This window comes from Ceratotherium simum, chromosome 24 (genome assembly GCF_057802395.1).
Source record: "Ceratotherium simum simum isolate JZ-2026a chromosome 24, ASM5780239v1, whole genome shotgun sequence".
Lineage (NCBI taxonomy): Eukaryota > Metazoa > Chordata > Mammalia > Perissodactyla > Rhinocerotidae > Ceratotherium > Ceratotherium simum.
Window position 1 is genome coordinate 34,165,708 of NC_141923.1, and position 141,091 is coordinate 34,306,798.

A 141,091-nucleotide genomic window follows, 5' to 3' on the forward strand; every position below is an offset into this window, starting at 1 on the left:
TGGAGCCGGCGGAACTTAACCACTAGGCCATGGGGGCGGCCCCAAACTTGCTGTTATTGCCGTTGACCCAGCCATCCCTCAAGGCCACACATATAAATTAAGCACTACTATGAGCATAACCTATTGGAGGTCTACTTGCTACTGTTCCTCAGTCCGGGATCCCTCCCAGGAACCCCCCAGGATGGGCAGCCTGCCTCTTCCGGGTATCCATCACTGCTGGAGCAGCGTGTGTAGACCCTTTTCTCACTAGGCGGAGGAAGGGAGCCCAGGCAGACACCAAGTAGTGAGAGGTGTCTAGTCAATCCTGCCCTCTTTCCTCCTCCAATAACAGGAAGCCTTTGTTTGTCAGGCATAATGTTACAGGTTGACCTGTGGAGTCCTGAGAACCTGCTAGATCCCTTTTCAAGCTCAGCTCTTTGAGCCTCAGTTTCCCCATCTGTCAGGTGTGTGTGTGTTGGGAGCGGGGCATAGAGCAGGTAGATCACTCAGGGCTCTCCCTCCCAGTTTTCAGGATGCTGCCCGGATGTGAACAAGGGTAGCTCCGGCCCTGCCAGCCTGTGGGGAAGGGGAGGGATCCCGGGAAGCTGGGCGACGCAGGCGCCACCTGGGAAGCCCCGCGCCGGAACCGTTCCCTGAGCCTGAGCGCGGGCCGGAAAGGACTCTGCGGCGAGGCGGGAAAGCTCTGTGGTTTCTGAGCTCTGTTCTCTGGCAAGAAACCCGGCTCCCGGAGGGCAGGGGTCGGCCGGGTCGCGCCGGGCGGGGCCGGGCGGGGCGGGGGCTGAGGGGAACGGAGTCAGGAAATTCCCAGGAAATTCCTTTCCATTTCGGCTTTCCCCGCCCCCTTGACTTGGGTGCCAACCTCTCCGGACCTTGGGAAAGAGAAAATGAAATTCTTTTCGGGTTTCCGCGCGTCCCTTCTCCAGCCCCTGGCCGCCTGGGGTGTGGAGCGCGCGTGGGAGCGCAATAAGGCCGGCTCGCCCGAGTTCGGGGCCTTCCCGCCCGCGCGGACCGTGTCCAGTCCTCGGCGGCTCCTGGGGCTCCCGAGCGCACTGCCGCTCGGTCCCCGAGCTTGGGGAGGCGTCGCCCAGCTTCGGTCCCGTTCAGCTTAAGCTGGTGTCACATGAGCCGCGGGGGAGTGGGAACCCGGGGAGTGGGCGGGTGCCTGCGCGCCGGGAGGGGCCCGCCCAGTGCACCTATATGCGCCGCGGCCCGGCTGATGGATGCCAGGAATTCCCAATGAGAGGCGATGGGGGGAAGTTTGGGCAACTGGGCCTGGCCAATGGAGAACCTCGGGAGGGCTCTGCCCCTTCCCTTCGCCCCCGCCCGCCTCGGCTCCCGCAGCGCGAGTGTGTGCGCCTCACTCAGTGTGCGTGGAGATTAGGTCCGAGCGCCGGCTCCGAGGCAGGCAGTTCGCGAGCTAAAGCCGCCGCCCCCGCCGCCGCCGCCGCCGCCGCTGCCAGCAGCCGCCTTCGCGAGCAGCGCCGCGGCGGAACCGGGCGCAGGGGAGCTAGCCCGGCCCCGCCAGCCCAGCCCAACCCGGCCCGACTCCCTCTCCACGCCGGGGCAGCAGCAGCAGCAGCCGCAGCCGCAGCCGCCGCCGCAGCCCGGAGAGAAGGTGGAGGAAGAAATCCAGCCCCTAGCACGCGCGCACCATCATGGACCATTATGATTCCCAGCAAACCAACGACTACATGCAGCCCGAAGAGGACTGGGATCGAGACCTGCTCCTGGACCCGGCCTGGGAGAAGCAGCAGAGAAAGGTGAGCAGCCGCCCCAGCCCGCCGCAGCCCCCCGCCCCGGCCCGCTCTGCCCGCCGGGCTCGCAGCTCCGGGCTCCGAACGGGTTCCAGGCGCGCACGAGCGGGGGCGGGAGATGCGCGGCCGCTGCGAGGTGGGGTGTTGGGTTACAGGCGCCGGGCGGTAGGGGGGGCGCCCCTGCCCCGGAGCCCGCGAACGCCGAGCCCGAGCGCAGGGAGGTGGGGCCGCCGGCGGGCAGGTTGCCTTGGGGCCCGCGATCCAGGCCACCCGGCTGCGGCCGCACTGTCCCGGCGTGGGCAGGGCACGGGGGCGGTACTCGAGAGGCTGGGATTGAGCCCCCAGCTCGGTAGCTGCTTGCTCGGATCGATTTTCTCTTCCCTTCCCCGCCCCTTGGTTCTCTCTTCCAACGGCGTGCGGTGGCAGCGCGCTTCCTGGGCCGCCCTGGGCTCAGTACCTGGAGGGGACAGGCTGCACGGGACTCTGCGCCTCCCAGCCCGCAGGCCGAGGGGAAAGCGGGCTCCAGAGGGATTAGCAGCCGCCCCCGAGTCTCCCTGGAGATGGACGTGCTGGAGTGGTGTTGGGGCTGAGAGAACCGGGGGGCATATGCGGGCTCCCAACGGCCCTGTGGGGGCGGGGTCAGGATGGCAAACCGTTTTATTGCTTAACGCAGTGGGTTGGTAGCTTAGAGCAGAGATGGGCTTGCGTCTGCGTCCTGCCCTTCCGACCCCCGCACATTCTTGGGAGGAGAATTTGGGCAACTTGATCTGAGTTGAGGGGCTCCAGGGCAAGGGATTGTCTCCGGGGATATTTGGGTCATTCATTGGGGATCTCTGCTTGGCCACCGAGCCGCATCCCAGGCTCCGTGTGCCGGGTGCGCGCTCCGCCACGGGGGCTGGCCTCGGAGCTGGCATTGGGACCCGGGCACAGTGGCCGATGGCAGGAAGAGGTCAGAAACCACTCTTTTTTGTTGGGGGGGAGGGCGCCCCAACCCTGCCTCTGCTTCCTGACTGCGCGGTGAGCTCTTGCCCCAGGCGGCCACGTACCCTGAACACCCCCCTCTCCCCCTCCCCCGCTGCCCGCTCCCATCCGGTCCCTCCTCATTTTATACCCCCCCCCCCCGCGCTGATCTGGGAATGGGGGGGACAGGATGGCGCGTCCCTCTGGATAGTGCGGTTAGGGCTGGGCTTGAGGGAGAACGCTCATGTCCAAAAATGGTAACATTCATTCCCTTTTTTAAACTTAAAAGGGGGGGAGTTTAGGGAGCCGACTGAAGTTTTTTTCCAGCCAAAGGCATCCTGTATTAGCTCACTCAGGAATCCTAAGCCCTGAAACGGCTCCCTTTTACTCACTTCATCAGACAAGCAGAGGTAATTTAAAACACACGCACAGAGGGCTTCCTCACAGTCGGCGACCTGAGCCCCGGGCTAAGCTTCTGCTGGGCCCAGCCCTATTTGGCGACGTCGATGGTCCCCCGGCTTCTTTGCACTGTGGCAGTTGCTTAAACACCCCTCCCCCTCTTCCTGTCGGCCCCTCAGGGAGCGCTGGGGGAGAGGCTGTGACAGCCCCCCACTCACCCGCTTGTTTCCTGGGACTGTTGGGCTGTTGATGGAGCTGAGAGGGGAGTGGGTGATTTGGAGATTCCCGTGAGGGCAAGGCAGGGGCTCTTTTTTTAGTTCAAGGTGAAGCCTTCTTGGGAATAGATTTTAAATTGGACAGGAGGGGTGGGATTAGGATGGGGGTGGATGTTTTGGGACCTTCCTTGGGGAGAAGATGAGGAGAAATCCCTGTTTACAAGCACCTACTGTGTGTCTAGTTGGGGCAGGAGTGACAGGACTGCCCAAGAATTAGGAATTAGGGTCCTTTTAAGGGCTGTGGGACTGAGTTCCTGGGAGCAGACACTCTTGTCTCCCCGGCCCTGAGCACTAGACCTGCACATAGCATTCAGTATTATCAAATGAATGAATGAATGTATTACATGTAGTTGGGGAGAAAAACTATCTAGTCTCTCTGCGCGTTTGTATGTATATGAGTGTGTATATTCATAAAACTCTGACCCGAGTGGTGGTGGGTGTGCATCAGGCCTCTGTCAGCCAGGTGGGAACAGGGTCGTCTGGGAAAGTTGGTTACCTAGGGGCAAACTCAACAGTTCCGAGAGCTGGCATTGGCTGATGTGTGCCGGGCACTGTTCTAATCTTGTCACGTATGTTGTTTCAGTTGTTGCTCCCAACAGCTCTGTGGGCCAGGCACACGTGAGGATGAGGAAATGAGGGCCAGAGGGGGAAGTAAGCAGCCAAGAGTCCTGACTGGTGCTGGTGGGGCAGGGATGCAGCCGTGTTTGGGGCAGCACCTTCCCCTCCATTGTCCCCCGTTGGTGAGGGAGGCAGGAAAGCTGGGCCTGGCATCCAGAGCCTGCAAAGATCTGACTCAGAAAATCCAAGGCTTTTTTTTCTGCCATTAATTCTTAATGCTACCTTGCCCGGGCCTCAGTTTCCTCATCTGCAAATGTCACCGAGTTCTCAGTGGGGTGGTAGGGAAATAGGAAGTAGTATTACATGTGGAAGATCAGACCTAAAGTAGCTTGTTGTTTTTGACACCCTCTCTGCTGACCATGGGAGGTGAGGGTTGAGTGGGACCAGAGCCGACAAGTGGACAGAGGCTGGCCATTCCGGAAGGAGGCAGGAGATTTTTTTTTGTTTTTTTTTTTTTTTTGGGTGAGGAAGATCAGCCCTGAGCTAACATCCATGCCAATCCTCCTCTTTTTTTTTGCTGAGGAAGACTGGCCCTGTGCTAACATCTATTGCCAATCCTCCTCCTTTTTTTCCCCTTTCCTCCCCAAAGCCCCAGTAGATAGTTGTATGTCATAGTTGCACATCCTTCTAGTTGTTGTATATGGGATGCGGCCTCAGCATGGCCGGAGAAGCGGTGCGTCGGTGCGCCCCCGGGATCCGAACCCTGGCCACCAGCCGCAGAGCTTACGCACTTAAGCACTAAGCCACGGGGCCGGCCCCTGGAGGCAGGAGATTGAGTGTAGGGGAGGAGGAGGGTCAGTGGAGGTCACACTGCAGTGGGGTACAAAGGCTACCGGGTGGGAGGCAGAAGACGCTGCTTTTAGCCCTGGTGCAATCACAACTATGCGTGAGACTTTGGGGAAGTTCGGTTCACTTCTCTGAGCTTGTATTAGATTATTCAACAAATACTTTTTGAGACCTACTCTGTGCCAGGCATGGTTCAGGTGCCCAGGATAGAGCACTGAACAAGACAGGTGAGGTCCCTGTAGCACTTGCATTTGGTTTCCTCCTCTGTAAATGGGCTGCATTCCTGCCCTGCCAACCCCCTCGGGGCTCCTACAGGGATGGGATTAAATGCATGGTAGGAAGTACTTCCTTGGTGAGTGGGGAGGCCTGGTGTACATGCAGATAGAAGTCTGTGCAGGCAGGAGGCATGACTCAATGACCTGCATCGCTTGGCCGTGGCTTGTCCCTTCTTCAAAGAATGCTTCAGTGCGGAGGTCATCAGGCTGGGCTCCCCGCCTCCAGACGCAGAATGCCGTGGACTGGGGGGGTTCACTGGTTTCACAATCTTCCTGACCTTCGAGGCTGAGCTCTCAAGCCACCTTTTCTAGGGGCAGCTTTTTATAAATAATTAGCTGCTTATTTATAAAAAGGAGCTAATTCCCCTCTTTGCCGCCCCGTGCTGGGTTGACAGGAGAAGATATGTAAAATGGCAGCTTCTGCTGTTAAATTTTATTCTCTCTCTCTTCTCCCTTCAATCCTGGAGGCTCTGGTTTAATGTGTATTTCCACAGGTGCCAGCCCTGGGGTTTTTTCTGCGTAGAAGTTTGATCAATATTTGTTGAGCTAATGGATGTTGAAATAGAGAGGCGGCCCTGGCAGGTGGATGAAGGTGGTGGTAAATAGGCCCCAGTCCCGAGTCTGCACCCATGTCAGCCAGGTGGCAGGAAGACAGGCGGCCTTGTTTAAACTCACTGCTGGACTGCAAGGCCATCGCAGGAGCTCACCAAGGCCACCGGTCAAGGTGGAGGCCTGCAAGGAGGGAGGCCTGCTGGAGATGGGCTTACCTGGGGAGGAGCGGGACGTCTGTCTGCCCTGAATGTTAGGACCCCCAATACCAGAGCGCTGCCTGGTGGAGGTAAAACCTGCCCAGGAGAGAACTGGCTCTGGTCTCCATCCTCATACTCCCTCCTGCTCCACCCTGTCCCGGTGTCCAGGGGTCAGGGACCCTGCCTGTTCTGTTCTCTGCTGAATCCCTAGTGCCTAACGCAGGGTCAGGCCTGTAGTAGGTCAGGCCTGTAGTCAGCCTGTAAGTCAGGAAACAACGCTGACTAATTGGGTAAGTGGCATCATGCCTGGCTCTCGACTCCTGGCTGGGGGTGGAGATAGGGATGAAGTGCCTTACATTCCAGGTAAACCACCCCATCCTGGGGCTGTACCCTGGCTCCAGCCTCAGCAGATGGATGTGCTCTGGGCATAGTGGGTTCAAATCTTGGCCCCTCTGCTGACTAGCTGTGCGCTCTTGGGTGAGTTGCTTACCTGCTCTGTGCCTGACAGTGCTGGTGGGGAAATGGAGATAGTAATCATTCCTGACTGATATAGTTGAGTGGAGGTTTAAACCACATAATGTATGTAGGGAATTTAGTACAGCATCTGACAGGTAGTGAGTGCTCAATAAATGTGAACTATTTTGAGGAACCAGAGTTTCTACGGCCTTTACCCAATATGCTTTGAGAAAAGGTGTAGCATATAAACCCATCTTAGAAGGAGCCCCAGTTGCCTGGGAGTGCATGGGAGTTGTAGTCCTTGACCTCTGATCCTGAAGTCAGCTCTGGCTCATTCAGTGTTGCTTGACCTCTCTGATTGCTCAGTCCCTTCCCCTATAGAAGGGTGTAGAACCCCTTGTCTTTTCCCTGCCTCCCGGGTATCCAGGATGGAGAGATGAACGTTAAAGTGCTTGAAAGCTTTGTCAGCTTGTTACAGGACAGGGAAAATGACCTTGAAGTATGAATTTCCTCTCAAAGAGACAACCCGGGGGGGTCTTCAGGCCCCACCGTTAAATAGCTGGGGGCTTTTCTCCAGGACCTGCTGCAGCTGTTTCCTCTCCAAAACCTGTCCCATGTGGGTGTGCTGAGAACAGTGCCCGGTGGCTGGCGATTGACACAGCCTGAAGGAGAGATGGACGGGCCTGGGGCCTCAGGGCTGTGGAGGCCAGCTGGCCTGGACCAGGCAAGTGGGGGCTGCTCCTGGCTGCACCAAGGCTGCCCTAGGATAGACAGGTGTGAGAAGGCCTGGAGCCACTGGGAACCAGATTTTCCAGTTTTGAGGAATGATGAGAACTCGAGGGGCTGTTGCCCCTGGAGATGGGCTTGTAGGAGTAAGAGACCAGCAGGCTTGTGCAGGACCGTGGTCACCAGCCTTTTCAAAAGGAAAACGAGGAAACTGGTTTCCTGAAGTCTGACTTCTTGAGGAGGGGCTGCCAAGGCTGTGCTCGGTGGGGTGGGGGGTGGGAGGAGGCCCCTGGGGCCTTCCTTCTGGGGCAGTTCTGAGTGTAAGGATGTCAAGGCACATAGGCGTCCTGTAGTTTGGGGTTTGTGGTTGGGACAAACCCTTTCCATGTTCTTCAGGAAGGCTGGGGACTGGGTGCCTGGCCAGTGGCCACAAACCATAAGCCTGGCTTGAGGACTTGTCACACAAGACCTGCTGCCTCCTGTGGGTCTGGAGCCGGGGCGTGGCAGACTACTGTGTGTCTCTAGGGAAGACCCAGCGTCTCTGATCCTCCACCTTCTAGTCCTTAATAGTGTAAGAGCATTGACGATTTCTCCTTGTGGAGTCAATCAGTGAACGCTGATGGAAACCCTATTAGGTACCAGATGCTCCACCCATGTGGGATCGTTTAGGTAAAGAGGGACCAGAAAGATACAGAAAATCATAGCAGGCGGGGCCAGTAATGGCCAGAGGCGTGGCATCGGCCACTATAGGGCAGGAGCCAGCACTGTGCTTGTGGTGGAGGTGAAGAGCGGGTGGCATTTGAGCTGCATCTCAAGGGATAGACAGGATTGGAAGGTTCTGCCGTGAAGCCTCGCTGGCAGTGAGGCTTGTGTGTGTGTGTGTAACGGAGGGTAGGACAGTAGGGGAGAAGGGAGAGGACTGGAAGGGCAGAGCAGGGGGCAACAGTGAGTCATCCCTGTAGGGGCCTGCAAGCTGCTACAGGCTGGGGAACACCCCCCCATTGTTGTGACTCATTGTCCTTCTTTCCCATTCTCTTTGTCCCTCCCAGAGCTGACCTCTCGCCTTTCTGAGAGGCCACACTGTTTGTACAGCTCACAGGTTAGGCTCTGGGGCCCCCGCCTCCGGACAGGTGGTGTTGGGACCACCCCAGCCAGCTAACCCCACTTGAGCTGCCTCCACGTGTAATCTACCCAAGGTTTTCCTGGGACCCGGCATGCGGCTGAGGGGCTGTGGTATCAGGGCACCTTCCCCACTGGCCCGGCTGTTGTCCCCTCTGAGTGTGGTCAGTGGGCCCACGTCTCTGCAGGAGGGGCCCTGTGAGCTGGGCTGAGTTACTCCCCAAGAACACTGGAGGCGGCCCGGCACCCACAGCTGGAGGTGATTTGGACAGTTTAGTCTGCAGCTCCCCAGAGAGGGCATGGCTGGGAGGCCGCAGGCAGAGGAAACCCCCTCAGCCTGGTTCCTTAGTCCTGGTCAGAGCTGGGTTACCCCATCAGACTCATGATTCAGCCCAGGCTTGTGTCTCCATCAGCCGAGGTGCCGGTGTCCTGCTAAGTACTAATTGTCCAAACCTGGCCCTGACTGAGGCAAGGAGCCGTGGGAGTGGTGGGGGCGGGAGCGAGCCACTCTGGAAGCCTACCTTCCTCTTAACATGGCCAAGACTTCTGCCTGGTTCCCAGGCTGAATCCTTCCTTCTCTGCAGGTAGGGAGTAAACATACGGAGAGGGCTGGTCAGGCCCTCTCTGCCTTGTCTTGCCCTCTCTGCCTTGTCTTGCCAGATTTACCCTGTCATGTCCTGGCTGGGGATTATCTGGTGGGATCTTGATATGCAGGGCGTGACAAGGCTGATACAGTGCTGCATAGGCCCCAAAGCCATGTGGGCAACAGTCATGACCCCAACCTGCCCCCTCTGTGTGCCCCCTCCAGCCACCCCAAATGGTGTCGTCTGTGGCAGAGGGGATGGGTGGGAGAGGCACGGCCTTAGTCTACCTCCAGCCCCCTCCCAGACAAATGAGCAGAAATGGCAGTCCCCAGCAGCCTGGGCAGGGTCATCTTCCCAGGCCAGAGCCAGGAGCATGACTGGATTTTTTCAGTTAAAAAAATTTTCTCCTGGGGCTGGCCCTGTGGCCTAGTGGTTAAGTTCAGCGTGCTCCGCTTTGGTCACCTGGATTGGCAGGTTCAGATCCCAGGTGTGGACCTACACCACTTGTCAGCCATGCTGTGGGGGTGACCCACATACAAAATAGAGGAAGACTGGCACAGGTGTTAGTTCAGGGTGAATCTTCCTCACCCCAAAAAAAAAAGATGTTTTTCTCCTAAATATCACAGTGGCTCACCCTTTCTGAGCACGTGCTAACTATTAGGCACTGTCGTAGGGACTCTGTATGCATTCACACGTCTAATCCTGTGAGGTGGGGACTCCTGTTACCCCATTTTACAGGTCAGAGAACTGGCTCAGAGCAGCTACGTAGCTTTTCCAAGATCACACAGCCTGCAGGAGGTGGAGCGGGGATCCGAAGCTGGGCAGCAGGGCTCCTGCGTTTGTCTCCTTGCCACTTTGCTCTGCTGCGTGTAACACAGATTCTCGTGTATCTCAGAACACGTAACCAAAGACAAACGTACATGAAACAAAACCCAGTGAGGAAAATGTTCTGGAATTACAGAGTGGTGGTGGTTGCAGAACCTTGTGAATATTCTAAAAACCACTGAATTGTGTGCTTTAAACGGGTGACTTTTATGGTATAGTAAATATATCTCAATTAAAAAAAACCTCAAAATGCTAAGTAATAGAAGAAAATGGCAATTGCCTACATCCCACCTCCCCGAGGTAAGCCCCTCCCTGAGTTTCTGGTGCTCTCTGCCACCCTCGTCCCTCCTACTCTCCTTCGTGTGTCCACTGTTTACTCTAAGGTCAGGGATCTGGGTTCATGGTGAGTGAGTGGGAGAGTAGAAGAGGAAAATAATCAAGAAAGGCGGTTTTCATAAAAGGCATGATGTGACTCTTTTCTTGGAAGCTGTGTAAGAACAGATCACAGATGAGCACAGACAAACTGAAGGCTGGGTTGGGGGGCTTCATTATTTCCCCAAGGCCAAGACCCACTGAACCTGTGTCTGTAGACCCTATAGGCCTGCGATTGCTTCTTACCTTCTGCCATCGCCGGGGTTAATAGTGTGGGGGCCAAGTGGGGCAGGTTTCCCCAAGGCCCCAGGCATGGGGAGGGGAGGGCAGGGCCAGGGTCCTCCCCCAGGAGGCAGCTGCACCACCTCAGACGTTGCCTAGCAATAGTGGGAAAAGGTGACTTAGCCCACTACAGAGGCGGGAAGAGAATAAAAGGCAGCTGGGGATGGAGATGGGGAATAGATGCAGAGGATGCTGTTACCCTGGAAACCGCCTGCTTGGTCCTTGGTTACAGTGGGCTACTTCTGGGCTGGTACCTGCTCTTCATTGAGAGGTTGTGGAGTCCTCTCCAGGCCTGTCCCCCATGGGGTCCGGGGTGGGGGACCTGGAGAAACCCCTCTTGCACATGGCCTCTGTGTTAGATGTGTTCTGTTGGCGCCTCATTTAACATTCACAACAGCCTTATAAGGAATGTGGGATGATCACAGTTGATAGATGAAGATGCTGAGCTTGGGGATATGAAATAACAGGCTCACAGCCACACAGTGAGAAAGGGCTGGGAACGAAGGTGCTAGTACCCTTGGTCCTTAAAGGGAACCTTTCATTTTGGTTTAAAGCATTTCACAAGCCCAAGATCTGGGAGGTAATGTAAATACTGTCTACCTACCTCCTGAGAAAGGCAGAGAAGATGAGAGAAGGGAGACTAGAGAGGAGAGTTATCTGTTTTACATCAAAATACCAAGCAACCGGTATTTATTAAGAACGTCTTGGTTCCCCAAATAAGTAAAAAGACTAATAGTTCACACTGATTGGGGTTGCATGGTTTGGAATACCTCAGTCTGTCAAACAACACTTTGTGGAAGGTACTGTTAGTTTCCTTGTTACAGACAGGGAAATTGAGGCTCAGAGAGGTTAAGTAACTTGCCCCAGATTGACCAGCCAGGTTATGAATGAACTCTGGCAGATTGACCTTGGAACTCAACTCTTAACCGGACGTACAGACATACCCTTAGCTATTTTGTTTTTTTTTTTTTTTAAAGATTTTATTTATTCATTTTTTTCCCCCCAAAGCCCCAGCAGATAGTTGTATGTCATAGGTTCACATCCTTCTAGTTGCTGTACGTGGGACTCGGCCTCGCGCTGGACGGAGAAGTGGTGCCTTGGGGCGCGCCCGGGATCCGAACCCAGGCCGCCAGCATCAGAGCGCGCGCACTTAACCGCTAAGCCACAGAGCCGGCCCCCCTTAGCTATTTTGGAATTTATGTTTTAATTGAGAAACAAAGCTTATATAAATGAAATAATAAGGAACAATGCAAGATGGTATATAATGAAGTACTTGTTCTGTGATTCATGATTTTTAACATTTCTGCTTTCACATGCGGTTTTCTCCGTTAATCATGGTGAGCACACTTGTGAGGTCTTATCCCCATTTCATAGACAGGGCAAGTAAGGCTCAGAAAGGTTAAGTGACTCTACCAGGGTCTCTCTTGCAGCCTGAATGGGGTAGAGCTGGTTTTGAATCCGGGTCTGACTGGAGGGTCTGTGAGGCTAAGGGGGTGGGCGTGGGTGTTGCAGAATTCCTTTTCTTGGTTGAAAAGGTAGTGGAGGCTTCTAGTTGTATTTCTCCACACTTTTCAGTAGAAGGAGTAACCATCGGGAATAGACTCAGGTCTCCTGAACCTGCAGGGCCCCACGTGTCCCCGGTGCCCTCTCCTCGAGCTGACCCCCGCTTTCGGGGACGGGCTTCCCTGCTTTAAGACTCAGGCGCGTCCCCTTCTCTGCTGCTGTGGTTCCTTCAGCTTCACCTGCTTGTTCTTCCCTTTGTTTGGTCACCAGGGGAACCTGAGGGCCTTGGACCAGGTAGCTGAGGCCCAGTGTTTATTTTGATTGGAACAGCCTGTGCACGTGGAGCCCAAAGTTGGAGGTTCGTGTTTAAGCCTTGAGACTGTTCGGAAAGATGGTGAGGGAAAGTTTGGGGGCTTTGGGTGGGGTGAGAAGTTTTGGCTGTCATTGCCGCAGCCAGGGCAGAGGACAGCACAAGGGAGGACAGGGCCCTTCCTGAGCCCCAGCTTTGACCCTGGTGGCCCAGGGTCTAAATCTGAGGCCCCAAGTGGTTCAGCTGAGGGTGGAACAGCCGTCATGGGGGAAAGGGAGCCTTTCTGACAAGCTGCCTCCCCTCCACCTTGTTTTTCCTGTTTCGTGGTTGTTGGTGCTGTGGGGCTGTTCAGAGTGTGGTCACAGGCCTGTGATTTGAGGCCAGGCCAGGACTTGCAGGGGAGCATTTTTATGGGCCTGAAGATTTATTTTTTAAAAGCCATCTGTAAAGCTGATTATAACCAATGGGAGTAGAATGGAGCGGTGCTGAGCTCTATTTTCAAATCATCTGTAGGTGAAATGACATGAGGGAGGGAACGTCGAGGTGGGTGGCCGCCTTCAGGCAGGGCTCCTGCTGAACTTGGCTTTCCATCTTAGGAGAGAGCCTTGCTTGTGGTGGGGGGTGCTTGTTACTGTCAGACTCTATCTTCTCTTCTTATGTCCGATGTGGAAGTGTCCACACAGAACAGCCTGTGGTTTGGGAATAGAGGAAGAAGTGGGGCTTTTAATTCTTCTAAGTTCCACACCAGGAAAGGGGTCCCTACCACCCCCCAGTGTGAGGGCCTGGGGGGGTGCATTGGGGGGAAGGGCAGCAGCCTTTGCCAACGTCTGGCTGTCTTGACCTCTCATCTGTCCGGGTCTGTGTGCAGGTGTGTTGTGTCAGCGTGAATGCAGGCACATTGTGTGTGTGTGTGTGTATGTGTGTGTGTGTGTGTGTCGCTCTGAGAAGCCCCTCTGTTGTTTTTGGCTATTGCCTTGACTTTGGCAGAGTAGCAGCTCCCTTTCAAACACGGCATACATCCTCCAGATAATATATAATGGCACTTTCCAGTAGACTTCCCGATATTTCGGAAAGGACTTTCTTTCCAGGAACCTAAAGTGCTTTTCCAGACTTGGCCCTGGGAGCTGGGGGATGGAGGAGGTGGCTTGTGAATCCTGCTTTCCCGGAGCAGGGGAAGTGGGGCCAGACCCCTGGTTTCCTGCCCTTCCTCCTGGATATGGGCTGGGACAGTTTGGAGGTGTTTTCGCAGGCATGAGGCCTCTCTTTAGAAATGTGGATAATATTCTAAACTTTAGCCCCACTGAAAGCCACCTATTTTTTTTTTTTAAGTTAAGCAATAGTAAATTTAGAGGTTCATTGTACGTAATCAGCTTTTAAAAAAAATTAAGGAATGTCACACTGGGGTCTCAGTTTGCTGGGCCTGTCTGGAACCCCCTTAGTGGGGTTGCTTGGCACAGATAGTGGGGTCACAGTGGGGCCCAGGGGTGCCTGGCTGGGGGACCTGCCCCCGATTCCCTTTCCACGGAAGCTGCTGGTTCTGGAGAAGGCCCAGCTTAGGCCCACCTTGTGGCCCAGGAGTATATCTGGGAATATGGAGCTGAGCATCCATCCCTGCCCCCAGCATGAACTAAGCTGGTACCGTGCGTGGGTCAGGCATGTTTCTAAGTGTTTCACAGATACTAATTCATTTAATCCTCATAACACCCTTATGAGGTGGTTTAGCTGGAGGTAAGGAAATTTAGAAAGGCCTGCAGAGGCTCAGGCGGTTACGCCATTGTCTCTAGACTTTTGCTCTTGTGGCCAGTTCACAAAGACCGTGAACTTCATAGACAGAGCTGAGGCCCTGGCGTTCTTCTCCCCAGTCCCATTCCCTTCCCTCCCTGGAATTAACCACTATCTAGTTTGGTGTTTTTATTCCTAAGTGAACATTTATATAGTTCCTGCCTGTGTAGTGGTCTGTATTTTTGCACCTGTTTAAAACTCGACATAAATGGTGTCATACCCAACATATCGCTGTGCACGCTGCCCTTTCTCTTTACGCATTTCCAGTGTCCTGGAGCTGTCCAGACTGACCTGGCCCCCTTGTTTGGCAGATGAGACCACAGGGCTGCAGGGGCTGGAGGACCTGGGGGACTTGACCAGGTTGCACAGCCGCTTACAGGTGGCAGGTGGGACCAGAAGCTGGGCTTCCTGCTGCTTCGGGTGCCTCCCTGTGTTACACCTGCCGCCCGCCCCCTGTCGGTGTTCGAAGACTCGCTGGTATTTGGTGAGGGAGGGCAGGAGCAGTCGGTCTCAGTTTCCTATTTTCTTTCATCCCATGCGTGTTTTTGGCCCCTGGCTTCCATCCCCTGGGGCACCTGCACTCTTGCCAGCTCCCCTCTCCCTGGGGCTCCGAGAGTCAGGTTCTTAGGCACTCACACCACTTTGCTGTTTTTCCTCCTCTAGGGGAGAATCTGTCCTTTTATTCTTCCTGATGAAGCAAATATGCAATGGCAGAAAGCTACTGTGAATTTGGGAATGCTTCTACATGACTTTATATTTTATATCCCACAGTGGCGTTTTGCAGCATTTGGAAGTTGGTCGTTCTCTGTGCGTAGCGTTTTGGAAGAGGCCAGAGGTGGGGAGCCACGGCTGAGTCCTTCTTGGCTGGGCCCCAGGGGCAGCCAGTGGGATTCCAGTTAGGTCTCCGTGTCCCCGCTGGGATTCCTGGCTCACTTAGCGCCTGGGTAGAGGATGGGCTGGAGGGAGAGCTGGGAAGGACAGATGTGTTGGCAGACCTCGTCACACTTGCTCTGGGCACTGCTGTGAAACTTGGCTCTAAGGACGTTTGGAGGGTTCTCGGGATGTCACTGATCTGTGACTGACGTGGGGCTCCTTGGATGATTGAAAGTGGGTTTGTGGGGTCTCCTGGGGCCCCCTTGTAAGGAGTCTGTTATCCAGGGCTGCTGGAGGCTGTGCCACTGGGATCCAGACACACTCATGTCACCTCATCCCAGAGCCTTGAAGCCTAGAAGGATAGGGGTGGTTTGTGGGGTAGGACAGTGGTTCTCAAACTTGAATGTGCATCAGAATCACCTGGAGGGCTTGTGAAAACACAGGTCGCGGGGCCCCATCCTCAGAGTTTGTTATTGGGTAGGTCTAGGGTGGGGCCTGAGAATCTGCATTTTTAACAGGTGAGCTGACACTTCAGAGTTACTCAGAGAGGAGGTAGATGTAGGCGGGGGGAAGAGTTGGGGCTGTTTTTGCCGGCTGCTCTAGAGGTCGTGACCTAGACTGTGACTTTGCTGTTGTTTTCTACCTAGCATCTCCTCTCCCTCCCCCTAAAATAAATAAAAGCTGTGTTCTTTCTCTATTTGAGGGGCCCACCCTTAGTAAGAGGGAGATGTGCTCCTGCACCCCGAGCACGGCTGGCTCCCTAGGAGTCTCCCGCTGACACATGGTAGGTGCTCCCAAATATTGGATGTGGCAGCCTGTGACGGCGAGTGCCTTTGGGGGGATGTGGCAGCCACAGTCCAGCAGGAGATGTCCGGCAGAGGCTGAGGTGCTGGGTAGTGAAGGTCCGAGTCACCAAGGGCCACTCCAGTGACGGGGCTGAATTCAGGTCCCAGAGCAGGGCTCAGAGCTGTGCCCTGGAGTCAAGAGGCCAGAGGCCAGGGAAGCTGGCCTCATGCTTGGGATGGGGCCCGAGCCTGGGATGACCTGAGGCCCTGCCACGCCGCTCCGCACCCCCTCCCGGGGTGTCTGATTGCAGGGTGGCCGGGAGCCAGCGCAGGGCCCCCAGCTCCGTTAGGCAGTCCAGCTGTGTTTCTTTTTCTTTTGGTCAGCGGCCCACTTCAGATTCCTCTCCTGAGGTACGGACCATGCTGACACGTCCCTCTACCCCCTGCCCTTATTGCATTTGGCTCGGGCCCCTACTTCAGACAAATTTTAGGGAGTTTCTGGTCCTCTTGTGTGGGTTTGGGGGCCTCAAAGGAAGTAAGACTTGGGCCTCGGTTTTCCTTCTCCCTCTAGCTCCAGTGCTGAGGGTTCTCTCTCGAGTGGTGGACATCAGCAGCCTGCTCTCCTTAGCCACAGCATCTCGGGGGTGTGGAACCAGGCAGAACCCTCCAGCTCGCAGTATGTGGGGTCCAGCAGGACCTTGGTCCACCTGCCTTCTGCTCCCTTTCCTTCTTTTTTTTTTTTTAAAGAAAATGATTTCTTTTTTTTTTTTTTTTTTTGTGAGGAAGATCAGCCCTGAGCTAACATCCGTGCTAATCCTCCTCTTTTTACTGAGGAAGACTGGCTCTGAGCTAACATCTATTGCAATCCTCCTCCTTTTTTTTTTTTCCTCAAAGCCCCAGTAGATAGTTGTATGTCATAGTTGCACATCCTTCTAGTTGCTGTATGTGGGACGTGGCCTCAGCATGGCCGGACAAGCGGTGCATCGGTGTGCGCCTGGGACCCGAACCCGGGCCACCAGTAGTGGAGCGCGCGCGCTTAACTGCTAAGCCACCGGGCCGGCCCTGCTCCCTTTCTGTTGGGACTTTGGATGGTGGCATTTAGGAGAGGAGTAGGTGTAGAAAGACTCCTTTTTGAACTATTAGGCCAGGGAACTGCTTGGGAGGACCCTGTCCTGTCTGTCGGACCAGGGAGAACGGTCGTGCGTTACGTAACAGGGCCTAACAGGGCCGTAGGAGACTGAGGTCTTGTCTTGCTGCCCGTGGCTACTGTGTGATGCTGGAAGGGGCTAGGTTATGGGATGTTGGACTTGGATTATCACATGGAGATGTTCTCTAAGATCTGGGTCAGTGCCAGCATTCTGTGTGTCTGTCCTCTTGTGGTGGGGGCGTCACTCAGCAGAGTCAAGTGCTTCTGGAGGTCATCTTGAGGTTGACTCCTGGGCTTCCCAGCATGGCTCTGAAAGTAACCATTCTGCTAACACGCAGACTCTAATCTTTAGGAGTCTTCTGTGGCCTCAGCTTTCAGGAATTTGTTCTCACCCTCTGGGGAGGGAGTGGGTGGGGCCAGGTGAATGAGCTTCCCTTCCCCAAGTCCCGGGCAGCAGTGCTCTTTTACTCTGGAAATGCCTGCTTGGGGTGTGGCCAAGTGGGAAGCCAGGTGCCTGGGGAGGGGAGAGTGGGGGAGGCCTTGTCTGGGGTTGGCGAAGGGTCCCTTAGCTCTGCCTTCTAGCCTGGATGCTCCAGGTGTGGTCCGGGGGATGGGGATGCCTGGGGGTGGCTCAGGAGGAGTGGGGAGAGCATCTCTGCCCACTACAAGGTAGACCGTTCATAATTGGTCTTTTGTGTAGGCTTGGCTGTCCCTCAGGCCTAGTGTGAGGGAGGTGACCTGCCTGTGGGCTCAGTGGGTAGGAGAAACTCCTGCTGGAGCCAGGGAGCAAGGATTTCAGCTGGAATCCGCTCAAGGGGCTGGTGTCAGTAGGCTGCCTTGTCTTTCACTTTGTTTACTCGGGGAACCCAGCCCTAACCCTTTCCCTTGTAGTAGTTTGAAGAAATCAAATCATTGAATGCCTGCGCCGGAAGGACACTTTATTGTCACCTGATCCTCCCCTCTTAGATGAGGAGACTGAGGTCCTAAGTAGTGATCTGACTTGTCCAAGGACACTGCCGTGAGTTCATCCCTTGTGGGGCTGGTTTTGGTAAGGACTGTTTATTCTGGGCACACATAAATCGTCTTCTGTAGTCATCCTTGTGGTTGGGCTCCAGAACACCTGCTGACAGACAGGCAGGGTGAGCCTCTGTGCTCTGAAGGCAGATGGAGCTGCTGGGGTTCTGGCTAGTGTATGGGTGGTCAAGTTCAGGTGAATTTCACACATGATGGCCGCTGTGCTCTGCCAGGCTGGAGGCGGTGATGGGCAGGCGGCCCTTTGTATGGCTGCCCTTACACTCAGATGTTCCTGGGACTGGCTCCTGAGATTGTAGTTGAGGAGAGGAGCTACAAACGAGCCACAGGGACAAGTGCTGGTGGCGCTGGTGGCACTGGTGGTCCTAGTCCTGATATTAATGGCTAACACACTACCACGTGCCCAGCCCTGTGCTAAGTCTGTTACATGCATTATATCAATGAATTGCCATAACCACCCTATGAAATATAGATATTATTACATTTTCATCTCTGCTTTACAGAAGAAATTGAGATTTGAGGTTTAGTGAGATTAAATAATATACCCAACCCACACAGCTGTTGAGTGGGGTCATGGCCTTTGAACCCAGGGCTGCCTGGCCGGAGCCCACGCTCCTAACCACTGCCCTGGCTGCCACCTCTCTGCCAGGTCCCTCCTGCTTGGTGGCTCTTGGCCCTGACTGGGGAAGGGAAGCACCTCACTAGAGATGGAGCTGGACCTCCACCCTCCTTGAGCCCCAAATACCTCTCTCCTGACACATACCTTCCTGAGGAACCAGAAAGTGGCCATCTGTCTGGTCCCCGACACTGCAGGTCCCAGCGCTGTGGAGGTGGGGGCGCTCAGAGCCAGATGGGGGCTTTTTATCACCGGGTCTGTTCTCTTTCCCTCTTGCCCCACAGAGACCTCCCCAGGCACTGGCCACCCTCCCAGATGGTCTTGGCAATGAGGCTCTGCTGGGCCCTCCCTCTGGGAGGGACGGTTTTCTCGCCTTCCTGGGAGCACAGGGGTGCTGGCCTTGCCTCCGCTGGCTGCCCCAGACGGGCTCTTCTGGGCTGGGCTGCTCCTGCGCCCAGCACCTGTACAGGTGCTCCAGGCCCCCGCCCTCTGAAACAGCCCGGCTAGTGTTTCCCCTCTTTGTTGCAGGCCTGTGCAGCCTGTTTCACATGCACAGTCTTATTCATCCCCACAACAAGGTAGGAGGTAGTAGTCCTATTTACAGGTGAGGGAATCAAAACCCTGAGAAGTCAGAGAACACGCTAAGGCTAGTGCTCAGCAGACTGAGGGGCACGCCACCTAACGCCCAGAGTGAGCAGAAAGTGGCAGCTGGCCCAAAAAAACAAAAACAAAACCCAAAACGACGACGACAATGAAACACTTTCCAGCCTGGCTACAGCATCCCGGTCTGGGCGGGCTGGGAGCGTCTCTCTGATGAAGGAGCCTTGCTGGCCTCCTCTGAGAGAAGAGGCCGGGTGCAAAGCCTTTACAGGCTCATGGGCTCCTCTCACCCATTAGGCTGTGGCTGGGGCATTGCTCAGAAAAGCTCAGGCAAGAGAAGACAGCGATGCAAGGACGGCCAGAAGCCAGTCTGAGCCTGTCCCTCGGATCTGGCCTTGCCTTTGTGATTTCTTCTTTATAAAGAGTGTTTCAGTGCCTCTTGTCACCTAGACCTGTTAACAGGGGCTATGGGATCCTGATGAATTAAAAAGAAAATACTGTTATACACACCAGTTCTTCTAATGCTGTGTGCCTGGCACTGTCCTTAGCTTTTTACATAGAAGCACGGGGACAAGGACTTTCCATGTACTAACACATCTAATCCTCACAACAACCCTGTGAAGTGGGCACCAGTATCCCCGTTTTACTGATGGGAAAACTGAGGCCCAGAGAGGTTTAGTAATTTGCCCTAGGTCCTGCAGCTAGTAAGTGGCATAGCTAGGATTTAAGTCCGTGGATTTCTAGTCAATAGGATCATGATTCCTTTCAGGTCAGGAACATCCGTGTGACTTCCATTTCTATCCCCAAAGCTGGCCTAGCACCTGGTACGGAGCGGGTTCTAGGAAAAGTGGCAAGGACAGAATGAAGGGCGTTTGCATCCCTGCCCTTTGAGGGAAAGTTGCCTTTAAGTTGGAGGGCTCCGGCGTGGCTTCCTGTGGGCGTGGGAGATCAGCAGCAGCCCCGAGGCCCACCCTTGGCTTCCTGCAGCCACTTGCTGAGTGTGGGGAGGCCCCAGTGTTGGGGGAGACGTCACAGGTAGGTGGGGTAGGCAGGGCTGGGAAGACAAGCCCAGGGCCACAGTGCCGAAGCCCCTCATGAGCTGTTTGTTCCTTGGGGGAGGTCAGCATTGGCCTCACGTCACAAGTGCCATTAGGCGTTTCATTCCCAGGGAGGGGTAAGATAGCAAATGACTTAGCATTTAATTAAGTTATCAATTCACGGGGGAGGTTTGTTTCTTATATCTCTCTTTATCCACGATGCCTGGCATGTGGTAGGCACTTAAGGAATGTTAGAATTAACACTGAATGAATGAATCAAGGGAAAAACTTACTATGGAAAATTCAAGCACAGGAGTAGAGAATAGTATAATGAATCCCCACGTACCCATTACCCAGCTTCAAGAGTTAGTGACTGAGCCTGCCTGTCATATTTAGCCGTCTGGGTTAATTTACAGTGAGATTAGCGAGCTGGTATGAACTGCTAGGAACTTCAAGTGGAAAAAGGCAAGTGGAGATGAAATGATACTTTAGTGCTGATAAAAACTCCCGCTCGTGTTGCCGCCGTGCCAGGCACGATGCAGGTGCTCTCCTGAGGGTTTGAACCCACGGTGTTCTGTAACTGACCAGGGGCGCTGGGCTCAGGGGGAGGAATGTTTCACAAGGATGAATTCAGCAGACACATGAGATGGACAAACATGTCCACTGGGGCCAAAGGCACTGCGGCCAACCATAGTTCATCTACTCAATTCACATTTACTGTGGATCATCTGTTTTCTTTTTATGACATTTCAAATATAAGTGTAGAGAGTAGTAAAACAAATACGTGCTTGCCCACGTGCTTGCCACCCAGATTTAACAAATATTAAGCACTTGCTCTTTTCAGATAAGGGCCAGATGCATGATCCTCGGTCTCTGAAGAGGCCAGCGGGTGAGAGACCCATGAGCTGGCATTTGCCTGTCACGTTCAAAGATGTCCTATGCAGTATGGTGACGGGAGCCCAAGGAGGGCCCCAACGCACCTTGGAGGGGACAGGTAAGACTTCCTGGAGGAGGTGCTACTGTGAGCTACAAGTTAAATGGAGACCATGTAAGAGTGAGTCAGGTGTTGGTGAAGGTGGGGGAAGTGGGTCAGGCAAAGAGTGTGACCAAAGGCAAGACACAGTGAGTGTCAGGTTCTGGGAAGGGAGGGGCAGGAGATGAGTGTGAAGGAGTAGGCAGGGAGCAGCTGGAGAGAAAGGCCTGGGGCTGGTGACAGTGAGTACAGGGTGAGTCGCAGAGGGACAAGCTTGGGCCATCTTCGGGGCAGTAGTGGATGCCTGGCTTGTCCCAAGTCCTGCTCAGTGCACAGCTGTCTGAACTGGGCACTGTGCCTTGAGAGGATTAGAGACCAATATACTCTCACCTAGAGGGTGGAGAAGGATGAGAACCCAGCTGTTTGGAGAAGGCTCCATGCTGCCCAATGGAAGAGGGTGTGCTGGACTTGCCGCGTGGGGTAGGCCCGCGGGGGAGAAGTAGGGATCGGTGACAGTTGTGTGGGAGATGGAGTCTAGCTCGGAATCTCTCAGAGTCAAACTTTCCAAAGGAGGATGAACTGTCAGGTCGTGAGTTTCCTGGCCTTGAATGTGTTTAAGTAGACTTGGGGTGAGAAGGAGGTGGAGGGAGGGGTGCTCTGCCTTGCCTGGCCCTCGGGGCTCCTCCTCACTCTGTTCTAAGGATTTAGGCGGGGGGAGGGTAGGTGAAGTGACCCGTGGGCACAGGCCAATGGTGCTCCAGGGAAGGCGGCTGTGGAGGAGGTGCTGGCCCGTTGCCATGGGAACCATCCCTGCTGTGGGTTTCCGATCCCGAGGATGCCCTGGCAGGGAATGAGCTCACTGCACTTGCGAGGTGATGAGTCAGCCTACTTCGAGGTCTTGCTTGCTCTCCAGGGCTAGGCAAGAAGCCAAGCAGCAGACCCTGCCTCTGTGCCCTCTTGGACCACTGTAGGACACTTCTCTGCCCGACGTGGGCTGTTGTCCTTAGAGAGGACATGGAGGCGGCAGAGTCAGCTGCCAGCCACTCTGGCAGCTTGGGGGATCCTGACTCCAGTGGAGGCAGGAGGAAGCCTCTAGTCCAGTTGGCCAAAGGTTGGCCCTCAGCAGGGGCTGAACCATCCTATCTGCTGGCCACTGAGCTCCTGGATAGGGCACCAACTACAGTTGTGCTGGGACCGGGGCTCACAGGCCTGTGGTCTGGACAGATGCTGAGGATGTGGTTTCAGGTGGGCTGAGGGTTTTGGAGGAGGAGTGTAGGCCGTTCGTGAATGTCTGTTGGTTGGGTGTGGGGGTAGTTTCTAGGGGTGGATGAAGAAAGCTTCCTGGAGGGAGTGGCATTTGATCTGACATGGGAAGGCTGAGGGGTCACTAGTGTGCCAATCAAGCCCGAGGCATTGGAGGTCAGGGGTCATGGCAGGGCCTTTGCCCCTCCCCTCCATGTGTCCAGGTGTCCAGTTTGTTGTTTTTGTGAGGGAGGGCTTAGAACACGGCCACTGACTGACAGGGAATGGCAGGAATCTCAAACAGCTGTGATTTCAGGGCACCAGGCATCTTCCCCAAGACCCTAAGAAACGCAGACCATCACCTGCTAGGTTCCAGTCCCGAAGGGTCCAGACGGGGGCTGTAGCCTGTCCCCTCCCCGCAGTGTGGCAACCTGGGGGATGACATGGGAAAGGCTGGGGGACTCTGCTTTTCTAGCGTCTGCTTGCCTGCTTGCTTCACTCACGTGGGCCTCTGTTTCCATTTCAGAAAATAACTTCGGGGGGAAAAATAACCATTTTCACCCTTTCACCTAAACACAACTATTTGTATTTTCAGAAACCTATTTTGTTTTTATCCTCGTGCCTGCATTATTTTGGTAGGAGTAATCATAGCGTATGTGCAACTTAGTTCTGCTTTTTTATTTCCCCACTTGGCATTTTATCAAAGACATTTTTTCTTATATAGCTACATAGCCCTGGAGACAGTGAGATCCAAGTATAGAGATTGTTTCCTGAATATATATTTGTTTGTACTTTCCTGCCTCTTTCCAAAAGCATTTGAGGAGAACACATTGAAAGGTTCATGTACAACAGAGTTTTAAAATTAAAGTTAGAAGATCTGGAGCTTTGTCAGGGTGGGGGTGAGGTCATTGAGAAAACAATGTGAAAAGAGGTTAGTTTTCGTAGGTCAGCACTGACCCTAGTTCCGAGCTTCCTGGCAGCCAAAATAAAAGGGGAAATTGGAATGATCTTATGTTTATTTCCTAGTAAAAAGGAAGTATAGCGGTTTGTGGGAAAGAGACACTTTGGAAGCACTGAACACCGAGGGCTTTTCCATTTTAGGAGAGCTGTGCAGTGGATGATGCCATCAGTATTCATTTCATGGAACATGCAGAGACCTTTTTTGTCTGTTGGTTCTTAAATCAACCCCCAGCAGAGCCAGAGGCCTGGTGTGGAATCACACTGTGTGAAGGCATTTCTGAGGGGAGCTGAATAAGGAAATCTCGTCCAGCTGTTTCTAGATGTTCGGCCTAAGTGAGGCCTCCGTCCTTGAGATGCTCCTCAGCATCTCCTCTCTCACTTAGAGTTGTCTGACAGGAGCTGGAGAGCCGTCAGTGTGAACTCCCAGGCCCTTGTTCAGAGGTTTTCTGAGGCCTTTACTGAGAAGAGAACTGTGTGCTTTAGGTGCTGGGCGCTTGAGGGCAGGGCCAGAGCTGCTATTTTGTCAGAAAAACGAGTTTGGCTCACCCCAGTGTTTCAGAAGGAAGGCCGTGGAGGCCAAAGCCATCCTCTAGAAGCTCTTTTGGATCTGCTCTGGGTCTCAACAAGGTGTGGCCTCGGGCTCCTTGCCACAGAGCAGGGAGGAGGCCGTTCAGGAAGGAAACGGTGTGTCAGTGGGGGCTGGGTGTGGGCATGGCACCTTTACTGGCTGCCTCACTCCTTAGCCAGGTGACCTCCACTCTCCTCTTAATTCTCGCATTATTGGGCATTTTCATGGTTTCCAGTTTCAGGCTGTCATAGATAATCCCTCGATAAATATTCCTTTCACGTGGACATTTCCCTGCATTTTGGGATAATATCTAGGAGCTGAGTTAGCGGTCAAAGGAGATGATCATTTCTATGAGTCCTCTTATATATTCATCGGTTGTCTTTGAAAGACAGACTAGATTAATGTGCTACTCGCATTACAAAACCTATTTTTTTTTTTTGCTAATGAAAAAGGAAAGTAAAATTTATTGTGGAAAATTTGGAAACTGCAGCAAAGTACAAAGAAGAAAATAAGGATTGCCTGAAATTCTACCACCCCGAGAGTGTGGAGGTGTGTGGTTTGGTGTGCTGCTGTAGTGAGCCTGTTTGATTCTTGTCAGGCAGGGGTTGAGCTGGGGCAGTCCCTCTTAATGGCTGTCCCTAGGCGCCTCCTCCCTGGGGGGGTGGGCACCTCATTTTCCTCTGACCCAAAATATTTTCTCAGCCATTGGCTGTCCAGCTGTAGGCTTATATTTCTAAGATTCTGAAGGCCTCGCTAACATTTTAATCTAGTGCTAGATACATAGAAGGTGGTTTGGAAACTATCAGGATTTAGATATTTGGGACGAAAATGTGAAATATTATCACCCATTGGCAACTTAGCAGATTCCTCTGTAGCTGCCACATGCCAGGCAGGACCTAAGGGGCAGTGGTACCGGGCTGATGGGCACCAGTGGGAGAAGTGGTCGAGAAGTAGAATCTGTCTGAGAAAATTTTGTCCAGACCTGGTTCCTGACTACATTCCCCAAGTTCCTGTCCTTCTGTGAGGCTTGTCAGAAGAGCCAGGGTGTTTGGTAAAACTGAAGGGAAGTGGGAGAAGTCATAAATGAGAACTTAAACCTCTCATCTCTGCACCCGGCTCTCACTTCCCCCACTTTACTTCTCTGAACCGAACGTTCTGTGGTCCAGGTGACACTCTCTTCCACCCCCCATCTTCAGGAGGAAGCCTCCAGGGTGGGAGAGACCACTTTCTGTGCTGGCCGGGCCCTTGCTGAACTCTTGACCGGGGCGCTGGTTCTGGGTTGAGGTTGCTGGTGCCCCCAACCCACAGTGTTACTTCTGTGACTGCACAGCTCCACTGTCACCCGAGCAGTTACGTGTCCAACTGAATTTCCCAGACGCTGGGATGGGAAGAAGAAGTTGAACTGTTCATGGAATGACTTGACGTCAAATAGGGACTGAGGCCTCAGTCCCTAGGAACTCTAAGAGCTGACTAAAGATTCCTGAGGTGGCTTCAAATGCCAAAATGGGTGAATTGGGAGAGCTTGATGCTGCACACACAGTAGTGACACACCTGATGGTTGTGTCATTTTCAATATGTAGGAGGTGATGCACAGAAGCTTCCTTTCTCTTGCAACCCTGGCCCTGCCCTTGAGTTGGGTGTGATTTGGGCAGGGACCATAGCTGGAGGTCCACAGGTGTCTCTTGGGGGAAGAAGAGATGATGCTTAAGTGATGGCATCTTAGAGTTACCCAAGCCCCTGTAGCCATGTTGGGAACTCTAAGGCTCTCTTGGAGGTGAACCTAGAAAATGTCCCTAGTGCTGAGTGTCCTATGGCCAGCCCATCTGACACAGCTGGGGACAGTTTTCCAATGTCCAGGGGCTGTGGTTGATCAGAACTTTGGAGCCATGGGATTCACCACAGAGAATCTTGGTGTTGGAACATTTACTTGGGGGCAGTGAAGGGGGAAGCCACCAGAATGTCTCAGCTGCTGTTCTGGATGTTTGGGTAAAGAGCTCTCTGTTGGGGCCTTGTGATGCTCCAGCTTGTGGCCATGTGGACAGGCTGGGATTGATTTGTTCTGTCTGGTTTGTTAGACACTCTATCCTCCTTGTCTGTCTCTCCCCACCCAGAAAACCACAGTGAACTACAAAGGCTGGTCCAATTAAGATTCGTGGTAATTCAGAGGGAGAGAGGGACTCCTGAGGAGACAGGGACTTGTGCTGTGCTCTGTGAAAGGAAAGGTTCCTTTGCTGTGAGGAGTGGAGGCAGGTAGCAGTTAAGCACCTCCTGCCTACACCTTATTAAATGATCACCCACTCCAGGTGACCACAACTTCCCTGTAGGTCTTCTGGTTCCCATGGCATGTCCGCTCTCTGCCACCCAAGTGGAGAGTCACTCCAAGGCCATATTCCCTAAACAGTGGTCCGTGGACCATCTAGGGTTCATGTAAAAACTGTAGGCTCCTGGGCCTCGCCCAGACCTGTCAAACCAAATACTCTGGGCTCAGAGCCCAGGAATCTGCATTTCTAGCAAGCTCCCTACTTAATTTTTAGACAATGCTAGAGACCTCTATGAAGGGTTCCGTGGGGGAATGTTGTTGCTTCAGTCTGAATGGTAGGAGTTCAGCTAAACAAACTCATCTCCTTCACTTGGATTCACACTTCCTCCAGGACATTCTGATAGTGCTTTGTCTCCTCGTAGACTTAGACCATAAATCACTAGGCCTCCAAAATGTGAACCAAGTGTCTCTTCCGGACCCCAAACCCCCATTACTTAGAGGGAAAGTCAAGAAAGGAAAGAAAATCTGTTCTTGCTCCCTGACTGTAAATTGTTTTTGGCTTTGGAGCAGGTGGGCCAGTTGGCTGTCTGCAAGGCTGCTTTAAAGCAAAATATTGCAGTGATGATGGTGGAGGCCACGCTTGACTCATCCTGGGCCTTCTGAGGGGCCGTCCATATCAGACAGGCGGCCCTCCCTGCCACAACATCTGTGTCCTTCAGCGACCTACCGGCTCTGTTGTTTGGTTTCCTGTGGACAGAGAGAGCTTTTCAACATTCTGTATCCTGCCTGGCCCTGCTCCCCTCCCTGTCCCACCTCAGTGACCTCTGATCCTCTAGTCTCAGTTGAGCCAAATTCTGACTGTGGGCTGTTGTCTGAGTTCTAACTTTCATCCAGACAGCGTGACAAGAGGGGTTTGGGTTGGCTCTAGACCGCGTGAACGCCTCCGCGTCGTCATGATACTGGATCGTTGCAGCCTGGGGGTCTGCCAGCAGCCGTGTGTTTTGCTAGCACGGACTCAAACTGCCCCCTTGAGACGGGGCTCAGGCAACAGGAAGCCTAGAAGGCCTGTAGGACTCAGTTTAACGGGCAGTTCCCTAAATGACTCCACACTCCTAGGGGTCATTTTGAGGGGTCCAGGTCAAAAAACCCTCTGGCTTCCTCTCTGCCTAGTGGAAGTTTTGCAGGGGAGATGTGACGCTGTGGGAGTCACAAGTATAAAAGGAGATCAGGGATCTCAGAAATGGGGGGGGTTGAGTTTGCAGGAAAGGCACTGGGGAGCCACACCAGGTCCACTGACGTCCGAGAGGACTAGGATTATAGAGGGATTGGTATAGAGGAGGTGGGACTTGGAGCTAAGTTTGAAGAAAAAGGATCTCCAGAGCACTAAACCTGGAGGCCCAGAGAAGATGAAATCTTCTAGCCAATGCAACTTAACTGAGAAACAATTTTAAAAAGGAAAAAAAAAATCCCATCAGGGTAAGTTTCTGATCTAATGAGTGAGTGCAGATGCTCTTTTCTGAAGGCGCTGAGGGTTGGGGCGGCCTGTGGGTTGGTGTCGTGGCTTGATTATGCAGCAAAAGCTATGAAAATCTTCCTACCCCTTGCCCTGGTAATTCCACTCCCCAGGATTGGGTCCTAAGGAAACTGTCCAACAGAAACAAAGAAACGCTTAAGAATATCCTCTGTGCTATCTGTAAGAGTAAAATTGAGGGGAAGGTTTCCCTCTCTCCCTAATGTTAGGGGAGGTATTTAACAAACCATCCTGATACATGATAGTGGTGGAACATTTTTTCAGCCTTTAAATGACATTAGGAAGATTATACAGGAATAAAATGTTCAATAGACTGTTGAAGGTAGGAGGACTCTATGTCGTATGTATGTTGTACTCGGTTGTAATCATAAAATCAGTGGAAACAGGAAGATAACGTGCAAAAATGAAAATGGCTGTGTTAAACTCACAGGATTAAATACTTAAGAAAAATAGTATTTAAAATTGATAGCAAGTCAGGGAATTTCTATCTGAAGCAACATCCCTTTCCAGATTTTTCTGCTGTCACCTGTCCCTTTTCTTGAGAAATGGCAGCTCGGGGGGATTTAACTATCCGTTCTGAGCATGTTCATTGTGTGCTGTGCACTGCTAGGCCATGTGGGGTACACAGAGGGTGTACGACACGGTCTTCCAAGCTTAAGAGCAGGGGATGTGTCCCCTTGCTGGGGAGATAAGATGTGCCTCTCTGCTGGGCGGGCTGCTTAGTGCTGGGTGCTGAGGCGTGGCCCTGGCATGGGGTGGAGGGGCGGGGAGGTGGTGGATGGTCTGGGCCTTCAGTGAGAGCTGGAAGGATCTGTAAGACCAGAAGAGCTTTCAGGATGGGAGCAAGCAGCCTGGCAGCCGGGAAGCTTGCAAAACCCGGCAGAGTCCAGTTCTCTTAAGAAGGGTTCTGTCAGGTCATCACAGCTTTGAATGAGATCCGAGTTAAATAAGATGCCTGTTATTTATCCCATTTTCTAGAAACTGGAAACTGAAGTCCAGGAAATGAACTCTTCCAGGAATCTCCAGAGTGCCCCAAGGACAGGGCTGTGCACAAGCCTGCTCCCTATGGGTTGGCTGTTCTCCATTGGCAAGCCCCACCGGCGCCCTCCCCAGGGGCCAATCCCCAGGCTCAGGAACCAGCCCTGGAAGGCTGCCCTTTGGTCCCTCTTGGGCTGGTGGTGGAGGATCAGTGTTCCTTCTCCAGTGACCTCTCCTTTTAAATCTGTCCCTGGGTCGCATGGGTGCCAGGCGCTCCTCAGAGGCTACCTCATCCACACTTTCCATTTGGGGACCTTGACATTTTGTTTAAGCAGGGATGTGATTGAGAGTGTGTGAGGGTGAGAACCGGAGGTGCTGGCTCTTTAAGGCTCGGCCTTCAAGTGAATTTTGGCAGAGGAGACACTGAACGTTAGTTTTAGGGCCAGGAGGGGGTGGGGGGAAGTCCCTGCAGCATCTGGTTTGTGTTAAGGCCTTCCCTTCAGAAAAGGGCTGTGTTTATGGTTCAAATCCGGCAGAGATGGGGGCGGGAGGGGCACGCTTTCCCCTACTAGGCAGTGCGCCTAGGGAATGCTCAAAGCTTCCTTCTGGTCCTCAGCCCCATCCCAATCCTCGACCCCGTCCCAAGCTAAAGGGTTCCAACTTTGAGAAAACTGAGACATTCATTTTATCCCTGAAGTTAAAGCAGACGTTTGCCTTCAGACAGCCTCCAGCTGCTGGGCTCTGCCAGCCGGAGCTCTGTCCCGGGGGCCGCAGGCTCCCTAGAGTTGGCCATCTGTCAGCTCGGCTTGTCTGGAGTCCTCGGGGTCCCGGATGGGTCAGCGGTGCTGCTGCCTCCAGCAGGCCTCTCTGCCGTGATCCTGGGATTGAGAGCTTGTGTCCCCAAGATGCCCAGGCTGTCAGAGCTGGAAGGTCCTGCAGAGACCAGACCCAGTGAAACCAGAGGCCCAGAGGGCTGAAGCAGCTCATCCAAGGTCACACAGCAAATCAGTGGCCGGCTCTGGATTCCAACCATGCTTTCCTGACTCGCAGTTTGCTTCTGTGCTCTTTTCGGGGTCCCATATGGCTTCCCTTTCTGCCTGCTCTTTGTGTTACTCTTCTAGACTCTGCTCCCTCAAAAGGCTGGCCTTGGGGACAGGGTGGGTTGGCAGCTGTTGAAACTTGGTGGATACGTTCCCGAGGCTGCGAGTGCCTGGGGGGCCGAGCTGCTCACCCCGTTCCCCAGCGCTGGCACGGTCCCTGGTGTAGGGTAAGAGCTTAGAAAAGATTGAATGAATGACTGGGTGGCCTGGCCCAAGGGTAAGGGGTGCTGGTGTTCCAGTGAGAAGCATTGCTTCTGGGAGGGGTACCAGGCATGAGTCTCCATACTGCAGCTTTCCTGATTCCAAGGCCGTGTTCTGTCTTCTCCAGCCTTTCTCAGTTCCGTGCATCACCCAGCTCCTACAGAAGCCTCAAGTTTCAGCGTGAAAGGAGCCTTAGGTAGCAAGTGTTCCCTGGTCTTCAAGTTACAGAGGAGGAAACTGAAGCATGCTAGTCAGTGGGGACATAGGACCAGAGCCCATCTGCATCCCTGCTGGTGTATTCATGGTGGGACTCGAGGGTGGAAAGAGGAAAGGCCCGCGTTGTCCTTTGTGCCTCCCCCATCCCGTGTCTTCTCAGTCAGGCGAGCTGGTTCCTCTGCCTCCCTTTTCCCTCTGGCTTCCCTCCCCCTGCAGTGGAGGTTGGGGGGTGGTTTCACCAGAGCCGTCTGGGGAAGAAGCCTGGGCATGTAGGGATGGGCAAGTCATTCCCTTGTGCTTTCCTAAAAGGGGAAAAAGGCTGGCTCATTTCCTTCCGGGGAAACCAGAGCCGAGTCACCCTGGAGTCATCGCCTCTGGCCCTGGGGGGCACTTCCCTCCTGCCATTTTCACGAAGGGCGCAGGGCCTGGTGAGGCCCTGTGCAGTACAGCCGGCCCCACCCCAAGTCTGCCTTTACTGCTTTTGGGGGGGTGTTTCTCGTCCTTCTCTGCAGGGCAGGCTGGTGTCAAGAAGAGTCAGGTGATGGCATTGCCCCATTCTGTAGAGTAGGGAGTTCTTAAACACCCTCATGAATCAGGATTTGAAACGTTTTTGGTTTATAAATCTTCAGTGTCTTTTTTGTTTTATTATGAAAGTATGGCCATGCTCATGGTAAAAAAAAAACAATTCCCCACAGGTGACATGGTTATTTTTCTATGCCACACATAAGATTTCATATGTTTAATTTATATAGATACATATTTTTTGGTGGTAAAATATACATAACATAAAATTTACCATTTTGGCCATTTTTAAGTGGACAGTTCAGTGGTATTAAGTACATTCACATGGTTGTGCAACCATCACCACCATCCATCTCCAGAACTCTTTTCATCTTGCAAAACGGAAACTTTGTCCCCATTAAACAACTCCCATTCCCTCCTCCTCCTGGCCCTTGGCAACCACCGTTCTACTTCTCTGTGAATTTGACAGCTTTAGGTGCCTCATGTAAGTAGAATCATACAGAATTTGTCCTTTTGTGTCTGGCTTATTTCACTTAGCATAATGTCCTCAGGGTTCATCCATGTTGTAGTCTGTGTCAGAATTTCCTTCCTTTTTAAGGCTGAATAATATTCCATTGTAGGTATACACCACATTTTGTATATCCATTCTTCTGTTGATGGACACTTGGGTTGCTTCCATCTTTTGGCTATTGTGAATAGTGCTGCTGTGAACATGGGTGTACAAATATCTGTTTGAGTCCTTGCTTTCAATTCTTTTCTGTATATACCCAAAAGTGAAATTGCTATATTTGATGCATTTACTGTTTGTGTCTCGGGCACTTCGAGCCCTTGAGGCAGGGTCAATAGGTCAGCAGAGGGCCCTGACACCACCCCTCCTTCCTCCTTCCCCAGGGCCAGGCCCCTGGCCGGCTGGGCCTGCCACAGTAGCTGCCTGCAGAGGTGGGCGGTCCAGCCAGCTGGGCGTACTGTGTGTGGCGCTGGCTGCCGCACAGCTCTGGGGAAGTCTGGAGCCTCTGAGCTAATGAGAAGCTCCGGCATCTTTTGGTGGAGAAGAGCCTTTTGGGGCCAGGTCTCCGCCTTCCTCCTGCTGCAGACACAGGGAAGGGGGCTGCAGCTTCCTGGGGACCCTGGAGTGGAACAGTGACCCCAGAGCCAGCTGGCCCCACTCTTGCCATTGACTTTTTTTTTTTTCCCCAGTTCTTCCTGTCCCAGGCTGTTTGTCTCCCAGGGGCTCTCCCAGAGGGTTAGTGTGTGATAGAGTTTTGGCCAGGGAATTACGGAGACGAGTGCAAAACTTGTTAGCTTCCTTCGGAGACAAGTCCTGTTTCTTGCTAACAGAGCAGGATCTCCTCTCCTGATTCCTGCTGTCACCAAGTCTGCTGTCCCCACAGTTGACCACTGTCTCAAGTCGGGCCCCCAATACACCCGCACCCCAGAGCCCTGTGCAGAGCAAATTGGTTTCTGCCTGCTCGCTGACGTGGACTCCACCGTGAGCTGCGTCCCTGGCCCCCTGCAGGGATCTGCACGTTGTTCCCTCTCGGCTGCTCAGTCTGTGCCTCACTGACCAGGCGTGTCATTACCTGTCAGTTCGATCCTGGCTCCCTGGGAGCGGGGCCATCTCTGGTTCTGGCTGGTCTGGTACCCTGTACTTAGAAGCTCAGTGAGAGAGAGAGACAACAGTGGAAAGAATTTGAGATTTGGGTTAGGAAACTCCTGGGTTTTGGTTTGGGGCCTGCTCTTTGCCAGCTGGGTTATTTAACCCTCCAGAGCCTCAGTTTTTCCATCTCTAAAATGGGGATCAAAATTTACCTCTTAAGCTTGTTGTGAAGAGTAAATGTGATAATCAGTACAAAGTGCTTAGCGAGTATCACCAAATGTCAGCTGTTGTCATAGTTGTGTCCTCTAAGTGGGAGAGGAATCACCAGCCGCCAGGCCAGGGGGAGGACTCCGGGCAGGAAGGCAAGGTTTCAGGACTGCCATGGTGTTTCCCTCTGCTTCTCAGTTGTCTGGTCCCAGGCCGAGCTCCCCTCGAGAGGTGGGATAGGAGGAAGGGGCTGTGTGATGCTGTCTGGCTGGGTGGTGGCAGCTTCCTTTGCAGGAGGAAATTGCTTTCCCTCCAGGGAGCCAGGAGTTGTTGAACTCTGCTGTGGGGCCGCCTGCTGCTGGCTAAGCAGGGATTATGTGTTGCCGGTAAGAAGGAGTCCACGGTACCTTGGGCTTCATTCTAGATGCCACATGTTCTTTGATCTCTGCACCCTTCCCTGCCAGGCCCTCTTGGAGCCCCTCACTCCAGCACCAAGCATTCTGACTCAGAACTCTCCCCTGCCCTGGGTTGCTATATGATTGTTTCCTAGGTGGGTCCTACCCACCTTTCTAGATTGCAGGCTCCAGGACCCCTGTCTCCCTCATATTTGGAGACAGAAAACAGATGGAAAATCTCCATCTCCAGGCAGTGGAGTGCCCCTTTCTTCTGCAGGATAGGATGATTGGGACCACCCATGTGTGCGTCATGTCCAGGCTCGTGGGAGGGAATAGGAGAGCGAGTCCTGCTTGCAGCTGCCTTCTCCCTTCTGTCCCTCCCTGCAGGGGAGTCTCTCTGCAGAGGCTGCGGGGTGTTGGGGAGAGCCCAGCTTTGGAGTCGGCAGTCCTGGGTGGAGGCACGCTCTGCCATCTTACTAGCTGTATGCTTCAACAGGTCCTTATTCTGAGCCTCGGTTTCTTCATCTGTAAGAAGGCAGGCTATCTTGCAGGGTTCTTGCACGGACTAGACGAGATGATGGATGCAAACCGCCCCGGTTGGCGTCCTGCGCCTGCTGGGCTCCCTAAGTGGGCACAGGTGTTGTTACTCTGTGTGCGTGCACAAGGCCAGGGAGCACTTTTACAAACTCTTCTTTCCCTTCTCTGCGCAGAAGGTGAGGTGATCCAGACTTCCTGTGTGTTTCTGGAGCCCAGAGTTGCCTAAACTTGCCTGATTATAGGATTCACCTGGAGTACGCATTGCTTGCTAAAATGCTGATTCTCGGGCCCTCCCTCAGAACTCCTGAACCAGAATGGTGTTGTCGGGGTGGGATCTGCATTTTCAACATGTTTTATAATTAGGTCAATTTGGGAAACCTTGCTTCCCTCAGCTCGCTCTCCCAGTGGCTGTATCACAAGAGCCCACCGAGGCAGGCATGAGGCTGGTGTGGCCCCACATAGAGTGGGAGACTTGACAGGTGAGACTGTGAAGTTTAAGGGACAAATCTGAGGCCCTCAGCCCCCTCGTGGTGGAACCAGAATTAGAACTCAGTTCTCCCAGTGCTGTGTGTCCATTGTGCCTGCAAACATTCTGCTCAAGTGTGGGAAAGATGGGGGATGGGGAGAGATGGGGCGCCAGGAAGGAGGTGAATAATAGGCTGCAGTGGTGGCGAGGGGAGCAGTGGTGTCCTTCTGCTGCCCTTGAGGGAGGCCTACAGACACCAGTGGGGAACGAACAGTGTTGGGATGCTGGGGCCAGAGCCCTGACCCCCTCCAGGACACTTGCCCAGGTGTGCCTTCTGAAAGCCTTGGCACCAGGTGAGGGTGCCAAGCCTCGGGCCTCGTCCCAGAGCCACTGGGAATCAGCAGGTGTCGGAGGGTAAGGAGGTTAGGGAGGCGGTCTGGGCCAGGTGGACAGGGCCCAAACACCTTCCCAGGGCTGTTGGTGGAGTCCTGAAGTCTTGTTGGTGGGTAGTGTCCACTTCTCCCTCTCTTCACCACTTGTATGTTAGGTCTGGGAAGCCTTCTGGGAGCACAGGCAGGGCTGGCCCCCGTGCTCAGGTAGGGGAAAACAGAGGTGTGGGAAGCGAGGAATGGGGATTGCCAGGGTCAGGTGGCCGTGCCAAGTGCAGAGGTCCACTGCCTCACTTGCTTCCTTGTTCCCGGGTTGGCCTGGTCCATCAAACGAACTCCCTTTTCAGTCATCATTACCCCCCCCTCCCCCCAGTTTCCCTTTAAGAGGCTCTTAGTGATGATTTCAGCCTGCTTTTCTCCAGGTTTTGGTGGAGAGGCTTGGGAAGGGTGGGAGGGAAGCACTGGGATTGCTCCACTGGGGCATTCCACTGCCAATGTTGTCCACCCTACTGCAGAGTAGGATTACGAGGGAGCTCAGGAGCAGCCTCTGCCTGGCTCCACCCCCGGAGGGTGAGTCCACCGGGCTGGGGTGAGGTGGGCTGGTGGGCAGTGAGAGTGGAGGAGCCGGCTCTAGGCTCTTGCACGTGACCTGCTGCTGGGCCCTTGGGAGGGTCAGGAGAGAGGAGAGGGTGAGGAGATCTAGGCTGGCTGAGCCTGTGGTTAGAAGCATGGGCACTGTGGCCTGAATTTTGTCTCCTCATCTACTGTTTGATGTGACCTTGAGAGACTTGGTGAGATTCTGTGTCTCAGTTTTCTCACCTGTAGAATGGGATTAATAATAGTACCTACCTCATAGGGTGGTTGGGAGGATTACTTGTGTTAATACTGACAGAGCCCTGGGACAGTGGGCATCCTGGTCTCTGAAGTCCTCCCTCTCTGACCTTCAAATGAGATTGTGAGGCTGAGGACTGGACCTTCTTTTGTAACTGGTGAGCTGCTGTAGGTGTCTGGGCGGGCAGAAGAGTATGGGGTGGAAAGCCGTGTTTCAGTGGATGGCACCTTCACCCATTCCTTCATCTGTTTGTTCAGGTCTGAAATCTGGGTGTGAGCTCTGGTCCCTGCCTCACCCCCTGAACATCCACGACACTTCTGTATGACCCCATCTAAGCCACTGTGGTCTCTTGCCTGCCTCTTTGCAGTCTCCTAACTGGTCCCTGCTGCCATCCTCATCCACCTCGGGTCTGCTCTGCACACTGCAATTCCGAGGCTCATTCCAGGATGCAGGTGTAATGAATTACACGTAAGCCAGCATCTGATTCCCGCACCCGCCTCACCCCCACCCCCACCCCCAGCTGAAATCAAACAGAACCTCTTCAGTGGCTTCTGTTGTTCTCAGGAGAAAGCACCCTAACGTCCTGCAGAAGTCCCATGCCCCTGCGGCCCGCTGACCTCTGGCATCCCTCTCCTCTCCTCCTGCACCAGCCCCAGTGGCCATTCCTAGTGGTTTGAGCAGGCCTTAGTCCCTTCTCCCCGGGCCTTTGATGTGTGGTTTCCTGTGCGTGGGCGGCACCACCCTCGTGACCATCCCCGACCCCACACATGTGCGTAGGGTGACTGTACAGCTCAGCTTGCACCTGTTGTCTTGATGTAATTATTAGTAGCACCTCCTTTTATTTTCAAGCGCCCTGGTTTGGATGATAAATTATATGGTCTCCCTTCACATTCACAAAGTTTTCATCTCATTAAAATTCCTCAGCTTTAATAATTCACTGACGTCCTCAGGCCAGTGGTCAGATGTGCACACCCACACACACCTGCACACACCCGCACACACCCTGGACCAGGTTAGGGCCCTGTTTTAGCCTCGTGCCTTCTGGAACTTTTCCCGTATGCATTTAAGCTCAGTTTGCAGATATACACTCATGTATATATGAGTCTTTGATTAAGTGTGTCTCCTCGCTCAGACTGGAGGCTCCTTGGTTTAGGGACCATGTCTTTATTTGTCCATCATGTGGCCCCAGTCCTGACACAGTGCTCAGTAAGAATTGACTGACTGAATGAGTGAATGAACCTGGCTCCAGCTGATCGGCAGGGGAGGCCTGGAGCCTGGATGGGTTGGGAGTATCTGCAGTAACCTGCCATCAGGGAGGCCAGTCCAGCCCCAGCAAGCCTGTTGCCCACACTCGGGTGCACTCACCTCCCGCCTTGGCTGCCCCTTTATTATTCATGGTCTTGCTCAATGGGCTTTCTGTTCAGAAAGCCAAAAGAGACAAGAATTCAAACCCTCTTTCCACCTCCCCAAGACTGAGACTTAGAAGAAAAACCTGCCCGGCCTGTCCTGCGTCCCCAGGGAGCCTCGAGGTCCAGGACCTCCTCTCGTGGCTGGACATGAGTGCTGGGGGTGTTCTCAACCCATGTCCTGGGCTGCCCTTTAGCCACCCTTACGGGTCCAGGCCCAGGGACTGCCTGGGGACAGCCACACAGGTGCCCGAGTGGCTCTAGACTGACCCGGGACTGGTGCAGGACGGTGGGCAGGGCAGGATGGTTGGGGCGGTGGTGCTGACTGATTTCTCAGTATTCCCGGCCTGAGCGAGGGCTGAAGGCTTCCCTGGACCAGCCTCAGCCCCCAACGTAGTGGAAAGGGCTCTGGCTTTGGCCTCCTGGAGACCCCAGTTCAAATCTCAGTTCTGCCTCTCACTGGCTGTGTGACTGGGAAGGTTACTTATAACACCTCTGACCCTCGGTTTCTTCCCCTAACATAGGATGGTTGAGCGGATTTGCTGAGATGGCACATGCCTCACCGAGTGGTAATAATAATAGCCAGCATCTTTGAGCAACTCCAGGATCTTATTCCCTCTCCCCTCCCCTCAGGGCTCTCAGAGGTCCACTTTGCCTTCAGTGTCCCCATCTTTAAATTGAGGACGTAACACAGTACTTTCCTCTGGAACAGGGTTGGATGAGGCTGAGGTGGTAGCAAGCACCCCTCAGCTGCCCCTGCTCTCTGCGGCCCCCTCTCCCACTGCACAGTTTCTGAGGTTAAGCCGGGTGCTGGGGGACAGAGCGGGCTTGCGTCTCTGAGCTTTGGAGAGGGCCGTGAACACGTTCAGCAACAGACAGAAGCCCCATGTCCTGCCCCATCGCTGCACTTCTTCCCACTCTTCCAGAAATGTGGAAGTTTCCACAGACACATTCCTGTTCCTCAGCCTCCTGCTCCCTGCTGCTGATCCCCCGGCCACCCTGTCGCTTGAGCCAGGATGGCCATGCTGAGGTGTTGGCTGGCCACCTGGCCAGCAGGCCTGCCGTGCTGAGCTGCCAATGCCCCAGACTGCTGACGGGTCTCATGGACAGGCTGGGAGGGCAGTGATGGCATTGGGCCACGTTGTCCTGGGCCTGGGTGGTGGTGTCCATGGTCCACAGGTTGCCTCTGGCTCCTTAATAAAGGGATTTTGGGACTTCTGTGTTTCTTTATAATGTGCTGATCTGCATTTGTACTTTGGGAGAAGAAACTTTATTTTCTGAACGTCAGGTGAAGGGAATTGACTTAATTAGTCCTCTCAGTTCATGGGCCACTGTCATGGTGGGTCCCCATGCAAGGCCACCATGCATCTATCACATTTTATCCTACAGTCCCCTACTGTGGACATGCAGATCCTCCCCAACTCCTCCCCTGCCAACACAAATAATGGATGACGCCCATTCTCCCACATATCCCAGTAGTCACTGCGTGAGAATTTCTCTGGGAGGGGGCTTTCCTGGGTTGTTGGGTAGGTGCACACTGAATTTCACGGTATAGCTCTGGATTGCTTTCTGAAATGGCTGCACAGTCCACCCTTCATTTGGGCATGAGGGTTTCTGGATCTCTCAATCCTGCCGACATTTGGCATAATCACCTTTCTAATTGTTTACTAGTTTATTAGGTGTAAAGGGATAGATTATTTTAATATGCCACTGAGGAGGAATTCTTGAAGTGCCAAGCCTCTCTGTTCCCTTCCTGCATTCAGCACCCCTGGAACTAGAAACTTCCTCCTAGGCATGGGGTAATTGCCCTAGTTGAGAATTATGGAGCTCTTCTCAGAAAGGCTCCACTCCCCAGGGAGTGGCAGTTTATAGATGGAGTCTGTTAACGCCCCTTAGGAAGTTTCTGCTCCAGTCCCCCAGGGGGCAGATCACTGGTGTGGTTCCTTGTGGCTTGTGATGCTTCCACAGTTGCTGGGCTCTGAGCTCGTGCCCCCATGCCCTGCTTGCTGCTCCCAGTGTCTCTGGCATCCTGAGGGCTCAGGGTTCCTTGGAGCTTTGAGCTTTCCCCTGGGAAGCCGTGTTCCTACCTGCATTCGGTAGGAGATCATGTGGCTGTTGGGTGGAGCTTCCTCAGGAAGGAGGCGGGTGGCACCGTGGCATTGGCCTGGAGTCTGGGTCCTGGTGCTGAGGTCCTGTTGATCATGTGTCCTTGATCCGGTCAGGGAGTCCGGGGCCGGGGTGAGCATGGGATGTGGTGCCTGCAGGAGCATACTGGCCTGGACACAGGAACACACCAGGCACCAAGGTGACCTCTGTAACCCCTGGTTGGTGACCACTTAGTATACACGGGCAGTTCCACGGGCCCTGAGTAGTTCCTACTGTCTCACTCCTTTCTATGAGCATCCTTTTCATTTTCTTTCTTGTCCTTTAATAATGAACTATAGACACTGTTAACTACTTGCTAACTGCTAGGCTTTTTGCATATATTAGCTCACTGAAACCCCTTAACAGCCCAGTGAGAAAGGTATTATCCCATTTTAACAGATGAGGAGACTGAGGCTCAGAAAGGTCAAGAACTTGCTCAGGTCCCAGGGTTGGTAAGTGGCAGACTCAGACTGAACCCAGGTCTTCTGCACCCAGACCCATCCTCCTAGCCACTAAGCCCGTGGTCCTCAGGGTGGTCTCTGGAACAGCAGCATCAGCATCACCCGGATACTTGTTAGAAATGCAGTTTCTCCGCCTGCCCAGTACTATTGAAACAGAAGCTATGGTGGTGGGAGCCATAAGTCTGTTTTAACGAGCCCTCCGGGTGATTCAGATGTGTGTTCAAATTTGAGAACACCGCGCTGAGCTGTTCTTCTGGTTTTTCTGCCCTGCTCTTGTGTCATTGGATCAGTCAGTGTAAGCGCAGACTTTGGGCCATGGCTTCTCTTCAGGGCCTTCAGGCCCCCACACAGAGGTGCAGTGTCTGTGCCTGTTGGGTCTGGGGCCTCCCGGATCCCCTCCCAAGTCCCTGGAAGCAGTTGACAGAGCTGATGTCCCGGTTGCCTCCAGCTGTAAGCCTGGTGACAGTGGCCACCATAGAGTTCCCAGTGCCAAAGGAGATGCCTCGAGAGGGCTGGGATGACTGGGGGTGGGGGACTTGGGACAGGCCAGAAGAGAAGCTCCAGCCCAGGAGGTTATTTAGGGGCACAGAGAAGAGACCTGGAAAACTTCTTTGTCCAAGCAGTTATGTATCTCTTTCTTTCTTGCAAATTTGTAATAAGCGGTTTGACCTCTGGAGAGAAGCTTCCACACAGGGGACTTGGAGTCTAGGCAGGTCCTCATTCCCGGTCAGCAAAGCACACTCAGAAGAAATGACCCTGGAGAGAGGAGGGGCGCTAACTGCATTTTATTTTACTTTTTGAGCCCCCCCGGTGTAAGTCAAGAATTGTGCTGTTTAATTCGTACCAGAACCCCAAGAGGGGTGGATTTGGTCATTCCCATTTCACAGATAAAACGATCGAGGCTTCAAGCTGTGAAGTTGAGGGTCACATCTCAACTACACAGAGGAGTCAAGTTAGGCTTGCTCAGCCAGACCACATATCCCCGTATTTTATGAATACCAGGCTGGGCCAAATCCTTGTCGTCTGGGAAGTTCTTTGTAGAATTGAGTGGTCCATAGCTCTCTGCATCTGTGCCAGAAAAACCAAATGACCTCACTTTGGGGTGGCTTTTCCTTTTATGGGGAAGGAATGTGTGAGCCATTCCTGTGAGCTGCAGCCCTCCGAGGCCTGTGTGCTGTCAGACCTGGAAGGGCAGAATTGGACTCCAGACGTGAGGGAGATGCTACAGGCAGGACCAAACTTGGGGTCAGCATTGGGGAGTTGGCTGTTCTCACACTGGCCTCTAGAGCCGGGTGCCAGCCTGCTGTGGGGTGGTGTGAAGTGTGCCCAGGAGGAGCTGACTGGCTTCTGATGGTTAAGCAAATGCCCTGGGGCATGACCTGCTCTTCAGAGTAACCACTCCCTGGGGGAGGCATCAATCAGGCCAGTGGCATCTAAAGCTCACAGTTCAGGCCTGGCTCAAGTGCTCCATAGGGCCAAAGATGAGGCCAGGCCATCCCCTTGGGGTCCTCCTCGCAGCTCCCTGACGGGCCACTGTTCTGTAGCTGAGCAGCTTGGCCATTACCTTGGTACCTGGAGCGGATGAGGGGACAGCTCTACTTCCTGTCTCTGTAGATAGATTTTTGGTTTTTTCGCATCTAGTGAGCACTTAATCTGTGTGGGCTAAGCCCGGTGCATTAGCTCACACAACCCTCCCTCCCAGTAACCACATGAAATAGGCACTCGTTTTTGTTTTTGTTTCGCTGACATGGAAGTCGAGGCTCAGCGAGTCCGGGATCACAAAGGCTGTAGTTGACAGAGGCTGCCAATGGCTGGCTTGGTGCTATCAGCTCACGGTCCCTGGGAGAGGCGAGGCTGCGGAGGTGGCAGATTGGTGGGGGCAGCCAGCTCTCATTGGCCAGGAGCTAAGAGGACAGCCCTGGTTTCTTCACTTGGATCACGTGCCACCTGACTTTTAAAACGGCTCTGAATCCTCTCAGCAGCCTGCAGGCTCTGCCTGCACCGGCAGGACGGTGCTGGGCTGCCCATGCAGCGGGCTACCTTTCGAGGGCTTGGCAGGAAGGGGGTGCCTGGCCTCATGGTGGGCCTGGGAGCCCTCTCCAACTGGGGCATGTTCATTAGGTCAAACCACCTTCCGGGATGAGCCGTCTGGCCCCCCTCCCCCTTGGCCATGATGAACCTCCAGGCGTCTGGCGCTGTGTCTCCTGAAACGGGCTGCAGTGGACACCAACCAGGAGACACACAGGCCCTGCTCCCTCCCAGTCTCCTCATCCTGGCCGGGAGGCTGGTCTCAGGGTTTCCTCGTCAGTGGGGAAAAAATAACAGGACCTCTTTCTTTCCAACATGTAGAGCTCTGAGAATGATTGACTTTGATGAAATAGGAGGGGACTGGGAAGAGAGAGCAGAGTGACAGCGGGCGTTCCTGGGCTCCTGCTCTGTCCTGGGCATCTTGCTGAATGTTTTGCTTCCATTGCCCTCAGCTTGACAACGGCCCTGCAAAGTAGCGATGTTATAAATCCCCACTTGTCAGATGAAGGAACTGAGGCCTTCATTAATGAAGGTCACGTAGCCGGTGAGTGAGAAAGGCCGGCGGGATTAACATTTTTAAAGCATCTGCTGTGGACACCGCACTGGGCCGTCTTTAAGTTCATAAGATCTAATTTGGTCCTCCAATTCTGTGCCGTCGTAGGTCTTGTTATCCCCGTTTTGCAGATGGGCACCCCGAGGCTGAGACTGAGAATCCTGTTCAAAGAGATAGAGCCGACGAGAGGTGTAGGTGGGACTGAAGCCCCAGCTCTGTCAGATTCCAAAGTCTGGCTCCTTGGGGCACCCCCGGCCACCTGCACCCTGAGTTTCCAGGACTCCAGCATTCACATGGCTTGTTAGGGAGGTGCCCTTTCCGAGCAGAGGAAACTGCCTGGTGGTTCTCAGCTTTTTCAGCAGCCACTCTGAGGTGGGTGCAAAGTAAACAGATCTGGGTGGAGATGTTCTTGAGGACTCGGCTTTTCATCTCGGAGGGAACCGGCTGACAGCTTACTTTGAAAGGCTGGCAGTCTGCCCTTGATAAGTTAACCAGATACTCCTGTTTATGTTACCGGAACACCGGGCATCTGAGATCACTTCTGGGCAGCTCTTTGCTTAGACAAACGAACCAGTGCCCATGCCCGGGCCAGACTGGCTATGGGTGGGGGTCAGAGGGACTCCAGGGGGCCCCGAGAGAGAAGGCTCCCTGGCTGCTCCCCAGTGACCTCCCCTGTGCCAGCAGATGCTGCAGAGAACTCAGCCCTGTGCACACGTGCTGGCCCCGCCCTCTCTAGGGGCCTTGGCCTGATGTTTGCAACCGAGGCCAACAGCGCAGAGGCGGGCCGGCTCTGACCTGCAGTCATGGCAGGGCACCCGCCCAGAAGGGTGGGGGGTGCTGGTGAGCTGATTTTTGACTTGATAAGCCTAGACCAGGGTCCTGGTTGCTCTGCTCCAGGGAGGGGACCACCTGATGAGAAGCCAGCTTGTCTAGGAAGCTCTGTACCACCTCCAGGAGGCTTAGAAGCTTTTGGGGTTCTGGGGCTCCTTGGCCGGGGGGTGCTGCCCTTCCTCTCCCCCACAGTTAACAGTTTGCTGTCTAACTATTGAGGTGGCTGTGTCTGCATGATTGCTGGTTTATCCTCATGTCCCGGTTCCTAATTATGACTTTATAATATTTTACACTAATAAGACACTTTTTAAAGTATGTCAGAACATTTTCTCTATATGATATCTTATTTGATTCTCTAATTTTTTTAAATAGATGGGATAATTTTTTCCTTTTTCATGTTCTTTTTTTGTTTTGGAAACATTGGGGTTTTTTCCCCCTGGTAATACATGAGCTCTAACCACCCCCCATCCCCACCCCAAATAATCCCAGAGAAATAGGAAGTTCCCTTTATCCCATCCCACAAGCCTGACTTAACAGATAAAGGTACATACTTCCAGATAGACTTTTCTTATATTTGCATAACTTTTTTTAATAGATAATGACTGCACCTGGTATAAAATTCAAAAGAAACAAAAGGCTATTCTGTGAAAAGCAAATGTCCCTCCCTCTTCTGTCAGGAGCCTCCTAGCTCCCTCCCTGGAGGCACCCACTGTTCCAGGTCCTTGTATGTCCTTCCTGGCATATAAGAATATTCTGGCATAGAGCTTCTAAGGACTGTCCAGTAAACTAGTAACAGGTGTCTGGGTGTGAGGGGTGGGAGCTGGTATCTTGAGACTGAAATGCTGTGAGTCCATTGAGATGAAGCTGTCCCTGTGGAAGTTATTGGCTTCTTTTGACAAAGAGCAGAGCCCACCAATTGGAATCAATCCTACAGAAGAACAAAAGATTGTCCCTGGTCCTCTATTTGGTCGTTTTTTTTTTTTTTTTGTGAGGAATATCAGCTCTGAGCTAACATCCATTGCCAATCCTCCTCTTTTTTGCTGAGGAAGACTGGCCCTGGGCTAATGTCTGTGCCCATCTTCCTCTCTTTTATATGGGACGCCACCACAGCATGGCTTGACAAGTTGTACGTTGCTGTGCACCCGGGATCCGAACCTGCGAACCCTGGGTTGCCGAAGTGGAGTGTGCGAACTTAACCACTACACCACTGGTCCGGCCCCTGGTTGTGTCTTTTAATTAGGCGTGTTATGATGGGAACAGTTGCTGGGCTCTGGCCTGCGAGATATGAGGGACTCGTTTGGGGTCACATAGCTGGAAAGGATTGAGGTGACTTCTCCGAGGTCACACGCACGCCTGGCTGAGCCAGGGCAGGGCCCAGGTTTGCTGACCCCTGTCCTCTGAACAGTAACTCCCCTGGAGTGAACTGTGGCTGGTGTGGAGTGTCAGGATCCCAGGGGAGCAGGAGGATGTGCCTGGGAGGGGTGTGGTCAGCACGTGAGCCTGGGGCCTGGTGGCCGGGTGAGGTGGCACTGCTGTCCCACCACTGCTGCCGAGCCAGTCTCATTTGGCTGCGGTGGGTTATCTTGTTTACTCTGCTGCGCGACCAGTAGATAAAGCACCTTTGTCAACGGAGGCTTCTCTGGGAGGTCAGCCAGGAGTGGACGGCCCGGGTTGTGCACTGAGGCCAGTGAACATCGGAAGGAGAGTGCTCGCAGGGAGAGGGCAGGGAGTAGACGGTTAACAACCAGCCACATTTGCAGGCGCCTGGTGGTTCTCAGCTTTTTCTGCAACCACTGGGAAGGGGTGACGGAAGACTCGTGGACTATCCCATCACTGGAGCACCAGCCCTGCGTGCGTCTGGAGGTTTTCTGTTTCAGCCGTTTCCTCGTGTTCGTGTGATTGCTCACATGGTTTTAAACCTGCAGGGCATACAATTTTGTATCCTGCTTTTCGTTAATTATATATAAGCCTTTTTCCATAATATATAGTTTCAGAACCCATCATTTTGGCCATGTAATCTTCCATTAAGTGGATGAATCATAATTTACTTAACTAATACTCTATTAATATAATTTGGGACTATTTCTGATTTTCTCCTCTCAAGTAATGCTGGTGAGAACATTTTCATGCTCACGGGCTTGTCTTTATTTAGCGTTATTTACCCAGGAGAGCGTCCCAGCATTGGCCTAAGGGTTTATGCCTGTTTTAGTTCCTCTTGATGAGTTGCTTTCTGCCAGAGTACCAAGTCAGCTTGCCCGCTGTGACGTGCTGTGGGTTTTGCCGTTGTACCCATCTTACAGTGGGAATTAGCAGAAGCTTAATTTTTGCCAATGTAATAAATGAAAATTGGTACCTTTGTTTTAACTCACACACATGGCAGTGTGCGTGCATAAGTGTGTGGCACATATAATTGTTGTCCCTGGTGACAGATATTGGTCCTTAAGCCCAAATGAGAGGAGCCCCTGCTACCCCCTGCCCCCCCAGGAAGTCCCCTCAGCCTTTGCTACCAGATTCCCAGGTGGCTGATGTGGGCTGTGGTCTGTGAGGGGTGTTAACTGTGCTGGGCCCAGCTGTCCCCTGAGAGCTCATGTTCACACACCACACGTTCCTGTGCGGGTAACTTTTTTTGTTAGGCGACTTAGCAAGATTTCACGTTTTCCCATTCTGGAACCAGAGACCCCTGAATCTTAATTCAGATTTAGCCTGCTGACATCTTTTTGGGGGGCTTGTGGGATGTCTTATTTTTAAATTGTACCAGCATTTAAAAACTAGGGGATTCACATACAAAAGTCCAAATATCTGGCTCCTCTTCGTTGGAGGTGGCAACAGAGGGCCATGTTCCCACGTAGAGCCAAGGAGAGGCTGCTGCGTCCCCTCACCAGCCCCGCACTGATACTGAGGCCGTGGTCCAGTTCCTGCTTACCAGCTTATCCACTTGCAACCGTTTGCCTGCACTCATGTTGCTCTCCTGAGTGGAAAAACAAAGGATAGCCCGAGAGGGCCTCTGTTTCCAGAAAAATACATGAGCATTCGTGGAGGTGAGACTAAGCGGTCCTGCTTTTCTTATACTCGCCCCTTGTGCTCATTTATTAAACCTCTTCGTGCCTTCATTTCCTTGTCTGTGGAATGGGGATAATCATAGCACCTGCCTCAGTGTTGTGACGATTGAGTGAGTTAAGGGGATCCAGCACTCAGAGAGGGTCTACACAGAGTAAGTGCTCCGTAGATGTGAGCTGCTGTTGTTATTATTATTATTATTATTATTATTATTTCTGGCATGTGTGTTTGTCTCCTCTAGACCAGGCTGTCAACTAGGAGTGACTTTTGGTCTTCACAACTTGAGGTGGGGGATGTTACTGGCATGTAGTGGGTACGGTCTGGGGATGCTGTACACATCCTATGATGAGTAGGACAGCGCCCCCTGCCCCCAACAAAGAAGTAACCAAACCAAAATACCAATAGGTCTGAGATCGAGAAACCTGCTCAGACACTTAAGTGTGTTAGACTTGGCCTAACTGAACTCTTCAAATATATCTCTACACCAACCATTTCAACAGCTGCCTTGGGCTCTCAAAGAATCAGAATTGTAAGAGACCTTACTTAGCTCAGCCCCCGGGGGGTGCTTGAATCCTTTCCCAGGACCCCCACCAAGCACACACCTTTGGTAGGTAATACCCTGTACATCCAGCTTTTGGTCTGTCTTTATTACATTGAACTCCATCTTCCCTGCAGCTTCCCGTCTGTTATCCTGATAACAGTAGCTACTGTTTATTGAGCCTTACGTGTGGGTGATGTGCTTACCACTTGCCACCCTTCGAGGCAGCTTCTATTATTATGCCCATTTTACAGCTGTGAGGATTGAGGATTGGAGAGGTGAAGTCACTTGCCCAAGGTCATTCAGGGGCAGAGCTGGGGCTGGATCCAGATCAGTCTTGCTCTAGAATCCACGTTCCTCACCATTGCTGCCTGCCTTGCTCTGCCCGGGGCTGCACCCAACAAGTTTATTCACTCGTCCATGGGAGGGTCTTTCAAATATGTGAGGTGAGCCCCTGAGTCCTCTCTTCTCTCCTCCTGGTGAAAGAGCTCCAGTTCCCAGAGTTGCCTTCAAAGACGTGTTTCTGATCTGCCCACCACACAGAATGATCTCCCACCTCTGGACAACTACCTGCTTGCCTCTGGACTGTGCTCCCCTCACCTCTCTCCACCACGCTGCCCCCCGGACGGGCTCCCTATGCCATGCTAGCTCTACTGATGTTCCGTCAACTCAGACTTTCTATGTCAGTGCTGGCAGAGTCATCCAGTTTCCATCTGGTTAGTGTTTTCACGGTGACCTATTTTCAGTGACACTCCAGAAGATTCAGCCCACTTGTCTGGCCATTTAGACTCTTGGCTTTGGTTCTGCTGCTCCCTTCCAGCACGCCATTTGTACCTGCACCTGAAATCCATGTTATCCTGGTGGAGCAGAAAGTATGTGGGCCTGGGAGCCAGGAGGCTGGGTTGTGAATATACCCAGCTGTGTGGCCTAGGGAAAGCCACTCGCCCTCTCTGGTCTGTGTGTCCTCAGCTGTAAAGTCAGCGTTTGGGTGATGTCCAGCATCTTCCAGATCTAACATTCTTTGATGAAATGTGTTGAACAGCATGAGCCTGTAATAATTATAACTCTAATTATTGTGGTAATAGTAATAGTAGATAATTATTGAGCAGTCGCTCTGTTCCAGGCCCTCTTTTCAGTGCATTGTCTCATGGAGTCCTGCAACCAACACCCTGCTGCTGTTACCCCCGTGTTACAGATGAGTGCCTCAAGGCAGAGCCGTGATGGGTCACTGCCCAAGGTTACCCCCTGGCTAGAAGGTGATGGACCCGGGGTTTGCAGTGTCTTCTTTAGAGTGACTCCTTCCAATCTCTTGGATACTTGCTCTGTGGAGTGACCCTGAGCACGTCCTGTGACCTTCCTGTGCTTCAGCATCTCGTGTTTTACCACTCCCTCCCCCGCCAAGATGGAGACTGTGAGTGCCGCTTGACCTCAAAAGCTCAGCCCCCGACTCGTGCTTATGGGGTGATCCTCTGTACCCCAGATCCCAGCTTAGTGTGATTATTCAGACAATAATGATGATGGTAGGGACTACTACTTGCACACTTACTATATTTGAAACACATATTAGTATTATCATTAATATAAATTAACAATATTAATGTGTTAATATTATCTTTTTTCCCAATATTTTTGTTGTGGTAAAATATACTGTATTACTTAATCTTCATCGCAGTCCTACCTGCTGGATGCTATTGTCGCCATTATACAGAAGTGAAAACGGAGGCTGAAGAGGCCTGTGTGGCTAAGGTCACATTCCAGTGCGTTGAGCTGGGGAGTAGGGAGAGCATGTTCTCAAAAGCCATTTGCCTTCTCGACACATTTTAAAGGAAATATATGGGCATGATACTTGTTAAAGATATAACGGGAAGATATAGAGGATTCTGGGTGAAAGCAAGACTTGAGACGTGTAGAGAAGGTAGAGAAAGATGCTTCTCTCCATCAACTCTATGAACCTTGACCCGGCTCAAGTGTCATCCCCACCCCCGCCCCCTGGCCCCGCCCCCCGCCCTGGTCGCATGGAGCCTGGCCAGGTCTGGCCTATTTGCATCCCTGAACTACAGTGCTGGGCAGTTACACTCTTCATCTCCTGAAATCACCTTTATGCCAGATTAGACATGGGTAGGTGGCCTGAGGCAGTGAGAATTGAGCAGGGGTCCAAGTTCTCTGGCAGCCCGTCCCTCTCTGTCCGGGGCCCTCGGGGGCTGTGCAGCGGGGCTGGCGGTGGGTGAAGTGAGAAGGGGACTAGCTCTTGTGGCCGCTCTGAGAGCCTTCCCAGCATGCAGCCCAAGCACTTCTCCTGAGACCTCGGCCTCCTGAGTCGCTTTCTGCAACAGAGTGGGTGCCCTGAAGGCCCATTGGCTCCTCCTGTCTCCTTAGTCAGGCTGAGTTAGAGCAGGGACCCAGTGATGGGGCTCTTGGAGCAAGAGGAAGGCTGGATGGGGCAGGGCCGGGTTGGGACTGAGGCAGTAAAGTGGCCCTTTGCCTTTATTTGAATAAGGCTGGACCTTGAACCTGCTGGGGCAGCCTGTGCTGGAGGCCACAAGGCCGTGGGTCTCTAGCCATGGACATCACTTGTGGCTGTTGGCTTTCCCACCTTGCTGGACCCCCGGAGCACTGCTAAGGGGCAGGGCCCACCTCTGTCGTAATGTGGGAGCTCGAGCTTGGAGACCAAGGCTTGCCCTGGGCCATGGGAGAGGATATGGCTGTGCCGTGGGCATGGAGGCCCACACCGCGCTCTCCCCTCCTTGTGCCCCAAGGCCTCAAGCCACTTTCAAAATCACAGGCTTTCTGCATCCCCCACAATGTTAGCCCTCTCCCATAACACATCAGTGCCTGTTCACAAAGAGTTCTCAGACACACAGGTGTCGTCTGGAAACACAGTGCAGCCTTGCAGGAGTGGCACCTGGAACACAGTTTGGTGGCTGGAGGTGGGAGGAGGGTTGGCGTGGGAGCCAGAGGAGCGTGTTCTCCGGGCCCTGTCCACAGGAAGGTGTCAGGGGAGCTGGCTTTTCTTCTCCATACCATTTATTGAACCCTTGCTAAGTGGCAGGCACTTCATAAATATTTTCTAGGTGATCCTCCTGACTTTTATAAAGTGCTGTCACTCTCCCCATTTTACTGCTGAGGGAACTGGGGTTTAGGGAGGTTAATCTGAAGGTCACACAGCTGATGATAGCGGATCTGAGCATTGAAGCCAGATCTGGTACACCCTGAAGTGCATGTTCTTTATTTTTTTTGTATGAGGAAGATTGGCCCTGAGCTAAGATCCCTTGCCAGTCTTCCTCTATTTTGTGTGTGGGTTGCTGCCACAGCGTGGCTGATGAGTGGTGTAGGTCCACACCTGGGAACTGAACCGGCAAACCTGAGCCACTGAAGTGGAGTGCACAAACTTAACCACTAGGCCACAGAGCTGTCAACCCTCAAAGTGCGTGCTGTTAATCACTGACTTACCTCCACCATTCCCTCCTTAGGCCTGAGCTCTGAGATGGGTGCTGCTTGCTGGGGGATCTTTCCTATTTGGGAGGTGCTCAGAGGCCCCTTCGAGGCAGTCACCTGTGGGGGCCGGGCATGAGGGCCTGGGGGTTTTAGCAAGGGGCAGTCCCTGAGGCCTCAGAACCAGGGCTTCATATGAGAGACCTGAGCAAACAGGTGTTTCTGTCTCCCACAGCTCTGGGTCTGGCTTCCCCAGGAAATGGGGTTGGCTGCTTTCAACAGCACTTTTCCTCTTGCAAAAGCAGTATCTTTCTACAAAAGCAGCCTCTTCTTCCTTCCTCTCACCCTCAACCCCTCACGACTCGATGGTAACCAGTGAGGTTTCACAGCCCCATCTGTGGGGTGCTGGTGGTTCCCACCAGGACCCGGGCTGCACTGGACCTGAAACTATCCCTTTGAGCTGCTGGGGCAATCCAGGTCCCCCCAAGTCAGTAGAAAACTCCAGGCAGAGGCTGAGCATGGGCCTGGAAGGGGTGATGAGAGCAAGGGGCTGTGGAAACATGAGATGGTGGGAAATGATAAAGCCCTCTCCCCCCAAGCGTGAGTGTGCTGTGTGACAGCTGAGAGAAGGGCACACACATATGGACAGGTGACCGCTGGGAAAGAATATGGAAGCAAAGTAAGTTATATTGATTTGAAAGATTTAAAAACTCTTTAATAGTTTTTACAACAACAAAAAAGTTATAACAAAATGAGAGCAAAAGCTAAGTCCCTCTAGTCTCCTGCCAGGGTTGCAGAGCTGGCACTAGAGGGAGGGCCCCCAGTACATGCTCTTGCCTGCCCTGCTGCATCCCTTTCCTCTGAGCTGTCTTCTGCTTCTGGAGAGTCCCTGAGAGCGCTGTCGGCCCATCCTCCCCTGCCCTGATACCATTCAGCATCACCCACGGGTGCAGCTAGATCTTCCAGGACCCTCCCACGTTGCATCGGTTCCTTGCTCCTTCACCCAGTTGCTCAATTTTTACATCCGCTAGAATGTCCGCGGCACAGGGCAGGGATTTTTGCTGTTTTGTTCACTGCTGTGTCCCTGACTCTGTGCCCTGGGACTCTAGGGTGACTGTTGAGTCCAGGTGTGGAGCTGACAAGTGGCCAGGCAATAACCATGCAGTAGGATACAGGTAATGATGGAGTGGGTGCAGGGTGCTGTGGGCTCTATGTCCCCAACCCAGATGTGGTGGGTGGCTGTCAGAAAGGCTTCCTGGAGGAGGTGGTATCTTAGCTCAATCTTGAAAGATGAGTGTGAGTTAGCCATGCACGCATAGAAGATATCCAGGCTGAGGAATCAGTATATGTCCCCTGCCCATCCCCAATCTGTGTGCTTGTCTTCCCAAGGTACACACCTGTCTTTGGGACAGTACACACACCCCTCTTCTCTCTCATGGGAGTGGGCTGGCCTACGGAGTGGCAATGTGTTTGTAGGGAGAGAGAAGTATCCTATGTTGGTGAGTTCCTAGTGAGACATGATTTAAAGATGAAGCCCAAAGTCGGGGGGTGTGATAATGTTGCCCCCCTCCCCACCTGTGTGGACTGATATCTCCCCTTCTTGCTCACAGGCTCTTCAACTCTTGCTTATAAACCTAAGCAGCCATTTCTTTTCCCCAGTCATCACTGATGTGGCATTATTCCCTTCCCCTGCCCATTCATTGCCACTTCTCTTTGGAGTTCCCCGGGGCAAGAGGAAGTGGTGGTGGGGGTCACGAGTCTGGTGACCTTTCCAGGGAGGAGAGGTATTTCTAGTGTGGCTGCTACTGTTATGATGAATAACACACTGCTCACCATTGCAACTTTGCAGGGCAGGTGGGAAGAGAGCTGGCTGGTCCTGCTGGTGGGGGCTGAACATTGGCTCTCGAGCCCCCATGTAGTTGAGAGTGCCTTTGGGTGCAGAGAAGTCTGGAGTTGCCAAGGAATGGGTTGGATCTGAAGCAAGAGAGCTCTTCTCTCTGTTTCCCATGGAATGTGACAGCTGGGGAGAGACGCCTGCCCCAGTTTTAGATAGCGCACACTGATTTCTCATGTTCGTTGAGTCACCCTGTTCTGTGTTTGAGCCACCAGGGGGTGCTGTTGGCACAGGGCAGCCTGGTGGGTGGCCTGCCCGATCATCTGCTTAATATAGAAGGAGCTTCAATGTTGCTGCTCTCCCTACAGACTGGAACATTACAATGTTGATGGTCTTTCATTTCATCTCCTTACATTCCCTTTCTGGAATTCTTGCTCATACTTTCGCAGCTTAAAGTGCCTCCACCCCCCACCCCAAATACACACACATACGCGCATTGAGGTACTTTACCTTTCTCTCTCCTTATCTGGACACTGTGCCTCTGAACCCTGTCCCCAACAAAACTGATTACTGTTTTCTCTTAGCTGCTGAGTGGACAAGGATTTAATAAACTAATTTACCCTAAATGAGGTTTAATATGTTACCCCTGGGTACTCTGCCTCATAGCTGTGAAGACTGAAACTAAACTGTACACTCTAAGAGGTAAATTGCTCAGAATGGAATGGTGGCACTTGTAAATGTGGGTGGGGATGATGTCTTTGGAAGACAGTTGGAAGGTGAGGCGTTAAAGGAGGGTGCTGTGTCGTCCATCCCTCTGGTACCCACCCATGCCCCTGGGCCTGCTGGGCGACTCCTCAGCTGCTGCCCTCTACTGAGTGGGCTTCCCTGCCTCCCGGGCCCCATTAGATGTTGTGCCCAACGAGGGTGACAACACCAGCCTGCCGGTACCTAATGCAGAACAACTGGAGAGATGGCATGAGGCAGGCGGGTCCTGGGGACCCACTGGGGCCCCTGTGAGGGCCCCAGAGACCATGTGACTTGTGGGGAGCCTGACGGCTTGCGCTTCTTTCCCTTGCCCAGACGTTCACGGCATGGTGCAACTCCCACCTCCGTAAAGCGGGGACGCAGATCGAGAACATCGAGGAGGACTTCCGGGACGGCCTGAAGCTCATGCTGCTGCTGGAGGTCATCTCAGGTGAGCTGGACCCCTGGCCCGGCAGATGCTGCCCGCTGGGTTCTGCCACTTGGGGAATGCTGCCCTGATGCCCCTGCTTCTGCCTTGCCTGTGGTCATGGCTGGCTGTGGGCCTCTTGAAAGCAGTTGGCAGTGAGGTGTATGAATTCAGACTAGAAGACTGGGCCTCAGTCCTGGTTCTGCCCCTGACCATCCACGTGTCCCTGGACAGGTCACTGCCTCTCTGCCTCAGCATCCTCATTTGCAAAAAGAGAGCGTTTGAAGGATAGTCTCTGAGGTCCTTTCTCCTCCAAAATGCTAGGATTCTGTGGTCAAGAATGCAGCCGTGCCTGACCATCTGCAAACTTTGGCTCCATGGCTGCCTATCTACCTATATCTGCATGATCTCAGTCCCTTATCTGCGACCCAACTTGGAATTTGGATGTCCAGATATCTGAGGGGACAGCTCCTCTTGAATGCGTATCCCAGCTTTCTTATGACTATCTTTGCTCCACCATCCCTTGAAGGTTGGCGGTCCTCAAGATTCTAGCCTTGGTTGACCCACTGGGCAGTTTAGCTACTCTCTTCACTTGACCCTCCACCTTGACACCAGAGAGTCCTCGACCTAGTCTCAGTCCAGCCTTCTCCCTCTAGCCCCCTCTAAAATGCGGAACCACACTGGGCATCTCCACCCAGATGTCCCCCAGGGTCCGCTCGGCATGTCCAAGACTGTACTTACCACTCCTGGTCCCAGCAAACCTTTTTCCTCCTGCAGTCTTCATCTTGTTCTCCAGAACCTAATCTGGGAATCACAGACAGCTCTTCCTTTGCTCTTCTTTCCAACTTGGCATTCAATTTCTGTTCATTGTATTTCTTTCTTCTATGATCTGTCTTTTAACCTCTGCTACCATGGTGTCAGTGTGGGCCTACGTCAACTCTCACCTAGATGATACCACAAGGCCTTGACCCCCTCCAAGCTCCTCCCTCCCACTGTAGTCCATCATCCACACCACAGCCAGAAGGTCCACCCGATGGCCCAAATATGGTCGTGCTGTTCCCTGCTCGACACCCTTCAGTCCCTCCCCAGGGCTTTGAGCCTGTAGCCTGCATTCCTTAGCGTAGCTTGAGGTATCCTGTGTGAGCTGGCACCTGCTTTGTTTTCAACTAACTATTCCCAAAAAGGTATCAGGCCTCAGACCCTCTGCCACCCTGGGAGACATGCCATCCTTCCCAGATGACATGCTCTCTGTGCTTTTGCACGAGCTCTAACTGCCTCCCTCCACCCTCCAATACTTTTTAATATCTCCCTTGCAGTGAAATCTGTATGTGTGTGGTAAAATATACATAACAAAATTTACCATTTTAACCATTTTTAAATATGCACAGAGGCATTAAATACATTTACATTATTGTGCAACCATCACCACTATCCATCTCCAAACTTCTGCATCATCCCACACTGAAACTCTGTCCCCGTTAAACGCTAACTCCCCATTCCGTCCTCCCCCCAGCCCCTGGCAACCACCATTCTGCTTTCTGTCTCTGTGAATTTGACCACGCTAGGTACCTCATATAAGTGGAATCATACAGTATTTGTTTGTATCTGGTTTGTTTCACTTAGTATGATGTCTTCCAGCTTCATCTATGTTGTAGCGTGTGTCAGAATTTCCTGCCTTTCTAAGGCTGAATAATGTTCCTTTGTATGCATACACCACATTTTGTTTATTCATTCATTTATTGGTTAGCATTTGGGTTGTCTCCACCTTCTGGCTATCGTGAATAATGCTGCTGTGAACGTGTGTGTACAGACACCTGTTTGAGTCCCTGCTTTTCAGTTCTTTTGGGTATATACCCAGAAGTGGAATTGCTGGGTCAGATGGTAATTCTGTTCAACTTTTAAGGAACTACCGTACTGTTTTCCTCTACCTGCCTTTTGGAGTGTCCTTCCCACCTCCTCTCCCAACATTTATTGGTTCAAACAAACAAACTTACTTGGTATTATTCTTTTGCATTCTTCAAAACTCAGCTCAGGGGTTTCCTCCAGGAGGGCTTCCCTGCCACCTCCCCCACATCAATTCCTCTCGCGTGTCGTTGTCACGTGGTGTCGTCATTTTGGCTCCCTCATTTTCCTCCCCACTCCACCCTGAGCTCCTTGGGGCAGGGACGGTCTCATCTCTGTGTCCCAAGTGCTTAGAACTGTACTTGGCATGTGGGTGACAAATCTTAAGAGTGACCGGATCTGGGCTCTTCTGCGTGACCACCAGTGTGTTCCCACTGAACGGGCCGGCCTGTGCCCAAGGAGACCTGTGTGCGTCTGTGAAGGGGCTCGTCTCTTTCCCGGGGCTGGGGGAGATATGTCACCGAGACGCTGACTTTTCCTCCTTGAGCGTCTCTGGAGATGGGTAAGATGACAGGAGAAGGAAGGGGATGCTGCCTGCAGAGGTCCTCAAAGTGTGGTCCCTGGACCATCCATACCAGAGTCAGCGGGACTGCGTGTCAGCATGCGGGTTCCCAGACCCCACCCCAGACCTCCTAAACCAGAGACTGAGGAGGCCGGGAACGGGGCTGGGCATCTGCAGGCAGCAGATTCTCCAGGCGGTTTTGTGCCAGCTGAAGCTTGAGAACCGCTGGCATTGCCGCCCCTACTGCCCTACTGGAAGGGGATGTCCCCTTCCAGCCGGCGTGCACAGCTGGTGAGCTGGCTGGGGGGCTCAGGACCCTTAGCAGGACGTGAGGGCTGGGGCTTTAGCGGGAGCAGCCTTCCGGGGGGGACGTGGCACTGCCTCCCTCCATCCTATGGGAGGGAGCCCCTGTAGCATCCCATCTGCCCGGGAGGACAGTAGGGTACTTGCTGCTGAGGCCGGCCAGAGACCACAGCCTTGAGAGAGCCACAACTGGAAAGTCTTGATTTAATAATTAACACCCAGCTGTGCTTCCCTGGGAGCTGCAAGGCCTAATCACATCTGTAGCAGGAAGTCTGTTCTCTTCTAGCAGCTGGGGAGTTCTGGGGGTCTGGGAGGCTCCTTGGGGTAGTGCTGTTCTGACATCACGGCTGCCCAGCCCGGTGAGCTCTCTTAGCCAGACTATTGATGTACTTGGTGGGGCAGGGAGGGGGGTGTGCAGCTGGGCTGGTCCGGAGACCATGGTAGGTGCAAGGGTCCTGAGTTTCAGGCTCTAGGATGGTGGTCCTTAGCCTTATGGGGTCCCTGACCTCTTAGAGACTCTGAAAGCCCTGTGCCCCTTCCCCAGGTATGGGCATGTGTGGCACATATAAATTTTTCAAATGGTTTCGGGAGGTCCCTGGACGCCTCTGTTCTGGGATAAAAGTGCTCTTAATGGGGTGTTTGGAGAACCAGCTCCTCCACCCCATTTCCCTGCAGCTTCTGACCCTGTCACCTGGGCAGCAGGCACTCCCATGAGGAAGCTGGGGGTGGGGGTGGGGGTGAACTGGGAGCTGAGCTGTGGGTGCCCTCGGGAGGCAGTAACCAGACAAGAGCAGCCGTTCTCTAATGAGAGAGGGATGCTGTGGGCACTTACATTTAAACACCCAGGGAGCTTTTTCAGAATACTCTAGGCTGACCCGCACTGCCTCCCAGGCCAAACAGTCTAGACTAGAAGGAGTTCGGGCCTTTGCATGTGCTGTTCCTTCTGCCTTCATCACCTTTCCCTGCAGTCTGGGCCTCGCTGCCCTCCCACTCAGAGGCCTGCCCCGAGCACTCTGCAACTCCTCATCCTCCCACCGCCTCCTCTTCTGCGTCCTCTTTTTAAGCATTTCCCCTCCTTGGAGTTTGTTCCTTTGTGTATATTTATCTGTGTTTCTCTGTTGAAGGCCTGTCTCTCCTCCTGGACCGTAAGCACATGAAAGCAAGCAACTGTTTTGTTTACCTGCACATTCCAAGCGGCCAGCCAAGTCCCTGACATACATGAGGGGCTTGATACAAGCTTGTTGAGTGGGTGCGAACAGATTAGATCTGAGAAGCTGAAGAGAGAAGAGGCGGGGTAGACCCTCCCTCTCACTCCTTGCCCGAGTGGCATTCGCCTGCACCCAGGTGGCACACACGTGTATCCCTCGGAGGTGTGCCCTGGATGCGGGTGTTGTGAGAGCAGCCGTGGCTCCTGGGTACCAGCGTCTCCCCTTCCTCTCGATCTGCCTTCAGGTGAGCGCTTGGCCAAGCCGGAGAGAGGCAAGATGCGGGTGCACAAGATCTCCAACGTCAACAAGGCCCTGGACTTCATAGCCAGCAAGGGGGTCAAGCTGGTGTCCATCGGAGCCGAGGGTGAGTATGGCCTGCCCCTGGCTGCCCCGCGAAGCCTGGTTTTCTGCTCTGCTGGTTCCCCGGGCCTTTTCTTCCCTGACTCCTGGGCCCGCACATCCCTGGGGGTGGTTGGAAGTGGAGCTCCTAGCACCTCCATCTGGTTGGCCTGTGGATTCTTCGTGTCACAACAGCACTTTCCATCCAGTGTCAGCCTCCCCCCAGCCCTGCCCCCGGAAAACCAAGGGGCCTCTCCCTGGTCCGCACAGGCACACCCTCAGCCGAATCCCAGCACTGTGGTCTCCCACATGTGTGGGATGCCGCCTCCCTCCTCCGCAGGCCTGGCTGCACCGTGCTGCCTGAAGTGGAGAATTCTGTGGTCTGGGGAGAGTGTGCTGACAGGTGGAGGGTGAGGGCTGCCCTGAGCTCCACGGAGCCCGGGAGGCTGATGTCCAGAAGCCGTTAGGAACATTCTTAATGTTATTTCCCCGCAGAGTAGCTTTTGACTCTTTTTCCTTCACTTAAAAAATTTTTTTTAAAGCTCGGTTTAAATCATTATTAGCGTGTTCATAATGGTTAAAAGGGGGTAGCACAATTTCTTGTGTGCACTGTGGTGGCTCTGAAGGATTTGGGGAGGGTTGAGGCGATTGGAATAGAATACTGTGTCCCATGGATTCAGCAAGCATTAATTGGACACCTGCTGTGTGGTGCCAGAGATCTCAAGGTGAGTAGGACAGTCTCCATTCATTCATTCATTCATTCATTCGTTGATGATATAACTGTGGCTGTGGTTACTGAACTCTCACTCTGGCAGCTACTGTGCCCAAGCCCTTTGCACCAGTGATCTCATTTATTCCTCAAAACAGCCCTGTGAGGTGGCTCTAATTATTATGCCCCTTTTACCGTAAGAAAACAGATGCCTACTGAGATTAATTTGCTCAAGGTCCCGTCACCAGTAAGTGGCAAAGCCAGAACTCGTCCGGGTCTGTGTGACACCAGCGAAATGTCCCTAGAGTGTGGCCTTTCCTTGAAGAGGGTGGTAGTCTTGCTTCAGTAAATCCACAGGAGCAGATCTCTTCTCTGGTTGATGACTTTAAAGTCCCCCCTCCCTTTTTTTCCTAGAAATTGAGGGATTTTATGTTGCCACATCAAACTGAGAAACTTTCGCAGGGGGGTCGGCAAATTGCAGTCCATGGGGTCAAATGTGGCTGACAAGGGTTTTGTAAATACTGGAACACAGCCACACCGTTTGTTTACATATGGTCTGTGCCTGCTTTCTTACTGCAGACAGAGTTGAGTACTTGAGACAGAGACCGTATGGCCTGTAAAGCTGAAAATATTTCCTATCGGGCCCTTTGCAGAGAAAGTTTGCCGACCTCTGCCTTTTGGAGACTCAGCAGTTCAGAGACTGCTCAGGGCAGTCACGGGGGTGCCTTATGGATCCCAGCACCCCCTCAGCTATAAGGCAGAGACCACGTCTTACACATCCTTGAGGCCCCACCCCTACCAGCATGACACACACAGTAGGTGCTCAGTAAATTTTCCAAGGACTGGCACAAAGCAGGGTACTTTGCTTTGTGAGTGGGAAAATATTCTCTGCCTTTTAATAAGAAGAAAAGAATAATCTGTTAGGGAGGAATAAAGGCCTGGCAGAAAAAGTTTCAACTAAGCAGGGATGGGAAGCCAAAAAAATTGCTACTCAGGTGGTCTGGTGCAAGCTCAGATGTCCGCTGGGGCAGGGAAGTAAATGATGTAGGAGGTGGGCCAGCGGTGAGTGGTAGGGATGAGTGGGGACTGTGGAGAACTGCGGAGCATGTCCTTCTAAGCTAGGCAGCTGCCATGTGGATCTAACCAATTGTGGCTGTGAGGGCATATAGATACAGTGTTGCTAGATCTTTCAGTTTTTCAAAAGAAGCCAGAAATCCAGATTTTTAGAAAGGAAAATTTAACAAATACCTAAAAAAATTTTTTTAAAGACTCTGAGTAGCAAAGGGGAGGAGGGAAGGAGAAGGTGGGTAAGAGAGTGCTTACTGAGTTCCAGGTCTGTGCTGGCCAGACAGGACGCTCTACATAGGTTGTCCCCTTCTACCTGTGAACACGCCTGAAGGATGGGTATCACCAGCCACGTTTTACAATCAGGGAAACTGAGGCTCAGAAGAGTTGCTGAGGTGGAAGCATATAGAGGGTCGAGTGCAGGCTCTGGGCCAGATTGCTCCCATGTGGCAGAGCCAGGATTAAACCCCTGGAGCTGAGGGCTAAACCTCTTCCCATTACCCTGAGCATTGCTGCCTCCCCTGCGGGGCCCAGGACAGAACTTCCATGTCTGATGATCCCTGCTATGAAGTAGTGGGTGAAGTCAGCTGTGCTTGCCTCAGCAGAGGGGTAGGGAGCAAAGACAGATACTGGTGTAAACTCTAACCAGCGCCTCCAATCTTCTGGGAGTCCCTTAACCTAGCTGGCCACGGTTTTCCAGTTCCTTTAACTCAGGCCTCGCTTCTCTAAAGATTGGTAAAAGACTCCTTTAAAATGAGATATTCCTGGAGGCCGGCCCGGTGGCGCAGCGGTTAAGTGCGCGTGCCAAGTTCACAGGTTCGGATCCCGGGCGCGCACCGACACACTGCTTGCTAGGCCATGCTGTGGTGGCATCCCATGTAAAGTGGAGGAGGATGGGCATGGATGTTAGCCCAGGGCCAGTCTTCCTCAAGAAAAAAAAAGTGGGGAGGATTGGCATCGGATGTTAGCTCAGGGCTGGTCCTCCTCACAAAAAACAAAAGACCAAAAAAAAAAGAAAAAAAAGAAAATGAGATATTTCTTACCTCCTGGCTACCCTGGGGAGCCAGTGCTTTAGGCTGAGGCTTCCCGCTTTGAAATCATCTCTCCCCTTTCAAGCTGAGCACCGAGATCATGCTGGGATGGCTGCTCTGCTGAGCCAGGAAACTGGATGAGGCCCCAGATGAGTTTTGTTTATTTCAGTGAAATGAAGTTTACTGCTATAGATTATAAAATAAAAGGTAATGGAGCAGATCACTGGAATGACCTCTCCCGGGGGTTGGGGTCGGGGGAGATGTTGCCATTTGTCCTGACCGAGGATGCTTGGTCAGGATGTCCAGCCCAGGATGCTCCTGGGCTGATGTGCCCTGGGCACCAGGCCCAGCTGACGTGTAAGACCCCAGACCTTTGAAGAATTATCGTGTGGTGCAAGGACTAGACTCTGGTTGACCTTGAAGGGCAGAACCAGGCCTGGCAGGGAGCCCCTATGGGCAGGCTGTGCGGATAACGTGCAGAACCTTAGGGAATAGAATTGGTGCTCTAGGAAGGGCGTTCGTTCCCTGTCCCCAAAGAAGTTCAGATGGAGGCTGGAGGCAAGGAACTTCCATACCTCGGGAAGGGTTAGAGTACATCCTTAAGATTTCTTGTATGATACTTGATTCTAGAATGTCTAGGCTTGACCTGGGTGAGTGGTTGGGATTTAACCAGGGGAGAGGACCCAACAGGATTTTTATTTTAAGATCTTTGGGTAGAGAAAGCTTGATGGCTTTGAGTGCCAGGAGCCTGGGGGTGGTCTCAAGGATTTAGCATCTATCCTCAGGATGGAGGGGGCAGTGGGTACAGTAGTTACAGCATTGGTCTGGAAGGTGATGACCCCCCTAGGGTCTAGTTTCTGTCAAATAGAATTTCTTCAGCATCATTCATTCATTCTACTGTCTGAATACTGCGCAGATGACTGCATTTCTAGGGTGGTGGTGTGGAGGAAAGGGAGAGGCAGGTTCCAAGTAAAGGAAGGATGCGAACGGCTTCGTAGCTAGCTGTAGACCAGGAATGGCAGAAACCTGCCCCTACTGCTTCCCGCTCCCGTGGTAGACATTGGTAATCTATCACGGTTTTCCCAGGGGGCCCCGCGGTGGCCTTGGGACCCTCCTTTTGGACCTAGTATTCCTGGCAGCCTCCTGACATAAAGCTGCCTGTGAGGTGGGGCGTCCCTGCTCCAAACAGAGAGATGCCTGGGGAGAGGGTCTGCCGTTCTGGGGACCCAGGAAGGAGGGCCCTCTGGGAAGGGTTACACTCTCAGGGTAGATGGAGAACCTGGTGGGCACTGGGCTGGGGTGGTGCATGGGGTGTTAACTGAGCACATCCCACTCTCTGCCTGTACTTGGCTCCTCTGTTTTCTGGAGAATTTGGTATGAGTGTAAATTCAGTAAGCAAAAATCCCTGGGGGGTTTCTGGGGATGGAGGAGAGGAGAAAGTAGGCAAGACCCAAAAAAGAAGCTGCCTGTGTTCCTTGGTGCTAGGAGGACTCTGAGCTCGAGGCCAGTGGGAGGCTGAGGTAGATGACCCTCATAAGTCGGGCAGCGTGGGGGGCTCAGGGTGGGGGAGCGAGGGGGGCCGGCACTGTAGCCTCCACTCCTGGAAAGGCCGAGCAGCAGTGTTACCACCTGGAGCTGCATCTAGACTTTAAAAACATTTCCCTGTGTATGTGACACGCTGTTCATAAAATTTCGTACCTGCTTTTTCCACTTTCTGTATTATAAAGATTTTTCCAAGTCATTAAAAATTTGTGGGGGTCTGCCCCGTGGCTTAGCAGTTAAGTGTGCACTCCACTACTGGCGGCCTGGTTTGGATCCCGGGCGCGCACCGACGCACTGCTTGTCTGGCCATGCTGAGGCCGTGTCCCACATACAGCAACTAGAGGGATGTGCAACTATGACACACAGCTATGTACTGGGGCTTTGGGGAGAAAAAGGGGAAAAAAAACAAAGGAGGAGGATTGGCAATATATGTTAGCTCAGGGCCGGTCTTCCTCACACACACACAAAAAAATTTGTGTGAGTGATTTTTAAGGGCTGTGTTCATTGTCTGTTGGTCCAGTGCAGCTGTGCTCAGTTCCAGTCCTGGGCCCTCCCTGGAGGAGCCTGGGCACTCTTAGGTTCTTGGAGCCCGACAGGCCTGTGTCACCTCTGCCCATTCACCCACTGTGGTTAGCGCCCTCCAGTGTTCATTCATTCATTCATTTGTTCATTCATTCAACAAATGTTGACGGAGGGCTTTCTCTGTGCCAGGCACTGCTGGGCTCTAAGCAGTGATGCAAAACAGAAAATCTTTACCCTCATGGAGCTTATGTTCTAGAAGAGGGAGAGAGAAAATACACACATACATGGTCAGATGGAGGAAAGGGGGAGGTCAAGGAGGGACTCAAGGAGAAGGTGATGGGTGGGTGGAGACAGGAGGCGGTGGGGGACAAGCCCTGTGGACATCCAGGGAGGGGGGAGGCCGTGTGACTGTGGGGGGTGGAGGGACATGAGGGCCTTGCCGCCCACTGGCTTTGACTCCGGGAAGCCCTGGAGGGCTTGAGCAGAGGGGTGACAGGTATGCGATTTACTTAGTCACACCTTGTACTTTGTACGTCACGGTTTCCAGTTTGGGGCTTTTGATACATAACTTTGTGACAAGGACCTTTACAGGGCCCCCCTTACTCTGCATTTCACACCATCGGCTACGGATAGAGTCCTAGAGGTAGAATTTTCCTGTCCAAAAGTTGAACGACTTCAAGATGCTTGCTCCCTGTTACCAAATTATTTCCCAGAAAGTTTTTTTTTTAAACCAATTTACACTTCTAGCCCCAGGGGGTCACCTTGTTACCATCAAGGTCTGTGTTTGCTTGTTTTTTTTTTTTAACTTTGCTGATTTAATAGCTGGGAAAATGGGATCTTATTTCTTTAATTACAAGTGAGATTGAACATTTTTATAAATTGGTTATTTGTATCGCATGTTTTGTGAAGTGTCTGTTCGTCTTTTGCCTGTTTATCTATTGTGAATTTAGACTTTTTTTCTTATCAATTTATACCAACACTTTAAATGTTACAGAGGTTAAACCATTGGAAGTTACAAACGAAAGCGCATTTAAAAAATATCAAACCTTTATGAACTAATTTTTAACTGATTAACTGACTACTCCCCCAGCATGCTCTGCAAAGTTACTTGATAAGCCAGACGGTCATGTGCTGCTGCAGCTCCCTGTGTCTCTAACCCAGGCTCTCTGACTCGGGTCTGTGCCCCGGTGATGTCCAGGCTCTGGGAGGGGCATTCAAAAGCCCCTGTTAGCAGGAAGAGTTACGTCCTATGCCTTGTCCAGAGTGGCCGCTGGTCCTCCTCTGCTCAGCACCCCGATGCAGGCTCAGCAGAGCTACCCGCCCCGAGAAGCAGCTGCCATGCTCGGTCCCTTGTCGGTCATGCAGTTTGCCCTCACTTTTGAGGAAGGGGATAAGATCTTAGAGTGTAACTTCCTGAATGGAATCCACTCTTGTTTAAGGGATTTGTGGGAAGCAAACCCTGGTGGACGTGGGCTCAGGGAATCAGGAGTGGCTGGAAGTTGCCCCTCTTTTTTTTTTTTGTGAGGACTAGCCCTGAGCTAACATCCGATGCCAATCCTCCCCTTTTTCTTGAGGAAGACTGGCCCTGGGCTAACGTCCATGCCCATCTTCCTCTACTTTATATGGGACGCCGCCACAGCATGGCTTAACAAGCAGTGCGTCGGTGCGCACCTGGGATCTGAACCTGCAAACCCCAGGCCGCCGCAGTGGAGCGCGCACACTTAACCACTGTGCCACTGGGCCAGCCCCTGGAAGTTGTCCCTCTCATAGTTGTGTTGAGTCTCCCCTAAAACCAATGTTGTGCATAGGAGAAGTAAGATACTCTTCGGATGCCTTACTCTTAACTTACTTTTGACTGAGAGCGCCTGGTCTGGAAGCACGTGAGGGTGAGGAGTCTGTATTTAACTGTCACCTGCTCAGCTCCCAAGACCGTAAATGGCTCCGTGTCTTAGGTTCCTTAAAGACAGGGCCTGTTTATGTTTATATTCCTGCCTCGGGGCTTGGTACAGAAAAAAAAAAGAAAAAGGTTGCTTCATAGAATTTATAGCATTTTCAAAAGTCTGAAAAGTGCTGCTTAGACTGAATTTAGTTGGATATCTCTTCGTTGTGATCTTGAAGCTGTTGTTTGATTTTTTAAAACATCTATTTTAATATCCAACCAATGAGGTTGTGAGGTTGATTTGTGAGTTAGAGGGTCTTTCAGGATGGCAGCTCACAAACCTTTGTTAGGTTGGTTACGTTCTGTTGCCTGCACTGGCTTTCTGGGTGTGGATGTCTGTTTTGAGAGCTGCGATTGCCCAGAGGTCCCCAGCTCACAGAGTTGCCGGAACATTTGTGGTGCTGAGAAATCCTCCCCCTCTCCTCTGTCAGGCTGGTCAACACTGCTCGTGGTTTAAGACACCTTCTCTGTCGCCTTTCCTGACGTCCCCAGTAGAATTGACCACACCCTCCTGTGTCCCCAGGACACCCCCATATAGATCTCTCCTGGCACCTGTGACACATAATTGTACTAACTTGTAAAATCATACTGACTTCCCTCTAGAAGTGGAGCTGTGGGGTCTTTGATTTCCTACATGGTGCACACGGAGCGACGTGGGCGCTCAGGGACTAACTCTGTCCTTCCTAAGACCCATCCTAACGTGTCCTGATGTCGTTTCTCTAGAAATCGTGGATGGGAACGTGAAAATGACCCTGGGCATGATCTGGACCATCATCCTCCGCTTTGCCATCCAGGACATCTCTGTGGAAGGTAGGTCTGCTCTGTTCCATGATGTCCCCACGCCCCCACCTCTCCCGTGCCTTCACCATCACGTCTTCCTCCCTGAGCCCGGGCAGTGGGGGCTTGATTGTGGGCCACATCCTGGGCTTCTTACCCATTGCGGGCATCTGCCGTCCTAGTCCGTAGAGAAGTAAAAACTGTTTGGGGTGCTGGTTCCCACAGGTGTATTGGCCCCAGGGAAACCCCTCCATTTTGAGAAAGCCAAAAGTTGCTGTGGGGAAGTGGACTGGAAACCCCACCTGGCTCTTAGTTTGTTAAATCTGAAAGGGTAGGGGAAGAACAGCCAGAAGGGGGGGTTGTGCGGAGGGGGAGCTGAGCACGGGTCCTCCACTTTGCTTCTATCGCGCCCTCTGGTGGCCATTTTGCAGATCTGCAAGAGGCCACCATGGTCCAGGGCAGTGATCTCTCTCAACTTTTTAATTTCACACTCCAGCACTTTTTGAGTTTGTGTCTGATATGTGTGTATTTATTTTATAGTAAATTATATTTGTGTATTGCTGTGCATATTATAAAACACGTGTGCTAAAACAAATTTTAAAATCTTGAAAAGATTTTTATTCAAGTAACTTTTTAATGAGAACAATGTGGATTAAATTGCTTTGTTGTGGAAATCTTGGACCCTTGGTGATACAGCAATGTGAAGGTCTATGTTTGGTTTATAGATACTTGCCATTTAGGGCTGAAGTTAAAAAGATGCCCACATAGTCATTTTGGGTGTGGTTCTTGTTAGTGATGGTGGATATCAATTCATTTTCAAATCACCTTCTTGATGAGTTTGATTCTTTTGGGCAGACTTCTTGTCAGCTCTGATTAAATTGTCGTTGTTTTAATCTTGTAATATAGCTGACGAAGAGCTTGAACTAAGAAGCGTTAGCTTTGCTGGTTTCTTTTTAGTTTGCTTGTGCTTGAATTATTATATTATCTTTGCCTACAATCATTTAATGTCATTTTAAAGTCCATTTTGTAAGTTGAAAGTAAATGAGGTCATTTACAAACCCACTTCACTGGGTACCATAACCTGCAATTCACAGACGTGAACAGATGGGGGCAGTGCGGTTGCAGCCCCTCTGTGCTGGGAACTCCTGGGGTCCCTTAGAGACCTGCCTTATCTTACAGACACGTCTACTTCACACACACAGCAAGTGTCAATCTATGTATTAAGTATAAGGAAACCTTATTTTGTTTAGATAAACACTAAATCTGAGTAAGAGTCCTGACATTTTTTTTCCCACATTTGCTGTGTACACTCCCCAGGGCACACACGCCCCCTGTCTGGAGATTCCTGGACTTCAGATTTCATAGACCCATCAAACCTTCCCCCCCAAAATGGCCACCTGACATAGGTTGCTGACTTATTTTGTATTGCTGCCATTTCCTTGAATAAAAGGGGGTGACAGGGAAATATTCTGAGTTTGAAAGGCCGTTATCTTAGTGTTTAATGTGTGATGCAGCTAGCTCTGAAAAACTTCCCTGGTTGCATCTATGTTTCTCAAATAACTTCTCAAACTTTGTCAAGGAAATAGACTTGATGGCCTGGTAGCAGCAGGTTGAAATCCAGGGGTCTTGGTGTGTGGACCCCCTATGTGAAATAGCATGGACCCTGTGGTCGTGGTGGGGCCTCCCATGAACCAAAGCCCTCCCTCCACCGAGCCAGCCCACTGACCTCTCTGCCCGTCGTCCCCTTCCCCACAGAGACTTCGGCGAAGGAAGGGCTGCTCTTGTGGTGTCAGAGAAAGACAGCCCCTTACAAAAATGTCAATATCCAGAACTTCCACATAAGGTGAGTGGCTGGGGGCTGAGGGGCTCTTGCAGAACTGAGGCTGCCTCCCCCAAGGACCCCCGGACCCCCTTGGCTGGGTCAGTCTCAGCTCTAGAACAGAGCAGAGGCCCTTGTGGGAGGATGTCGCTTTTCATGGGAAAGGAGTCTCACCAACCCTTGGATGCCCCTCTCCCTCCTGGAGAGGAGCCCCCTCCCTCCTGGCTACCGCCTCATCACCACTGGTTGATGCTCATGCTACTGGGGGGCTCCCCAAGGAGAGTGTCACTGAAGACGAGGAACAGAGCAGATGAGGCCCATGACCTTGGTGGGGAGTAGGGTTGGATGTCACAGGTGTGTCTCACAAAGTCTTGACCCTAGTGCCTGGGGTTACGACAGGTGGAAGTGTACCTGCCCATCCTGTCTTCTCCTGACTCTTGCTCCGAAGCGTTATGTATTCGTCTCCAGAACCGAGGAGACCCCTGCTTCGTGCTTGGCTAGTGTTGGGCCCCACTCACCAGCTGTCTCACCTTCTCTCTCCCTGGGGCAGCTGGAAGGATGGCCTTGGCTTCTGTGCCTTGATCCACCGACACCGGCCTGAGCTGATCGACTATGGGAAGCTGCGGAAGGTACGTGCGTTCCCCTGACCTCCCACTGCCAGCTCCCACCTGCTGGTCCCTGGTGGGTGGGTGGGGAGCAGGGGAGGGCAGGACTGGCCCCCCTGTTTTGAGAGCCTGTGGCCCAGTGTGAGGGGTGTCAGTCTCCTTAGACTAGGCAAGGAGACAGCCCATCTAGAAGGAAGAGAGAAACACCGTCACTGTTAGAGCTCCTTCAATACCGTGTGTGCACAGCATGCGTGCACTTACCGACTTGCACAGCCCACCAGGAAAAATATCAAAACTGTGGCAGTAGTTTTGTTAGGGTGATGGATAGTAAGTGGCATCTCCCCCTTCTATCAATCCAGGTTTTGTAAGGTGGGTATATTCCTTTCATAATTTCCAACATTGCGTTTTCTTAGAGACATTCATCCCAGCTGTGTCTGAGACTGGCTGTGCCGTCCTGGGCAGGGTCCCACTGTGGATTTCATCCCTCAATGGCTGCACTCTGGCTGAGCATTTTCTCTTGCTGCTGCTCGGTTTCGTTTGTGCTTTTGGCATGAAGCTGCTGGGAGGTTTTCTTGAGCCTGTGTATGTGTCGAGGAGCAGACGAGGAGGTGGGGGCTGTGTGTCTAGCCTCGGGGGGTTCTTGGGGTCTGGGCTGGTTAAAGGACACTGGTCTAGACCTTGGAGAGGCCTGCCCGGGGCCTCTCTGATTGTGCTTACCCTGTCTTCCCTCTCAGCCTGTCCTGTGCCGAGGCCACCCCTGGAGCCCTCCCCACACCCGCTGTTGATGATCTGGAGCTTGGGTTGGAATGTCACCTGTCCATGCTTGAGTCTCTTGGCAAGGGGGCTTCTAGGAATGAGTGTTCCTGTGTTTCTCCATTTGACCTTGATGCTTGGACAGTGACGACCCCCTCCGCCTGTGCCCCCACCACCCTGCTGCTTCCCAGGGGCCAAGCGGGGCTTAATGTCACTGGTGCGAGAGCTGCTCTGGCGACTCATAGTGGCCGCCTCCACATCCAGGGTGTGGGGGAGTGAGCTGCCGAAAAGGCTTTGTGAGGGAGGAAGGGGGCAGTCACCCACTGGAAATGGTGGAGTCCCATCCCCTCCGGTGTCCCTAAGCTAGGCCCGAAGCTTGAGGCTGGGGCCTCTGCCCACCTGGAAGGGCCCACCTGTGTGTGCCTGTGTCCAGGTGTGCGTGGACAGGGGGCCAGCCCTTCCCAAGTTAGTCTCTTAGTGGGTAGAGGGATCCCAGCCCTCTAACTCATCTGCCTTGCAAGGAAAATATTATCGACTTCAGAACCCCCCTAACCCGCCTGAAAGCTGTGTGGCCAAATCAAACAGGGCCGCCAGGCGGGGAAATCCTAGAGGCAGCGATTTTTTTCTTTTAAAGCCGTCATCAGGTCCCTCCTTCCTGTGAGCTGATGTGCTTTGTGATGGGTGTGCGTGTGTCTATGTCTCTGTGTGGCTGTGCTGGGCTGGTAGCAGCCAGCGAATCCACAGCTGTTCCCCACTTGTATATAAAGTGGGGCCCATGCTGGCTGTGGCTCTAGAGTCCCCCCCACCTTCCACAGACTCTAGGAGCCTCAGCCATTTGGGAGGCGGGAGTCCAGGGGCCTTTACCTGGTACCCGGTCAGCTCTCTCCCCACCCTCCCTCCTCTGTGTCTTTTCATTTCTCCCCGCTTCCCCGTGTCTGTCTCCTTCTCTTTAATTCAGTAGCATCAGTAAAATCCAGCCCCAATCCTAGCACAGACCTGGTCCCACTGCACCCAGGATTCTTTCCGGAAAGCACGGGTTGCCAGAGCCACCTGGTGCTTGGGAACAGGGGAGAGCGAGGGGCTCTGACCATAAGCTCTTCCTTCCTGCAGTGGCCTTAGGTGCGCGTGGGGGCCTAGTGATCCCTGGGAATGGAGTGTGGTGGGCGGGTGTGCACCCAGGGCCTGAGAACCACTTAAGGCCCTGGACGGAAATGACCTTCCCTGCCTGACAGTGCTTTTTATCATTCTGGGAGCTGTCAGAGACTTTCCCAGGAGGACTCCACCTTTTCTATTTTGAGCAGTTTCTTCCTGAAAGTGTCCCAAATGAATGTATTTATCCCTTTGTTACCCTGTGATTCTCACTTGAGCAAACAGGGAAACTGAGTCCTGGACTAATAAAACCAGCTTGCTTTAGGTTATTCTGGGGAACCAAGAAATAGAGTGGGAGGTCCAGCAAGGAACTCCTCCCCCTAAGTTAAAAAAAACTTTTTTTAATTGTGGTAAAAAATACATAACATAGGGGCCGGCCCGGTGGTGTAGTGGTTAAGTTCATGCACTCCACATTGGTGGCCCAGGGTTTGTGGGTTCAGATCCTGGGCATGGACCTACGCACTGCTCATCAAGCCGTGCTGTGGCGGCATCCCACATATGAAATAGAGGAAGAATGTAACAGATGTTAGCTCAGGGACAATCTTCCTCACCAAAAAAATAAATAAATAAACTTTTTAAAATTGTGGTAAAAAAATACATAACATAAAATTTACCATTTTAACCTTTTTTTTTGGTGAGGAAGATTGGCCCTGAGCTAACATCCATGCGCATCCTCCTCTATTTTTTTGTATGTGGGATGCCATAGCATGGCTTGATGAGTAGTGCGTCAGTCTGCACCCAGGATTCAAGCCTGTGAACCCCGGGCCGCCCAAGTGGAGCCTGTGAACTTAACAACTATACCACCAGGTCGGCCCCCATTTTAACCATTTTTTTTTTTTTTTAATAATTTTATTTATTTATTTTTCCCCCAAAGCCCCAGTAGATAGTTGTATGTCATAATTGCACATCCTTCTAGTTGTTGTATGTGGGACGCGGCCTCAGCATGGCCGGAGAAGTGGTGCGTCAGTGCGCACCCAAGATCCGAACCCGGGCCGCCAGCAGGGGAGCACGTGCACTTAACCACTAAGCCACGGGGCCGGCCCTAACCGTTTTTAATACAGTTCAGTGCTATAAGTACATTCACATTGTTGTACAACCATCGCCACCATCTGTCTCCAGAATTCTTTTCATCTTGCGAAACTGAAATTCTGGACCCATTAAACCATCACTCCCCATTCCCCCTTCTGCCAGCCCCTGGCCACCACCAATCTACTTTCTGTCTCTCTGAATTTGACCACTCTAGGTACCTATATAAGTGGAATCACACAATATTTATGTCTGGCTTATTTCACTAAGCATAGTGTTTTCAAGGGTTGTCTATGTTGTACCATGTATCAGAATTTCTTTCCTTTTTAAGGCAAAATAATATTCCATTGTATGGATTTACCACATTTTGTTTGTCTATTAATCTGTCAATGGACATTTGGGTAGTTTCCAACTTTTGGCTATTGTGAATAATGCCGCTATGAAAATGGATGTACAGTAGCTGAAAATGGGTGCTTTCAATTCTTTGGGACTTTTACCCAGAAGTGGAATTGCTGAGTCATATGGCAATTCTATGTTTAACTTTTTAAGGAACCTTCATACTGTTTTCCACAGCAGCTGCACCATTTTATAGTCCCACCAACAGTGCACAAGGATTCCAGTTTCTCTATATCCTCAACAGTCCCCAATGAGTTTTCTTGAGAAAGTAGCAGAAATCAGAATAGTCAGAAGGCTGTGGCTATATGAAGGAGCCCCAAAATTTCATGGAATGTGAGCACCAAAGGAGTTTGAGAGCTCCTAGTCCAACTCTTGCATAACAGATGGGGAAACTGAGGCCGGCTTACTTACCCACGAGTCCAACTGGCTGGTGCAGAGCTGAAACCAGAAGCCAAGACTGATGGCACCCAGGCCAATGCCCTGCTCTCAGCACACACTTCTTAGCAATTCTTTCTTGGGCTGTAGGCCAATATTCTTCACCTTATTTCTCTGACAAAGAAACTGAGGCTTGAGGAGGAAAGATGGTGTTATAAACCCCCAGCCGGTGAGCCCTGGCGGTGAGGCCAGCCTTCTACACCCAGAGATGGCCCCTGAGGACCGAGCCCAGGAGGGGCTATAACAGTCCCTTCTGCCCCCAATCTTGGTGGTCATCGAGATGGGGGTAGCCAGTGTCTTGTCATACCTCTCAATGCCTACCTAATCCCTTCCTCTTCTCCTTGTAGGACGATCCACTCACAAATTTGAACACGGCCTTCGATGTGGCTGAGAAGTACCTGGACATCCCCAAGATGCTGGATGCTGAAGGTGAAGGCGCTTTCCTTCTGGGCTGCCAGCTCTTCTCCCACCTACCACCCAGTGGCCAACATGGGTGGGCCCAGCAGCCCCAGGCAGAAAGGGAGAAGACCTGGTCTCCAGGATCTCATTTGGGGAGCCTAAAGGTCACCTGCCCATCAGGGATTCCATAGTTCCCTGAGGTTTGTAGGGAGAGGATGACTGGCTGGTGCTGAAAAAAGCTTTGAGGCCATTTCTGCATCGACGGCCTGAGGATGGTTCTCATCTTGGTCTTGGGGTTGGGGTCGTGGGTGCTGGGGTCGAGCGTGGTGTTCCTTGGTTGCTGTAGGGGAGGGAAAACATCTTTCTCCCTCTACCCTCCTAGGTTCTCTAGCTGGGGCCCTGTGAATTAGACTGACAAAAGACAGATTAACAAGAGAAAAGCAAACAGACGTTTATTAACGTGAGCATCACACATACACACGGCAGTTTGCAGTGATGGGTAATGGAAGGAGTGGTTTGTTTGGGATGTATATTCATACCTAACTTCGCAGGGGAAAGACGGGGAGACAGGGCACTTACGGAAAAGCAAATGACTTTTTGGGAAAATGTACGGGTCCTTCAGAGAATAGATGGGAAATGTGATGGTTTGTGACAATGTCTGTCTGGGTGTGGTCATTTTCAAACATATGCAATAACAGACAATAGTATAATGAACCCATTATATACTCATCATCCAGATAACAATTATTGAGATTTTGTCACACTTTTTTTTGTTTTCTTTGTTGATTTTAAAGCAAATCCCAGACAGCACAGCATCTCACTGCTACATGCTTCAGAATACACACCTTAAAAATACTGGAATGTTTTCGTATGCAACCATAAAACAGTTTTCATGTCTAGCAAATTGACAGTAATTCCTTGATCCATCTACTGCCGAATTCAAAATCAAATTTCCCCCGTTGTTTCTTTTTAGAGTTTGTTTTCGTCAGGATCCAGACAGAGTCTGCACATGGCATTTAGTTGTTACATGTCTTACGTCTTTTCCAATCTGCAGCTCTTCTCTCCTCCCTCCACCCCCTTTTCTTCCTGCCACTGAACTGGTTGCAGGAACTGGGCCAGCTGTCCCATGGAATGTTCCGTGCTCTGGGTTTGTCTGTTTGCTTCCTCAGGGCCCCATTTCACTCTCCCTCGCATGTTCTGGTAAACGGAAGCTGATGCCGGAAGCTGGTTAGATTCAGGCTCAGCATTTTGGCAAGAGGACTGGGTGGTTCTGAGAGCTTCTCTCCCCATCACATCAGGAGGGGTATAAAGCGTTCACCAGCTGGCTTTAACTCCAGGTTTTTCTTGACAGACATTGTTGGAACCGCCCGCCCGGATGAGAAGGCCATCATGACTTATGTGTCCAGCTTCTACCATGCCTTCTCTGGAGCCCAGAAGGTACCCGGGGCTCCCTTCTCCTTCCTTGCCCAGCACACCTCATGCCAGACCCCAAACCATGCCTCCTGCCCCTCCCGCCCCACCCTCCCCGCTCTCTGCGGCGACAGGGTCTGGATGGTCTGTCTCTGGTAGAGTTAGCCCCCACTGCCGGTGTGGTGTGTTGTTCCTGCTTAGCTCCTCTCCCACTTGCACCTCTGCTGTTTCTCTCACCTTCCTCTCCTGTCTCTGAGAAGATCGGGCAAGAGCTCCTCCCTGGGACCCGGATGACTGGCTTAAGCAGGAAGGACTGCATGGGTGAAATCAGCCAGGGGGGTTTCTGGAGGCCTGGAAGGCACGTGGATGGCAGCCCCTCCGTGCCCACCTCTGTCGAAGCTACAGGGTGTATCAGAGCCACAGGGCCTCCCTTAGGGAGGCAGATCTGGGGACACATCTTCTGTCTTCAATGACCTATTTTGCAAAGACATCACGAAGCCCCCACCTTTCTCCCGCTCATGAGCGTGATTTAGCAAATCCGTCCACAGCCCCTTTGGGTCCTGGTGCCTTCTATATCTTGCCCGGGACTCCCATGCGGGGTCACTCTGCACTCCTGGACATAAGCACAACCCTTGGAGGGAGGAAGGGAAGGGTGGGCATCTGTGAACCCCTTCCAGTGTCCTGGCTCAGGTTTGCTCAGGAAGGCCTGAGGCTAAAGTCCATTTGTGCAGGTTTCACACTACACAAGGGTACCACAACTGACAGGTGTCATTCACCCTGCAGACATGGAAGATTTGAATATTTTGTCACCAGGTTTAGCTTAGGCAGCAGACACCCCTCCTGCAGTTTCCCTCACAGGCAGGACCCCAGGTGAAAAGTACGACATCCAGGTCACCATGACCACACACCATAGGCCTGGCCTTCGCGGCTTGGGGCCGTGGACCTGTCACGTGCTCAGGCGAATCTCCCACCCTCTGCGTGGAGTGAATGACCGTCTTGAAAGCATGACGGGACATCCCCCACGTCCCCCCTCTGCCCAGCCCTCCCCTGCTGCTCTCTCCCCTTCCCTATCTCAGCCTGTGCTCTCTCCCTTCCACCCCCCTCTCTCCCGCCACCGTCTCATTTTTCTCTTTCTGCCCGTTCCCTCCTTTCCTGTCTGTCCGTCTGTCTTGCGTTCTCTCCGTCCAACCTGGCCGTGTGGGTTTATTCTGTGCTGCTGCTGCCTACTTTCTCCTCTCAACCTCTTCTCCTTCTCTGTGCAGATGTGTAGGCACGCTAAGGCCGGATGGGAAGGCCATGTGACCTAATGTTTCATGTCACTGCCACGCCTTCTTGGGTGCGCAGAAGGTGAGCTCTCCCTCGGCCTCTCCCACGCTCCCTGCTGTCCCTCTGCCCATCTCTTCCGTCCTCCCTGGATGCTCCAGCAGCAGGCCCTGGGGGCTGCAGCCCCTGGAATGAAAGGGCAGATTAGAGAAGCCCCATCCTCCTCTGGCAGAAGGGCAGGATGCTGTCTGAACCTTGGCCAGGACTCTTAAAGATGCCATGAACCTCAGCCTCTGGATGGCCTCCTGCTCGCTCTCCCTACACACTGGGCATAATGGATGCCACAGATGGGAAGGAAGCTTGTGGTCTTGGCTTCTTCCCTGGACCCTGAGTTGAAAGCCCTCATCCCAAGCAGCACAGCTCTTGGCTGTGCTTCCTGGCTATTTCCTTAACCATCCAGGGCCTCTTTACTTCTCTCTCTCCTGCTTGAGCAAGACTATCCTCTCAAATGACCCAGCAGCCAGAGCAGGGAGAATTCTTTCTGCCTCCCCCCTGCTATCAGGCCAGAGGCTCAGAACCCTGCCTGATCCCTCCCAACCAGGCCTGCCATGGACAGTGGTACAGGTTGCACACTACACCAGAGAGCCATGTGTGCACCATAGACAATGAAGATTTGAATATTTATTGCTAAAATTATCCTGCAGATGGAAGTAACAATGTCTTCTAACATAATCAGTGTGATGGTTTTCCAGTAGAAGTGCCTTGGGGAAGAGATACCTTTAAAAAATTACACGAAGGCCCTGTATGGGCTAGCAGCAGCCCTACTGCCTGCCTGGATGGGCACCCAGGACCCTCCTCACCTTCCTTCCAGGCCTCATGGGCGCTGACTGAGATACAAGAGCTTCCTGACCTGGAGGCTCCCTCTCCTAGGTGTCCCGGCCCTCCCAGGATGCCCAGCCCCTTTCAGCCTCTCCTCTGGCCTCTTGCTTCCTCTTTCTTTGTCCCACCTCTGCTGCTGCTCTCTCTTGTCAGCTTCTTCTGGCCCATCTTGGCCCCCACGTTTTAGCCAGGTTGTGAGCAGCATCTATCTCCTTGCCTCAGTGGGCCCCCCGGCCCCATAACCACAGAGAGTCTGCTTGTCCGTATCCATGGCAGGACTGGGCTCCCTGCTGTGGGTTTTCCAACCTCCTTTCCAGCTCTCCTTCCTCTTTCTCCCCTCTTCCTTCAGGGGTTCTGTCCTGGGCTTTATGCCCATTGAGACTGGCCTTCCCTGTCTCTGAAGCCTTCCCTGTGTCCTGGCTGATGATAATACTCAGAAAGGAGTGTGTGTGTGCGTGTGTGTGTGTGTGTAGCAGCCTGCTTTTCTCCCTCCCAAATCTCATACCACCTCCCCCCATGCCCTCTTCCCTTTCTCTCATCCCTCTTGCAACCATTTCATGCTCCTTTTGCCCACATCCGAGGACAAGGTCACCAGCTGGGGGTGGGAGGGAGTGGGGGTGGGAGTGGGGTGTTCCTCTCCTGTCCTGGGTCAGGGGCCTCACCCAGAGTTGCCCCTAACCACTTCTAAGGATTCGGGCAACTGCTTTGAGCTAAGCAGGCCAGTGGGAGGGGAATCTTGCCCATCTCCTTGTGCAAGGAGTACAGCCTGAGAGAGGAGGATTCCTTCAGACTTACACACTCTTCCTGTCTTGACTGTCTCCATGTCTAGTGCCAGTGGGGAGAAATCTTCCAAAACCCGTGCCCAGTGCCCTCCATCCTCTCCGCCGTTCTCTTGTCAAGCCTTGCACAGTGGAACTAGCAAGGCAGCGAAATCGAATGCATGCACGCATGTGTGTAGCATTACGCATGCCCATACAGGCATAGGGCATGCAGGCGTGTGTGATTGACTTTCCTGATCAGATGAGGACCAACTTCTGGTAGACACGTTGGTTTGGGTTCTCATTGTTTCTCAGCTCTCCTCCTCTCTCCTCTTCTCCTGTAGGGATTTAGAATGGATTTTGAGCAACCAGATTTTGTTTATGTAGTTTGTGTTTTAAAGTTCATGGTCTAGTGGGAGCTGTTTGTGAGAAACAACACTTTAAGGCACCAACTGGATTTGCTGCAGGTGTTTCTAGATGCTTTTAGGAGTGGATGGTGCTGTTTGCACGCCTCCATTGTCAGTGGCTTTATTTACTATTGTGAATCTTCTAAGGGAAAGAAACCCCGTTCCTGCCCTCAAGGAATTCCTGGTCCATCTGGGGACACCCTTCATAAAAGAAGCCCACAGTGGCTGCGGTCTCATCGGTGCTCTGCTCTGCTGCAGACCCTCGGGGAGGGGCGGGTGCAAGGTGGCAGGATGTGGGGGCTTTCGACAGCAGGAGACACTGGAGCTTGAGGGTCTTGAGGGTTGAAGAGGGGGGTCTGCAGGTGAGCGGCTCAGGGAGGGTTGAGGAAGGCAGTCACAGCTGTACGAAAACTCTGAGCTGTGACAGAGTACAGCCTGAGAGAGGAGAGCAAGTTAGTGCTGGTCCAGGCTCTCATCCTGCTGCCTGGAGGAGGGGGTGCTGGGGGAAAGCCAGAGACGGCGGCTGGAGAGAGGGCTGGGCATCCATGGGTCAGCTCCCCTCTGTCTGGGGGCCTTGCTGGCAGGAAGGACCCTGGGGCTGGGTGCTGACTTGGGGCATGGGGAAGGGCTAGGCAGTGGGTGGCTGTGGGAGGAAGGAAATGGGCAATTCTAGCTAGATTTGGGAAATCTTTGACTAAAAATTTCACAGATGAGATGGTGGTGGCACTGATGTGAATCTGTGGGTTGTGGGTGGCAGAGCCATGGTGCGTCATTTGGCTGCATTTGGATGTTTGACGTCACTGTAATTGAGGATGGTTCCTCTCTAGACTATACCCGTTCCAGCTAATTTGATGCCAATTATCAGAGTGGCAGTCTGGCTTGGGGTAGCTGAGGGTTTCACTGGGATCGCTCAGTCCTCTGGGAATAATAGTCCCTAACTTCTTTAAAAATAACTCTAATATAAAACCAAACATTGTTCTGTGTTAAGTTATAAAATAGTACAACTTAAAGTCGGTCATGAAAAACATGAGAATACAAACCGGGGAAAGGTAAACACAAATTTCCACAAGTCTTTTCCTTTGGCACTTGGAAGTAATCTTTTTGCCTATTGCTGTGAAATATTTTCTCAGCCCATTGATGATCTGTGCTTACATCCCTTATCCTGTGCAAATTCTGTTGACATCAGAAAGTTCTGGCAGGTCTGGAGTTCTGGGTCTGCTTCTCGGGTTCTGGAGCAACCCCCTCCTCTTGCAGGAAAAGCCCGAAGGCAGGACCCTGGACTTGCTTCAATTTCTGAGTTTCTCTTGGGGACTGGATCTTTCCTCCCCTAGGACAAGTCTCTCCTTTGAGCAGCCTCTATGTACTTGGTGGTGCTGGGTACCTCTGTCCTAAATCGCCCATAAAATGTGGGGTTCTTGTAGCCAGGGGAGAAAAAAGGTAGAAAACCAGAAAATTGGGAGGACTGGGGCAGGCCTGGATCCACGCTCGGGAGTCCTGCTTCCCTTCTACTCCAGGGACTGTGTCCTGGACGCCTGACCAAGCTTGTGCTTCCTCAGCTGGTGTCTCTGACCTCCTGGTTGGGGTTGGTGGGTGACCGAACCCTTCTCTCTCAAGGGACCAGTGTGGAAGCAAGTGTAACCCATCAGCTAGCAGGCTTCTGTCCTGCCGGGGTGCCTGCCTGCCTGTGGGAGGGAGGCAGGCAGTGAGGGCAGGGAGGGGTCAAGGTTCTGAGGAGTCTGCTTGTCATTTTTTTTTTTTTTTCTTCCCTAAAATCAAATCTGGATTCCAGAAGCCTGCTTCCTAAAAGTAACTCTGGGAGCTGGGCTGTCCCTCGAGGCAACCCTGATGGAGTTTGCAGACAGGACATTGCCTTTTCTAAAGAAAGCACTCTTTTGTTCCATGATACCCAGGCTTTATTTCCAAAGGCAGATTTCCTGGTTATGATGATGGGTTTTCTCAGTCAGCCTCTCCTGGTGAGGCCAGCCTGGGAGGGGCTGGCTGAGACTCGGGCTTAGGAAAGAGGTTGGGTCTTTTTGGAAAATTCCCCAGAAGGCCTACTTGGTAACTCCCCCAGACTTCATCCAAAAGGATCCCCCTTTGTCCCTGGAACAGCCAACAGGCTCTGAGGAATGGGCAAGGCTCTGGAGGCCCACAGGGTATGTCTCCTAAAATCCCATGAACACAGCGCTCACTCAGCCCACCAATTGGATAAATTGACACAGAAATCAAAGTTTTTATGGCTGCTGAGCCCAGGATTTCCAGATGAATCAGGAGGATGACATGATGAAGGAGGGCTTTATCCATCCAACACCACAGTGGCAGCTGCTTCTTGCCTACGATGAGTGGCCACCTATGATTCTTACCCACTTGGTCAGCACGTTGGGCCGGGTCTTTGTAGCCACCCTGTGTTTGTACATGAATGTCAGCACAGAGGAGAGCGTTTGCCTCCCCTGGGTCCCCTGCCCTCGCAGTCAAGGGAAGTAGCCCCAGTGACAGCAGGCAGATTGCTGCCCCCAGCCAGCCTCCTGGGCATGTCTGCCTGGTTCCTGTGACCCTGCTCTTTCTGTGGCCCCACACCTTCTGGGACCGGCTCCAGGAAGGAATTTCCCTCCTCGTTGCTTCTTGGGATTCCCCATGTTTCTCAAAAGGAAGGCCGATCGATCAAGAGTTCATGTGAGAAGTGGGCATGGCATCTCCAGGACAGAGTTGAGGTGGGGGCCGGGGATGAGGGTCCAAGGATGTGACTCTGCCTCAGTTTCTTGAGACCTGGGACTTGAAGCTCCGCCTCTGGCCATTCCCACAGTTCTCCTGGTAGAGGCCCACCGGCTCTGACACCTCACCCTGGAGGGTGCAGTCTCTTGACTTTGAGCTTGAAAGGACCTTTATGATGATCTCATTCTGCCCCCTCATGCACATACACATATCCCATTACAGTCACCCACAAATCACATGATTCGGTGGGTGTAGGTCCTATTCGAAAAGTTCTGCAAGGAAAAAGCATTTACATCTTCTTAGTCATTCCTTCCCATTTCTAAGCACCCTCATTCTCAGGAAGTTCTTCCTTATGCCTAGCCTCAGTTTGTCTTACTGCAGTTGAAACCCGTTTTGTCTTGTTCATCAAACAGTTGTGAGAGCCCATCTTTCTAACCCTTAAACCTTTATCATCCTTTATCTGCAGGAGCACCCTTCTGCAGGGCTCCAGGATGCATATCTGTGTTTTCACAGGCATTATCTGCTCCCACCCTGGGCTGTCTTCCTTTCTATCCCAGGACCACAAAAAGGCTTAGAGTTCACCTCCCCTTGGAGTTGGGGTAGGACGTGCACAAGAATACAGCTGAATTTAAAATCACCTGAGTGAAGTGAATTTAAGACCACCTGCTCCCTGCTGGTGTTAGGTGGATAGTGCCCTCCATGGCGGAGAAGGCAGTGTCTCCCTGGGGTTTCTGGGCCTTCATGTCTGATTACCACTCAGTCCTCTGGTTCCTCTGGCTGCCAAGGCCCAGCTCTGTGTCCGCTCGGCCAGCACTCAAGGCAGGATGTGTGCTTAGCTTTCCCACGGGTACCGCACTGGGCTTTTGGGACATCCTGCCCATGCTGGGCTGATCCTTACGTCTTGCCGTTAGTGGAGGAGGGGGTCCGTGGATCTTCTGTAAAGTTATTTGAGCTTTGAGCCGGGGGCCTTGAGAGATTCTGCAGGGATCCTGAGAGGCCCCACTGCTTCTCAGTCAGTACCTTATTCCAGAACTCCCAGATTGGAATTCCTGTGTCCCCAGGATCAAGCCTGCGAGCCTGGGCCTCGGGATCCCAGAGCCTCCTCTTGGAATTCCAGGATGGGTGTGAATTTTCTCACGTCTCCACCTGAGCCAAGCATGTTGATTATATCATTCATGGGATTTCTTTCTTTCCAACATACACATTGGGCCTCACACTCAGGCCCCTCTCCAGGGGCCCAGTTCAGTCACCAGGACCTCTCTCCAGGTTCCCCTGATCCATGGGACCCAGGATGGGCTGGCAAAGGGGATGGGGAGGAGGGGTGAGGAGGCTGTGAATTCAGAGCCTTGGGGGCTGCCTTCCCCCCACGTGGAGCTGCAGGGGTGGGAGGAGGCTTTGTCATGGCAGGTGTGTACCAGATGCTGCCCGGTGGCTGACTGGGACCCTCTGTCTCGTTGCCAGGCGGAGACAGCAGCCAATCGCATCTGCAAGGTGTTGGCCGTCAATCAGGAGAATGAGCAGCTCATGGAAGACTACGAGAAGCTGGCCAGCGATGTGAGTACTTCCTGGGTTCTCCTGGCCCAGCCCCAGCAAGACCCTGCCACCCCACCCTGAGAGAAGAGGGAGCCCCAGAACCTGTGCCTCCAGTGCTCCTGGGGCACAGTCCAGGCTGGGGGTGGTCCCTGGTCCCAGCACAGTTACCCCGGGGCAGCTTGGGCTCCACTCCAGCTCTCCCAGGAAGCAGAGAGGTGGGTCCGGGGCCAGCCTCTGGGCTTCAGGGAGCTGAGTTCCAGGCTTTTTCCATCACCGACAGTGAGCCTGGGAAATCCTTCACCTCCCTGGGTCTTGGTTTTTTCACTTGTCGAGTGAGAGTTGAGCCAAGGGATCCCACAGCCCTTTCCAGCCTGATGGACTATTGTTCTGTGAGCTTCACTTAGACTAGAAAAGGGGTATGTCTGGTTCTGTGACGGTGTGGTCTGAGGATAGATCAGTGCTGGTGCAGGCTGGCCTAGTTCCTGGGACCTCCTGGGGGACAGGGTGGGACAGTGCTGGGTTTGCTGTTCTGCCACTGACTGCATTTGGGTTAAGGCTCCACTTGCTTCTTCCTTAAAAGAATTCAGCCTTCTGAACGGCTCAGCCTGCCTCTCGGCAGATCTGCTGTCCAGCGTAGTAAGAACCCAAGTTCTGGAGCCTCCGTGCCTGGGTTTAATCCCCGCTCTGCCATTCCAGCCGGGTCACCTTGGCACGTTACATAACCCCACAGTGCCTTGGTTACCTCCTCTGTAACCTGGGGGATCACAGCACTTGACCCCAGAGGATTCCTGTGATTATTTGGATGAGTTAATTTGGGTGATGTGCCTGGTACCTTGCAGGGGATCAATATATTTCCTATCGTCACTTCCACTCCTCCATCTTCTCCACCGCCATCATCACCTCTTCAAGGAAAACAATCTGGGCTGTTCCTTGCCTGTAACCCAGAAGCCTGCCTCTTCCCCTTTGAATCAGGGACCCACATTCTAGAATTCTAGAAGGTCGGGTGGCAAGGACCTCAGGGAACAACTGTTACCTCCTCCGTGGTATAGATGAGGAAACTGAGGCCCAGCCAGGCAGACCTAGAACTAGGACTCGGGTCTCCTGCTTAGTCGAGCCGTCTTCCCACCACGTCTGTGGTTCCTCCCCTGGCAGGGCAGGGAGGTTCAGTGATGCTGGCTGTGAGTTCACATAACCTAGTGGCCAGGCTGTGTGAAGTCGGTGATTCTCAGACGCCTCATGGCCTGGGAATGGCCTAGGATGGTAGTTGGGGAGAGTGTGCTGTCAGGAGAGACGCCTCCCCAGCGCCCCTGTCTGGAAAGGACCATCAGGAGGGGAGGGAAGCTGGCCCTTTCTCCCACCTCCCAGCGTCCTCACTTCTCCCCGCCAGCTGTTGGAGTGGATCCGCCGCACCATCCCCTGGCTGGAGAACCGGGCACCTGAGAACACCATGCACGCCATGCAGCAGAAGCTGGAGGACTTCCGGGACTACCGGCGTCTGCACAAGCCGCCCAAGGTGCAGGAGAAGTGCCAGCTGGAGATCAACTTCAACACGCTGCAGACCAAGCTGCGCCTCAGCAACCGGCCCGCATTCATGCCCTCCGAGGGCAGGATGGTCTCGGTGAGTGCCAGGGCGAGCCTGGGCCCCCCGCCAAGACTGCCTCCATCCCTGAGCTGCTCCTGGTCGTGACTGGATGCGGCATCGTGGGCAGGACAGGGTGGGGCCGGGTTTTCCTCCACCTGCGTGCACTGCTCCGGAAATCATTTCTCCCTCCAGATATTCCATGCAGGCTGGAGCCCACGCTCAGCAGTGTGGGGGCCCTCTCCCCGTGGAGAGAGCCCCTTTTCTCCTGACCAGACTGGGTCAGGGATCCTTTCCCACCCCTGAACATCCACCCCAGACCTCCCCAGCACCACCCACTTCCTCCGCCCCTCAAAAAATCATCTTTGCAAACAAAATGCCTGTTGACGTATTGAACCAAACAGGGCATAATTCAATAGCGATAACGATCATTTTTACTTCCATAGAATCTTGAAGCACTTACAAAAAAATGTATTACTCTAAACAAGTAACAGATTTTTGTGGTAGGATATTTTGAAGATACAAATAAGCAAAATATAGGAAATAGAAATTACTCATAATTTTACTACCCAGTATCAACTTAAGAATTTTTTTGGGGGCCGCCTCGTGGCTTAGCAGTTAAGTGGGCGCGCTCCACTACTGGCGGCCTGGGTTCGGATCCCGGGCGCGCACGGACGCACCACTTCTCTGGCCATGCTGAGGCCGTGTCCCACATACAGCAACTAGAAGGATGTGCAACTATGACATACCACTATCTACTGGGGCTTTGAGGGAAAAAAGGAGGAGGATTGGCAATGGGTGTTAGCTCAGAGCCGGTCTTCCTCAGCAAAAATAGAGGAGGATTAGCATGGATGTTAGCTCAGGGCTGATCCTCCTCACAAAAAAATAAAAAATAAATAAAGAATTTTTTTGGGAAAAGGTTCTTTTAGTCTTTCTATAAAAATATAATTTTAAGGTAATCCTAAAGCATGTTTTATTTAATAAGCTACTTAAAATTTTTTTTTTTTTTTTTGGTGAGGAAGATCGGCCCTGAGCTAACATCCTTTCCAATCTTCCTCTTTTTGCTGAGGAAGATTAGCCCTGAGCTAACATCCATGCCCATCTTCCTCTATTTTGTATATGGGACACCACAGCATGGCTTGATCGGTCCATGCCTGGGATCCAAACCTGTGAACCCCAGGCCGCTGAAGCTGAGCGCGCAAACTTAACTGCTACGCCACTGGGCCGGCCCCTAATAAGCTGCTTTTTAAAAAACTAACCTTATATCGTGACCAACTTTCCGTGTTGTTATATACTCTTCATTTATGTCACTTTTTGTTATTCTTCCCTCTCCGGGGAGAAATTTTGTGAGCCAGAGAAACATGCAAAAGAAAATTTTAACATCCACGAGGATGGAGTTTTTGCCCTTTAAAATGAGAGTGATGAGGGGCTGGCCCAGTGGCGCAAGCGGTTAAGTGCGCACGCTCTGCTGCGGCGGCCCGGGGTTCGCAGGTTCGGATCTCGGGCGTGCACTGACTCACTGCTTGGCAAGCCATGCTGTGGCAGCGTCCCATATAAAGTGGAGGAAGATGGGCACGGATGTTAGCCCAGGGCTGGTCTTTCTCAGCAAAAAAAAAAAGAGGAGGATTGGCAGATGTTAGCACAGGGCTGATCTTCTCACACACAAAAAATAAATAAGTAAAACTAAAATAAATAAAATGAGAGTGGTGAGAGGACGTGGGCCTACAAGGCAGGGATGGGAGGGAACAGGAGGAACGTGCAAACAGCGGTGGAAGGAGGCAGGATCCCAGGAATCTGGAGGAGAGGAAAGAGGCCCTTGACGTAGTGTATGTGGTTTGGAAAATTGTGGTCCTTTTACGGGTTCCAGGGCTGAATCAGCAGCTTTTGGGGGCCAGAGCTGCTGCTAGCCGGAGGGTGCTGTGTGCGAGTTAGGAAAAGTACCTTCTCCTCTGGGCAGGTGCAGCCTGGCCCCTGGGTGCGTGGTGGGGACAAGGGCAGCACGCAGGCCAGGTTCAGCCCCAGTCACTGCCCAGGGGGTATCCTTGTGCTAACTGTAGGGGGTGGCCATGTCAGTGACTCCCTGCTGGAAGGGCCATGGGTTTGTGCTCAGCATCTGTCACTATCCTCAGACTTTTGGCCGGCTCACCCAGGCCAGGGTCCCTGAAGGCTCCAGGCTACTTCCTGGAGGCCAGAGCCCATGAGCGGATCCAGAAAATGTGGGGATGCTGCTTACTTCTTTCAGTTCATTGCTCTGTTTCCCTGGCTGGCGCTGTGACCTCTGTGATTGCTCAGAAATCCTGACAGAAGCCAGTCCTGGGGCCACAGAGGACCTTGCGCTCTTTTCCCATGGGGCTGCCCCCCAGACCCCCACAGTTGAGTGGCCCCTGTGGACTCAGCCCCACTCCCTGCCCAAGAGGCCTGTGCCTGGGAGCCCAGGGAAATACCAGTCGGGGCTGGGTGGGTATGGCCGACATGGGGAGGAGGCTCCTCCTGGAAGGCATGGAGCAGCTGTGGAGGTCTCGCGGGCCAGGTGGGGCTGACCCTGTGCCTCCCGTCCGCAGGACATCAACAACGCCTGGGGCTGCCTGGAGCAGGCGGAGAAGGGCTATGAGGAGTGGCTGCTGAACGAGATCCGGAGGCTGGAGCGGCTGGACCACCTGGCAGAGAAGTTCCGGCAGAAGGCCTCCATCCACGAGGCCTGGACGGACGGTAAGGCCAGCCCGACCTCCTTCATCTGCAAGGGCCTGGCTTTCACGCTCTCCCAACCCAGCCACAAGCCGCAACTCCTTTCTTCTCTTGCTTTTTATTAGTTTCGAGTTTCCTTTTGTCTCTTACTAGTTCCTTGACGTTAGGCAAGTTCATCAGTCTTTGGGTTGCCTCAGTTTCCTCATCTGTAAAGTGGGGATTGTGATAGTTCCAGCCTCATAGGTTTATGAGAATTAAGTGAATTAATACATTTGAAGCACTAAGAAGAGTTCCTGGCATAGTACAATGCTATGTTCTTGTTAATTGTTGATTGTTCTGGTCGCTGTAATGATTTCTTCTTCCCTGAGTCAATCAGGTTGGGGTTTGAATCCTGACTACTACCTAGAAGCAGTGTAAGTTTGGACCAGTGGCTTAACCTCCCGGTCTCGTTTCCTCGTCTGTAACGTGGAGATGATGGTGTGTCCTCCTGTGTTAGTTTCCTAGGGCTGCAGTAACAAGTTACCACAAACTGGGTGGCTTACACAACAGAAACGTGCTCTCTCACAGTTCAGGAGAGTAGAAGTCCTGAAATGAAGTGTCGGCAAGGTTGCCTCCTTCTGGAGGCTCTGAGGGGGAAGGCCGTCCCGTGCTTCTTCCGAGCATCTGGTGGTTGCTGGCAATCCTTGGGGTTCCTTGGCTCGTAGCAGCATCACTGCAGTCTCTGCCTCTGTCACCACATGGCTGCTTCTCTGTGTCTCTGTGACTGAATCTCCCTCTCCTTTTTCTAATAAAGACACCAGTCATTGGATTTAGGGCCCACCCTAAACTAATATGACTTAGTCTTAACTACATCTGCAAAGACCCTATTTCCAAATAAGGTCAGATTCTGAGGTTCTGGGTTGACATGAGTTTTTAGGGGGGCACTGTTCAACTCAGTACTATTCACCTCAGTATACCTCCTCACAGGGTTGTCGTAGGCTTAAATATCACAAGTACATTTTATGCTTAGTTGAGTGCCCAGAGCATGGAACTCACTCGATAAATGGTATCCCTGGATATTTTTCCTTCACTGCCTTCCTTTTCCTGTTTCTGGCCTCAGTTGCAGTGGCCTAGAGCCCTTGCCTTAGCACATGTGTGTCTCCATTACTCTGATCTGGAGGCACATGGGGCTGTGTGTAGTGTCTGTTGGCTGCTAAGGTTAACTCCAAAGAGAGAGAATCATGCCTGGAATAGTCTTCCTCAAAACCTGGGTTGGGGCTGGAGAGGGGCATGGACTGCCCAAATCCTAGGGCCCTGAGGGCATGTCAGCTGGAGCCCCTGGGGCAGACCCCACTGGCTGGTGGAGCTAAGTGCCCTCAGACTCCCCTACTCAGCTCTGCTGGGCTGCTCAGGCCTTAGGCTGGAGACAAGTGGGGATGGCCACACCCTGTGGCTCCTTGGCTGGGTAGGGGATAGGAGTGCTGTTGACTCAGCCAAGGGGGTTAGGTTTAGCTCCTGTTGTAAGTGTACATGCTGGGCTTTGTACACAATGATATGATTTGAGGTTGCTGCCCACCTTCCACTGTGTGTGGGGTTATTTATCCAGGTGTGGATGGGGCAGAGTGGAAGGGGATGGTGGAGATAGCACCAGTTCACCCACATGCTTCTGTCGTGTTCTCTCTGGGGCCAAGGAACAGCTCATGGAAAGGTACAGAGAAGGATTGGCTCTATCAGCTTACCAGCCACCAGCAAGGGCGTGAGAAGTGCTGGCATGCCGGCAGTAGACACCAGCACAGCCTCTGGGCAAAGCAATCTGGCTACGTGTATTGACACCTCGCGATGTTATTGCCCACTAACCCAAGAATTCCATTTCTTGAGACCATCTAAAGAATTAACCATAACATGGAGGAAATCACATGCTTGGAGATGTTTGCAGGGAGATCATCTACTACAGTGCAAGCCGAGGGGCCTGAATGCCACACAGTAGGGTGGCGAGTGGTTACACCAATGGTAGTTCAGCCACTTGACAGAATGTTCCATAGCCATTGGAGTGGCACATAGGAAGACTGTGGAGCCAAAGTAGAAACTCTGATGATGTGCTGCTGGATATTTCAAAGGAGGAAACATAATTTATATATCCTCTTTGGTTTTAACACAGCATTCATGTAAGGAAAGACTGAGAAGGAGTAGATAAGTAGGCTCATCTGTAATTTTTTTTCCTAAACTTGTATTTATACATATTATTTATTATTATTATATATTATACATATTATTATTTTGACTTAAGAGTAGAGGGAAGGAAAGAAATGCCATATTGGGGACAGCCCTTGGCCTCGCAGCCCAACCTTCATTTATTGAGAGGGGTTGAGCATCGTGATGGGTGCAACAGTGTGCGCGTGCAAGGATGGGCGTGCGAGAAGGCCAGGTGAGCCTTTGTCCTGTACCAGTCGCTTCACAAGGCAGCTGGTGAACATCCTCATCTAACATTAGTTCCGGGAGGTCGTTTCTCATCTCATGTTCCTCTCGAGAAACAGAAATCCAAGAAATGCAAGGCTGCCTGGCCCCTAAAGAGAAGGCAGTGCCCCTGATGGTCAGAGAAGGCTCTGGCCACTGGTGGCTTATGTGCAGAGTGGTGGACGTGGCGACCACCTGAGAGTGACGGGGGGCGGTCCCTGCAGGGCTGCTGGGGGCTAGCAACAGTAACTGGAGAAACTCTCAAGATGGAGCATGAGGTTCTTGGCTTGTTTTTTCCTGGTTATACCACAGGGCATACAGCGTTATTTCCTGCTGTTTATAAAGTTAATGTTATGCCCTGGCATTCCCACACAGTCCTGCATGGCCTCTGTACATAACCACTGCTAACGGCCCTGTACATGCCCCATGAAAAGTACTGACTTTCCTGACCCCGCCCCGTGGTGGGTGTTCCGGTTGCACATCTGCTTTCTCAGGCTGCAGGTAATTGAGCATTGCATGGTGAACATCTCCTTGGGCTGTACTCTGGAAGTGGAGCTCCCAGGGTTGTGAGGGGTGGATGGTTGGGGCCAAGAAGATGGGGCCTCCTGGCTTCTGCTCAGCCTTGTACCCCCTCCTTCTGAACCCAGGCAAAGAGGCCATGCTGCGGCAGAAGGATTATGAGACAGCCACCCTCTCGGAGATCAAGGCCCTGCTCAAGAAGCACGAGGCCTTTGAGAGCGACCTGGCCGCCCACCAGGACCGAGTGGAGCAGATCGCTGCCATTGCGCAGGAGCTCAAGTAGGCACGGCCCAGCTATGGGCTGGGGCTGCTGTGGAAAATGGGGGTGTGGCTGTGAAAAGCGAGTGGGTACAGCTGGGTGCCTTGGTGGCAAGGTCGTCAACACAGAAAACTAAGAACGTTCTCCCAGATGGGGAATGAGCCCATGGCTCTTTGTCACAGCCTTCGGTCCTTACCTATAACGCGTAGATGGACAAGAGGATGACAAATCTTGTCTCCAGGCTCTTGCTGGGCCTCAGTGTCTCCCTGCCATAGGGCATTGGCGTCAAGACTGGCATTGCCTCCAGTTGAGGTTGGGGCAGAGGCCCTTGGAGAGGAGAACTGGCCTCTGTTGGTCTTCTTTGAGCAGTCTCTTCAAAGCCAAAGAGTTGGGGGTAGGAGGGGCACCTGGAAGGTCTTGATGAAGCAAGCATACCTGGCCTCCCAGCACCACTAGTGCTCCCAGCCCCAGGGGAAGGAGGGCAGGCCACACAGGTAACCTGGGTCACCTACTCTTCCTGTCTCTTCCCTTCCAGTGAGCTGGACTATTACGACTCACCCAGTGTCAATGCCCGGTGCCAAAAGATCTGTGACCAGTGGGACAATCTGGGGGCCCTAACCCAGAAGCGGAGGGAAGCTCTGGAGGTGAGGGCCCCAAGGGAGATGGAGGCCTGCCTCCAGCAGCAATTTGTGCCCCTTCCTGCTTCGTGATTCCCTTCGCTTGGGCTAAAAGGCTCCCCTGGGTTCCCCGACCTCCCCAGGCCCTGGCCTGACTGGAAGGTGCACGCTGACACTGGATTTGGGCTTTGCCCTGTGGAGATGCTTCCCCTCCTCCCTGACCATAGCTCATCCTCCCGATTTAGTGCACTTAGCCCAATCCCAGCTGTTTGAGAACTTTCCTATTCTACAGACCAGACCCTGGTGGCCAGGCTGGGTGACTCTAATCTGGGGTGGTCCATACACCCCACATTAAGAACCAGTGCCCCAGAGAAAGCATGTTCTTTCTGCCTGAGTTAGTCTGCTGCTTCCAGACCTGGACCCCTTGGGGCTGGCCAGGAGGCTCTTGGGGTGAGGAGTGGGAATCTGGATATGGCTCTGCTAAACACCTCCCCACCCACCCCCAGCGGACAGAGAAACTACTGGAGACCATTGACCAGCTGTACCTGGAGTATGCCAAGCGGGCCGCACCCTTCAACAACTGGATGGAGGGGGCTATGGAGGACCTGCAGGACACCTTCATCGTGCACACCATCGAGGAGATCCAGGTGTGCTGCAGCCCCTGGCTGCCACGGCTCCCACTCTGCAAGTCACACTCCTGCAAGACTGCCCCGTAGGGAGAGGACGGAGGGCTAGCCTCCCAAGGATTTTATAGATTCGAAAGCTTTGCTTTTTATTTATTTTGACTAGGTAATATATGCACATGGTATAGAATCTGAAAGATAAGAAGGGTATACAGTGAGTTCCCCTTGTCCTCCATCCCCCAGGCCCCTTCCTAGAGGTAAGCAATATGACCACACAGTTGCTGCCTATGCAAGCAAATATATTTATTAAGATGTTCTTCCCCACACCCTTTTTTTCACAAAAAGTAGCTTTTATCATATACCATATTCTGAACATTTATTTTTGATTTAACAGTTATCTTGGAGCTTGTTTTATATCAAAAAACAGCTTTCTCGTTCTTTTATGCAGTTACAGGGTGTTAGATTGAAAAGGTTTTGTAAAGCACTGAGGAAGCTTGTGTTGGGAGAGGTCACCTGGGGAGCAGACCTTGGGACACCCCTTGTCCCTGACCTGACTGTGGGGTGGTAAACACCCCAGGGGGTTGGTGCCAACTTCACCAGCCCTGAGGATGAAGCTGTTGCTTTGATGGTTCTGCCTTCACCTTCCCTTGGCCAGCCCTGCCATGCTGGTTCTCAGCCAGGAGCATCCTTGGTTGATGCCTCTGGGTCTCCCAGCTGGTGTGGGACCGGGCCTCTGGTGGCCCTTCCACCCACCTCTGCCCTGGGACCCGCAGAGCTCCCTTTGCTCATCTTGCTCACGGGAGGCACCAGTCCCTCCCAGTCACTGTGCTTCTCCTGCATCCTCATCTCTGTCCAGGGACTGACCACAGCCCACGAGCAATTCAAAGCCACCCTCCCCGATGCCGACAAGGAGCGCCTGGCCATCCTGGGCATCCACAATGAGGTGTCCAAGATTGTCCAGACCTACCACGTCAACATGGCGGGCACCAACCCCTACACCACCATCACGCCTCAGGAGATCAACGGCAAATGGGACCACGTGAGTCCAAGGGCTGGGTGGGGCATTGGCTGAGCCACTGTAAGTTTCATAAGGGCAGGGATTTTTGTCTCTTTTTTGATTGATTGATTTTCATTGATTTCATGTTTTTCATTGTCACATAGTAAGCACTCATTATCGGTCAAGTTAATGAATGACTGAATTTCTGGAACTGGTCAACATCTTTACTCTGTTCTGTTACTGGCTGGCCTCTACCCCTCACGAGTCCTCCACTTCCTTATCTGAAATATGGGGCAGATGGCTGACCTGTCCCCAGTGTCCTTTCATTATTCTCACCCCAGGTGCGGCAGCTGGTGCCTCGGAGGGACCAGGCCCTGACGGAGGAGCATGCCCGCCAGCAGCACAATGAGAGGCTACGCAAGCAGTTCGGGGCCCAGGCCAACGTCATCGGGCCCTGGATCCAGACCAAGATGGAGGTGGGTCCCGTCATGGGGGACAGACCTGGGGCTTCCATGCATTCCCAGAACTATCCCAGCCAGACAGACTTGCCTTGTCTCCTCCTGGGCGGGAGCCGTGGAGGACTGTGGGTCCTGAGCCCACGACTGCTCTGCTGCCCTACAGAGGGGTGTGGAGCCTGTGCAGGGAAGGCCTGGGGGTTGATCCCAATGTCTAGTTTGGGAGCAAAGACCAACATAGGGACACTGCTAAAGAGCCACATAAGAAAGTCCCACAGCAGGATCAGAGGCTGGGGTGCTGGCGTGGTTTACCCTTTCAGCTTATCTGGCTGACCAGATCTCCCTTCCTCCATTCCCACTGCTCCTGAGCCATGGGCTTGGTCAAAGAGTATGATCTTCCCAGAGAGAGAACTGAACCTTGGGCAAGGGTGGAATTTTCTGCAGAATTGAGTGGGCCAGATAGCAGGGTGCTGTAGAGCAGGGAAGGGACACCACTTGGGTGAGAGCGTGGTGTCCCTCTGAGCTCCATGAGGAGAGAGCCCGGGTTGAGTTCATATCTATGTCTCCCCTGCACTCCACCCCCACCTGCTTAACACATTGTGCATAGTAGGTGCTCAAGAAGTATTTGCTGGATTGAATTGAGCACAGAGAGTGCTTTCACGATCGAGGTTTATTTACATGGATGAAGGACAGACAGAAACGGGGATTAGGCCTGGCCCATGGAGACGGGTGGGAATGAGGTGGGCCCAAGGCAGGCATCCTAGGAGCAGAAGAACAGGAGCGCCGCCACTGAGAGTAAGCCAGGTGTGCTGAGGCTGAGGAATCTGGCTCAGTGGGCACAACAAGGGTTCCCAATGGTCAGAAACAGCCTCAGGAAGGGAGTTTGAATAGCAAGCAGAAGAATGAACATTTGGGTTAGCAACTGACCTTGCATCCCCTTCCTGAGGCTGAGAGGTACCGAAGGGACGGGAGGTGTTTCATCTGGCGATACCTATGCTTGTCATACGCCTCTGTGATGCTGTTCCATACCAAGGCACACCCCTGCTGAGTGTGTCTTGCTCCGGGCTCACTCATTACCACTTGTGGGCTCCCTAGTGCTGGGGTGGGAACTGAGAATCATCTGAGGGGTTGAACAGTGACCTGGGGGCCCCAGTCCCCATCCTAGGGGCACAGAGTGGGTGGTCTCACAAGGGCCTCCTTCCTGGGTGAGCAGGAAATCGGGAGGATCTCCATCGAGATGCACGGGACCCTGGAGGACCAGCTCAGCCACCTGCGACAGTATGAGAAGAGCATCGTCAACTACAAGCCCAAGATCGACCAGCTGGAGGGCGACCACCAGCTCATCCAGGAGGCGCTCATCTTCGACAACAAGCACACCAACTACACCATGGAGGTGGGCAGCGCCGGCCTTGCTCCTCTGGGGAGGGAGCCTTGGGTCCCCTTCTGCTCCCTGCTCCTGCGCTGGGGCAGGGGGAAGTTACCCATCTTCCAAAGAAAGTGGTCATAGGGGGAGGGTCAACTCGCCTGGGAGTGGGGGCATACCCACTTTTCCCCGCCCTGGAGCTCTGGTCTTCAGTCCTCAGTGCCTTCTGAATTTCCCACTGAGCTTGTTGAGATAGGATGTCCAGGCCACCCTCCAGAATTTGATTCACTAAGTCTTGGGTGGGGCTCAGGAGTGTAAATTTTTAACAGGCAGTCATTGATGCTGGTGTCCAAACGCTGCCTTAGGCATCTGTGTTCTAAATGACTGTGGGGTTTGACCAGGAAGGCATGCCCATGTGGTTATGGAGTTGGATGTTCAGAGAATTACCCAATTTTTTGTCCTTTAATCTTTCCCACTACCAAATTTACCCTCCTTTCTGACCTGACCCACACTGGCAATTCTTGTCTCTGGTGTCCCAGGCAGAGGCCACCACCCTGCCATGCCTCATCATCTGGGTCTCTGTCCTGGTGTCTTGTCCTGGGTCCCCTGCCTCTGCTGATACTGTGAATCTGGAAGGAATGCCGGGTTTGATTGCTTTGGCCATTTTGATGGTCGGGGGAAGGGGTGGGCAGGAGCAGCTTGGGCCCAGGCCTGGGGCCCCTTTGCTGACATGCCCCTCGCCCACCTGCAGCACATCCGCGTGGGCTGGGAGCAGCTCCTCACCACCATTGCCAGGACCATCAACGAGGTGGAGAACCAGATCCTGACTCGGGATGCCAAGGGCATCAGCCAGGAGCAGATGAATGAGTTCCGGGCCTCCTTCAACCACTTTGATCGGGTGAGAGCCCCACCCCCTGCACTTACTTATTAGAGCAGCTCCCAGCCCCTGCCCAAGGGCCCTGGAGGGCACTGCCAGGGTGTGGGCAGCCATGCTGGGCCCGGTTCCTGGGCTGGGGAGGGGGTGAGGAGGAGGAAGAGGCTATCAGCCTGCCTAACTCCCTGTACCGCATGAAGCTGGCCTTGGAAAGCCAGTCCTGGGTCCCATGAGCTTCTCCGCTTTCCTGGAGAGAGCACTCATATTGTGGGTGGAGAGAGGACCCTTGACCCCTGACCCTTGCTCTCCTACCATGAAGAGTCAACCCTTGGGAGCAAGCCCACTATAGCCTCAAGTGAAGGCCTGTTGCTACTGGCTGTGGGGCCTGTCCCTCGTCTCTGCCTCAGGGCAGAGGAGCAGAGGCTCCTTCCTACCCTCCCCTACCCCCAGGGCCACCTTTGGGACCCCGTGGGGCTGTCAGAGTTGTCAGTCCTGGGTTCTCATCCCAGCTCTGGGACAGGCCAGGTTACGTGGGCTCCCCTCCCAGTGCCCTGGGGCTTTGGGGTGACCACAGGGGTGGGAGCATGGGGTTCAGCGCCGCCCACCACTCTGCCTGCCTCACTGCCCCCCTGGCACCTGGGCGGGGAAGCCATCGTGGAAACTGGGGTGGGGGCATCGGGGCTAGAGGGGTGCTGGGCACTTATGGGGGGCTTCTCACCCCTGTGGCTCACCGTGCTTCCTTCTGGCCTGCTTCCCGGAGCAGGGCTGCGTGTGCCAGGGAGAGGGCACCCTCGGGACCTCGTCCGTCCATGTGTCTAACCGTGTGCACTTTTATTTCCCTCCTCCCCTGCCCCTTCCACCCTCACCCTCTCCACCCGCATGCCTTTGTCCCCGTGTGTCCCCACACATGCCACCCTCCACCCGGGGCATGGCCCACCCCCTCCCCTCACGGCCTCCACCTCCCTGGCACCGCATGGCTCGCTGCCTGGCGCACGGCGGCCCCAGGATCACTCCGGCACGCTGGGTCCCGAGGAGTTCAAAGCCTGCCTCATCAGCTTGGGCTATGATATTGGCAACGACCCCCAGGTACTCGCCTCCTGCATGGAGCACGCTCAGGGGTGGCCTCCGGGGCGAGAAATAACACGTGTTTCTCCTTTTTCTCTTCTCTCTCTGTCTGGATCTCCCTGTCTCCCCTTTCCTGTGGGCCGTGGGCTCGTCCTTTCCTGCTGTTCCCTCCTGGCCCATGTTGGGCTCCTCCACCCACTACTCTGCCCTCTGCCCTCTGCCCTTGGTTGTCTTTCATGGGAACCTGCTCGGTGCCCGCCTTCCTCTCTCCTCGCCGCTCTCCATCTTGTGGATGGATTTTTGCATCTCCCTGCTCCGTCTTCCTCCTTCCTGTGGATGTTTTCCCTGGATGTGTATTTGCATCTGTTCCTCCTATGTTCCTCTCCCTTCCTGACCCCAAACCATACACCTTGTCCTCGCTTCCGCCCTCTGTGCCTTGTCTTCCTGGCCCCGGGCCGGCCCTTCCTCCTCTCGCCTCTGACCTTCCTTGTGTCTCGGTGCCACTGCCCCCACAGAAGAAGACAGGCACGATGGACACGGATGATTTCCGCGCCTGCCTTATCTCCATGGGTTACAACATGGTAATGTAAACCCCATCCTCTGTCCTGGCGAGGGGCAGCCAGCTGGTGAGAGGCCAAGTCCTGGCCATGGCAGGCAGGATGCCCTCCTGGAGGGACCTCAACATTCTGGTCCTTGGGGAAGATGGCGCCCTGAAGGCCACGCTTAGCCTCAGGGCTGGTGTGTATCCGGGAGCCTGGCCTTCTCGCCTCAGTCTGTGCTGGTTTATCTTCTGGTATTTACTATGGAGACGGGCTCTGTCATTCCCACCGAGGACGGCTGGGCTGACTGCAAGGCTAGCAGGAAGGCCTGGTGGTTTGGACATCCTGGGTTTGGGCTGACTCTGCTTCATCTCATATGAGGCATGGAGATTTCTACCTTTTCTTTGATGTTGGTTCCAGCCACCCCTGCTGCCCCTCTGCTGTTGCCCCAGGCTCCTCCCCAACCTTCTCAGCTGCCTGCCCTCCTGCAGGCCTTCTGAGCAGGGCAGGGGCCTTAGCTGGGCAGCCAGTGACTCCTGGGCCATGGTGTAAAGTGCAGAGCCCGCGAGCTGCCCAGCACAGGGGCAAGAGCATGGGCTCTAGAAGCAGTGAACCCGGGAGTAAAACCCAGCTCGGCTATCACCAGTTTGGGGCCCCGGATGAGGTGAGGGGAACCCTCACCTGGTGGACCATTGTAATGGTTAGATGAAGGAACTCACGTGAGTGCTGTGCACGTGTCTGGCACATAGAGAGTGCAGTGTGGTGGAGAGAGCACAGGTTGTAGAGCCAGATGGCCTGACTTCACATCCCACCTCCACTACCTATTGGCTGTGTGACCTTGGGCAAGTCACCAAGCCCATCTGGGCCTCAAGTTTCTCCTCTGGAAACCTGATAGAAATAATAAATACCTACCTCATATGGTTGTGGTGGGAGTTAAATGAACTAAAATACACACAGCACTTAGAATAGTGTGTGGTTGGGCCGGGCCCGTGGCTTAGCGGTTAAGTACGTGCACTCCGCTGCTGGCGGCCTGGGTTCAGATCCCGGGTGCGCACCAACGCACCGCTTCTCCGGCCATCCTGAGGCAGTGTCCCACATACAGCAACTAGAAGGATGTGCAGCTATGACATACAACTGTCTACTGGGGCTTTGGGGGAATAAATAAATAAATAAAATTATAAAAAAAAAAAAAAGAATAGTGTGTGGTGTACGTAGATGCTGTGTAGGTGTTGGCCATTGTTGTCATTGTCATTGTTATCAGTATTATCACTTGCTCCAAGGGGAGCCCAGGCATGAGTCGGGGGTGGGAAGCCCTGAGCGGGTTCTTCACTGTTGGGTGTTGTGTCCCTGTCATACCCTCAGAACAACCCAGGTTAGGTCAGGGGCTGCTCTGCCCTCCTCTAACAGCCTGAGGCTCCTCTGAGCCCCCAGGGGCTCCAGGTCCGTATGAGAGATTCCCAGTGGCCATGGCTGAGAGCCTGACAGACCTGGGGTTGGCTCTTTTCTCCAGGGAGAGGCAGAATTTGCCCGCATCATGAGCATTGTGGACCCTAACCGCCTGGGGGTAGTGACATTCCAGGCCTTCATCGACTTTATGTCCCGTGAGACGGCTGACACAGATACAGCAGACCAAGTCATGGCTTCCTTCAAGATCCTGGCTGGGGACAAGGTGGGTTTGCTGTGGTGTGGGCGCCATATTGGGGTGGTGCGCACTGGCTGGACTCTGATCTGGGGGGAGTTGGTGAGCACCTCTACTGCCCTTCTTCCAGGGTCCCACTGGGCCTCTCGTTGCCATCCACCTCTATCCATTTCTGTAATGCCTTGGGCTCAGCTAAGGTGCTAAGACACAGTATTAACTTAAGGGGGTCACCTGCCGGGCCCTGCTTATCAGTGAGGGACTCTTTCATACTTGTGATGAAATGATGGCCGGTGGAGGGCAGTAGAGTGGGCTGGGGTATGTGATTGGGTGATGGCAAGTCCATCTGAGAACTCGGACTTCACCTTCCATCCTCCTGGGCACAGGCATGGCATGTAGGTGGGAGCAGGATGAGGGACTTGGGGGGGGTGGGGCAGGAGGTAAGCGGGTCTCATTCTTCCACCATGAGCAGCAGTCAGCCTCAGGTTTCCAAATCGCCCAGGTTCTCTGCAAAGCCCCACCTGGGCGTGGAAAAGTGGGAGGGACGCAACAGGGCTGTCTCTCTAAGGCCAGAGGCCCAGTTCAGGTCTCAGCTGTCTGAGATGATCATTGGCAGACCTGGGTGTCACTCAAACCCACCACCATCTCTAGGCCAGGAATCTGAAGGGATCTCTAGGAGCCATGGATCCCTCTAACATAGAAAAAACTCAGAGAACAGCCAGGGAAAATTAGGGAGGAGAGGAGTCTAGAGGCCAGATTTCCTTTCTGTAAAATTCACAGGATAATCCTTACGCCATCCTTTCTTCAGAACTGAAAAGATTCAGTTATGAAAAGCGAAAGGCAGTAGGGAGTGTAATTTCTGAAATGTCTCAATCTGTAAGGGAGTAAAGGCTGAACCTACAAGGAGGTTCGTAAAGGTCTGACTTAAGTTCAAGGACACCCTGTAAGAGTGAGTCACAGCCCCTTGGAACTGGAAGGACCCTCAGAACCACCCAGGTGAAGTGGCTCACTGTGTGGGGGGGCATCCCCGAGGCCCAGAAAGGGGTCCGGTCTCCTGACTTCTGAGGTGACCTGAGGGCAACACCACACTCCTTCAGACTGGTTCCTGGAGGACTCTGGCAGAGCTGGGGCATGGGGCTGGGGGCTCCCAAAAGAAGCAGCTTGCCAGCAGACCTGTCATGGCCAAGCCCAAGGTGGGAGAAAGCAGAGACCCAGGCTGGGAGCCAGCGAGATGGGGGAAGGCCCACATTTTGCAAACATGGTTAAGGTAGCTGCCTGTGGCAGTGAGGCCCAAACTGGATGTTCATCGTAATTTGCTGAAATTATGTGACTCCACAGAGCACAGCTGAGTGGGTGTAGGGTCCTACCGTATCCCACCAGAGTACCTACTGATATTGCTCCAGCCGGGTTACTGCAGACTAAAGTGATACATGAGAAGATTACAGGAACAATTAGCCTTGGAATTAGCTTGGAAACGGGTTAAAGAAGGCATTGAAGTGGAAAACATGAGATTTAAAATCAATATATTTGATGTGTATATATAAACATACATACATGCATATGTATGCATAATACGTGCATTTGTATAATATGTATATAATATCAGTACAATATATGCACACTATAATACATATGTAATATACACATGTGGATGTGTGCATCTGTGTGTATATATATCCAGAAGTACGAGGAGGGGCCCCACTGGGGCGGGGCGGGGTGCCTGACGGCACACAGGAGGCCGTGCAGCCGCCTTGACCGCCTCTCTCCGCAGAACTACATCACGGTGGATGAGCTGCGCCGCGAGCTGCCGGCGGACCAGGCCGAGTACTGCATCGCGCGGATGGCCCCTTACAGCGGCCCCGACGCCGTGCCCGGTGCTCTGGACTACATGTCCTTCTCCACGGCGCTGTACGGCGAGAGTGACCTCTAACCGCCGCGTCCGGGCCAGCACCCGCGCCCCCTACGCCTGCGAGCCCCGCCCTGCGCCTCCGCTGCCCCCTCTCCCCGCCCGGGTTTGGTTTCCGCGCTCAGCCTCGGCCCGGGCAAGCTGGGACCCACGTGGCATCGCGCCTCCTTGCCCACGAAGTGACGGTTTACAAATTATTTTCTGCAAAAAAGAAAAAAAGTTACGTTAAAAAAAGTAAAAAACTAAAAAACCACATATTTTATTATAGAAAAAGTATTTTTTTCTCCACCAGACTTAAATGGGAAAGAGGAAGAATTAACTATTTGCACCGAAATGTTTTTTTTTTTTTGGTTGTGACATAGGAAAATAACCAAGCACAATGTTATATTCCATCCTTTTTATCGATTTCTTTTTTTCTATCTGTTCCATCTGCTGTATTCATTTCTCCAATCTCATGTCCACCTTGATGTGGGAGTGGGGGGTGGGGTGGGGATAATCTTGTCAAAAGGCACATTGGTGCATGTGTGTTTGCTAGCTCACTTGTCCATGAAAATATTTTATGATATTAAAGAAAATCTTTTGAAATGGCTGTTTTTTAAGGAAGAGAATTTATGTGGCTTGTCTTCTCGTTTTTAAGTCAAGAGGTGGGGTTAGTCTCTTTATAAGCACACATTTTTTTTAAAATATTACTTATTAAAAATGGTCAGGATAAAATTGGAGAGTGTGGACAACTTTGTTACTGGCACACACGTTATTAAAGCAACGATGCTCCCGTGACAGCTCCTGGCTTACTCCTTGCTTACTATTTCCCAGAAGTGTGTGTGGGTCAAGGATGGAGTGGGGCACCCTGTACCCACCCCGGTACTTTTTTGGCCCTGATGCATTCAGTCGTCTTACACTTCAGTTTCTTCAATTTAAAAAGGAAAAGGTGGTTTCCTTTATGAGGTGAAACTAAGGTCATGGTTGTGGAAGGGACTCCTTGATGAGAAGCCCTGCCTTTGTTTATTTGCCACAGCATCAAACAGCTCTGTGACATCTGTATGCCCACTACTCCTTTTATTTTTGCCACAGGGGACACACTGAGTTGTCTCAGTAAGAGTCATCTCATCCCTTGCTGTTCAGAATGTCCCACAGACAGCAGCTATCTAGTGTCACCTGGGGCCCCATCCCAGACCTTCTCGATCAGAATCTGCGTTTTAACAAGGTCCCCGCTGGATTCGTGTGCACTGCTCTAGCCTCTCCTGTTTTTCTCCTGACCTGTGTCTCCTTCCTGAGACTTTTACCCAAAGTGCAGGCAATGAAGACTTTCAATAATGATATCAGTAACAACAGTGCAGCGGGTTGCAGAAATGTAATTTAACAACTGAAGCCATAGATCTGTGTTCCAGTTATGGCTGTGTCTGGAGTTAAAACAGTTTGCTGTAGCGGTTATGGGGATTGGGTCTGTGGAGTCCAACTGCCAGAATTCAAATCCGTGACCGCCATTTCCAACCGTGCAGTACAATTCCCTTATCTATTTAAAGTGTAATGATAGTGCTATTGGAAAGTCAATGCTATAACACATAGAGCTCCTAGGACATTCATACATATAAATGTTAGCTGTGGTCAATCTTATTTTAAGTTGAATCAAGGGATTCAGTTGAGGGATCTCTTAAAAAGAGAGCCCTTAACATGATATGTCCCCTCATTTAAGAGGAATAAGACTAAATCAAAACTTATTGGACTGGGGCCAAAGATGACAGTCTAGAGTGTGAGGCCCTGTTGTTTAGGAATTAGTTCAGTGAGTTTCTGGAACACCGGCTGCCCTGGGAAAGAGGCAAGAAGGCTGCTCGGGAGAAAGGACACGGGGAGAGAGGCTGGCATTTGCTTTGGGAGAACATTCCTACAGGTTTTACCACTGGCTGGTGAGAAGTCCAGCAAACGCTCAGTCAGGTCTCCTGTGGCTGCAGCTCCATGGGGAAAGCCACGGGACAGGCCAGAGCCTGGGCTCAGAGGGGTCAAGTCTTTTCAGAGAGGGTGATACACAAGGTACCTTATTTAGTTATTTACATACAAGTCTAACCAAGGACACAGGGGATAGGAGTTGAGGAGGGGGAAATTGTACCTACCAGAAAATTTCCTAAACCCAGGTGCAAGCACTTTAACATGTCTTGGTTTCTGGAGGTCTGATCAATCAGCTTCCTTATCAGTGCTCATTTAAAAAAAAAAATGTGTTAAGTTATTTGAATGAAAGTGTATGTACCAAGTTATTCTACAACCTTCAGGGAAATGCCCTGATTTGAGTGTCTCAGTGTCCACGCGTGCTTGTGTGTGTGCAAATGACTACAGTTACTTTACATTTCAATCTGTTAAAGAGGTGAAAATTTAAAAATCTATTTAAGCTTTTAAGGTCATCATGCAGATCTTATTATATTGATAATGTAATTTTTTCTGTAAAAATAAAAACACTCTTGCTTGTCCTAATCATTCATACATTTAACAGATTAAATATTGAATACCCCCCCCGCAATTAACCCCATTTGCAAACTTCATTAAATTCCTTTAAATATTTTAAACATATTTCCCAATTTTAGTAGTTCCAGGACATCGGACTGCCAACCTAGGCAGATTCAAATTCAAGCAGCAAAGTCTTGCTCGGCACAAGGCGATTGAAATATTAATGTGTAAGTGAAGTTCTCTGGAGCAGTCCAGAGCTGTTTACTAACAATTCTCTTACACCTCCAAAATTAAAATCACGCGTCTAATTTCAATTACGCGTTTCCGATGCAAACCACAAAGCTAATATGTGCCAGGTTCTCTTACATCTTCAAGCACCTTAAATTAACCCACAGGTTGTCATGATTCGTACAAAACTGCTCAACACACCAAAGTATTAATACTAACAGTTTGATTTACTTCACCTGTTTGTTTATTTCTATAATTTTATTTATTTATTTCCCCCAAAGCCCCAGTAGATAGTTGTATGTCATAGCTGCACCTCCTTCTAGTTGCTGTATGTGGGACACAGCCTCCGCATGGCCAGAGAAGTGGTGCGTTGGTGCACGCCCGGGATCCGAACCCGGGCCGCCAGCAGCGGAGCGCACGCACTCAACTGCCAAGGCACGGGGCCGGCCCTGTTTGTTTATTTCTAAATAGGCAATTTCAAGACCCCTTCCTGCTTGTTGCTGGTTTTTTGGGTTAAAGGTTCAGAATCGTGATAGCTATCACTTGGATGTTCTACACCAGGACACAAGATGAGGTGCCCACGCACTTCCGGGGTGATCCCACCCGAGGTGAGGCACAGGTAAACTCACGGCATCGACTCTAATGCACTGTCTGCCATGTCACCAGGGTCCCTGGGCCCACACCTTTCATCTGGCATTTGTTTTGTGTCCCATTGCATCACTCAGCCCCTAGGCATCTTTTGGATTTCACCCTTGCCCAGTTTTCATCGTCACTTATTCCAGCTTACTTTAATTGATTGGGTAGATAGAATTCTCTACCCCAACCCGGGTGGCAGTTAATTGTTCCTGCATCAATGGGCTGAATTCATTCCATCTCTTTCCTGCCAGCATGGAGCATGCATTTCTTTTGTATTTTTATCTGCCTCTGCCCATACGTTGATAGGGACTTGGTTGACCGCCTCGTGAAGGCCAACTATGAAAATAGCTCCTCTCTCAGGCCTGTCAACTTCTTAGCAAAATCCTAGTGCCATTTCAAGTATGAAGATGGTCTCAGAAATGTGCTGTGTCCTCCATCACTGGGCCAGCTCAGAGCTGTCCCCTGGACATGAGTATCAGTGCCCAAAGTGCCATCACCAGGCTGAGTTACCAGCACTGAGAACAGAAAGGATTCCCTTAGGTTGTGAGGAGGGCTTGGCAGCTTTGTCAGTTCTTTGGCCCATGCCAGGCCCTCTGGTGCTCAGCGCAGAGGGCATTACCTCCGAGCTGTCCGACCTAAACAGCCTTGGACTAGGCCTGCCCTGTGGTCACTGAGGGAAGAAGTACAACCTCTTAGGACATCAGTACCTTTCAAGGGAGACACATGGGCTCAAGTGTGCCCTGCCACTTACCAGCTGGGCAAATAACCTCCCCAAAATGGGGTGGATAATGCTACTTTCCTCCTGTGCCTGGCACATGGTAGGCATTTAATAAGTGGCAGTAGTATTGTAAATACAGTTTTAAGAAAATCAGCTTTGCTTTGTTGTTTTTTTTTTTTTTTTTTTGTATTTTTTTTTTATTTTTATTTTTTATTTTTCCCCCAAAGCCCCAGTAGATAGTTGTATGTCATAGCTGCACATCCTTCTAGTTGCTGTACGTGGGATGGGCCTCAGCATGGCCAGAGAAGCGGTGCATCAGTGCGCGCCTGGGATCTGAACCCGGGCCGCCAGCATCGGAGCGCGCGCACCTAACCGCTAAGCCACGGGGCCGGCCCTGCTTTGTTGTTAAATGCTATTTTAAATATTCTTAAAGAACAAGGCCTGACTATAGAAAAATACCATTAAGGGAAGTCCTCTTGCAGTCTTTGAAGTCTGGTAGGCCGAATAATGGTCCCCACGAGATGTCCACATCCTAATCCCTGGAAGCTGTGTTTGTGTTACTTTACATGGTGAATGTAATGAAGTTAATGATCTTGAGATGGGGAGGTGATTCTGGATTATCTGGGTGCACCCTTATAAGAGGGAGGCAGGAGTGTCAAGAGTCAGAGGAGGAGATGTGACAACTGAAGTAGAAGTTAGAATAATGTGAGGCCACAAGCTAAGAATATGGGCAGCCTCTAGAAGCTGGAAAAGGCAAGGAAACGGATTCTCCCCCAGAGCCTCCAGAAAGAACCCAGCCCTGCCTACCCACTTTGGGTTTCTGACCTCCAGAACTGTGAGATAATAAATTCATGTTGTTTTAAGCGACTCCATTTGTGGTAATTTGTTACAGCAGCGGTAGGAAACATGCTCCATTGTCCAGGCCTCTGGGAAGCCTGGCTGCCTCCCTGACATCAGTGACGCATGTTACAGGCTTGGAGCTTTGGAGAAACCGCCCCAGCTTCAAAGGCCTGAGCTTGCACCATTGGCCCTTGGGAGGCTGCCTTAGCTGCTGGACCAGAGCCCCTAACCCTAAAAACACCAGTCCACAGAGGAGGGAAACGGAAGCTACAAAGCTCTGAAATCCCAAAAGGGCCAGAATGACTGGGCCCAGCAGGAAGGTGGGTGGGCTGGTTAGCTCAACCAGTTAGGGGCACTGGGCTGAGGGGCTGAAGGCTGTGGGCTTAATCCTTGAGAGGGGCAGATGACCTCATATGGAGAGGGGTCACAGCCTGCTCTCTCACCCCCAGACGAGGCCAAACTTAGGGGGACAGAACAGAGATAACTGAGCAGTAGCACTGCCACCAAAAACGCTAACGTACCCCATCTCTGTGCAGTGCCCTGGAGGATGGCACTGAGCAGATAGCCAGCCTCTCACACCTGGCACCAGACAAACCTGGAAGTCAGAGCTAAAAGCATCTGTTGACGCCAAGAGGGCCCAAAGTTTACAGGACACTGCCTGATAGGGCCTTTCAGCTAAACCACAGCTTTAGAAGTCACGTTGTGGGGGGTGGCCCCGTGGTGCAGTGGTTAAGTTCACACACACCACTTCGGGGGCCCGGGGTTCGCCGGTTTGGATCCTGGGCATGGACCTGCTCACTGCTCATCAAGCCATGCTGAGGCGGCATCCCATGAACTCTATAGCTATGATACACAACTATGCACTGGGGCTTTGGGGAGAAAAAAGAAAAAGAGGAATTTGGCAACAAATGTTAGCGCAGGGCCAATCCTCAAAAAAAAAAAGAAGTCACTTTGTGACCATCGAGCTTTCAGTCCCAAGAGTAGTGGGGAGGCTCCTGTCTGAAATGCAGTTAAGACTGGAGCAAACACAGCTAAGGTGGCGCGGCGGGGCCCTTTGCCAGCAGCATGGACCAACTGGCCAGCTTAAAGACAAAGGGTGAATAAGGCTTCAGGGTGTCTCACAGAACCCAGGAGCTAGACGGCAGTCCAGCTTCAGGAAGGACCCAGACAGCCCTCAGGAAGCCAAGAGCCTGCTTTCTCTCCATCTTGGTCCCTCCCTGTGTTGGCTTCACCCCTCTCCCATGCCCAGCTTTCTCTGCTCATGACCCCCGTGGTGGGACAGGCCGACCGCACAGTGCCCCCGTGTTTCAATTTCCTCTACACAGGAGTCTTGTCTCAATTCCAAGTTTGCAGGACACACCTGGCCTGACCTGGTCTGACACGATGATGCCTGTCAGGGGATGAGGTGGAGGCCGTTGGTCACCCGAAAGGTGGCCTTATAAGGGCTACCTCAATTCATCAACTTTCACATCTCTGAGATTGGGAGGCAGCCTACAACCCATGTCACTTTAGAATTAGTGGTGTCCCACCATTGCTGTCGACCAGGCACGCTGTCATGACTTAGCGTCATTGCCTGCCCATTTGGTATAGGAATGTGAGTCCTGGGTTTGTCTCAGAAACTTCCATTAACACCTTCTAGTAAGATCAAACACCAGGATCAAAGCCTGCAGAATAGGTATGCAGAAAGAAAGTCCTGGAGATCATCATGGAGCACTCTCTTAAGAAATGCTGCATTGGGCCGGCTCCGTGGCTTAGCGGTTAAGTGCGCGTGCTCTGATGCTGGCGGCCCGGGTTCGGATCCCGGGCGCGCCCCGAGGCACCACTTCTCCGTCCAACGTGAGGCCGAGTCCCACGTACAGCAACTAGAAGGATGTGAACCTATGACATACAACTATCTACTGGGGCTTTGGGGGGAAAAACTGAATAAATAAAATCTTTAAAAAAAAAAAAAAAAAAAAAAAAAAAAAAAAGAAATGCTGCATTATCAATGCTATTGATGGCACAGAGGAAATGCAGTGTGGAAAACTGCACTTAAATACTGACAAGGAATTCAGAAGAGTTGGACTCTGCATTAATGAAGTTTTAGCATATTTTTTTTACTCATACTTTCCTTTTTATCTACGCACAAGAGTGACCTGGTAAAATGTCTAAATAAGTCTAAAAGAGCTCTTTCAATAAATACATAATAATGTTCATAAATAAGTATATGAAGTACATAACAAAATTATGAATGATAAGAAAGCATTGCATTACAGTTTAATTGGTTACACTTTTTCTTTCTTGATGGCTCATAAAATAATGGAGCATCTTATAAATCTGATCGTATCCTAGATTCAATGAAGTATGGCCCATGGAACGGACTACCTGTCAACTCCCCAAAACCTTCTGGAATCTATTTTTGATGAGAGAGCAAAAGAAAGATTCATCCTAAACCTACTCTATGTAATTCAGCTGGCTAAAGGATCCACAGGCAATGTAAAACACCCATTCTTATCACAGATTAACGTATGCTTTCTATGCATCTTCCCCTCTTGCATCTTCCATTTCCAATCATCCTTTCTTTCTTAGACATCTCCTTAAGTTCTACTTTTCCAACAAACAGTGCAAGAGAGATTTTGCAAACTCTAACAGCTGGAGGAGCTGGCTTCTGGAAACAAGCTATTGGAAAGATGGTTGGTGAACATCTTGTAAACGGATGCAGTGAACCCTGGGTGCAGCCCAGTTCCGTGAAGAGTAGAGGCTGCTTGACTAACGTTGTCTTCTTTGGGGCTTGGTACCACGCTCTAAGGAAAGAGCAAGATAAAGATGTCTCGGTCCTTGCTGAAATGCAGACAAGTGTCTCCTCTAGTCCTTGTGGGGACGATGGAGAGTCCCACTACAGGGCTAAGGGGCTACATAAATGAACACACCCAGAGTGTGCTGGCTTATGAATCTGATGACTTGCCTGAGGTTTTTGCATGCTGTAAGGATCAAACGGTTGTCTTGTTTTGTTCAAGTCCTACTGACTTGCACTCATCAAACCCACAGTTGTTATGAAGCCAATAAGGTAAAGGAGAGAATTAGGATCCAAAAAGATCTCAATAGGCAATAGCGATGGAGGTAATCTTATAAAATTACATTCCATAGGAATATATGTAAAACCCTGAAACTGAGTCTAAAAAAAACCCGTATACAACTCGAAGGTGGGAAGATGTGGGAGGATCTCGCGGAAAAGAGAGAAGAAGATCCTAGACTTAACATGAGTCAGCAGTGTGGTGAAGCAGCTTAAAGGAGTGAATTTGATCTTGGGCTGGATCAGCAGCTTGGACACTTAGCAGCTGCTGGTGCTCACATTATCTGCCAATGTGGATGAGAAGCACAGAAAACTGGTCTTTAACAAGAGAGAAGACCGAAGCAATGCCCATGGCAGGGAAGAGACCTGGCCCCATGTCAGCTCAAGCCTGTGAGTGAGAGAAACTGTATCCCTGGACCTTGGGACACATTTCCCTTTTCTAACTCAAGCTAGCTCAAGGGGGTTTTGGATACTTGCAACTAGAAGTCCTAACCAATGCAAAAGGATGTACGCTTTGTACAGAGGTGGGAGGGGCGGGCAGGAGACAACCAATGACACTAAGTTGTCTGAGAAAATCAGGGGTTGAGGTTCATCTGGGACTTACTCTGAGGATCAGAGTTAATGGAGATGTCTCCTTGTCTTTCCAGAATTTTCTGGGAGGACCTCCCAGGCTCTACTCACTGCAAAATTCTTTTTACTTCTAAATTTAGACCCAATGGTGAAAGCAGCATTTAAAGAGGAAAGGGGGGAGCCATTTTCATTACAAAGGTGATGGTGTGGGGAACGCAAAAGGAACGGGTGAGAGATTTCCGAGGGAAGTTAAATGGGCCTCAGTGACTGGCTGAATATGGGATAAAGGGGAAGAATGTCCATAGAATGTCAGTGTTGGAAAACCTTTGAGGTCCTGGAGTCCAACCTCTCCATTTGACAGAGGAGAAAGTCAAGCCCTGAGAGCATTGGTTGCCTTGCTCCAGGTCACAGGGGTAGGTTGAGGCAGAGCTAGGGTGAGGACCCAGGTCTCCTGACTCATAGCCCAGTGCTCTGTCCTGAACAGCCAAGTTGGAGCCAAGGTGGGCAGGAGGAGAGAGAGAGAGAAAGAGAGAGAGAGTGGGATATTTTGTTTTCATACATAATCAGCATGAGATGATTAGATGTAATAACTCAGGAATGTACTTAACCCAGTGTCATTTGTGGATGATGCTCATAACTATTAGGTTGTGTATTGGTTAGGACCCTTCTGGATGCAAATGTCACAAAACCCAACCCAAGCTGGTAAAGCCAGAAGGGTAATTTACTGGCTTGGATAACTGAAGTGTCCAGAGGTAATGCTGGCTTCCCAGGTGCCCAGGGCAGGGGCTCACATGATGCCTGCAGGACCTGGTTTCTCTGGATTGGTTTCATTCTCCAACGGGCCCTCCCTCTGAGGCGGCAAAATGGCTGCCAGGGGCTCCAGCCTCACCACCTTGCAATTTCAAGTCTAGCAAAAAGCTAGAGTCTTCTTGAGAAGAGAAAGACATCCCCTGGAGGTGTGCAACACGGTGGCAGCGGCCAGGGCAATGGAACTGGCCCATCAGCTTAGGCCTGGCCTGCATTGTGTGATCACCCTAGATTGGAGGGTGCAGCCCCACCCAGGCCTGGACTCAGAATGGGTGTGTTAGGACTGTTTATTGGAAGCAGCAGAAAAGACTGCCTCCCCCTAAAACTCACAGAAGGAACACGTGCTCCAGATACTGAAGCTAGTCGGTGGACAAGCATGACATCATCCTGAGACTGGGGATGAATGGATTCCCACTCTGCCTGAGGATGGGGCAGGCTAGAGGAAACAGCCCCAAGAGCAGCCCTCAGGGCTTGGTGAATGGATACCCCAGCTCCCTCCCCCTCAGATGGGATGATTCTGAGGCACCTGTTTTGTACTGTGTCTCAGCGATTCCCCACAGAATTAAGTCCAGCTACCCTCTGAGCTCACAGCACACCCTCATCCAGAGGTAACCCCAAGACACAGACATTCTCAGGGACATGCTTGGGAGAGACTTCACCTGGGAGCCCCCTTGAGATGGGCTCCGAGGGAGCCCCATGCCTGGTCCTCACACTGCACTAGAACACTCAGTCCCGCTGGTTGGAGCAATGATCCCGGCTGCCATGTTGGGAAGGGAGTGCCAAGTGTGCAGGGATGGGGCCGCCACCTCTCTCTGGGCTGCCTCCCTGTTTCTTCACGTGCAGCCAGCAGCAGGCAGTGTGGGAAAGCAGGGAGCTTCCTGTGTGCCTGCAGGAGCAGTGGCAATTCCTGGTGCTCAGGCACGTGGGCACTCAGAAAACTTGCACTGGGCTCCTGTGGGAGACCCCAGGTTGAGGAACAAAATTCTCATTTTATAGTTCAAGGCAATGGGAAGATAGGGTTCTTTACGCAAAACTTCTGTTTGTAGGTTATATTTTAGGACACATCTATCCACTAAGGGCTGCCTGGAGTAGGGTGGATATAAATGAAATCCTAGGGTAAAGCAACTAACGCAGTGTCCGGTAAGGCCTGGAAAATGCTGCTTTTGAGCAAGCTGGTCTTAAAATGAGCTGGGTGGATGCTGCCCTCCAGTGGCCAAATGTGTCCTTACAGTGTTTCACAGTTGAAGAGGAACAGGGAGCAAAACCAAAGGCCTCACCCTGACACCCTCTCCTGCTTCCATTTGCCCTGCTCCCAACAGGTCCCAGCTGGGTTATTCCTGGGATGGTGAGAGGGCTTGATCTGTGTCACAGAGGGACAGCAGAAGCAACTTGGCAGGAGAAAGACCATGGCTAGCATTTGCGGAGCTCTTACTTTGTGCTGACTCACGTCTCAAGCAATTGACATGCATTTAATCTCCACACATATTGTTATTATCCCCATTTTAAAAACCAGGAAACCAAGGCATAGAAATCTTAAGTTGGTGGCCAAGCTGGGATTTGAACCCAGTCTTGCTAATCTCCAGAAGCAGTGTTTCATTCACCTTACCAGCGGTTCTCCAACTTTGCTACGCCTAAGAATTGTTTACGGAGTTTGTCAAAGATGAGGAGTGCAGGGCTCTGTTCTCTGTGACTGAGTAGGTCTAAGAGGAGCAAAGACAACTGGGAATCTGTCCCCAGGACATTCTGGGTGGAATCCAGTAAGTGATCTGAAGGGGAGCAGAATATGCCAGCCAAAAATATGAACTGTAGGGGTTCAGGACATGCCACTTTGGCATGCGGATTATTTTGAGCTGAAGGCAATCAAGACCCAGTGGATTTAAGACAAACTTTTCCCTTTCCCTTAACTACCTAAAAGAATTTAGATAGAAGGCCTGGCCCAGAAAGAAAGCTATTACCAGAGGTAACTTTTTATCTGAAAGACCTATCTGTATGGGAGGGCAAACAGCTAATTACCAAACATCTGCTCTTCTTATCGTCTTGTGAATTGCCCTCCTCCCCTTTGAAGCCCTAGGCCCCTATCCCACTCCTTAGCTCATGATGGCATATAAGCCTCAACTGCCTGACCTCCCCTTGGGTCTCATGTTTTTATGGGGCTCCCATGCGTACATAATTAAATTTGTTTTTCTCCAGTTAATCTGTCTTATGTCAATTTAATTAATAGACCAGCCTAAAGAACCTTCTAGGAAAAATTTTTCCTCCCCTACAAATCGCAGCGGGTTCATAGGCCACACTTTGGGAAGCATTAGATTAAGATCTCATCATTACGAGGAGGGAGATTTTGTCTGGATAGAAGAAAGAACTTTCTAATAGGCATATATTCTGATTCAACTAATGTCTACATGCCAAGCATTTTGATAGGTGTCCTCACACACACAACCTCATTTCCACTCCTTGGTGACTCTTGGAGGCTGATGTCCCCAGCTTGCAGATGAGGGTGCCATGGTATGAACCTTCGAGAGAGAATGAGTCCCTCTTCTCCCTTCTTACTCCTAATTGGAGCTTCCTTTCATCTGGCATTCCACTGTGTGTTTACAGGGGGTCTCCCCTGATGCCACCCCAAAATAAGCCACATCAGCAGAAGGACTATTTTGGGCTGAAGGCAACTGAGAAGAAGCAGATATAAGAAAAGCTCTCTTCCTTCCTCCTATTTGCCTAAAAGCAGGACATAAATTTGTAAAGGTGTCCCCTTCCCCTCTCTACCAGGAAGTCCAGAAGTTTATCACTGGAGACAACTCTAGACCCTCATCAACCCAGAGATAGCAGAGGAATCTACATAACAAATTTTGTTACAACCAGCCCTTATCTACCATTAGTTCCCCTATATATCTGCCTTCCCACAATTGGCCACCCTAGAAACTCAAAGTCCTTTTCCTGAGTCTAGTTGCTTCTCTAAAACTTTATTGTTCTTTTGTTAAGCTCTTTATTGTTCTATGTAAGCCCAAGTTCTTTTTTTTTTTTTTTTTTTTTGTGAGGAAGATCAGCCCTGGGCTAACATCCATGCCTATCCTCCTCTTTTTTTGCTGAGGAAGACTGGCCCGGGGCTAACATCCATACCCATCTTCCTCCACTTTATATGGGACACCACCACAGCATGGCCTGACAGGCAGTGCATCGGTGCGTGCCTGGGATCCGAACCCGGGCCACCAGCATCTGAGCGCACGCACTTAACCGCTACGCCATGGGGCTGGCCCCTATGTAAGCCCAAGTTCTAACCAACATTTTGAGTTACTCAACTCCAAGTGTTCCCATGTGTATGCACGATGCACATGTTAATAAACTCCTGTTTGTTTCTCTCTTGTTAATTTGTCTTTTGTTAGTTTAATTTACAGGGCCCAGCAAATGAACCTAAGATGGGTAGAGGCAAAAAAGATTTTTTTCCTCCCTACACACCCACGGAAATTAAGCACCTTGACATTGTTGGGGACCTTTGCACTGTCTGGCAAGGGGCACAGAGTAAGAGCAGGATAATATTGTTGAGCTGACATGCCCCGTCTGCTGTGAACAGGCTTCAGTGAGAGTTTGGTGGGCCTAGGGAGGAGCTGCCCCAGGTGTCACTCAGGTGGCATCAGTCCTGGTGTGTGGAGCAGCCAATCCCCCGCAAAGGCCCTGAGGGGGAAGATGAGGTGTGTAACCAAGTCCTGGTCACCGTGGGGCTGCTTTTCAGGGGAGCCCGCAGAATGCTATCAAATCAGGACATATCCTCTGCAGGGAAGAGATCCTGTGCAGGAAAGCCCAGGGTTCCCGCAGGCCCTGAAGAAACAGAGCAGCAGGAAAACTCTGAGGCCGGCCGGGAGGAGGGAAGCCAGCCTTTTCACAATTGGGCCCTACTGCTGCTGCTGCTGCTGCTGCCCCCAGCTGAGGCCCTGGCCATCCTAACAGCTGAGTAAGGGCACGAAGTGAGATGGGACAGCCCTCTGGGGCAGTGGCCACAGGCCTGATGGTTTCCCAGGGTCAAGGCCTTGAGGGTCTTGGGGGCTTCCGCCTGAACCTTCAGTGATTTGGGCGCAACACAGACCTCGAGAGTGAGTCCTCCAGCCCTCTTTGTGGAACAAGGACCAAGCCCTCCAGTTTGAGAAACACTAAAGTGCAACGTGTGCAGATGTGAGCCTGGTGCTGAAAACTTTTTTTTTTCCTGGTGCAGCTAAATCTTGCTCCCTAAGAAATACAAACTATTACCAACAATTGTGGCAGAAGAATGCATGATGGCATGAAGGATGCTCAAAATTTAAGCCCGAAACAAGATATAAAGAAAATTGTAGGGTTGTATAGGGGAGGAAAAATATCTTTTCTTCTACCCTTCTAAGTTCTCGACTGGGGTCCTATAACAGAAGACAGATTCACCAGAGAAAAGCATCTGAATTCATATGACGTAAGTTTTAAGTGACACAGGAGCCTTTATGAGGAAATGAAGACCTGAGGAAGTGGTTAAACCTGAGCGCTTTTATATTAGGTTTGATGAAGAGTGGACAGTCGTGGAGAAATGGGATAGCACAAAGCGTGGGGGGAGCTGTAGTAAACTGGGGGACCCGGCGGGGCCTGCTCATTCAGGCCCCTTTCGGAGTCTCTCCGTCTTGGACATAAGGATGCTCCTTTCCTCCACACACAGGAGCGCCCCTCTCACATGAGTGCTTTATGACCTGCTCCAGGACAAGGTCAGAACGTCCTCCCTGCACATGCCATTTCTCAAATTCCTTCAGCTTAAAATATGCAATATGCCGGGTGCCATATTTTGGGGTAGTGTGTCCTGAACCCCATCATTTGAAAGCTCAGGCTCCAGAGTTTAGCTGCTTGTGTTCAACTCCAGTCTCTTCCCTTCCCAATTACATGACCTTGGACAACTTAATTAACTCTCTTAACTTCAGTTTCCTCACGGGGTTTAATAAAAACAACACAACTGGCCCAAAATGGAGTCACTTATGAAAGTCCCCTGTCACCAAACCAAGACTTAATTACAGTTGCGGCTTTTCTAGCAATGGAATCTTAAACCAGCCAATCAGCCAATCAGGAATCTCCTGGTCAGCACTAGTGAGGTCACCTGTCTGAGAGACTCCTGTCGTCCCCTAAGGAAAGTGACCTTGCAGTGACCAACCTGCTTTTTTCCCTAATACAACTTCCTTGTCCCACTCCCTTGTGCCTATAAAAGTCTCTCATTTTGTATAGCTCCTCGGAGCTCCTTTCTTTTTTTTTTTTTCAAATTTTAACCTTTTTTTTTTTTGAGGAAGATTGGCCCTGAGCTAACATCTGTTGCCAATCTTCCTTTTTTTTTCCTTTTTTCTCCCCAAAGCCCCAGTGCATAGTTGTATATCCTAGTTGTAGGTCTTCTAGTTCCTCTATGTGGGACGCTGCCTCAGCATGGCTTGATGAGCCGTGAGTAGGTCCGCGCCCAGGATCCGAACTGGCAAACCCTGGGTCACCGACGTGGAAGGTGCGAACTTAACCGCTAGGCCACCAGGCCCGCCCAGGGAGCTCTTTTCTTTTTCTTTTTTTTTTTTTTTTGTGAGGAAGACCAGCCCTGAGCTAACATCCGATGCCAATCCTCCTCTTTTTTGCTGAGGAAGACTGGCCCTGGGCTAACATCTGCGCCCATCTTCCTCCACTTTATATGGGACGCCACCACAGCATGGCCTAACAAGCGGTGCATCGGTGCGCCCCCGGGGTGTGAACCGGCGAACCCCGGGCCGCCACAGCAGAGCGCGTGCACTTAACCGCTTGCCCCACCAGGCTGGTCCTGCGGGAGCTCTATCTGTCAGATTGGATGCTGCCTGATTTGAATCAATTTTTGCTCAAATAAGCTTAAAATTTTTCATGGGCCTCAGTTTATCTTTTAACAATAGTAAATACATTCTATCCCAATATTGTGTTTATATATTGGTGAATGACAATATACAGGAAATAGATCCAAATATATAGGAAATACACCCAAAATGTACAGTGTTTATTTCTGAGTGGTGGTATCATGCTGACTAACTTTTTATTTATACTTTTCCAACTTCTCTCTTAGAAAAAGGGCCCTTTTGAAATAATAATTTAAAAATTAATCCTCTTTTCCACAGAAGCAACAGAAAATATTGCAGGCCACACAAACGGGTCACTTCTACAGTTCCTCACCATGGAGCAGCTTGGTTCAGAGGTGAGAGAGAGGGTTTCAGAGTCAAGCCTGGGTTCAAATCCCAGCTTGGCCACTTTCCTAAATTTCCCATTTCCTGATCTCTTTTCTATAATGGGAATAAGAATACCTCGGCGGGGTACCATCCCAAGAGGATGAAGTAAAATAACGGATGTGGAACGATCAGCCTGGACGGGCCCTGATTTCACTAATCATTTGCAACTTGCTCCAACAGACCAGAGGTAGGGGCTTGAAGGACCACCTACCCCCCCCACCCCCACCCCAGGGCAGTTTCTGTGTGCCTGGGGCTGGAAGGTTGTTCCATCCTTTGCAGCCCAGAAGGGTTAAATCTAGGTGGAAACCAGAAACGCTGGCCTCTAGCAGGCTCTTGCAGACTGTGGGGCCTGCGGGGGCTGCTGCCCGCTGTCCACGGGTCCCAGGCTCATGAGCTGGGGATCAGCCTGGAGAAGGCACTGGGGCTGCGGGCCACCGGGGACCTGTCCCTTCCCCCTAATGCCCCATCCATCCCCCTTGGGTCAGCTAGACTCCCAGGGCTCTGAGGTTTATATATATATACACACATACATTTTGTGTGTGTATAGACAGACAACATATATATATATACTTACGTGTGTAGTTATAAACACATCCACACACGTATATGGGCAGAGATGAGGAGACGGAGAGAAACTGGGGTTACAAAACAGCCCACATTTTAAGAGTATGCATTTAACAAATGAATGCATCACAAATCCCTGCAGGATAATTAGCATATTAATTCACTTACCATGGGCTCTGCGGTCTCATAATGGGCCTCAGATTTAAATTGTATGGTGACCTTTCCTTTGAATCTTGTCAAAGTATCTATAAGCATAGTGACGAGGACCAAGTCCAACCTGAGGCCCTGCCACATAGCCCTGTGGTCTCCCTGTGCCCTAGCCTGACCCAGGTCACATTCCTCCAGTGGGGATGGACCAACACCATGGCTGCGGTAGAGAGAGTGTGCATTTCTCAGTTTTTGCTGCCTCTGAAGTAGGGTCAGTAGCTTACAGTCCAGCAGCCTGGCTTGTTCCTCCTAGCTGACACCTGCATGTTCCTTGTTTTTAAAGTTTCAGGCCTAACTCTTCCCAAAGAACCTTCTCTACACGGTCTCCACAACGCATCTGCAGTCTGCTCCTTGAGCTGAGCCTAGAGTGATTCTCAAACTTTTTTTTTTTAATTGTGGTTAAATATATTTAACAAAATTTACCATTTTAAAGTGTAAGTTCTACAGCATTAAGTACATTAAGTGTTGGTTTGCACGTGCCTGTGTACCCATGCACTTGGTTTCTGCCCCTGTGTCTGTGTGATGGGGGTTTTGTATTGCAACCAATCTGGGTCCCCTGCTGAGACTTTGTTAAGCAGTTATGCTAAGGCTCAAAGATCCTGGAAAGTGACTGGCTTACAAAGCTTCTTGTAAAACAGCTTTGTAGTGGGAATGGGGTGTTTCCTTTTGAATGGACAGTGGCTGCCTTGGGTCAAGCTGCACATTGTCATGACAAAGCCTTGCTCTGTTGGAGCTGAGCTCCTTGGCTGGGTTGACTGTGACCTTGGGCCTGAGGGCCCAGTGGGGTCAGACCGTCCAGCCGGGGGATTCAAATCCTAAGGGTGCTAGTCGTGGGCAAATGATCCCGCCTCTCTGAGCCTCAGTTTCCTCATCTGTAAAATGGGGTTGATGTAAGAGGAGACAATGATAGGTGAAGCGCTCATCTGGCATGTTCCTTGTTTTTAAAGTTTCAGGCCTAACTCTTCCCAAAGAACCTTCTCTACACGGTCTCCACAACGCATCTGCAGTCTGCTCCTTGAGCTGAGCCTAGAGTGATTCTCAAACTTTTTTTTTTTAATTGTGGTTAAATATATTTAACAAAATTTACCATTTTAAAGTGTAAGTTCTACAGCATTAAGTACATTCGCGATGTTGTGCAACCATCGCCATCTTCCATCTCCATCTCCAGAACTTTTTTATCTTCCCTAATTGAAACTCTACCCATTAAACAGTAACTCCCCAGTTTTCAAGCTTTTTGGTCTCAGGACCCCTTACACTCTTAAAAGCATTGTGAATCCCAAAAGGATTCTGTTCATTTGGTTATATCTATCAATGTCGTTAAAAAGCAAAATTCAACTCAATAAATTTCAAAGATCCTATTGGCTCTCTTCAACGATTCATGAATCGGGCAGCATTCCATCTAGCAGAGAGAAAGGAGCTCCGAGGAGCTGTACAAAATGAGACTTTATAGGCAGAAGGGAGTGGGACAAAGAAGTTATATAAAAAGCAGTTTGGTTGTGGCAAGGCCACTTTCCTTAGGGGACAGCAGGGTTCTGTCAGGCAGATGGCCTCACTGGTGCTGACCAGGATCCTGATTGACTGGTTTAAGATTCCATTCCTGGGAGAACCAAAACTGTAATTAAGGCTTGGCTCAGTGACGAGGGGTTTAGCATGAGTGACTCCATTTTGGGCCAGTTTTCTGGTTTCTAACAATGTTTACCATGTTATAAATGAAAATTAAGAAAAATTTAACATCCTATTTACCGACTAAAAATAACAAGGAATGTAAATATTGTCATATTTACGATAACATACTTCTAAGAAGCTAGCCCTAGTGGTCTGGCGGTTAAGGTTTGCTGCTCTCACCGCCGAGGCCTGGGTTCGTTTCTGGTCAAGGAACCACACCAGCCATCAGTCACTTATACTGTGGTGGCTGTGTGTCACTGTGATGCTGAAAGCTCTGCCACCGGTATTTCAAATACCAACAGGGTCACCTGTGGTGGACAGGCTTCAGTGCATCTTCCAGACTAAGACAGACTAGGATGAAGGACATAACCACCCACTTCTGAAAAAATTGGCCCTGAAAATCCCATGAATAGCAGCGGAGCATTGTCTGATATAGCGCCACAAGGTGAGAGGATGGTGCAAAAAGACGGGGCAGGGTTCTGGTCTGCTGTACACAGGGCCGCTAGGAGTCGGAATCGACTCAACGGCACTAACAACAACTTTTTAAGAAAAATAATTATATCTTCCAAAACAAAAAAAAAATTAGTCATGAAAAGATCAGTATTTTTTTAAAATTTTATTTATTTATTTTTTCCCCAAAGCCCCAGTAGATAGTTGTATATCATAGTTGCACATCCTTCTAGTTGCTGTATGTGGGACGCGGTCCCAGCATGGCGGGACAAGTGGTGCCTCGGTGCGCACCCGGGATCTGAACCCGGGCTGCCAGTAGCTGAGCGCGCGCACTTAACCGCTAAGCCACGGGGCCGGCCCAGGATCAGTATTTTTTATACATTCCTGCAAATCTTTAATGTGTGGCTGAAAAAAACAGCTGTACTCTCATATTTGCTTCTGCATTCAATCTATTGCAATATTACACGTCACGTAACCTCCGGAAAATTCTACTGCACATTCATGAGTGAATGAGAGGGCAAAACACTAACGTCTTAGTGTTCTTATAAAAATAGGTTTGATCTCATGGATTTCCTGACAGGGTCTCAAGGACCCCAGTAGGCAGAATAGCAGAGTCTCTGCCCTGGGGGATTTATATCTGGGAGGCAGGGGCAGGCTGGGTCCAAGCACAGAGCTTGCTGGAAGAACCAGGGAGTCAGTGCCCAACCAAAGACTCACACGGGTTGGTGGACAAACACTCCGGCTTCCTCGTGGCTTGGTGGATGACGAGGTCTGCTCCTCACCATCTGCCATCTCCAGATTGCCCATGTTGGCAAAATGGCTTGTAACACCCCCTTAAATAAGTCCCTTCCCTTCCCTGCCTCACTGCTGTTGCTCCCTGTGATCACCTTCCAAATAAACCACTTGTTCTTGAACCCTCATGTCAGGGTCTGTTTTTAGGGAGAACCCAAACCAAGCCAGTGGCCCTCTGCGGGCCCCTAGTCCCCTAGTTATGCCCCTCTGCAGTGGCATGCTAGTACGTGTTTAACAACTTGTTGGCTAGGAAAAAAAAAAAAGCCCTGGTTTGCAGTGTTTGCTGATTTCCGTGGTGTAAAAACTCCCACCATGGCCAATTTCCATCTGCCAAGCTGATGTCACTGACCGCAGAGTAGAGAGGACGTGCCCACTGCCAGCTCTCAGGAGCGGTGTGAGCCGCTCCCGCACAGCCCTGCTGCTGTAACCCTTGCCACGCGCTGCTGTAACCCTTGCCACGCTCTGCTGTAAGTGTCTGCTCCTGCTCCGAGTCCCCTCTGTGGGGTCTGAGGTGTGTGCCGGCAGAGGAGAATGGGGCCAGTGGGCCTGGGAGAGCTGAAGGCTGCCTGGAGACAGTAGCCTTCCAGCTGAGACTCAAAGCATAAACTTCGAGTCCACCATGCCTGGCAGGGGGAATTGAACACACAGGGGTCACTGAGAACAAGGCCCGAGCCAGGGAAGTAGGGGGGATGGGGAAGAGGGGCCACGTGTGGGGAATGTCAGGTCCCTGTGGGGTGGGCGGCTGCAGCATAGAGGAGGAGAGAGGAGAGGTGTCCCTCAGCTTTGGGGCTGGGCCCCCTCACTTCACCCTGGTTTGACCTGCTGCGCCCCTGGCTGCCCCCAGGCTGGAACCCAGACAGGCCTTCGCAGTGGCTCCTCTGTCATCAGCTGTTCTGAAAGCTGGAGCCCTGGCTTGACCACCCTGCCAGCCAGTTCCAGTCTGACGAGACAACTTGCAATTATTGTCTTTCCCAAAACTGCCACCTTGTGGAGCTCCTACAGCCTCTTTCCCCAGGGCTTGGGGTGGGCGGAGGAGCAGGGGCAGGTTTGGCCAGTAGAGAACCTAGTGAGCCTGGGGAGGCAACAGGAAACCCACAAGTAGAGCTGGGGAGGACAGGAGGTGGAGACAGGCCGGGAGGCCTAGTGTACTGAGCTGCTCCCGAACCAGGTGAGCTGTGAGCCATGAGCCAGGGCTTCCTGGAAGCTTCTGAGCTTGGAGCTGAATAATAAGGATCCAAATAGAGCTGAGGGGAGGGACCTACTATGGAGAATTATCCAGGACTTACAGGCGTGCAGACAGAAATGACAAACTGGCTTTGGCCTTATCCCCCTCACCTCATCTAAAAGAAAGGAGACTAGGACAATGTAGTGGGAAGGTTAGGGGCATTGGAGTCCAGCAAAACTGGATTCGAATCCTGTTTCTGCTGCTTACTAGCTATGTAAGCTTGGAAAAGTTACTTCACTTCTCTGAGTCTCTTTCCTCACCTGTAATGAGTTGTATGATAATGAACGCTAATTGACCAACATGGTGTCTGCAGCATAATTAGGGCTCAATAAATACTGTATTTTGGCACAGACTTAAGTCAAATGGCCATGTGCAGGTGCAGTCGCCTTGGCCTGGGTTCAAATCCCAACTCTGCTTTTGTGCCTTTGGCCCACTCATTACCACTCAGAGCTTCAGTTTCCCCGTATGCAAAAAGGGGACCATTCTATCTCCTAAGGGGCTACTGTGAAGAATAAACAAAGAGACAGAAATGAATAAGTAAATAAATAAAGTGCGACTGACCATTTAAAAAAATAATAGTAATATTGTATTTTATTGACTCAACATACCATCAGTTTTAAGAGGCATCTTTTGAGGGGAATCCTTTCATAATGTATATGTATGTCTTGTACACTTTAAGTATCTTACAATTTTATTTGTCAATTATATCTCAATAAAAAAATTTTTCTAAAAAGAGACATCTAAGAAACAACAGATATTAGCTCAGGGTGAGTCTTCGTCAGCAAAAAAAAATACTGGTTAAGTTTAGCACACTTCACTTTGGTGGCCTGGGTTCGGTTCCTGGGCACGAACATAGACCACTCAGTGGCGGCCATGCTGTGGTGGTGACCTACATACAAAATAGCGGAAGATTGGCACTTGTTAGCTCAGGGGCAATCTTCCTCAGCAAAAAAAGGAAGATCGGAAATAGATGTTAGCTCAAGGCAAATCTTCCTCAGCAAAAAAACAAAATATATAACCTACCACATAAACCGACCTGCCATCAATTGTAAGATGCACCCAGATTTCAGAGATAATAAAATACGAAAAAAATGTACATCTTAGCATTGATGAAATGCAGTAGTTCTTTTTTGCTTCTCATTTGTGGGTTTTATGCTTCCGGACATTTCCGCCTCTGGAATATTGTAGAGTGCAATCCCCTCTCCCTGACTGAACCCCCACTGATGCCCTAACCCCTGTTCCCTTTGCACACGCTGCTGCCCTCCACGGTTTGTACTTGGGGGTCTGGGCTGTGGATGTGGTTTCCAGCTGCCATGAATGTCCGTCTTGTCATCCACGAAGCTGGGCCACCCTCCTGAGGCCAGGGAAACCGTTTTCTATTTCTTTGGTCTCCTCGGCAGTTGCCGGGGCAGAGCTGAGCACGCAGAAGGTTCTCAGAAGATGGGCGGTGAACTGGCTGTGGATTACATGGGTGAGCCCATCCCTTACATGCCATCAGGCCTGTCTCAGCACGTTGGCAAGTTTTGAGACTGGATCCTCTCCACCACAAGCCCTGGGAAGGAAGCAGGGTAACTGATGGACTCCCTGTGAGGAACCAATGTTAGACGTTAGGGTAGACTGAGTGATTTGAAAGCATCACTAAAACCCGTGGACAGTTAGCCATTGATTAGGTAGCTAGTAACTAAAGCTTTTTAAGCAGTTATTAATTGTAGCTTTTAGTCGTTTGCCTGCCCATTGTTAGCTGTGCTGCTTAGGCAATATATTATCTGACTCCCACTAGGTTCCCATAGACAACATCCCTGATGTTTGGGTCACCATGGTAACAGATGCCTGAGTTGTTTCTCAAGAAGTGAGAGTCGACCCTTGTCTGGTTCAGGCTGGTCGAGACTACCAACCCACCAACTAGGCTTGTGCAGGTGCCTGATAAGTGAGGTCCTGATGTCAGGGAGCCAAAAACTTCACCCTCAGATTATGTTAATGCCACTATTTTGTGAACACACTCCCAAGAAGAGCCATGAAGTTTGACTACACTTGCACAGATCATCAATTACCTCGCTCCTCCTTACCTCCGATCATCTATCCCCACACTTCAGACCACCCTAACCCTCTACCCCATTTTCCGGGAGACGGATTTGAGATTTTTTCTCCTGTCTCCTCGATTTGCTGCCTTGTGAATAAACCCTTTCTCTGCTGCAAACTCCTTGTCTCGGTGATTGGCTTTTCACGCGATGTTACTGGTTCAGTAACATCACTTGTCTCGTAATTGCCTGATGAGATCCCAGGACAATCCTAGGGGCTGCTTTTCCCACCTAACAAAGGCTCCGTGAGTGGCCCCTGGATGCAAAGCACTGTGGTGGGAACAGGGATGGAGAGAGGTAAGGCCTGGCCAGACTGCAGTTTGGGTCTGTTCACAGCGGGGATGTGGACAGACAGATTGGGCCAGAGCCTAGGCCTGTGTTGTTCATTCCTGTAGCCACCAGCCCACGTGGCCGGTGAGCACTTGAAATGAGGTGATGAGTCCAAATTGAGCTATGCTGTACCTGTGAAATACACACTGCATTTCAAAGACTTAGTATGAAAAAAAGAACTTAAAATAGCTCAATAAAGTTATTAAAAATATCTTAGTGGGGCCGGCCCGGTGGCGCAAGCGGTTGGGTGCACGCGCTCCGCTGCGGTGGCCCGGGGTTCGCTGGTTCGGATCCCGGGGGCGCACCGACGCACTGCTTGGCAAGCCATGCTGTGGCGGCGTCCCATATAAAGTGGAGGAAGATGGGCACAGATGTTAGCCTAGGGCCGTCTTCCTCAGCAAAAAAAAAAAAGAGGAGGATTGGCGGATGTTAGCACAGGGCTGATCTCCTCACAAAAAAAAGAAAAAAAAACCAAAAACTTAGTAATTTTTATATTGAATACATGTTGGAATGATACTATTTTGGATATATGGGGTTCAATAAAATATGTTAAAATTAATTTCTCCTGTTTCTTTTTACTTATTTAATGTTACTACTGGAAAACTTAGAATTACATATGTGGCTCGAGTTATGTTTCTTTTTTTTTTTTTTTGTGAGGAAGATCAGCCCTGAGCTAACATCCATGCTAATCCTCCTCTTTTTTTTTGCTGAGGGAGACCAGCTCTGAGCTAACATCTATTGCCAATCCTCCTCCTTCCCCCGCCCCCCAAAGCCCCAGTAGATAGTTGTATGTCATAGTTGCACATCCTTCTAGTAGCTGTATGTGGGATGCGGCCTCAGCATGGCCGGAGAAGCGGTGCGTCAGTGCGCGCCCGGGATCCGAACCTGGGCCACCAGTAGCAGAGCACCCGCACTGAACCGCTAAGCCACGGGGCCGGCCCTCAAGTTATGTTTCTACTAGACAGCACTGGCCTGAGAGACAAAGGTAACTGCCCTCCCTGCCAGCCCCAGTCTCTCTGAAACTGCCCTGCGCCTGAACTGGAGTGACAGCCTGTCGACTGGTTTCTAATTTCCTTGTGGGCTCAGACGTCTGGCCCAGAGGACCTCGATTCAAGTGACCCAGGAAATCAGGGTCTGCAGTGGCTCACGCTATGTGCAGGTCCTTTTGCTGGCCCTGGGCCATGGAAATTGGCCTAAGTGGGTCTCCCATTTTTCGAGAGGCTGACAGCCTGTGTGACTCCTCCTGGCTCACGCGTGCAGACGTTTAAGCCACAGTGAAGGAGAGTGCAGGCTCCCTCGGCCCTGGTTGAGCTGTGGCTCTGACTATTTGCACTCCAGGGGCTGATTAAGGTGTCTGGGGGTCTCTGAGCCTGTTGCCCATCCAGACAGGCTGTGATTTGGTTTTCCCATCAGTTCTGCTCTGTCAAATGTTGTCGTTTAATACATGACTCATGACTTTATTTCCCTCTTGCCACACTCTTAAGGCTGATGGCTGTGAATCAAAAATTTGTTTCCAAAAAGTTGATGCTGTTGTTGATTTGAGGTATCTAGGCTAAATGGTTAATTTTTTTTTTTTCCTGATTGAAAATTACATCTGTATTTTGAAGCTTGTTGACCAATTCATGGACCTACTCTGTTTACTCTGAAACCCCAACTGGCCTTGGGTACTTGGACACCTGGAAAAGCGGTTTTCTTTGGAAAACGTACCATAGTTTTTTTTTTTTTCCCTAATTGAAGAGTGTGGCAGAAATCAAAATATAATGATGTACACCTGAAATTTATATAATGTTATAAACCAATGTTACTCTAATAAAAATATAAATGAATTAAAAAAAAAAAAAGACTGTGGGTTTTGGAATTAAACTGGATTTTCAGTCCTGGCTTCGGCACTAACTAACTGGGAGACAGGCCATGGGCAAGGGTCAGCCTCTTAGCCTTAGTTTCCCAATGGGTCAAACGGAGACAATAATAAGGCCTCATTTGTGGTGGGAGTTGAGTGAAATCACGTGTATCAAGTGCCTGGTACATGCTCTATAGTTAGCAGACATCCCATCCACGCTGCCGTCGCTATTCCTCCAGAGAAGCAGCCGTCTTCACGAGCAGTAGCAGCCATGCGTCTCGTAGAGCGGGCTGGCCTACTGGAGGACTTGCAGGGAGGGGGCATTGGCATCCTGTTTCCAGAGTGTTGAGATGGACATGTCCTTTGGTATCCCAGACATTCCACCTCAAGGACTCAATCCTAGGGAAGCTGTTAGGATGAGCACAAAGATAGGTCGCCAGACGGTCAAAGCTCTGGAACAATCAGAATGTCCAACAAGAGAGACTGGTTCAACAAACTGGAAAATGTCCATAGGATGCAACATCATGCACACACTAAAGAGCATGTTCTCTAAGAGTGTTCTCAGGGCATGGGAGATTTTTCATGATACGGGAATTGGCGGAAAAAATGGGACAAGATTACTTGTAGTATATTGATATCATTGTAAAACAGAAAATACATACACATAGGAATAGGCTGAACATACACCAACATGTTAGCAGTTGCCGTAATTCCGAAGCATTGTAGGTGATTGTTGTTTCTTCTTTTTATATTTTTCTTTATTTTAAAATTTCTGAAATAAACATATTTTTTTAAGCAGGAAAAAACCCTCACTGTGTGTATTTGTGTGCTTAATCTGGGTTTTATCACCATGGAAAAAATTTTTATTCAACTTCTACTTATCAAGAAGTAAGCACCTCTGATGTAGAAAACCTGTCTTTTGGTGAAAAAAGAATTCCTCTTTTCTTTTTTTTTTTTTAATAATTTTATTTATTTATTTTTCCACCAAAGCCCCAGTAGATAGTTGTATGTCATAGCTGCACATCCTTCTAGTTGCTGTATGTGGGACACAGCCTCAGCATGGCCAGACAAGCGGTGCATCGGTGCGCGCCCGGGATCCGAACCCGGGCCGCCAGCAGTGGAGCACGTGCACTTAACCACTAAGCCACAGGGCTGGCCCCCTCTTTAAGTTGTTAAAATGTTAAAATAATTTCTTATTCTATTTAAATTCCTGGGTCAAATGTTGCTGTGGAAACTATGGAATGATGAATGCCACTAATAAAAATATTATTGAAAGACTATCCATGCTCATAGAAAGATATATATATTGTACAAAAGAGTATGTAATAAAATTTCTCCTCCCCAAGAAGCAACTACTATTAAGTTTCTTATATATCCTTCTAGAATTTTTCTATGCATATGCAAACATATATGATCATATATATATCCTTTTTATTCAGTTTTACGGAAGAGAATAAGTTAAATATTATGCTTTATGATCTTTTTTAAAAAATAGCTTTATGGAGGTACAATTTACATACTATAAAATTCACTCTTTTTAAGAGTATAATTCAATAATCTTTAAAGTAAATTTACAGAGTTGTGCAATGATCACCACAGTCTGATCCTCAGCGTGGTGCTTTTCCACTCACTGTTACATCTCGGAGATGGTTCCACATCAGCAGGTATGACTCTCCCTCATTTTCTTCAATGGCTCTATAGTTTCCATCACACAGATGTCCCATTATCGATTTAACTAGTGCCCTACTGGTGGTTCCCAGTGTTTGCTCTTATGAACGAGGCTGCAGAGGAAATCCCTGTCCATAGGTCTTTGCACTCATGACTGTGGGTGTGTCTGCAGGGTTCATGGCCAGGAGTGGGATGGCTCAACTGATGAGCACGTGCTTTCATAATTTGAGAGACTGAAAATCGTTTCTAATTTATGTCCCCACCTTAATGTTTGAGAGAGCCCATTTATTTAAAGATGAGTTTAAAACAATCTACTAGGATAAAAGCTGCAAATCTAATTTGACATAAGAAGTGGTAGAGATCATCATCCATTGGATATCCTTATGTATTTGCACGTGTAGGTGTACAAACACATAATTCTTTTCATTGCCTAATGTTTATAAAGTGTGTGAGGGTAGGGTTTTTTTTATTTTTTATTTTTTCTCCCCCCAAAGCCCCAATAGATAGTTGTATGTCATAGTTGCACTTCCTTCTAGTTGCTGTATGTGGGACACGGCCTCAGCATGGCTGGAGAAGTGGTGTGTCTGTGCGCGCCGGGGATCCGAACCTGGGCCGCCAGTAGCAGAGCGCACGCACTTAACCGCTAAGCCACGGGGCTGGCCCGGTAGGGTTTTTTTTTAAACTGCTTTTTCGAGGTTTAAAAACCTGCAGATACAATATCTACAAAATATCTACAAAAAGCTGTAGATATTTAATACATACAACTTGATGTGTCTGTGTCTGGTACTAAGTCTCTCCATCCCTGGAAATCACACAATTAATGTATGTGGGGACCAATAAATTAGACATAACTGTGGTTATGAGGCTTTTTGTTTGTTTTGTTTTATTTATTTATTTTTTTGTGAGTAAGATTAGCCCTGGGCTAACATCTGTGCCCATCCTCCTCTACTTTATATGGGACGCGGCGACAGCATGGCTTGACAAGCGGAGTGTCGGGCCGCGCCCGGGATCCGAACCTGCGAACCCCGGGCCGCCGCAGCGATGCCCGTGAACTTAACCGCTACGCTACTGGGCCGGCGCCTATGAGACTCTTAAAATGAGAAAAATCGAAGCTGAATGGGAGGGCCGGGCCGGGTCTGTGTTCCGACCCCAGAGCGCGGCCCAGGAGCGCGCCGCGGCGGAGCAGGCTGTGCGCGCGTCTGTCGAGGACGTGGCCGGAATCCCGCTTTGGGCCAGCAGAGGGCGCCTGTGCTCCCTGTGGCCGCCCGGCTGTGAGACCGGACTTAATATAGTAAGCCGCTGTTGCCCCGAACGCGTCATTTTCAAACCTCCTCTCCCACCACAAGGAAAACCTCGGAGGATTTTCTTCTGGGAAGAGCAATTAGCCTAACCTCTTAGGAGAAGAAATGGCATCGCCGAGCTTGTCTGGGAAAGTAAAATATCCTCCCTCAGCGGTCTCAGGGACGGCGGAGAAACCGCCCAAGGCCTTGCGGGAGGAGGGAGAGGGCCCTGGGGAGGGCTGGGGACTGCAGGGCAGGGGTGAGGGCTCCGAGTGGGAAATGCCTCGGGTCCCGGGACAGCCAGTCCCCACCCGGTGGGCCTCTGGGTTTAGGCAGAAGCGCAGGATTTCTTGGGATGGGGTGAGGAAGGGGCCTCTCATCTGAGCTCTGCTCAGACCTCTGGGGACCAGGCCAGGCCGGGAGACCCCTCCTCCCCATCCACCTACCGTGACTAAATGCTGCTGGGGCCGCAGCTGTGGCAAGATGGACCTGGGCCCTGCCCTCACAGAGCCTGCGGGGAAGGGGGGAGTGTGTGGGCTGGGAGCAGAGCAGCCTTGGGGGGGTCTCCTAGAGGTCAGGGGGCCCAGGCTGGCTGCTTTAGACTCTGGACACCCTGCGATGGGAGGAAAGACCGGAAGGAGCCATCCGGGGGCAGAGATGAGCTGAACCAGAGGCCCACGCAGCAGGGGCAGAAAGCCGGCTGTGAGGGGCCAGTGGGGGAGAGCTGGGAGCTCCAAGCTGGGGGGGCACCCAAGCCAGAGCCAGGTGGGAGGGGAGGGGGGGCATTATGGCCCCCATTACAGAGGAGGCTGGGAATTGCTCTGGCACTGTGCTGTGTCCTGTTTTGAAGAGGCCTTGCTTTAGCAAAGGTTCTGACGGTGGGAGGGTTGGGGAGAGGGAATTATTCTGTCCCCACTCTCAAGGACTGAGATCACAGTGGAAAGAAAAAACACACGAGTGAGTGTGTGCACGTGCAAACACAATGGCTGTTCCAATAAGGCTGTCAGTTATTGCAGCTAAAAGAAGCATCCAGATGGCCAAGCCTATGTGACCCTGGGCAAATTCTTAACCTCTCTATACCTCAGTTTCCTCATCCATAAAATGCGACCAATGTTATATCAACCTCATAGGGCTGTTAAAAGAATTAAACACAAAATAACGCTTGTAAAGCAGGTAGCATAGGCCCTGGCACCTAGTAAGATCTCACAACTGATTGTTGTTGCTATCATTTATCATGATGATTATTAGTTGTCCGTTGGAAGAGGAGGGATGGGAAAAGGTAGGATATGGATGGGCACAGAGGGGACGAGTCATGGGGGGGGAAGCAAGCTGGGTGGGGGAACAGTGGGAGCAAAGGTGAAGAGGTGGAAGTGTCAAATGAGAAAAATAGAACCATTTAGTAATGGTTTTGACGTCCTTTATTCAAGGGAGAACAGTCCACGGATCGGGGGAGTCCAATGCCGCACAGCAGAGGTGCACTCCTCCCGAGGGATTTGGGGCAAGAGCGAGTTCTACAGAGCATTAGAAGAGGCGGCGTGGAAACGGGGCGCGGTTGGCTTGGAGGTCGGGTTTCCTGAGAAGGCAAGTGGGTCCTATTTTCTAGCTACAGCTGAGTCGAGGATTGTGATGGGTGTATTTTAGGCTTCCTTGACAGGTGTTTCCCTTAGTGTGGACCGACTTAGGTTCAGATTTGTGACGTGGGCCAGGCCCCTGGGTCCTAATATACTTTTATCAGAAGCTAACATTCTAAGTCCTTGCTACTCAAAGTGTGGCCTGAGGACCAGCAGCAGCACCAGCTGGAGCTTGTCAGAAGTGCAGACTCTTGGCCGCAGCCCAGGCCTGCTGACTCAGGATGTGCATCTTGTCCAGCCATCCAGGTGACTCGTTTGCATGTTGGAGTGTGAGAAGCACACACAGCTCTCAGCCACGACTTATGGGAGTAACCAGGTTGGTGGGGCGAGTAGAGGGAAGACTGGAGAGACAGGTGGGCACAATCAGCGTGCTGCCCCTAAATACTTCCACATGCACCTTTTTAACCAGGATTTGAGGTTTGTTTATAGTTTTTTTCCCTTTGAAGTAACTTATATACCATGAAATGTACGTATTAACTGTCCCTTTGAGTTTTGACAAATGCATCCTCTGAAGAAACCAGACTCCAATCAAGGTATAAAACATCACCAGCAACTAGAAAGTTCTCCTGTGCCTCTTCCCCATCAATCTCTGCCCCAGCCCCTAGAGGTAACTGCCGTTCTGATTTTTAACCCTTTATCGATTATTTTGCCAGCTTGAGAACTCCATATAAATGGAGTGGTACAATAGGTACTCTTGGGTAACACCTCCTTCATCAGCGTAGTGTTTTCCGTACATCCACGTTGTCCTGTGTGTCAGTAATTTGTCCCTTGCCATTGCTGAGTGGTATTTGGTTGTATAGCTCTGCCTCAGTAAGTTTATCCACTAGGCTGTTTCTGATTTTTGGTTTTTATGAACAAGGCTGTTAAGAACATTCCTGTATAGGTCTTTTTGTGGACATATGTCTTCATTTCTCTTGCGTAAATACCTAAGAAGTGGAATTGCTGGGTCATAGAGGAGGTGTATGTTTAGTTTTATAAGAAACCACTAGACCTTTTCCCAGAGTGGTTGTGCCATTTATACTTTTACCAGCAATGTACGAATGTTCCAGTTAGCATTCTCGTTAGCATTTAGCTTTGTCAGGCTTTTCAATTTTCGCTATTCTGGTAGGTGTGTAAGGGTGTCTTGTGGTTTTATTTTGCGCTTCCTAATGATGACTAATGATGGTGACTAATGATGTTGATTATCTTCTGTTATATGCTTATTGGCCATTCATATATCTTCTTTTGAAAAGTGCTTGTTCAAATCTTTTGCCTATTTTTTTCTTTCTTTCTTTTTTTTTTTGGTGAGGAAGATTAGCCCTGAGCTAACATCTGCTGCCAGTCCTCCTCTTTTTGCTGAGGAAGATTGGCCCTGGGCTGACATCCATGCCCATCTTCCTCTACTTTATATGTGGGACACTGCCACAGCATGGCTTGATAATTGGTGCATAGGTTCGTGCTGGGGATCCAAACTTGCAAACCCTGGGCTACCGAGGAGCACACGAACTTAACCACTACACCACTGGGCTGGCCCCTCTTTTGCCTATTTTTAAATGAGGTTATACGTCTTTTTATTACTGAGTTATATGAGTTCTTTCTATGTCCTGGATACCAGTCCCTTGTCAGATCTGATTTGCATATATTTCCTGTGAGTGGATTTTTACAGGAATCTTTGCTATTGGGTTCAGCCCCGGGTGGGTCATATGTGGGTGTAGGGCTGGCAGCTGAGTGGACTGCCAGCTTTGGGGTTGTGTGTTGTATGGGGCTACAGCCCGCTCCCCGGCAGGGCTGGTGTGAAGCTCAGAGATACAGGTGAAAGTCCTTTGTAAAGTATAACAAGATAAGCAAAGGGTTATCATTGTCCCTTTTAACCATAAGAGGAGGAAGGGCCATTTCTCTGCCTTGTCGCCAATGGTGCAGTCTCTCTCAGGAGCTCGATACAGGAGAGAAAAAGCTGCCCCCTGGCTGGAAACAATCTCGCTTGTTAAGTAAGATCTGAGAAGTTATAGTGGAGTGCCTAAAAAGCAGTACAAGTTTGGCATCACACCTGGGTTCAAATCCCAGACCTGCAAATTACTATCTGTGTGCTCTTGTGCAAGCCCCCATTTCATGTGAAAACTGGAATTAATAACACCTACCTCACCAGGGTCATTGTGAAGATTAAAACAACTTTTACTCTTGTAAAAGAGTACTAGCATTACTAGCAGAATGTTATGCTAAGAAGGCTGCAATGTTGTGCAGTCCTCACAATGACCTTTTGATGCGTCTTATCACTTTCTTTTTTTTTGTAGGAAATTACAGGTTGGTTGTAAGATGCTCCTGGAGCCTATAGGAGGCTGCGCTCCTCCAGTCCTGTCAGCGGAGGGCGGCTCTATGCGCCTGCGCCACAAGAAGCCACCAGAGGGCGCTCGCCTCCCCTCAGGGCCTGAGCAGAGACCGGGAGGTCCTCTGCCGCAAACTGCCTCTCATTGCCGCCGTATTCCACGTCCAAACTGACCTCTGTGGCATTTCCAGGATGGAGTGTAGTCTCCAGAAGGTCCCCATTTGGGGACGGGGGCTAACAAGCCCGAGGACCTCGGCATAGAAAAGCCAGGGAAGGCATGCTGGTCTCTGTCCCCTTATAGATTTCCTTGGGGCAGGGGGCTCCTGCAGGGCCAGAGAGCACAGGGGAGGGAGCAGCTTTCTGTGCAGCCTGCCCCCACCCTTCATTCCCCTGTTACCTCCCTGGACCCACGGGGGGCAGGGGTGACAACTCATGACTGGGATGCTGCGTCTGACCCGGCACGGCTCCGGGTCTTCTCCTGGCTGCCTCTGTCCCAGAGTGGAGCAGGGTCAGGCACTTGTTCTCCAGAGACACTTGGGCCCCACCTGCCCCTTGCTTGCTTCAGTCTCCCCCAGAGAGTTGGCTGGGGTGGTGGTGGTGGGGTTTCTTCTGTGTGCCTTTAACTCACGGAATTGCCCTTGACTTGGTCCAGTTCCTTTCCCTTTGGGCCTCATGGAAGGTATTGGGGGGTGGGCTCATAGACCCTTCCCTCCAGCTCTAAGATACTAAGATACACAGCCCCACATTAGAGCAACAACCTCATTCTCACCCCCTTTCTGCCACGTTATGCCCACTCATGGGTCCAGTCCAGAGCCCCAGGGGGGCCTGACCCCAGAAGGAGTGGCCCTTGGCCCTCGCTGGCATGGCAGTGACCCCTTGGTGAGCCCCCTCCACACCAGCTCGCACCCACCTCCTTACGCAAACAGGCCCGGGCACTGACCCCAGGGCCCAGTGGCCAGTGCGCAGGGGTGCTGTCCTGGCCAGGCCTGCCTGCCCGCACAGGGCAGCAGTGAGTGCCTCTCGGCCATGCCCCCACCTCCACCTTGGGCAGGGCCAATGGACCTCTTGCTCCTCTTTTCTTCCCAGCAGGGGCGGGCAGGTCGATACCTGGCCCAGGGTCCTCTTAAGCAATAGAGCTCTCGATGGCCCGTTGATGATTGACTAGGCCAGACCACTACTTGGTCATCGACTGTGTGTGTCAGGCAGGCAGGAGCCCTGGGGCCTCCAGAGCCCCTTGTTCTGGAGACTTCCTGTCTAGGGAGGGAGACCTGGGGGGGTATTCTTTATGGTGAGCAGCACCCCAATTGGCCACCCAGTTTCTTAGAAGCCACATTCCTTCCCCTGTCCTAGAGGCTGTGTGACAGAGCAGCGGTTGCTTCTCCTCCAGCTGAGCCCCTTAACCACTCGACCGTTTGTGTGAGTCTACTTGTCCACTCATGCACTGGTCCACTCTCTCAGAGCTGGGGCTGTGGGAGAAGGGGATATACTTCTCCACCCACTCATCCCCACATTTGTCCACTTGTCCACTCCCTTGTCTGCTCACTCCGTCAGCCAGCAAACACCTGAACATCTCAGGTGCCCGTCTTGGTGCTGGGCACAGCCAGCAGGGAAGCTCTAAGTGGTCGAGGGCAAAGCCTTTGGGGTCAGAGGGACTGGATGTGAATCCTGACTGTACTGTCTCCCGGCCACACGACTATGAACACGTTTCTCAAATCTCTGAGCCTCAGTCTCCTCATCTGTAAAATGGGGACCCCATCTACCTTCCTTCTCGCAGGGTGGGGGTAAATATTGGTTTCAGGATTAATATGCATAAAGTGCTTTAGCCAGAGCCCAGGAAATGGAGCTGTGGTCACTGGACCTCTCAGTGGCCATGTCCTGGCCGTGGGGACTACACTTGGCCTATTTCTCCATGGTTACCCTATCTGCCCCAGGCTGCCCCTGGGACAGAGAAGGGCTCTTCACTGCCTCTCTGCCAGGCCATGCTCACTGGGCAGGTGGCCCCTACACCCAGCCCTGAAATGAAGGGCGATAATCACCTTCCTTCCTGCGTACCTGTTCCTTCTGCCTTCTTGGCTGTAGAGCGTTCTGGGGTTGCATCAGGTCAGCCAAGACACCTGGAAGATCCAGCTTGCTCCTTTTTTGCTGCCAAGTTCTCTATGACAGCTCTGGGGGGTGGGGACAGGCCTAGAGCATCTGACCCCTTGAAGGGTCATTTCCCCTCCATCTGAGGCCTATACATGGCCAGGACCTAGTCAGCCCCCACCCCATTCCCTTCCTTCCACAGGCCCAGCGCCACCACCCTGGGCCCTGTGTGGACTGTTCCCTCCATCTGCTCTGGGGGCAGAAGGAGCTTCCCGACCGCCGAAAGGCTGGCTGAGCTGGAGGGGTCAGCCGGGGCGGGGGAGAGGGGCTGGAGCACGGTTGGGGTAGGGGTCTGAGTTGAGGGCTTTCCTCCCTATCCTCCAGACGGCCTGGCCAGGAGGTTGCACAGGATGCAGGGGCACTGTGGGCTCCTTTAGGGAAAAGCGCCAGCCTTGGCTGGGGGAAATGTCTGGAACCAAGGGTATGGACTTCGAAGTGGGTCCGACCAGAATGCAAGTTCTCCGCTAATCCCTGTGACCTTGGGCAAGTCGCTGGTAACAATCTTAGCGGTTCAGGAAATGCGTGTGACGTGCCCAGCATGTGCCTGGCGCCTGGGAAGTGCTCTGTCATCGGGAGATGCTGCTGTGGGCAGTGTCAGGGAACTGGCTGGGTGAGTGCCCCGGCCATCTGCTCAGCCCAGCGCCCCCAAAGCTGCCTCCCGGAGCGAGGCAATGGGGCCCTGTGGGGACTGTGGGGGATCCTCCCGATGCCCTCGGCCTGTCCTCAGAGGCACCTTTGGGGTGTCATTTCCTTGCTGGGTAAAGCCTTCTGCATCCTGGATGGGGGTGGCACTTAAGGGGCCCAAAGCCCCCAGCCCATGTTTTCGCCTGATTTACAGAGTGGAGCCCCCTCGGGGAGGGTCACAGTCTAGAGGGGAGCTCAGCTGTGGGCGGCACGCGAGCAGGCGCACACCCAGCAGCAGCTGTCCCCGGGGCTGGGGCCCTGCCTCTGGGCTCCTCGCCGTGACCATGGGTCATTATTAGTTTGCTTAGTTTGTTTAGTCCACTCAGTTTTAAGCTCCTCAGGACAGGGACTATTTGTTATTTTTAACCTTTGTCTCCCTGTTGCCTAGCAGTGTAACTGACACTAGCTGAAGGAATGAAATGATTGAATGAATGAATGGACACTAGGCAGGCACATAGTCAACACAGGGTAAATGGACAGTGAACACCATGTCTTACTTGGGCATTGAGTGAGCCAAGGCAGGCGTCCCAGGCGGGTGTTCTAGGTCCTGCCCGCCCCATGCCCTCCACCTTGCCCACCGCTGAGGCAGGAGGTGTGCAGGCCCGGCGTGTGGGCGGTCTTCTTGACTGAGGTCTGGGATCCCCATGTCCTGCTTCTTGGTCCCAGTAGCCACTTTCTGTTCGGGGGTCGGTGCCCTCCTCTGAAAGGGAGTGCCTTAAAGCTGAGGGTTGCGTGGCGCCTGGCATATAGTGGGCGCTTAATAAACCCTTGTCCATTGAGCTGTCCGCTTGCCGTCTGGGCCTGTCGGCTCTGCCTGGGGAAGCTGGCTGGGGATAGTGCTCCTGGCCTGCCCACCAGGCTGGCCCCTGGCTGAGGCACCTCCCAGCCTCATGACCCAGTGGTGAGGGAGGGTTTGAACCTCAGGAGAGCCCTGGCCTGTGGTTGACCAGAAGCTGGAATTCCCCCTGAGGAGGCAGCCTCTTCAGCCAAGCTCTGGCCTTGCCTGGAGCAAGGTGACAGGGAGGCCACCTTGCCCACAGCTGTGAGCCTGTGCTGAGAAGAGGCCGGGCCACAACTGGGGGAGCCAGCATCCCCCCACCCCGAGGCAGCCCTCCTCCTGGGATGGCAGCACCAGGATGAGGCCCTCTGGGGAGCAGGCTCACGTGGCCACTTTTCCACAGTGGACTCAGGCTGGGATCAGATCCTGCTCGCCACGCACTGGCTGTGAACTTTGGGTGTTGCTTATTTGCCCTGAGTCTGTTTCCTCATCTGTGAAATGGAGGTGCTTACACACAACGGAACATTATTCAGCCATAAAAAGAAATGGAATACTAATCCGTGCTGTAATGCGGATGAGCCTAGAAAACACGCTAAGTGAAGGAAGCCAGACACAAGGGTCTGGAAATGTGAAGTATCCAGAATAGGCAAATCCATAGAGACAGAAAGTAGACTGGTGGTTTCCTGGGGCTGGGGCAGGGGGAAATGGGGAGCAACTACTTAATGGACACCAGTTTCTTTTGGGGTGGTGAGAGTGTTTTGCAACTACTCTAGAGGTGGGAGTTGCACAACATTGTGCATGTGCTAAATGCCACTGAATTGTTGCTTTTAAAATGGTTCATTTTCTGCACGTGACTCTCACCTCAGTAAAAATTATGAGGTTGCTACTGACCTGGCCGGCGGTTGGGAGGACTGAGGGAGAAGGTGAACGCGAGGCCCCGCTCGGCATCAGGAATGGAAGCTGCGTTACCCTGGTGGCCATGTCAGTTCCCTTCCTCACTCAACTCCAGACTGCAGGGGTCCTGTGCAGAGGCCAAGGCAGACATGAGGGAGGGGGCTCAGGCTGGCTTAGGGGACTTCAGTGGCTGCTTCACCAGCTGTGGCCAAGGTTCCTGTGCTACAGACCCAGGCTCCAGCCTCCGATTTGTTGGGCAGCTTTGGCTTGACCCTTCAACCCAGTCCGTTACTTAGTCTGCCTCTATCTGCCTCTACCTGCCTTGGAAAATGCATGTGACCGCTGCATCTGTCACGTGACCCGTCATATCCCTGTACCCCAACCCCTGCCTTCTTCACAGTGCTGACCACTGCCGGGTAATGTATTAGGAATCGCTTGATGCTTGTGTTTGTCTGCCTTCCACACAGAATGCAAACCCCACAGGAGGAAATACTTGACCTGTTTTGTTCAACACGGTATTTCCAGCACCCAGTGCCTGGCGCATAGTAGGCACTCAATAAATGTCTGTTGAATGCACAACTGCACAAATCCTCCTCGTTCTTTATGGAGTGGGCGCCAGTCCTGCCTGGACTACGTGCTGTCAGTCAACAGCCGTGAGGCCAGTGCTGTCGTTATCCCCACTCTGCAGAGGAAGACGGTGAGGCTCTGGGACATGGAGTGGCCTCCATGGAGCTGCCCTCTGGACTTGACTCAGCAGCCTGGCTCCTCCCACTCCCAGGACCTGGGCAGCCCCACGCCCGTGGCCTGAGCCTTTTTCTCAGACTGCAACCACCCCAGCCCAGCCCCCTTCCCTGAGAACCTCTGTCATAAAGAAGGCAAGGCCCTGATCTGGCCTGTCTCTCCGCCCCCGGGCCTTCCTCACCCAAGGGAACCTTGGCTATAAATATGGGGGTCACGCCTCCCGTCTGTATGAAGCACCTTTCATCCAGGGTGCTCCTGGCTGCGAGGAGGCTAATTAGCTGCGCTCTGGGGAGAGTGAGTAAGAGCCCACGTCCCAGCCCGGGCACTGGCTGACTAGACCTGGGGCTGGCCCTCCTGGGGAGAAGTGGCTGTGCCATCGTCTCAGGCTACCTACCCCTCCACATTTCTCTTTGCTCCAGGACCTCTTCACAAGGGTCCCTTCTCTCTGGTTAATATTTATCGAGTGCTTACTGTGTGCCACGGGCTGGCTAAGCCCCTTGTGTCTAGTGAGTGTACCCACATGTGCAGAGCACAAGGGCTGTTGTGGAATGATAACCATGGCTCCCATTGTCGAGCCTTACTCCTTGCCGGCGCCGGGCCAGTGCTTCAAGCATGACCTCATGAAACTGAAGAGAAGCCTTTAGCACGGTGTCTCGCATGGAATAAGCACTTGATCAGTGGTGGCTATTACTATTAATCTTTAGAATAATCCTATGAGGTAGGTTGTGTGCTATCCCCATTTCTCAGATGAGGAAACTGAGGCTCAGAGAGGTTAAGCCACTTGCTGGAGATCACACAGCAAGAGAGTTAGGAGCAGAGCCAGCATTTGAACTGGATTGGTTTGACTCTAAAGCTGCACATGGTTTTTCAGGTGGTCTTTCCTCCAGCCCCACAACCTGGAGGCTATTAACTCCACGGCCTTACTTAGTGTAGTGCTGAAGTTGGAGGGTCACCGGGCAGGCATGTTCTTCTCATCCATCCATCCAACAGTGTGCTGGTGGGCTAGGCTTGGACCAAAAAACCTTGGGGATCATCTAATACAAGTTATCCCCACCCCGCATTTTTCAGTTGAAAAAACTGGGGAAGGAAGTGACTGTGCAAGGTGACAGGTCCAATAGGAAGATGTCTCCTCATTAAAGCATGAGGAATAAAGAGGCAGCAGAGAGTGGCTTGGTGCTCACCCCACCCGCTCCCATCAAGCTGGCATTGATACCAAGTAACAAGCATCCTCATAATAGAATACAGTTGTCCCTCCATATCTGATTATCTGGTTCCTGGAACCCCTGCGGATACAAAATCGGCGGATGCTCAGGTCCCTTATATAAAATGGTACAGAACAATGAATACTACCTGGCTTCCATTTGCCAGCCTGGCCCACGCAAGGAGCTGCCCCAGGGACATGTGGGTGGGGTGGGGGTTCGTGCAGCAGGCTAGGACCTGAGACTGGGGGCAGGGACAGTGTACTCCACCCACCTGCCCTGCAGGTGCTGGGAGCAGCAGTAGAGCGCAGGGCAGACCTCACCCTGAGTGGCACACCTCACACGTCACTGTACTGACTCCAGTGCAGACATACAGTAGGTGCTTAAACATGCTCACTGGAGAAAAGGCTGTTATCCTGGACCCCCAGCAGGGAGGAGGTGAAATGTGGAATCCATGGATGGGATGATACGCCATGTCTCCTCACCATTGCTCAGCAAACCTGGATCCATCAAATGTGATTCCCTATCAGGCTCTGGGAAGGGGCCTAAGCAAATCTGGTTCAGGCAGCGAGAAGTTCGTGGGCCAGGGGCTGAGGTTCCTGCAGGTGGGACACCATTCTTGGGCGCTGAGCAGGGGGTGGCTAGGAGCTCAGTATCTAGCTTCTCTCCTCTCCTCGGAATGTTGCCCCCTCTGAAGAGGCAGGTCTCTGGGTACCAGAAGTGTAGACCTAGGGGCTCTGACTCTCTGCCCCCCAGCTCCGCCCCTCCAGTCTCTGCATCTACATCCAAGAGCTTCTCACTTGCTCTGCCTGCAGCCTCAGTCCCTCTCCCATCCACCCCAGGATCTCTTCCCCCCTCCTTCTGGCTGGGCTTCTCCAACAGCCTCCCGTCCCAAATCTAAATTCGTTTCCCGTGTCTATATGTTCTTGCAGCACCTTATTCTTTTCCTTCATAGGAATTGGAAAACTTTTTCAAATGGAATCTTATATTTATTTACGAGATTATTTGTTTAAACAAGTCTGCCTCCTCTGTTAGACTAAGCCCTGTGAGGGTGGGAACTTGGTGGTGGTCACTTCCGGTCCTCAGTGCCCAGCAGGGTGTATTACATATCCAAGGGGTGAATGACAGAATCCTCAGGAGAGGACGAGCGAACTGAGCCACTGGTTCTGTAAATGTGGTCCCAGGACCAGCCGCAGCAGCAGCACCCAGGAACTTGCTAGAAATGCAAATTCTCTGACTTTGGTGTGGGACCCAGCAATCTGGGTTTGAACCAACTGGACCCTGGGATTCAGGCGCACACCAAAGTTTGAGAACCACTGGGGAAGCAAGTCCCCTGCTGTTGGATCAGTGTCCACTGGAGCAAAGGGCTGCGTGGCCGCCTGTAAGGGGATCTGGGGATGAGCCAAGCCAGGCCTTCTCTCAGGAGGGGCAGGCCAAGTGTGTGGACACTGGGCCATCATCCCTGACCCCACACCGGCCCACGCATGCTGTTTGGCGGGCTGGCCACTGGAGGGCAGTGCGACCACGTGCGTCGCGCCCCTGCGAAGCCTCGGGCGGGAGCGGCCCCGGGAGGCCTGCCCGGGAAGAGCAGCTGGGCGGCCGCAGCCAGGAGCGAAGAAATGGAGACGGATCTGGTCCCGGGCAGCGGCCTCGGCCCTCGGGCCTCAGACGTTCTGGAAGCCAACGGGGCCCAGCCGGCCCCCACTGGCCCCTGCGTCTCCGAGGGGGCCTCCCTGCCTCGGCCTCCAAGGCCGGCCTGGTGCGGAGTTTGCTCGCCTTGGGCCTGGAAGGTTCGGAGGCCCAGGCCTGCAGGACGCAGGGGAGGAGATACCGTCAGGCCGCCTGGGGCAGAGCGCCAGCGAGGGCGGCGAGACCTTGACTGCCTCCCCAGAGGCAAAGGGCGGCCTCCCGCGTGACCCCATCCGAAGTGCAAAACAAGTCGGCCATGTTGGCGGCCGCTTAACCCCCTGCTGGCCGGGGCAGGGGCAGGGTGTGGAAGCTGAAAGGCCGGGGCAATGGGGAGGCATTTCTAAGAACTTCGAGAAAATCTTGGAGCTTGGCAACTTCCCCGGGGGGTGTTTGGAAATCCCATCCCATTAGCCATGAGGAGCCCAAGCTTTTGTAAGTGAACTGGATTTGTTCCAGTCATCTTCTTTCTTCTTGCCTGTCTTCACAGAGCAGAAAGCCAGAGGTTGCACAAGTGGCTCCTAGTGGTCATCAGGTGTTTGTCGGGCAGCTAGGCGGCAGGCTCTGAGGCAAGCGTGTATCCAAGTGTAGTATCCTGTTGCTCACGGCATAGAGTGCAAGTCCTTCACAGGTCACGCCAGTCTCCAAGCCAAGGGTCAAGGACTGGCAGCCAGCAGCTGACTCTAAGTGGTGCTTCCTTTCAGCCCCTCTCCACCATGAGGACTTGAAATGCCATTCTGAATGCGGTTTGAGAGCCACAGGCCCTACAGGCCACACCACTTCTGTTGTCTTATATCTGACCAGGTTCACACATTAATATTGTCTCTCTGTCATTTGGGTACTCTTCACCTTCTAGAATATTCTTAATATCGTCAGCCCTTCGAGGTCCAACTTAAATATCAGCTCCACTAGGAAGCCTTCCTCAGTTTCCCTCCCTTGGTTTCCAGCAGAATCTCTCTCTCCCCTCCGCTGTGTTCCTAGAATACCATTAGCCTCTTCCTAGGACTCTCCTGTTTTCCTCGCAGCATTCTCCCTGCTGAATTGTGGGCCCTGTGAGGGGAGGGACCATGTGGTAGTGGTCTTTGTGTCTCCCCCGGTGCCTCACACATGTAGGTCATTCAGGAAGGGGTTGTTGCAAGAGAATCATGAAATTATGGAAGGGCTTTTGGTGTTGGAAACAAAGTTCCCAAACGTTTTGAACCTTGGGCAAAGGAACACTGTAATGGTGTTTTCTTAAGCCCTGTAATGGAATCCTTTTGTGTGTTTAATTGCTGTAAGTTATTTTTGGTGGAAATGTCAGGGTGCCATAGGAACCAAAACCATGGGTCCCAGCTTGACCAAGAAGAATAACCGCTGAGTCTCGAGTTCGAGTTCGTTGCTTCCTCTGTGTGGCTCCTCTGTGTGGCCTCGGGGTTGGAGCCTGTGACAAGGGACGGCAGTCAGCAGGTCTGGCCCCAGGGATCAGCCGAGGAAGGTCTAAGCTGGGCTTGAGATCACGATTTCAGGCTGAGATCTCCAGAGTCTTGGGGAAGGTTGAAGCTAAAGGAAAAATCCCTTTTTTTTTTCCTGTTAAAAGAATAAACCAAAAGTGCCCCATGAAGGGCTCCAGAAAACCCCTTTCGTGCCTCACCCACAGATGATTTGCTGAACGCTCATTAAGGGGAAAACAAAGAGGTGGTTTTGTTTATTTATTTAAGAGGAAAAATAAATGAGCTGTGACAAAACAATTTGAAACCAGGCCCCTCCGAGACCTGGGCTTTCACTTCCTTGATGGGAAGTAAAACAGAGAATCGAATCCCCCTCCAAATAAAAGTGAAGTTAATAATCAGACAGCTCGAGCCCTGGCCACATCCTGTGTCAGCTCCCTCCCTCTCTTGGCTCACTGTTTATAGCTGCAGAGCAGCCCTCGGAGCCCAGAGGCGGCTTAACTCTTTCGTCCCCATCCCAGGGAAGCCCAAGCCTGCTGCGAGGCCGGCAGGCTCCTCACAGCCTCTGGTACAGGCCGGGCCTCTGCAGGGCTGGCTCTCCCTGGGCCTGCCCACGTGGGCCTGGCCCCCACAGGGCAGCCAGCCTGCCTCTCAGCCTCTGGCTGGTGAGTTTATTAAGTCCAGCCTAGATTTGAGCGATGTCTTCTTCTTGTCCTGCACAAAACCCAAGGTGGGCACAGGAGAGCTGCACCCAGTATCCCCTTTCCTCTGCACCCCTCCAGGGAGACCCTAGGCAACCCATTCCTACTCCAGATTCAGGCCTCTGCTCCACACAGCCTCCACAGTGTGGTGGTCCCCATGAGCTGCATCCTGATGGAAACAAGCACAAATCTGTGGGGCTTCTACTCTGTGTTGAGAGCAGTACTCTGTGCATGTCTCTAAGGTGCTTTCTATGAAAAGTTTATACTGCCTTCCCACGTTGTAGTATGGTTATTTCTTCCAGGACCTGTGGGGTCACTGGTAGCACATCCCCTTTGGGCTGAGGAGGAAACTTTCTAATATTTATTGAGGGCTTTCTATGCGCCCGCCACTGTTGTAAACAACAGCTCTGCCCTATAGAGCCATTTGTTACCCTCATTTTACAGAAGAGGAAACTGAGGCACAGATGGTTCAGTACGTTGCCCATTGTTACAGGGCTGGTAAACAGCAGAGCTGGGATTTGAACCCAGGCATTGTGGCTCCAAAGCCTGTGGTCTTAGCCCCTGCACTCAAGGTTTCACAGAGATGCTCTCCTCTCTGGAGCCAGGGGGCTTTCTGAGAGCTTAGAATAATCCTGTGAATGCATTTCAAAGGTTCCAAAACCCAAGGACCTTTTGAGAATGTTCGAACTTTGTCTTGGGCTCTCCTCCCTCCTTTCTGTTTCTTCCTAGGGAAGAAGGCACAGAGAACATGCAGCCGGGTTCCGTGGACAGTGGTGTTAAGGAGAGGCTAGTACGTGGAGCAGGTTAGGATGAGACAAAATCCCTCATCCGCTTGGTAGGAGGCCATAGAGCAAGAATGCAAAGACTTGAGGTGGCCGCTTTCTCAGCGACCCGACTGTCTTCTGCTTACGTCCCCTTGTCCCTTCCAGTCCTGTAGTCTGTGGGTCCCTCACCTGAAGTCATAAACACCCTCTTCTGGCTGAAGCTTGTCTCACAGGAAGCCACTCACCAGTTGCCTGGGGCCAAGTGGCAAAGACTTATGAGCTGGCTGTGTGGGCCACCTGCCTCTCCTGGGTTTCCTTCCTCTGCATGCCATAGCTACTTAGGTTTGTTCTTGGAAGGGTGTCTGTTGCCAGGTCACTTTGTCCAGCCATTTGGAGGGGAGGGTGTGTTGTGCTGCCCCCTGGTGTCTGGAGGCCTTCATGATTGCTTACCCAAGATTCAGCTGGGGAAGGCTGGAGAAGCTCCCAGTAGGGGGGTGCTGCTGAGCACAGGGCCTGCTGTCCATCTGTGCACCCTGAACCCCTTGCCCCATCTTTGGGAATGAGTTGATGTGCTGAAGGTCTGCTTTCTTGGAACGCATTTCACCATTCAAAGCCACGGCCCAGAGTGGGCAGTGCCCTCTTCCTCATTTTCCAACTCACTCTTCAACTAGAGAGAAAGCTGTGGGGGCTCCATCCCAAGTAGCTTGTTCTCCCCAGAGCAGGGGTGGCTCCTATGGGGAGGGAGGAGGACAGCAGTGGCCTCTCTGTGACACCCGAAGGGGCTGACACCCAGCAGGATGCCTGGCCCCAAGAGGTCTCAGAGTATGTGTGCCTTGACTTTTATTTACTTTAGATGTTTAAGTCAAGCATCTCCAGGTCAAGCAGAGTGCCCAAGATGGGGTGGCCCCCACTGTGGTCTTCAGAGGCTAAAGGCTGACATTTGCCAAAAACCCCTCAAACCAGACCCACCCTTTATCAGTGCTGCCTGGCGCTAGGGCACTTGATGCACATTAATCTCATTGACCCTCACACCCTAGGAAATGGGGTACACGTGATTATCCCCATTTTCCAGTTGAGAAAGGTGAGGGTAGAAAGGTTGAGTAGTTTGCTCACTCTGCTATAATGGCTCTCTGCTGAAAATATCAGTTCATTGTGGTTTAAAATACACTGAAGGCAATTAAAAAAAGTTTTCAATGAGTTTTAAAGAAATGCAAAATGGACACCAGTCCCTCTGAATGTTTCTTCCCAGCCCGGGAGGCCCTGAGGGGCAAGGACACCACTCTTGGTCCCCAGCATGTATGGGGACA

The 141,091-nt window shown here is 51.9% G+C and overlaps 1 protein-coding gene and 1 pseudogene across 3 annotated transcripts; one reads left to right on the forward strand and one right to left on the reverse strand.

Annotated features, from left to right (window-relative positions):
* The first annotated feature begins 1,361 nt into the window (after positions 1-1,361).
* Positions 1,362-99,700, forward strand: ACTN1 (actinin alpha 1). 3 transcript variants are annotated; one of them, XM_004426276.3, is made up of 22 exons: positions 1,363-1,760; positions 52,205-52,319; positions 56,455-56,574; positions 64,081-64,167; positions 65,890-65,977; positions 66,504-66,582; positions 70,665-70,746; positions 72,068-72,153; positions 79,607-79,699; positions 81,066-81,296; positions 83,819-83,966; positions 87,023-87,173; positions 87,689-87,797; positions 88,277-88,417; positions 89,250-89,432; positions 89,732-89,866; positions 91,059-91,238; positions 91,960-92,106; positions 93,088-93,168; positions 93,663-93,728; positions 95,197-95,355; positions 97,094-99,700. In XM_004426276.3, exons 1-22 carry the CDS (start codon positions 1,656-1,658, stop codon positions 97,250-97,252), a joined length of 2,745 nt encoding a protein of 914 aa, XP_004426333.1. In that variant the 5' UTR covers positions 1,363-1,655; the 3' UTR covers positions 97,253-99,700. The 3 variants fall into 3 exon arrangements, with proteins under 3 accessions (XP_004426335.1, XP_004426333.1, XP_004426334.1); XM_004426278.3 differs by lacking the exon at positions 93,088-93,168 and having other exon boundaries at positions 1,362-1,760; XM_004426277.3 differs by lacking the exon at positions 93,663-93,728 and having other exon boundaries at positions 1,366-1,760.
* A 36,722-nt stretch (positions 99,701-136,422) lies between these two features.
* Positions 136,423-137,503, reverse strand: LOC147913926 (uncharacterized; annotated as a pseudogene).
* Positions 137,504-141,091: the final 3,588 nt, after the last annotated feature.

Excerpts from the sequence above, each read along its gene's own strand:
- ACTN1 (XM_004426276.3), top strand. The coding sequence starts at position 1,656 with ATGGACCATTATGATTCCCAGCAAACCAACGACTACATGCAGCCCGAA. Across the intron at positions 52,320-56,454 it reads GCTGCTGGAGGTCATCTCAG|GTGAGCGCTTGGCCAAGCCG; the intron begins GTGAGCTGGACC and ends ATCTGCCTTCAG. Across the intron at positions 87,798-88,276 it reads AGCGGAGGGAAGCTCTGGAG|CGGACAGAGAAACTACTGGA; the intron begins GTGAGGGCCCCA and ends ACCCACCCCCAG.